This window comes from Pituophis catenifer, unplaced genomic scaffold, assembly GCF_029215685.1.
Source record: "Pituophis catenifer annectens isolate HBS135680 unplaced genomic scaffold, rPitCat1.0.hap2 SCAF_1, whole genome shotgun sequence".
In the NCBI taxonomy this organism is placed as follows: Eukaryota; Metazoa; Chordata; class Lepidosauria; order Squamata; family Colubridae; genus Pituophis; species Pituophis catenifer.
Window position 1 is genome coordinate 64,634,846 of NW_027256881.1, and position 117,954 is coordinate 64,752,799.

At 36.5% G+C, this 117,954-nt stretch overlaps 4 protein-coding genes across 4 annotated transcripts; 2 read left to right on the plus strand and 2 right to left on the minus strand.

Annotated features, from left to right (window-relative positions):
- Nucleotides 1-1,010: 1,010 nt before the first annotated feature.
- QPCT (glutaminyl-peptide cyclotransferase) lies at nucleotides 1,011-19,127 on the plus strand. Its single transcript, XM_070932524.1, has 7 exons — nucleotides 1,011-1,346; nucleotides 10,739-10,885; nucleotides 13,625-13,906; nucleotides 13,998-14,177; nucleotides 16,135-16,234; nucleotides 16,701-16,817; nucleotides 18,312-19,127. The coding sequence occupies exons 1-7, from the start codon at nucleotides 1,215-1,217 to the stop codon at nucleotides 18,458-18,460; spliced, it is 1,107 nt and encodes a 368-aa protein (XP_070788625.1). The 5' UTR covers nucleotides 1,011-1,214; the 3' UTR covers nucleotides 18,461-19,127.
- A 3,263-nt stretch (nucleotides 19,128-22,390) lies between these two features.
- On the minus strand, nucleotides 22,391-43,679 carry SLC30A6 (solute carrier family 30 member 6). The gene is made up of 14 exons (XM_070950377.1): nucleotides 43,634-43,679; nucleotides 39,110-39,196; nucleotides 37,872-37,956; nucleotides 35,625-35,667; nucleotides 34,261-34,326; nucleotides 32,877-32,957; nucleotides 32,638-32,673; nucleotides 30,924-31,018; nucleotides 29,208-29,256; nucleotides 27,058-27,177; nucleotides 26,867-26,969; nucleotides 25,360-25,407; nucleotides 24,651-24,719; nucleotides 22,391-24,449 (listed from the first exon to the last, which is right to left on the minus strand). The coding sequence occupies exons 1-14, from the start codon at nucleotides 43,634-43,636 to the stop codon at nucleotides 23,958-23,960; spliced, it is 1,377 nt and encodes a 458-aa protein (XP_070806478.1). The 5' UTR covers nucleotides 43,637-43,679; the 3' UTR covers nucleotides 22,391-23,957.
- A 2,062-nt stretch (nucleotides 43,680-45,741) lies between these two features.
- SPAST (spastin) lies at nucleotides 45,742-88,574 on the minus strand. Its single transcript, XM_070932525.1, has 17 exons — nucleotides 88,175-88,574; nucleotides 80,843-80,929; nucleotides 75,384-75,467; nucleotides 69,427-69,522; nucleotides 65,587-65,765; nucleotides 62,926-63,059; nucleotides 62,522-62,615; nucleotides 60,193-60,267; nucleotides 59,374-59,445; nucleotides 58,606-58,681; nucleotides 56,011-56,102; nucleotides 54,679-54,758; nucleotides 53,326-53,368; nucleotides 52,502-52,581; nucleotides 52,027-52,097; nucleotides 50,692-50,732; nucleotides 45,742-49,528 (listed from the first exon to the last, which is right to left on the minus strand). Exons 1-17 carry the CDS (start codon nucleotides 88,560-88,562, stop codon nucleotides 49,406-49,408), a joined length of 1,815 nt encoding a protein of 604 aa, XP_070788626.1. The 5' UTR covers nucleotides 88,563-88,574; the 3' UTR covers nucleotides 45,742-49,405.
- Nucleotides 88,575-92,678: 4,104 nt separating this feature from the next.
- On the plus strand, nucleotides 92,679-95,959 carry DPY30 (dpy-30 histone methyltransferase complex regulatory subunit). Its single transcript, XM_070950390.1, has 5 exons — nucleotides 92,679-92,849; nucleotides 93,321-93,387; nucleotides 93,502-93,549; nucleotides 94,251-94,393; nucleotides 95,753-95,959. Exons 2-5 carry the CDS (start codon nucleotides 93,352-93,354, stop codon nucleotides 95,823-95,825), a joined length of 300 nt encoding a protein of 99 aa, XP_070806491.1. The 5' UTR covers nucleotides 92,679-92,849; nucleotides 93,321-93,351; the 3' UTR covers nucleotides 95,826-95,959.
- Nucleotides 95,960-117,954: the final 21,995 nt, after the last annotated feature.

A 117,954-nucleotide genomic window follows, 5' to 3' on the forward strand; every position in this document is an offset into this window, starting at 1 on the left:
TGTTTTATCATATGCCTAATGCACTATTTATGCCCATAAGCAGGAACTACCAGCTACGGGCACCAGCATTTTTTATCGCTTTAGATAGCAGCAAAGATTTACAGAAATCCTTAATGTTTTCTAGCATCTAGTAGGATTTTTGCAATCCAGATTTGATAATATACATACTGTGCTGGGGCAAAAATGAGAAAGGGACCCTTTGAATGGAAAAAAAAAGTTCCCCAAACTCAGTGTACAATCAATTGAAAGGATAATGATAGTATACTAAAAGATAAACATTCTGTAGGAACTTATACTGGAATCAAAACTTATGGAGAACTTTTCCGCAATCAGGCAACTATCCAAACGAGTTGAACTGTAATTCCCAGCATGCCGACTGGGAATTCTGGACAATTCTTGCTCTCCAACCCATCAGAAAGGCACCAGCTTCCAGTAGGAGGAATTCAATGTGTTTGCTGAGCTGCTTGTAAGAGCTTTGCTAAGTAATACCGTTATTGTCGTCTTCTTTTTTTAAGTAGTAAAAAGTCTCCCAAATTCCACATCCTTCCAATAATCTATAAATGTGTGCTGGTTTTGCAGGCTGATCAGTCTGAAATAGCAAATAACTGGAGAGAAATACAGTACACGGCGCTTTGATTCATTACTTCGTGAGAATCTTAAAAGTAAAAAAAATAAAAAAAAATAATCATAATCACGAGGCGCCTCTCGCTGCTCACTTTTATCAGTGGGGAAAAAACCTCTCCGGCGTCTATAGCATAGAAGGAGCCTCGCTCACTTTGAGAGGAAAAGACCAGGAGGAAACGGGGGAGCTGCCTTTCTGGCTGCAGCCCAAAGTGGCGGGATTAGTCATCTGTTGTCCTCCTGATGCTGCTGACGTGGTGCCAGGGACAAAAACGCCCACCCACTCCTGTGGGAAAGACGGACTGATTGGGATGGGAATTAGCATCTCTCCCGCCGCCTTATGTAGGCAAGGCAAGATAGAAACTCGCCGGACGCGAAGCCAAAAAGCGCCTCAGGAAGGCAGAAGCGAAGCGCCGCTGTCCCATCGTCCTCCCGCTCTCCAACGCTGCGCGCGTCGCTCCAGGCTCTTTGCTTGAATCTGCCTCCCTCTGAGGCTCGAGCGAGCTTCCTTCACCGGCAGGCGGGGTCGCTTTCGCCCCCTGCCCAGCCGAAAGTGGTGTGTGTGGGAGGGAGGAGGCTGCTTCTGCAACGGCATGGCCGGAGAGAGACGAGATAGCAAGGCGGCGGCATTCTTCTGCCTGGCCTGGGCACTCTGCTTGGCTCTCCCGGGCTTCCCGCAGCATGTAGGTGGCCGAGAAGACAGAGCGGACTGGACTCAGGAGAAGGTGGGTGGCTGGCAGCGTCCCCCTGGGTGCAGCCGGAGGCGAAGGGAGAGGGGGGCGCAGGGTCAATACAGCCAGGAGGGGATAATGTCTGTGGGGTCGGCATTTTTGACCTTTGGGGGAATGAAAGGGAGAAAATGTATCTGATTTCTTTTTGATGACCTATATTGTCATTATTTTTACTGTGAGCACACTGGCGCACATTAAGAATGAAATTCTGTTGCCTGCTCTCAAAAGAAAGTATATATCAACCCATACATATACATAACACACACACACACACACACACACACACACACACACACACATATGCTACTGGTATATACATACATATATATACCTACACCCATACACACGTATGGACATATACATATGTATACACATATACTGTCCATTTTGAATAAAGAGTGGAAAGAGGAAACTTGAGAGTTCACAAGCTTGATAGTATATGGAACAAAACTGTGACTGGATCTAGATATTCTGCTTATTCCTTTTTCATGTATGATGCATGGGGCGTTGGGGTGGCTGGAGGGGTATAGAGACCTGAACTCTTTTGTGTTATACCCTTGTTCTATTGCTATTCTTATTTGTGGAGTGGCCAGAAGAAATCCGGTAGCACAATGTACGTCTTTTTTTTTTTTTAGGGTAATGAGGTGGCTAATTGTATCATAAAAATAAGTGATCTGGAAGGCTGATGTACAAATAAACGCCTCTTACCCAGCTGCACTATCAGCATAGCCCTCAGGCATTAGAGAGGAATATATGGTAGCACCCTCACCAACTAATGGGCAAAATCTGAAGGCACATGATACAGCAGCATTGCTGAAGACAAGAAATCTGAAGTGGGTCAGCGCCTGATGAGACAGTATCCAAACAACAGACCTACTACAATTGAGAGGTCCTCAAATTCCATCAGGGGGGAAAAAGGGCAAAATTGGAACTTTCTATTGGGCAAATATAGTACTGTGATCCTATTTTTACAGAGGAGTAGATCCCAAGCTGATCAGTTGCAGATTCCAAGTAGAGCATAAGAATTGCGCTCAATCAATTTGCCATGGAGGGAGAGATGTCTCCTGAGAAACTTGCATGGCCTTGGTCAACAAAGAATGCATTTATTCATCCTTTGTTTTGTATTTTACTCTGGCAAGCCTTTGAAGTTATTGCTAAAATTAATTAAGAGTTGAAAGTCTTATGGAAGAGAGAAGCATCTTTATAAATTACTTAAATCCTTCCAAGAAAGTAGGGAAGGTCATATCAAAGCCTGGGAGCAACAGGAGAAGGTCCCCTTCTTGCCTGAAAAAATGTGGGCTTACCTGCAAATCACAGCAGGTGCATAACAGGAAATGCAGATCTTTAAATAAAAAGCCTAAAGCCTTTTTGTACTGATGGCTTACATTGTATCAAGTACAGTAAACAACAACAAATACTGATGACCTTTCAGTACAATCATGATAAGATCCGCTCACTTTTCATACTCATTAGCAGCCTAATTCCTACATTTTGCATTAATTGCAACATCTGGATACTTCTCAAGAACAGCCCCACTTAAGGCCCCATCGTACACATCTCCTTAACTTTGTCTCAAAGTTGTCTCATTAAACATAAAGGTATGTCCACGTAGAAGTGCCCAAGAAAAGAGTCAAAATCCGTAAGATGGCAGGTATGTATTGCAATCAAGGCACAAGGCATTTTGTATGTACATCAGTGTCCAATACACATGCAGAAATGATATAATTTCTATTGCAATATCTCATTGTCACCTGCCAAGCCTTAGCTGCAGCCAAGGGAAACAATTGGTTCATATTTTTCTTGCCAGAAGAAACATCCATCAATCAATGTACTTTAATTTACCCCGTAGTAAACTGTTAAGACAGCAACCACCTATCAACCTCATTAGAGAAGCAGAGTCAAGACTGACTATGTAGATGCAGGCAAATTATGCTGGCATAACTTTGATCTGCTTTACAGACTGGGAAAAAGTACATTAAACCAGGTCTTCACATGCACCATTAGCAAATTGAAATATAACTAAGATAATTTCCCCCAAATTTGACTGGCTCCAAAAGAATGGCAGTAATTGTAGTTATGTCACCCATAGGAAGCACCCACACACCTATAATAATATCAAATAATGTTGGGAAATCTGATACATGAAGACCACAAAGAGAAAAAAAGACAAATGGCCTCCATGGCTGGATTCTGGGTCTTCCCCCCAAAATAATCAGTCTTTTGTTTGGAATAGTGCCTTCTCAGGAGCATAGCATTTGTTTTTCTTTCATTCAGATTAGAATAGTCATGAACTGATTTTTCTATTCAGTAGCTATGTGATAAAATATTTGTGTATAAAACATGTCAAAATTGTACTTTATAATGAGGATAGTTCTGAATGTTGATTGGATTTATTCTGCATTTATTTTAATTTACATTAAAAACAATTACCTTAAACTGGATCTATTTTAGTAAATATATATTATTGTGGTTTACATATATTCAATTTACCATAATAGAAAGGTTCATGATCAGGCCGCCTGTAGTGCATACCACAATTTCAACATCCCTCTTTTTTTACATGGAAATAGAAGTGATCTTCTTTGAACTGGAGGATTGCTCTACTTACCTGAAAGACTAGCGGTTTTTTAAAAAAAATATTTGGCACACATAAGTAAATAGTTTATTATAGTCTTAGACAAGAGTCATACACATAAGAGCATCTATGAAATATAAGATCTAATGGCTATAACTTCAACATATAATGAACTTTATTAACATCAACTCACTCCCTTAGAGGATAGCACATTGCTGCAAACCGTTGTTACTTAACAGTTTTGCAGCTGTATATGTCAGCTTCGTATTTTTATCAGACAATAGATAAAGAATATAAAATTTGTCTGGGTGTCTGGCGTTTTGCTAAGTAGGAGTTCAAATGGCTGAGTTTCAATATAAAATGTATAACATTTTCAATCAAGTCTAGCTCTCCTAGGTCCAATGACTGGTGTTTACTTATATCTACCACCTAATATAGTCAAAAGGATGGCATCAAAGCATAAAAAAAGTCCAGCAAACTTTGTAATTTGGATTGACATGAATTTAGGTAGCTGACTGGAAAGCGACTAGATTGATTCTTGTGGAACTGTACAGTCTTGTAATTTGGCCTAATTTTGTATTGAGGCTCTGTGCAGGTAGTCCTCAATGTACAACTTGTCATGTGAAGTTACAACAGCACTGAAAAAAATAACTTACAACCGGTCCTTATGCTTACAACTGGTCCTCATACTTACAACCATAACTGCATCCCCACAGTCACATGAATAGTCATAATCAAATGTGGTTGTGGTTTTAAGTCAAGGGCTACCTCTCTCTCTTTCTCTCATCTCTTTATCTATCTAGCAAAGGAGTTGTTCCTTTAGCAGCAGCATGATTATAAAGCAATATCTTGTTTTGTCTTTCAGTGGATACAAACTGGCATTGGTAAATGCTTGTACTACTTTATCAAAATCATTTTTTTATTGATTTCTATGCAACATTTTCTTGGCAGGTAAAATGGAGTAGCATTTCAATTATTTTTATTTTTTCCATTATTGTTTTTAACTACAAGCAATCTAATCTTCATTACTCTTACAAACTCTGTTGCCCAATATGCATTTTTTATAAGGCTGCCCTTAAGAAAAATCTCTTAGTATATTTTCCAATATTTATGGGAAATCTATAATTTTAGCAGAATGCTAAATTTGCGATTGGAAAGATTTAAGAAAACACTCATATGTGGAAAAGGATGTGGGTCAAACTGCATCTTACATTCTTCGAGTGCTCATGTGTGGCCACAAAGGGAGATGGGCTGACCCCCCCTCCCCCTCAGGGATGGTTAAGGGAAGAAACAGTGGATAAGTTGTGGGGAGTGATTGTAGTGAATCAGGATAAATATCCTGATCAATTTCAATATATTGATCAATGGGTGAGACCCCTGTTGAAAAAGCTGAGGATTTATTGCAATGTAGGGCTGAAACAGTCGGGTTATGTGTATCTGAGCAGGCAGGAAAAGTAAGGGGGCTGCTGGTGGGAGCGGAGGAGGAAATCAGAGGCGTATGAGTGATCCTGGCGTGAAGTCAAGGGGAGTCATCCGCCTAGAGGTAGCAGTCAGAGTGAGGGAGAGGGGGATGATGATGATGATGATGATGATTTGGAGGCTGTGGGGGCTGTAGGTGGAGAAGAAAGAGCAGGAGGCACGGATGAATAAAAAGGCTGCTTTGTTGGCAGGAGCACTGCGAAGTGGGATGCAAGGGGGTTTTTCTCCCCCCCTTCCTTTGGAGGGGAGAAGGGGAAAAGAGATGCTTTTAAAACTTTTTTTCTCCTTTCTGGTGTTTGTCTGGTTTTTTTTTAACAAAATAGGCTGTACACCACCCTGAGTCCTTCGGGAGAAGGGTGGTATAGAAATAAAATTATTTGGGAAAAGGAATTACTTGGGAAAAGGAATGCCCAAGACAGATGGTGAGAAGTAGAGGGATGAGAAGAGCGGATTTTGGGTCAGGGATGCATGGGCAGCTCTCTGGGAGAAGGGGAGAGCGAGGACAGAGGAGAGGTTTGAGCAGAAAGTATTGGATTGGCAGACATGACTTGGTCAGATTGAGGGGGACCAGGCTTGGAAGAACCCCCGCCTGAGCCATTAGTTACAATGAAAATAGGGGGTCAGTACAGAACGTTTCTGGTAAATATGGGAGCAGGAAGATCAGTTGTAAATAAGCAGATTGCAGCCCCCCGGATCCCATAAAATTCAGGTCCAGGGGGTATCAGGGCAAGCCATGGGGCGGCAGGTCTTGAAATCAGAGATGTGTGATTTTAAAGAAGCTGAAATCCAGCATGAATTTTTGTACATTCCTGAGTGCCCTATTCCATTGTTAGGCAGGGATATGCTGAGCAAATTAGGGGCAACAATTTCTTTTGATGAAGATAGTTAGAGAATGACCATAAGGCATTCTCCGGAGGAGATTTGGAGGTTGTTTGATGTGCGCTGAGGATAACCTGCCGGGTTTTGCAGCTCGCCACCCTCCAGTGGGGGTGGAACTAAAACCTGGAGTGGAGTCTGTGAGTATAAGGCAGCGTCCCGTTTCTTGGGAAGCTATTTGTGCTATTTATGAAAGCATTCAGAGATTTGGAAGCGGGGTTTTTGGTGCCTATTTAGTCCTCCTGGAATACTCCAATTATCCCAATTAAACAGTTAGATGGGTCTTACAGCCCGGGGCACAGTAACTTTACACCCGGCCGTGTTGAATCCATATTCCCTGTTAAGTTTAATTCCACCCCGGGCTGAGTGGTTTTCTGTTATTGATTTAAGGGATGCATTCTTTACAATTCCCATTCACCCCGTAAGCCAGCCACTGTTTGCATTTTGAGTGGGAGAATCCTTACACAGGAATGAAAATGCAATATACTGGGACTCGGCTGTCTCGGGGATTTAAGACCTCCCCCGCATTGTTTGGAATAGCGGTAGCTAGAGACTTACAGTATTATGTGCCTCAACAACCAGGAGACACAATACTGTAATATGTTGATGATGTTTGGATCAACAGGACTGACAGAGGATTTATGATGGGAGAATACTAAGATAAATGCACGAGGATGTTAGATTTGTTACTAGAGTGTGGTTATTGGGTAGCAAGAAAGAAAGCTCAATTGGTGAAAAGGAAAGTTAGATATTTGGGATACAATATAAGGGTCATCGAGCTTTAGGACCAGAGTGGAAAAGGGCGGTCCTAATGCTGGTAGAACCCCGGACAAAAAGACAACTGAGAAGCTTTTTTTAGGACTAGCTAGCTTTTGCTGTAATTGGAGGGGGGGCCCAAAAAGCTGGCCCCACTGTTTGAAGGTGCTGGCTGCAAGTGCAGAATTGATTCAGAATTGTAATAAATTTACTTTTTCTTGTCCTATACTCATGCACTCCCCTCATGAGGAGCAGTCTGTGTTGGATACTAAGGGACATTTGTGGATTAGTGGGCAAAGGTTGACAAAATATCAGGTAATTAGGAGTGAGAATCCACAGGTGTGTCTGGTGGTGTCTAACCGATTAAATCCAGCAACTTTGTTGCCTACGGAGTCTGTTTCTGAGCATGATTGTTTACAGGTATTGGAGGTTTATTCCACCTGACCATGTAAAAAAAAAAAAAAAAAAAAAAAAAAAAAAGGTAAAATAAGGTAAATATGTGTGTTAGGTGGCCTGATTTAGGTCGTAAAGGGGGGGGGGTTGGAATATGGAGATGGTACAAGAACTTAATAAGCAAATTGAGAGATTCCAACAATATGTGATGGAATAAGTACCCCCTAGATTAGTAACTTAATGTCACTCATTTGAACCTGGGGACCAAGTGGAAGATGGAAGGGATCTTTTATTGGTATTATGACTTCTCCACTTGCTATTAAGATTGCAGAATCAAAATCATGGATCTATCGGACATGAGTCAAGGCAGCAGCTGACACTGGCTGGAAAGTGTCCGTGGTCAAACAACATCCAACAAAACTGACATTTGAATGTGCTTAAAGAAAGCTTTTGTATTCTATATATAGGTTACCTTGATGTATATCTGCTGATGTAACCCGCTGTAAGCTAAAAAGAGGATGGAGCACCTGCTCTCTTGAATTGGTCCGGAACTTGGATCCTGACAAGAGATTGAAGATCATTGCGGATCCATGTGGGAGGAAAATTGGGTGTGGGCACTTTGAGTAATTGGGGTAGTAGCTTTATTGATTATTGTGTTTTACAGATATAAGCAATGGTTTTGTGGACAACCAGGGCCCATTTGATTTCTCAGTCGTTCCGATTCCTAATATTTCCCCAACCGGCTGTGGAGTGTGAACCTCTTACAGATGAAAGAAGTCCCTGCTTAGGACACCCTGGAAGCTGCCTTTTGATGCAAAGGAACAGAAAAAAAGTTTTTTTTAATTGTATTGGTTTTGTAATTGTGGGTGTGAGTGTTGTTGTTGCACTCACTGTATTGATTGTGTTTTATGTATAAGCTGTAAGGTAGAGTGGGACGTGAAAATTATAGAGGAGGTGCTAGTACATTATTTGGTAATAAATCCTGAAGAAGTTCCCTTGTAATATTATCTGAAAAGGGGAAAGCTGACTATACCCGAAATCCCTAGCTATGTAACAAATACCTTTGTCAAATTGGCAGGAGACATAGCCCACACTCTGAATGTATCGGATTGTTTTGTATGTGGAGGAACTAACATGGGAGAAAAATGGCCATGGGAAGCCCAGGAATTAAATTGTTCCAAAGTTTTAGAAATGGATTATAAGGGTAATCTGTCATATAATAAGGGTAAGGATGGAGACTGGACTTTGACTGCTAGTTTGGTAGGGAATGTTTGTTTCCAGAGAAAAATTGTGGCAGGCTGTCGTCAGGTAGGAAACCTTATATGTACAGGAAAATGGGAAAGTAAGGTATGGTGGTCAGGAGGTACTGCCACAGAGGGTACTGATAAAAGGGCCCTGTTTAAGGTAAACGGGTTCTCTTTTTTTAAAAGATCCAGATAATCAGACCCTTGAATGGCTGGCTCCTGATGGGCTATACTGGATATGTGGTAAGATGGCATATGGGGTTCTACCTAAATCCTGGTGTGGAGCTTGTGTCCTGGGAATAATTGGACCAGGATTCTTTTTGCTTCCCCTTAAAACTCGACAGGTTTTAGGTGTCCCGGTATATGATGAGGTGGGAAACTTCAGACAAAGAAGACATGTAGACACATCTGCAATAGGGAAAGTTAGGGTCGGAGGTAACCAACGTAGTTGGGGAAGTGTAGAATGGCCTGCAGAGCGAATTATTGAGGTTTATGGACCGGCTACATGGGCGGAGGACGGCATGTATGGCTATCGGACCCGTTTCTGAACCGTTTAATTCGTCTGCAAGCTGTGGTTGAAATCATCACCAACGAAACTGTAAAAGGTCTTACTCAATTAGCTAGGGAAAGTGTCAAATCAAGGACATATATTATGCAGAATAGGTTAGCTTTAGATTATTTGTTAGCCAAGGAAGGAGGGGTATGTGGAAAGTTTAATTTGACTAACTGCTGTGTAGAAGTTGATGAAAGCGGAAAGGTTATTAAGGAAATAACAGACAAAATGGTTAAAATAGCTCATGTGCCAATCCAGACTTGGAAAGGTCTTAATTTATAGGATATGTTTTCAGGATGGTGGTCAAGGTTACCTGGCCTGCAGGCCATCTTTGGCCTGGTAGGATTAATAGCTGCGGGGTGTATTTTTCTCCCATGTATTTTACCTCTGTTTGTTAAAACTATCTCTAAAAGTCTATCCTTGCTGGTGGAACGTAAGACAACTGCTCAGGTGATGGCTATGTGGGATTACAAACGGCTCCAGCAGGAAGAGGACCTATGGTGTGACTCGTCTGGATAAACAGATGAGTCACAAAGGGGGGTATGAGCCAGGCTAAGATTCGATATTGGGATAAAACTCAAATATTAGAAATCCAAATCTTTGGTTAAGACAGAAGTGCCTCTTCCGTGCCAAGGTGCTGAATTGACAAACGGTATTTGACGTAGGTACAGAATTGTAAAAGGGCAAACTGACCCTAAACAGATACATCTGGTGTTTAATGTTTATTGCACCCCAAATGTCATGTAGATTTCAGAGAGAAAATACTGTTTCCCTTACTGTCCTCTTTACTGCTTGTGAGGCGTCTTCTAGCCTCTTATCTCCTTTTGTTATGTCTTGAGCTCCGGAGCTGAAAGCCTGAGCCTGTGGGAACAGGGCTGTTATGTCTTTCCTAGAGATAGATTAAAGGGTAGCTTCTACGTGTGAAATGCATCACTCTCTGTAATACTTTTGTCTTTAAACTGTATAAATACATGGCCAGAAGAAGCCATCGGCGTTCAGACTTTTTCGTGGTCTTCGGACTGTTTGAACCTTGCGCAAATAAAAACTCTTTCCTGCACTGAAGAGCTTGTCCTAGTCCGTCATTTTTCCTGCAACAAAAGGAAGGAGATTAATGAAATCTCTCCATATACCATAAAATTAGCATATGCTCGAACTGAGTCTTAGGAAGAGATACAAAATAATCTTTGCTTTTTGGAAGAAATTAAGTGGCACCATGGCTTCCCTAAAGATTTAATAGAAACAGGAATCATTGTACTAATGTCTTCAGTCGTTATCTTATGCACAGCATGTGTATATGTAAAAATACCTTACAGAAATGCCATACATTTCCATGCACAGTATGTCAATAGATTAAAGTGTGTCTGGATAACAGCTCCTTATTGCTAGTTTTCATTTTAACCATAAAAATGGATAATAGCTATTTTATCTGAATATTTCCATCACAGATACAAAACAACATAAGCAATATTACATCTTCTCATTCTGATTTTTCCTTTAATTCTTTCCGCAGTATTCCCATCGCCCAACCATTTTAAATGCAACTAGCATCCTACAGGTTACCTCACAGACAAATGTTAATCGCATGTGGCAAAATGACCTTCATCCAATCCTGATTGAGAGATATCCAGGATCACCTGGGAGTTATGCTGTGCGGCAGGTAAGACAGAACAAGTTGTAACTACCAAAAGAGGCAAAATAATTGAGCAGGCATGGAGAAGATAGATAAGTACACTGCAATATACATGTCACAGAGGTAATATCATTGCAAGAAAATTTTAAAAGCCTTGTTAAATCAAACCAAAGGCCATCTAATCCACCTTTCTGTGTCATAATATGACAAACTAATGATTCTAAACAGGAGGTTTAGAGACAGGATGCACAGGCAATAACTCTTCAGTTGCTTCCTCTTCCTCCACATTTTTAAGGTATGTTGCTTATTATTCAGGAGGTGGTATACAGGTGTATAATTAGTAACCATTAAATGAAACACAGTTAATGCTCCTGGAATGGAGAAAGTAATTATGTTGTCAGCACTGATGATAGCACAGGAAATAGCCACTAGCAACTAATATATTACAACTTGGAGAAGAACTGTATTTTCCAATCATAAAATACAGTCACAAGTATGCAGGACCTTTATTATGCTAAATTCTGATCAATTGGAGGTGTTGTCCAAAAATGATGGTGATTTTTCTTAGTACAATTAGAATGTGATGATATGTAAGCTTGATGATCTGCAATTTATGAAGCAAAAAAGGCAGATTAAACGCTTTCAAAGAATATCTACTAAATGCTTGTTTCCTAGGAGACTGCTCTCAAATAGCTTAAACAAAAATAGTATCTCCAGTGCTGCAGTAATTACACATATCCAAGAAAGAGTATGTACTGTATGTACTACTGTTCCTGGAGAAGATCAATACAGTATTTGAAAAAAAAGTTTATAGTAAGACAAATTTCTTTGATGTTCATACCACTGAAAATGACAAATCTAATTAAAATGTCCCCTACATATTAGGATTTCCAATCCTAAATTTATTTGCTGCCCATCTCATAACAAAACAGTTAGATAATTAGCATTTACAGACTACCACCGATATCACTGATAATCAACACCTATGATTATGTATTTCTGGAATTAATCCATATCCTAACATACATCTTCATTCTCACAGGTAATATTTTTTTCCCTTTTCTATCATCTATCAGCCAAACAATGTAGGCTGGTGACCCCCAGGGGGAGAGCCTTCTCAGTGGGGGCTCCCACCCTCTGGAATCAGTTGCCCCCGGAGATAAGGAGAATCCATGACCTCAATGCCTTCCGTCGTTCCCTTAAAACCCATCTTTTCCAGCAAGCCGGGTTGGCTTAAGAAGAAATTTTTAAATTCTTTTAATCAGTCTGTGATTTCTTAATTTTCAGGCCAAAATTTATATATATTTTTAAATGTTTTTTAATATTTGTATTCTATGTTTTTTTTATCTTGGCTGTACACCGCCCTGAGTCCTCAGGGAGAAGGGCGGTATATAAATTGGAAATTAAATTAAATTAAATTAAATCTCAAAATCTCTGAAATGTAAAGGTAATAAAACGCTGCAAAATGTTTAGTTTGTGATGGGATATATTGGGAACCTTGTACTTAGAGCTTAATATGATGATACTTAGATTGTTGCTCTAACAAATTCACAAAAGGAAAGATGGCTAAAGTAAAATTCTTTTCATTGCCAGTGTCTTTATACATACACATATACATAATTATGTCTTTTGTAGCTTCATTCTGATTAGCAATAAATCCTGTTTTTCAGTGCATAGGTTTGATTTTATAGAAGACACATTTTTCTAACTATCCTTCAGCAATTGTAACCCTGTTACTTACAGACAAGTATCAACATGTTCTGTAAGATAATGAAGGCTCTCTTAGGCCTTGATTGCAGCAACTCTCGAGCTGCTATAGAACTGAGCAGCTGAGAAAACATATTACTAAGGAAACATCCAAAGATATATACTCAGATGGGGGAGCAGCAATTATATATCATTAAGTGATAGCAGCTGGGATTGAGAACCTCTTACTTTCATAAGTCTTTCTTGCATTTCAATCTGGAATTGCTGACTGAAATCCATTTTTCTCATATTTTGAACAATTTCTATGCCTTTCATATTTTAAAAAGTTTCAATGCCTTCTGCAATTATGACCACAAAGAAAATGTAATGAATATAGCATCTTCTCATCCTGATTTTCTTTTAGTTCTTTCTGTAATATTCACTGCAGAAGCACTCTTATTCTAAGCTCATAATGTCCAAAACCTTTAGATTTGTCCATATATACAATTGCCTCTCTGATCCATTCCTTTACAACATGAGGTAATAGAGGAAAAAAGAGATCCCAAGATGGGGGTGTATGTGAACGTACCAGCATTCTGAAAGAATCATTTTCATATTAAAAAGCTTAAAATGAAAAAGGCGTAAATGCTGTATATTATCACATTTTCTTTGCCTGATGCCCTTTAGATGTATTTGATAGTTGTTCCTAGATGCTGCAAATAACAGGTGAGCTGGCGGAAAGTTATGAGAATTGACTGCATCTGAATCCACCATGTTGAAAAAGGTTGATAGAGCTTGCTCAGTCCAAAATTTTGGTTTGCAGTATGCAAACAGAATTCCAGCCTGAAACAGAAGATTTGTTCTGCTTCGTTATCAATACGCCTTGTGAATGCTTGAAAAGGTCTCCTGAAGAGAAATGTATTCAAAGCTGTGAATGAACATTTTTCGAACAGTAGGTTTCAGGGAAAAACATTCATCTTCTTCAGGAAATTTGTTGGCACCTGCAGGATTGATTTGTATGGACTTACTTAAAACTTAACATTATTGATCACTCTTGATTTTTGGTTCTATATCTTTTAGCATATCAAGCATCGCCTACAAGGACTGCAGGCTGGCTGGCTTGTTGAAGAAGACACGTTTCAGAGTCATACTCCTTATGGATACCGCACTTTTTCAAATATAATCAGTACTCTCAATCCCCTTGCCAAGCGCCATTTGGTGGTTGCTTGCCATTATGACTCAAAATATTTTCTGCCACAACTGGATGGTAAAGTGTTTGTTGGAGCCACCGACTCAGCTGTGCCTTGTGCAATGATGCTAGAATTAGCAAGGTCCTTGGATAGACAGCTTTCTTTTCTGAAGGTATTTGCTTTTTCTTCAAGTTGCTCCTGCATTTACTGTGATTCTAAGTAAGGTGACACACTTTCCATTCTGTTTCCCACTCATTCCATAGCAAAGCAGCTTGCCACCCAAGGCAGATCTTTCTCTGAAGCTTATTTTCTTTGATGGTGAAGAAGCTTTTGTGCGATGGTCCCCATCAGATTCCCTGTATGGCTCTAGATCTTTGGCCCAGAAAATGGCATCTACTCCTCATCCACCAGGTGTCAGGAACACAAATCAAATTCAAGGCATTGTAAGTGAAAACTTAACAAATAATGGATGCAGAACTATACAAAGTTTTTGGTGTAACATTAATTTCCTATTTTATATATCATGTTTCCCCGAAAATAAGACGCTGTCTTATTTTTTTTGAACCCTGAAATAAACGCTTGGTCTTATTGCCGCACAATCAAAAGCCCGATTGGGCTTATTATCAGGGGATGTCTTATTTGGGGGGAAACAGGGTAACATTAATATCCTATTAGTCCAATTTTTAAAATGTTATGATTGGGAAGAAAGTTATACAAAAGGAAAAATTAGTACTTTAAATGGGGTCTTGAGAAGGGAAGTTGCAGAGTGCAGTATTATTGGGGGCTGTGTTGTGAATGGGAGAGAAGAAGTCGCCCCCAAGTGTATCTGTTAAGCATGAAGAGAGGAAGATATTCTTTGGGGGACAGGAGACCCTTACAAGGGACCTGCTTGTTTCAGGATGAACATACACACAAAATTGAGTTGCAATCTATTTACTTTTAAGTTTTTAAGAATTACTGGCTTTGGCAGGCAGAACTCTGATGTGTGCAAGCACACCAGAACACTAACAAGAAAGTGAAATTTTGCCTGTGAGTCCAAAGCCAAATCAGATCACGGGCATATTTGCACCAGGGAGAGTCCAATGGTCCAAGTGCCATGGAAAATAGTTAGACAGGTTTCAGATAACACATAGGACTGAGTGACATAAAAATGCCAATCCATGTTAGAGTAGATGTTCCCAACTGAAAAACCAACTTCTGGAAGTTGCATTATTTAATCAAGACAATTGCCATTTTTGTTTCTTGATGTTCCTCTACTACACTCTCGAGAGTTCACAGCATGTTTTTAGGTTGGGTGGCTGCTTGGGATCAGGATCTTTGTGTTTTATGTTGTTCTGCATCTGTTCTGGATTATTGCTAGCACAGTCAGCCTTTGGTGCTTGATTGCTCCTGATTCCTGAGTCTGATATTCTTCTTGAGCAGGATCCCCCATGTCTGAGTCCTTGGATTTAGAAGAGACCATGTAGGCCTGAGAGATCTATCTTTAGAAACAGAGTTCTAAAGTTAATTACATAGCACATTCAAAATTTAGTAGAAATTTTTTTAATGAAATTAACAAAATAGATTCTGCTCTTATTTTTGTACTGATAGGCAATGATTGTTCCTATAGGAGCAACCTTTGTAGTAAAAGAATCACTACACCTAGCGCAAAACCAAGTTCCTCCTATAAAATCCCAAACTTTTCAGTTCTTTTGTAGTGATACTCCTAGAGCTCAAGGATATAAATAAAGAGCCATAGAATCTATGTTCTTCACCTTAAATATGTTTAGGGTTATGAAAAGAATTGCAAGCATGACTTTCTAAACTATCATTTAGAATAACCTTAGCACTTAGACATATACCATTTCATAGTGCTTTACAGCCATCTCGAAGCTGTTTACAATGTCACCGTATTTCCCCCAACAGTCTGAGTCCTCATTTTACTGACCTCGGAAGGATGGAAGTCAACCTTGAGCCGGTCAAAATCAAACTCCTGGCAGGGTGCAGAGTTAGCCTGCAATACTGCATTCTAACCATGGTGCCACCAACAGAATAAAATAATACAATCTGCAATGAAATAAAAACTAATCAGATAAAACAGACAAATAAAGGTAAAGTTAATTGATAAAACAAATACAGAGGTATGCCACTTAAAAGCAGTTGTCATCTGAAGTCTTTGTAAACTTATTAGTCAGAATCAAGTCCTTACTAATTACAGAAAGTCACACTAAGTTTGTGAGCAGATTTCAATCTCAGTGAGATATTTATATTCAACAGCATAAGTACAGAAATATAAGTATTTTGAAATACTTATATGGAATTGTCAACATTCACTGATTTTTAGACAGTCATTAATATTATCTTATGGGTAAAGCTCTGAGAATGGCATTTAAAGGACTAACTTTGACCGATTTCCCATAGGATCTTTTCGTGTTGCTGGATTTAATTGGTGCACGAAACCCTGTTTTTCCTGTTTACTTTTTGAACACAGCTCGATGGTTTGGGAGACTTGAAGCCATTGGTAAGAACATTTTACAGAATATACCAGTTCCACTAGTAAAGGGATATTTGCATCTTCTAGTTTTATACGGTAGAGTATTTCTAGCAATATCATTCTATCACAAGTGCTGCTATGAACATCTTTTCCCTTTGAAGGAGATGTTTAAACAAAAACTTGTGCATTACAGAAGTATCAAGAAATTAACTAGTCACATATACATATTTTTAAAAATCATTGTGGACTCTGTTGATTAAGATAAAAACAATACAAATGCTACCAAAACAGTACAATATAGATTAAGCAAAAAATCTGTTCTAAGGCCATTTTCTGGGATATAGTAGCAATCATAACTATGAGTGTGCATTCATAAAGCATTGAGGGTGCATAGAATTATAAGGAAAACTCATTTTTGCTTCAAAATGTTTTAAACAGATTGAGAGCTTTTTTTAAAAAAAGAAACCAATTATTTGCTATTCACAACTTGCAGAACGAAGCCTTCATGATTTGGGTTTGCTAAATAATTATTCTTCTGAGAGACAGTACTTCCGGAGTAATTTACGTCGATATCCAGTTGAGGATGACCATATTCCATTTTTGAGAAGAGGTATGGATTTTTAAAATGTATTTTAATTGACATACTTTCAGCAATATATGTAGAAGTGTCATTTATCTATGCAAATCTTTCTCCAAACTTAAGGAATTGTATGAACATTCATTCTTATAGAGTCAGGTCTGGTCACAAACCCATTTTTCAGAATATGGCTTATTTTATTTTTGACAAATCATAATATTAATACAAGGAAGTCAGTGACTATAATTATGGTAACAGATATTGCACACTTGTTTCCTCATCCCATCTCAGATTGTAAATGAGAGAGAGAGAGAGAGAGAGAGAGAGAGAGAGAGAGAGAGAGAGAGAGAGAGAGAGAATGATAGGCTGAGGGATCTTGGATCTTTTTTTTCAGCATGGCAATGCAAATTAAGGAAAATACATTGGCAGGAGTCCATCAACCAAGTATTATATAAACATAGAAAGAAATGTAAATGAAACATTTAGACCAAATGTCTATTCAATTCACATATACAAAGTAATTTTGTCAAAGGGTATTGTGCCATACTTTTAAGTCTATTGCTCCAAATATTCTTCTCTAGAGTAGGGGTGCTCATAAATCTTGCCCTTTAGGATATTCAGGGGTCCACCCAGGGCACATATAAAAAGAAAAGTTTATGTCAGATCATTTGCCTCTGCCTGTAGACATTCCTGTTCTAGAGGTAAAAAGTGGATTTGCTATTTATACGCAGGACTTAGAATAGAATACAATTTTTTTTATTGGCCAAGTAATTGGCCTTGTGTGGCCAATTTGATTGGACACACAAGGAATTTGTCTTGGTGCATATGCTCTCAGTGTACATAAAAGAAAAGTTACATTCATCAAGAATCATAAGGTACAACACTTAATGATAGTCATAGGGTACAAATAAGTAATCAGGATACAATAGCAATATAAATCGTAAGGATACAAGCAATAAAATTACAGTCATAGAGTCATAAGTGGAAGGAGATGGGTGATGGGAACGATGAGAAGATTAATTGTAGTGCAGACTTAGTAAATAATTTGACAGTGTTGAGGGAATTCTTTGTTTAGCAGGGTGATGGCGTTTGGGAAAAAACTGTTCTTGTGTCTAGTAGTTCTGGTGTGCAGTGCTCTATAGCGTCATTTTGAGGGTAGGAGTTGAAACGGTTTATGTCCAGGATGTGAGGGGTCTGTAAATATTTTCACAGCCCTCTTAAAAAATCTTTAAAAATGTTTATGATTAAAGATACATCCCACTTCAAAATACTCTGTTATCCCTGATAGGCAAAATCTATTGTTTAAAATACTTTTTGCCAAAAATGATATTAATCTTTAAATGTTCTTACAATTTTAGCAGCAGTGGAGATTTAATAATGTTCTGATATTCAGTAGACTAAACAATGAGATTACGACATTAACACCATCACACTTTCAGTTTATGTATTGTACAACATTGTTGAGAAATAACAGTTGTCTCAAAAGTTGGACCAACTCTTCATCTTATTGTTCTCTTATCCCAACAGGTGTTCCAATTTTACACTTGATACCTTCACCTTTCCCTAGAGTATGGCACACTATGGAGGACAATGAAGAGAATCTTGACAAGCCAACTATTGACAACCTCAGCAAAATTCTGCAAGTTTTTGTGCTGGAATATCTCAACTTGGGATAACTGTTACCCTTAAATTAATATTTTGTTCTAAACACTTAGCTCTGTTTAGGATTCTTCCAAGAATAGGCCTTTACTGTAGATATAGCAATCAGATCTCCTACTTTACACCTTGTCCATGACAAAAACTGGAAGATTGTCCATCTAGATTTTATAATGTTAGTAATATTTTAAAATTTATTCCTAAGCAACGAATACCTGGCAGTGTAAAAGTTAATGATGTTATTATGAGAAGCTAGATGTTTAAAAAAAAAATCAAAATACCATTTTTAATTTAATTGACTTTTTCATTTAAAAATGAATGGGAAGTGTTTATATATCTTTGATGTTAACTTCTTTCTATTAATCTTTAATATACATGTTTCAAAACTTGACTAACATGATGTTAAAAAGAACAATTAAGCATCTCAGGGTGAGAATCTGAACACCTTTGACCTGCCAATTCACACAGGTGGAGAAGTCAAGGGCTGCAAAACAAACAACAACAACAACAACAAAAAACTGTATGTGGCTTGTTTATTGCACTGCTATTTGAATGATTCCCAAATATGATTTAAGGTGCCAATGTTGTAGTCTTCTATAGCTGTGAGTGCCAATAAAAAACAGGGAGTGACTGCCTGGACTACAATTCTGAACCAGGTATGCAAATCATCAATCTACATCTTATTAAATTATGCTGTAAAATATATATTGACTGATTACAGTTTATTTAATGATTAGCTGAATACCTGTGCTCTGCTATGAAACTATGTGATCGGGCTTGATAAATCGACAGTTAGAGTTTGACAATTAATGAGTAGTTACAATTGGCCTCTACTCTCCCCTTCTCTCCCTCAGGCTGGCACCATAGATCCTCTCCTCTCCACTCCCTCAGGCTGGGTTCACAGAAGCCTCTCTTATCCGACTCCCTTTTCTCCCTCAGGCTGGCCCCATAGACCCTCTCCTCTCCCCTCCTCTCCCTCAGGCTGGCCCAACAAAAGCGTCTCCTCTCCCCTTCTCTCCGTCAGCTTTGCCCCATAGAAGTCTCTCTCCTCTCTCTCAGACTGGTCCCATAGATCCTCTCCTCTCCCTCAGCCTTGCCCCACAGAAATGTCTCCTATCCTAACCCCTTCTCTCCCTCAGGCTTTCTAGCCCCTTCTCTCCATGAGGCTTGCCCCACAGAAGCCTGTCCTATCCTATCCTACTCTCTCCAGTTATTTTCAAGTTGGGAGGGGGAGTAGAATGTCTAACTAATTAGCATCAGAGCATGTTATAATATAGGAAATACTAATGCTCTGATGGTCATTTCGAAAAATCCTTTCTTAGTGAGCACCTAGAAGCCAAGAGGAACATACCTGGCAAATGACACGTAGGCTTTATGGTTTTGGAGATTTTGTGATTAATGTGTAATGGTTTTCGCTTTTATATATATAGATGAATGATCTCAACATACAATTAGCCCTTTATTGACATTAATGATATTCAAATGTGCAAGTGAATAATATATGGGTAGTAAAATCCACTGATATTATGAACTGATATTATATTTTCAGGCTACATTTAAGCATTCCTGTAACCTTCCTCCAGTGCCGAGGTGAGCAAACATTCATTCCTCTATTTATTTCATTCCCTGAAGACCCTCAGAAAACAATGCCCAAAGTGGCAGCATGATTCAACAGTTAATATTTTAAATATACTGTATACTCCATGTTAGTCTTGGCAACTACCTAGACAAGCTCTGCATTTTTCTGGGTAAGGTTTTTCAGAAGTGGTTGCCATTACCTCCTTGACTGATCCAAGGCCACCCAACTTGTTTTGTGACTATGGTAGGACTAGAACTCAATCCCCAGGTTTTCTAGCCTGTGCCTTAACCACTACACCAAACTGACTTTCCTAATTATATAAAAATTGATCTTAATACACTAATCAACATTACAAAATAACTTCGCCTTGGGCAGGGAGAAATACTTTTCATTGATTACATCATATTGGCTCCATGCACTAGCATTAATTTGACAACATAATAGCCAATTTTATATATGTTTGAATTCCAAAACTGTAATTTTACAAGCATTGTTCATCTAAACACATTTTTCTATAATGATAGGCAATATGTGATTCTGTCAGCAGCTTAACATTTCTGACATACTAGGAATTCAGTTATATAAGATAGTATAAACACACTATAATTAATGGGGTAGATTCTGCACATATATGGTTGAACAAAAAGCAACTATCCCTAAAACCATGCCTTTACAATCATATTCCATTCTTTCAGTTCCTATAGTAGTGGCTAAGGGTGGAGGGGGTTAATTGAAACTAGGCATGGAAAGATTTCCTTACCTAAACAGAGAAACAGAATAGGAGGGGGAAGCAGTGGGAATGGGAGTAACTTCCTGTCAGCTTCTCCATGGAGTTCCCTTGTGGAAAGCTGACAGGGAACATCAGAAATCAAACATACAAAATGAGGCCAATGCATAGAAAAGAAGAAATTCCATAAATTTTATAAGCTGTATAACAATTATATATTAAGGAAGGAGAAATTATTCATATAGGAGCAATATTTAAATATAACTTTGGACAGAAGCATCGTAGGTAGATTTAAATGAGCTAGATCCATGATGGTGAACCTATGGCACGCATGCCAGAGGTGGCACGCAGAACCCTCTATGGGCACGTGCACCATCGCCACCTGCTCTTCTGGTTTCTGGAGCCAGCCAGCTGGTCTTTGCAGGTGCAAGAGTGCCAGAAAATGGCCTGAAAAACGGCCAAAAAACAGGCCATTTTCTGGGCCTTTTTCAGGCCGTTTTTGGTGCACTGGCCAGCTGTTCTTTGGGTTTCCGGCGCTCTGGCAGGCACGCATGCATGCACATGCACACGTGTTCTGGTTTGGGCACTCGGTGCCAAAAAGATTCACCATCACTGAGCTAGACTATACAGCACAATGTGAGAATGGTTGAACTGTTATAAACTAGATAAAAAACACATAGGTTTTTAAAATCTGATTTAATTAGTTGCTCCAAAAGAAAATACCCTTATAAATAGGTATGTAACATTGTTCCATAAAATACAACTTTGTAATTGGTAATAATTTTCCTTTTTTAAAAAAGATAAGTACCTTTCTCCTTGCAATCCTGCCATGCTTATTTTTTCAGAGTTGACCTGATACTGGTCTTGTGAAAATTTATATTCACCAACGAAAGAGAGATTAGCTCTTTAAATGTTATTCTAAGCATCAACATCTTTTTTGGAGGTTGTCAACACTCTTCGTTTGAGCTGACAGAATTCCACATATTGGTATTGTAAAGATCATTTTGATATGAATATCCAGAATTCTGTTCTTTAAATAAGGCAGGACCTCCTACACTACACCCTGATTTCAACTAATTGAAACGAGATTCTAATTTCTCCTTCAAATGAATTGATAAATCTAGAGATTTACATGCTCTTGCCACACACAAATCCGTAGCTTTACATTGTTTTCATAAATGAACAAGTACGCTATTTTGACTTTTTTTACTTAACTGGTTCTTTATCCAGTTTTAGGATTTATGTGGAGGACAGATTGTGTTTTACGTTATATTTATGCAGCAGTGTTAATGATTCAGAAGGATACAGAAACTTTTAAGCACCACTGTATGTTTATTCATACCTTTATATTTGCTACAGGTAAATTGCCTATAATCTCGTCATTTCATGGAAATGACGTCATTTCTATGGAAATAGATCAAAGAGGTTTTTCTGTTCATAAAGGAATAGCAGACTTATCCAGGGAAGGTAATCATGCTTACACTGAATATCTCAGGATAAACGGATACATTCTTTATTGGGGAAAAAGAAGAGATGAAGGGCAGCAATTCCACGTTGCTGTTGCAGAAATGGGGTTCCCCAAAACTGTTTAAAAAGTTAATCACTTCTGATTTCCCACAGTGGAAACCTTTGCTAACCCCAAACTGTCCATTAGTATCCATTTATTTAAATGTAAGATGTCACTGAGGGAAAACCAATTACGACACACAATGCAAGTAGTAAGTATACAACTCCATCACTCACAAATACTTATTAGCAGAACAAAACATATTCAACCTGGCACTCTTGGTGGAAAGCAGATGGGCTCCAGTTAAATATGAGCTAAGTCCCCTGTGTGAAACCTTTTGCTGCCCTTCACCCAGGAATGTTAACAAGGTGGGGAAAACTTGCTGAGCATGGATTTTGGATTTTTTTTTCAACTCCTTCCCTAGCAGTAGGGATGGAAATCCTCTGTATTATATTTTGTGTAACCAGATGAAGTTTTTTTGTTCTAAGTCATTCTTCATCTATACACATTTGTGCATATGTATACTCCAGGAAGGACAGCACAGGCTACAGAAACTCTGGGCCACAAAATCAAGGGGACGGAGGGAAGAGGGCTTAAAATGAAGCAATCTTTCAATCAGGCTGAAAAGAATAAATGCTGAATGTTGAATGCTGAAATTACCACAACAGTCTGCTAGATCAACAAACCCATCCTATTGTAGATTCTTTCAGGATAGTAGCAAAATCAGGCCGCTTTTATTGCTCAGCAGCTCTGGGCTGTATTTTTCAGCTTTTCCTTCCCTGTCAATCAAATCAATCAAAATTCAAATGCTGTTTTCCTTTAGTCCATCTGCAGCAGTTCTCCTCAGCCTGAAATTTATGTTGGTGATGGGAGATAAAGACAGAGCCTTCCTTGCTTCGCCGTTTCTGAAGCTCCATCTCTGTTCTTAATTCCATTTCCCTCCTCTGTAGTTAGGCATCACCATAGGAATCCCTCTCTTTGGGTCTCTACCACAGCTATAGGCCTTCCTCTGGAATTTTCAGCTCTTTAGGTACCCAGGACCACTTCAGCTCTTCCCCTCAGGCCTATGCTCTTAGAGGAGGGGAGAAACCTGTCCCTAAAGTTTAACTATCCACATGTTCCTGTTTAAAATCTCTGATGTCATCTTTCTTCCAGAAAAGTAACTCTGCATGTGAGAAATGTATTCGACACAATATTAATAATCAATTACAGATGACCTTCGTTGTCTTCCCACACTGTCATATTTCATGAGTTCTCCTCTGCACGCCACAGGCAAGATTACCCATAAGCATTTTAATATCAACCTGAATTTCAGGAGCACTTGCTGGACTTACCAAATAATAATTTTCCATTTTTCAGAAAACCTTTAAAAATGATTCTATGATTACATCAAAGAAACTTTAAAAAAAATAATTTTGTTAATAGACACTTTGCAAAACTGTTATTTTCTGGAGTTCCTTTCACGTACTATGTTGAAATTATTTACAAGACCAGCAATATATGCAATTGCAATAACTTTTTATAAAGCTATGGCTTTACAGTCAGAAATGGAGAACTGCATCAAAAAAAGTCAATCCATAAATGCACGTTTTCATGATTTTGAAAACTTCTGATACTAGTCACCAGGAAATCAAACAGTCTTGTAGAAAAATGAGCAATAAAATAATTGAAGTAATTTTAAACAATAAATATAGAAACAGTTTATTAGGGTCTTAATTGACCTCGAGTGCCAGTTCCATATCTCTGAGGAACATTAATGAAGCCAGTCCTGAATCCCTGGGTTACTCCCGTTCCTGGCAATCCAAAGCCTTGAGTGAAGACACTGCTGTAAGGTACACTTCCATGGTTGAAATTCAATCCATAGGGCCTTGTCTGAGTGTTCATGAGAATGATAGGGTTCATATTTTTACCTGGTGTGTTAAAAGCAAATTCTGGAGGTGGACTGCTTGGTTTGGTTGGAGTGGATGTAACATGATCAGAATTTTCTGCTGCTTTTAAAGATGGCATTGGAATAATGTAATGATCTGAAAGCATATTGTTCCCGATAGGTCCAGTGGCCAAAGTAGGCCTAATCCAGTCATCTTTGAAAATCTGAACAGTCAAAATAGATACTAATGCATTTAACCGATTTGTCACATGTGCAAGTACCATCTGTTCATTGGCATCTCTTCGAATTCTCACATGAACTGATCCAGCCTAGAAAACAAATTAAGAAAAGTTCATCAGTCTGTGACATATAAAACTGATAGACTGGGACAAATGCACAATAACAAACATACTTCTGAAATAATTTAGTATATCCTGCAATTACTAGATGAGAAACTATTAGAATGTATTTCTTCATTCTTCATACTTGCTTTTTATAGAAAAAAGTCATTAAACTGGATAAATACATACCAGTGAACCAAACCCCAATGTCCAGAAGTGTTCATTTCGAACTTCTAGAACTCCATCCAAAGTAGAAACCTGGTTCAAGACATAGAAAGTTATTGTAAATAATAATAATAATAATAATAATAATAATAATAATAATAATAATACAATATGACAGTTTGTAATAAGGGGTCCTTGGTGCTATCTGAGCTTGTTTTCCAGCGGACGTTTCATTATCATTTATCACTGTTTGTAATAGTTTAATAAAACTGATTTAGCATATTTTATAAATAAGAAGGCACATTTGGGTTGTCATTAGAGGTGTTCCCACAATTTATTTGATTTCTATAGTTATCCATCTCAGCAGGTGACTCTTGGAAATAAAACATTGCATTGTTTTATAAAATATAAAAACAATTAAAACCATTTAAACAGTACAAATAAATATATATGGCACCGAGTAAAAATGTTGCTGTGGATGTTAATATAGCTAGCAACTGGGCTCTTAACATATTCATACAACCAAGTCTTCATGGCCTTGCAAAAGGCCAACAGGGTCATGGTTGTCCTCAACTCTGAAGGAAGAGTATTCCAGAGGGCATGTCTCCTGGTTCCCACTCCTTGGCTGATAGGACCTGAAGCATGTCCAACTGCCTGACCAGAAACAGTTGGACATGCTTCAACTGGGAGAAGATGGCCCCAAATGATGAAGGGCTTTTTTATATTAACTTACCTCTCGTATAAGTTTATCTAGCTGTCCAATCACATGAGGCGGTGTCGTCTAAAAAAAGGTTTACAATTTCATAATGTAATTTATTCAGCCACAACACTAATGATTAGTAATTAGGATGCTGATAAAGTATGAGCAATCAGTATCAAGGAATACATCTGACTACATTATGTGAATGTTTCTGAAAAGAAAGACACATTCAAATATGATTTTTAAAAAAGTTTTGCTGAATGGGTGAGTTGACATAAACAGCATCCTTTCTGCATTTGAACACAATGTTAATCCTTCACAATTTGTTCTTTTAAAGCAAAGTTCTGGTATTATCTTTTTGTAAAAAAATCTACGTAACAACATTATGAGCCATCTACCTATTTAATTTGTCTAGAGATTTAGCCATTTTTGTTATTGGCATCTCTAGTGGAGTAAACCCTATCCATTCTATCTCATAGTTCACCTTTTAGCTTCCTGACAACTCTAGGCCCTTTCTGATGCCAGCTGCCATCCAACATCACTAAAGAGTACCCAGTTTCCTGCTCTGGGATGAGTTGCCATCATTTGTTATAGTTGGAAATTAGCCTTCCCCCAATCTTTGAGTCTGGACAATCCTTTTCTAATGTTCAAGAATGTCATTACTGCAGGACAATCAGATAACACGACAAAGGAGGTGATGTAATTAAAGGGTCAGCCCTCAAGAAGCAGATTAGTCTGGGCACAGACCTATCATTCTAATTACATATAAGAAGTTGATATTAATCTAAGCTATCTATTGAGAATAACTGAGAGAACAAACAATTTAAGTAATCAGAGAGTCCATTCTAAAATAACTAACCTTACTGTCTCTTCCCTGAGAAGGCAGATAAATCAACCTCTCCTCTGAAGAGAACCATCCCTGTCTGCTATTTTTCATTTTCTCCTATCAACTTCTAACCCCAGCTCCTTACTAGGAAAATCTACCATTCGCTTCTTGCAAAGGATATACAAATTAGCTTTCCAGTTAATTTAATTAACCAATTCTATACTGATAGCTACTGAAAGCCACAAAATTTTATCCATATTACTATGATCTACCAAGCCCTGAAGATATGATAATAAATTGATAAATAGTAAAGGTAGAGGTAAAGGTTCCCCTTGCACATATGTGCTAGTCATTCCCAACTCTAGGAGGCGGAGCAAGTGCTGTCCGAAGATGTCCCCGTGGTCATGTGGCCAGCATGACTAAACGCTAAAAGCGCAGGAACACTGTTACCTTCCCACCAAAGGTGGTCCCTATTTTTCTACTTGCATTTTTTACATGCTTTCGAACTGCTAGGTTGCTAGAAGCTGGGACAAGTAATGGGAGCCCACCCCATTAAGCAGCACTAGGGATTCGAAACGCTGAATTGCCAACCTTTCACTCAACAAACTCAGTGTCTTAGACACTGAGCCACTGCATCAGTAAGCAAAGCTGGTTTTTTGGCTACTCTCTAACTATCAGGAACTGCTAGTACAAAGGCCTTAATTCCTTGCTCACCTGAAGCAATACCTTTCCACTGTAGACACTCATGGGATACATAGTACCAAATGTCATCAAAGCAATAGCTACTGCAGAAGCTGTATCAACTGCAAAATAATTACTGAAAGAAAAAAATATAACATTATAGACATTCCTGTTTTCTGTATCAAATGCTATTAAATATTATCATTCCATCCAACAGTACTTACTTAATTTCAATTAACATGTATGTAATACAAAGAGCTAAAGCCCCAGCAAGATCAATTAAGATGAATGGATTCATACGTGGGAGAAAGATGCTACTCAGTCCAGGAATGATACCGCACAAGCTAAAAGTAATAATAAATAATATCAATTAGTGAAGAAAGCTGAGAGGCAGCAGCCTCTTATTATCTATATGGCTGTAGCTCTTACAGTTGCTCTCTGAAATATACCAATGGGATAACTATGATACCAAAACCAAAACAAATAATAGAAATCTTCATCTGAAATTTTAGAATGCTATTACATGAAAAGACAATCTAGAGCTAAGTTTTTTTTAAAAAAAGTTTGAATCCATATAATCAAATTCAATTCCTCATCACTACAGGTGTATGTCAGTGCATTTTTCCTGGCCACTAAGTGTTTTTTTCCATTGTCTAATTCCAGGATTTTCTTTTAGTACTCTGTATATAGTATTCAAATATTAAACAGTCTGATCTATTGGTCTATTGTTATTAATGTCTTACCAACTGCAATTAAGATTTGTATTAATCATTAAATCTGTGCCCAATTTATGTCAGGTTATCTAAAAGACAAACTTCATCTATATAATCTTATCTGAACATTAAAAATGTTTTAGGTTAGGTATACATTTTAGGTACTTTACATGTCTTTTCTGCATACTTTAACAATTTTTATGAGTATATTGGATTGTAAGGAGTATGTTGTGTTGTCTTTTTCAAGAAACATTTATTAAGGCAGTTTGTGTACCCAATGTTAGATTATTAGATACCAGGAACATGACTATAAGGAAATTTGATACTATTTTATTGTTACCATTTAAGACTTTCATATTAACTCATAAATGGGTGGAAAGAAACATGCCATCTTCCAACAAAAGAACAAAATTTAATCTAATATTCTTTTAGCAAACTCAATTATTTTCATATTCTTGCGTTGTGACTTTGATTAATAACAATTTGTCAACCTTCTTTATATTCAACACAAATTATCTGCTCATTTCCCCCAAAGGAAAAATAATCATAGTTTTAAAATAGAAACCAACACCCTTCTGTGAGAAAGTGATTATGAACAAAAAAGACAGGAAGATGCCATTTCAATAGATCAAATTTCCACAGTATAACTCCCAAACAATATATATTTGGCGATGGCAACAAATCAAAAGAATTGCACAGTGGCCCACACTCAAAAACTTGGGCTGCTTATTTCATTGTCTATGTCTATGTCTATGTCACAGTACAAAGTTGCTAAGGAACAGAAATTTCCAGCTATTTTCAGGGAACTATAGGAATTTAGCATAAGAAAGAACTATTTTTTAAAAAATGTGTTTGCTTTTTTCTGAGTGTTTTAAATTTATTATTGCTTAAAAACCATACTAGGAACTCTCTCTTTCAAAGACCAAGCTAATACATAGAATAATTGGCTATGCAAGCACATTAGGTTTCTAAACAAATATTAAGTGCAAATGCAGATAGAGATGCTTTACCTTCTAAATACCATCTCTACTTAGGAATTTATTTTTACAAAAATGGTGTTTTTTGGGGGGGACCAGCTGACATGCTTCAAAGTAAGTACCACCCTCTAGCACCATATTCGAATCACAATGACTTGAGAGCACGTATACGCATTCTTAGAATATATAAACAGTGAGTAACTTCAATCCAGATTTTCTTTAAAACCAAGAAAGACTATGGTAAGGTAAGCTGGTATACATGGACTGAATCAGAATTTTGATTTTTTTTTCTTGGCCTGTGGAAAAGCAGTTGTTATTTTACCTGTGCTTTACACTGTAAGAGGCAGAAAAAAGAAGTTTGAAGCTACATAAAGTCCTACAGCAATGTTATTCAAACTTGACAAGATGCTCAGTGAGGAATTCTGGGAGTTGATGTCCACACATCTTAAAGTTGCCAAGTGTCCTAAAGTTTCAAGATTATCATTTTTGAAATATGACAAGGAACTACCTCATCATTCATCTACCCAATGGGTGCTTTAACAATGGAACCATTTTGTTAATAAAAAAGTCTGTCCTGCCTACGGAGAGCAACCCCACTACAATCTCAAAATTCAAAATACACGCATCAGAACAAAGAAGATAGCACACTCTGCTTTAGAATGTCTTTCTTTCTTTCTAACTTACCTCCTAGTGAGATCTGCAACATGTTCCTGAAGCCAACTTGTACTTGCAGCTGCAGAGAGAAGTGCAATTGTTCATTAAGAGAAAATATCATAAGTCTAATATAATTCTTCTCAAATCTGTTTAAAGTTCAACTGTAGGGCAAAAGTTTATCTATCTGAAAATTTTACTTCACTAATACATTATCTCCTCACCATACCAAAAAAAAAAAGAAAAAAAAAGCCAACATCCCTCTAAGTATTGACTTTTTTAAAAAAATGTATTCCTGGAATGCTGGGTAAATGGAATTCCTTTTCTGATTATTGTTTTACTACAGTGTATATTTAAAGGAAGTTTTACCTTTAAAATCAGCCTAAAGGTAAATTTAAATTAAAATAAACAATATATTATTCTACTAATTAAAAGCACAATTTTATAATTATGGTCATGCTAAGCTATATTAAAAACAAAGACATAAATGACTATATTATAATGGCATCATGGTTATTATGTTTTCAAAATACTATTATCCAGAATCACAAGAACAATCAAATAAGATTATTAGAACTTGAAGTTAAGATTATTTGCAGATATTATTGCAAGACTAAGCTGCCACCCAAATCACACATTAGTTACATTACAACTAAATACAAGACCTGAAGAATTTTCATAGTGCACCCTTAGGTCAGAAAGAATTTGGGATGGGACATGAAAAGGCCCATGAGGCTCCCTAAGAGTTCTACATAATTTTTTTTCTTGTAAAGAATTTGCATAAATTGCACTAAGGACTGAAAGAAGATTAAACTGATTTGGACAAACAAGCCAAAATTAGAGGTAGTCCTCAACCTAAAACCATTCATTTAGCAACTGTTTAACGTTACAACAGCACTGAAAAGTGACTTATAATCAATCCTTGCACTTAGGACCGTTGCAGCATCCCCAATGGTCACATGATCAAAATTCAGGCACTTGGCAACTAGCATATATTTACAATGGTTGCAGCATCCCAGTGTCATGTGATCGCTACATGCCACTTTCCCAGCTGGCTTCTGAGAAGCAAATCCATGGGGGAAGCTGGGTTCACTTAACAACTACAGTGATTCGCATAACAACCCTGGCAGAAAGGGTGATAAAGTTGGCTGTGACTCACTTAGCAACTTCGATGCTTAACAACTGAAATTGTGGTCATAAGTCAAGGAGTACTTTTACTTCCTCTTGTTGCATTTTCTCTCTCTTAGAATCAGCAGGCATTTGGGTACAGGGCTTGCAGGCCTGTCCATATCTTGCAACTCTCTAACATTTCAAATATGCAGATGTAGAAATCCAAAGTCATTAGCGTAGTTCAGCATAAAAAACTATGTTTTTTACATGAATCTAGATAATCTAGATAAGACAATTTCCAAAATTAAGATCATCAAAAGGGAAAACCCAGCAGTGCAGAGATCCCCAACCAGGGAATTAGCACCTGCAATGCGGTTTGGGAATGTAAAAGCAGAAATTGTTCCAAATAGGAAATACTGTTACCCTTTTTCGCATTTTCAAAGGTATTGAAAATGAGGACGCCTTGGCTATACATCTACTTTCTTCTTAGTCCTTCTGAGTATTATCAAAGATTTAAGGGATGGAAGTTGTGGGTTTGGTGACAACAACAAATAACATTTGGCTACTAATTAATATATCATTTTTTAGCTTTTATTAAATTAAAATATATATTTTCTTTTCAAAAATTTTATTATGTACCTTCAGACACGTAAGCAAATGGTTTGTTCTTAACTGAAAGCATTGTAAACAAGTTGAAAGTGAGTGCCACAAAGGTACCAACCAGCAATCGACCCCTAAAAATAAAAATCTTTATCAATATAGCATATCGTCAGGTACAAAGAACAGGTATGTTATTTATTCTTCATTACCATTAGGCTCCATTTAACTGCAGTGGGCTCTTTTTTTAAGTTTACCTGATTCCATTTAATTATTTACAACTCTTATGTAAATAACTTATTAGCTGAGAGATTTATTACATTTCTGTGCTGCTGTACAAGACTTTTAGAGGTTTTATAGCAATGCATGAGCCTTTAATAGAGAGTGGCCCAACCCCATGTCACCTGTTCTGTTGGTTTTTTAGTCTTTAATTTATCTTAATTTTTAATTATTTTTGTTTTCTTTTTATAATGCTGTAAGCCACTAGAGTTGTTGAATGAAATGGGTGGCATATACATTAAATAAATAAACAAATACATAAATAAACAATAAAGGACATCTATGAGCCCGGTTACAATCATAAAAACCCTGAAACTTACAAAAACTATAGAACCCAAAAACTAGACCTCAAGTTTCAATATCCCTTCAGAAGAGATCGTTTTTCAAGTGCTTCTGGATGGCAGCCAAAGTTGGAGTCAGCCTACATTACCGTGGGAGACCATTCTAGAGTGGGTGACACTTTCCTGGAAAAGCAGCATCTTAGCCTTCTGCCCCAGCACAAAATGGGGAAGCACTTACTGGTGGAATTCTTAAAATTAAACAAGCAAACCCGATTCTAGTGGGTGAATAAGAATGTAACTTAGTGCCAAGTCACAGAGGCCTTTCTATGTTAACATCAATACTTTAAATTGCAACAACAACCTGTTAGGAAGGCAATGCAAGGTCTGTAGCACAGATGTAATATAGTCCCATTGGCAAATATAAAATAGTACACAGGCCACTGCAATTTTGGCCAGCTGGAGCTTCCAAATTGTCTTTAAAGGCAACCCCACATCGAGTGTGTTACAGTAGTATAAATAAATGGGAACAAGGGCATGAATCACTGTAGCAAGATTTTCTTGCCCCAAGTAGAGCCCCAAATGGCATGCTAGCCGAAGCTGGCCAAAGGTTCAATCATCTGTGATTTCTACTTGCTTGCTTAAGTAAGAGCTCAATTTGTGAGCCAGCCCTTCAAGGGACATAATTCCTCATCAAGAAATATACTGAAGCTTCCAGAGCACTTCGATGGACAAACAGTAACCCTGTCTTGCTAGGATTCAAATTTAGCAAGTTGTCTCCCATCCGAACCCTCACAACTTTCAGACAAATCTAAAATCTAAAACAAAAATTTTACACAAAAAATAATAGCCATGGAACCCAAAACTATGATGAAATTACAGATAACAAGGGCTACATGTGCATTAAATTTAAACTTCTACTATTTAATATATATCAGACAAAAGCCTTTTAAAAAGACTTCTGCCCAATTCATTTCATGTATGATTTAAAGTTATCTCTATATAAAATCCATTTGTATTAAACAAAGTATCCCAGATCAACAAATTCAAGTGGATTTTTGCCACTGACCTAAAAGTCATGACAGCATTTCATTTTCAGTTTTCTGCTTTAAAGATAAAGTAATGTACTAATGGCCCTATTAATTATGCCAACTTTATATACCTGTAATATTTATTATTATTTAATTTAAAATGCTTACGTATGAATCTCTGGTTGTTCAACAAATCGTTCAGCACTGAAAAGACACAATAAATCTGTTAGTCGCATATATAGTCCTTTAATGCACCAGCAAGTCTATGAGGTTTACTGTGGATAAAACATCATGCTATCCTTTGTAGCTGCTATTTTTTTTTAAAAAAAAAAAACTGTTCTAACACTGGAAATACTATTATTTTTGACAATGATTAAGTAATAATCACAAGGAGGGGACATTCCTACCTTTCTTTAAGTATAAAAAGTGCTCCAAGTTGTGCAAGAACCGTAGAAGCAAATACTGCTAGGACTTCAAATCTCTCAAATCTGCAGTTTGGGAAATTAAGCATTTAAAAACCAGTGCAAATAATAAGACTATTACTCAGAAAGTATAATGCATTAATTGAGATGGGTACAAGAAGGTATGCTAGAAAATTAACACGTGCTATTTACTTTTGCTATTATTTTCTTTTTATTAAAACATTTTAAATGTTAGTGGCATGTTAAGGGAAGGCCAGATAAATTGGGCAGCTGAATAATATCCATGTATTTTGGAATTATTCTGTTCTATTAAGTTCTATGTTTTAATTCATGCTAACTAGCAATAAGGGTGTCATTGTTGGGGAGCACCACTCATGAACAGTTTTGATTTTACATGCAATTAAAAAAAAACAACAAATAGGTTGTGCGCCCTAAAGTTTGGATAACTTACTTTTAGCTTTGTGGCAGATGGGATTATTTTATGTTACTGAGATTGATGAAAAGCTATGTATTCTCTGCTATCTGTTCATAATGAATTTCCAAAGGCTGAATAAAGGACAAAATGTTAACTTAGGTTTAGCTCCTCTCTTGGGGACTTCACACAAAGATGTCCTATAGTTCTCAGCAACAGTATGGACATACTTTTGTTTTGTTGCAATTTGGTATTTATATTGTTGTTTTTATCCTTGCTATATTTTATAATGTAAATTTAATTCATATAAATAGCTTGGATAATACATTTGTATGACAAGAGCAAGTTATAAAATCTTATATGACTGATAAAAGAAAAGGGCTCTAAAAGGAGGAGATGGCCTATAGATACCAGTTTTACTATTCCTAATTGAAACAAAACCATGCATATTACAGCTTCATTTAGAGTTATACAGAGTTTGAACTCCAAGGCATCAGAGATTTCAAAAATACAGATTACATTAAACAGATCTAGTGAGAGATGTAAAATGAAATTTCCATTCTTGCAAATTTAAAAATGCACTTTTCCTTTTATGTGACAAGAAAGATTTACTTCCATAAAGAGAGTAATACTATATAAGGGCCCCAGAGTCTACATAAAATTGCATAGAGCCTGATCTGTTCTATCAACCACAGACTGGTGATTTCTGGGCTGGTAACATCATATTTGATCAAATGAATATATGCATATTTCAAATTAGCACCCTATAATTTCTTGAGCACAAATCAGTACAGTATTAAACATTAGATATAATGCTCTTTTAATGTGTGCATTACAATTTTCTTGAATTTATAAAATCTCTTTATAAACAAAATCGATCTAATAAATTAATAACATGTTTATTTCATAGTAAAATAATATTTTCAAAAGACACAAAATATTAATTATCCAACTTACCCAAATGAATATGAGGAACTGGGCTTCTTCATCATCACCCAATAACTTATTAAGCATGTTATTAAGCTAAATAAAAAAGGAAACAAAAATTAAAATAAGAGAAATGTAGCTATTAAAAATTATATAAAATAAATCCAGCATTTCAAAATTCAATTGTCATTTAACATATTGATGAATTGCCAATAATAAAATAAATCCTTAGTTTAACAGCCTGCTGAAGGAGAGGTCAGTATATGAAATATGAATCTTTATTTAATGCAAGTTTATGTAATTTTTATTAAAATATATAATTATGCAAATGAAGTGGATTGATATAAATAATGCAAATGAAAACTGTCTAGACTATTTCAGAAACAATGGACATGATATATTAAGTTCAAATGATGCCCTGACAAAAAATTGTCTCTTGTATCTAAACTCCACAAATTGGTGCTTTCTTTCAGGTTGTGGTAGATTTTCTGTTCAACTGTCTCCTTAAATCAATTAATGCAGTGGTAATACCCTATATATGTTTAGTCAGAATTAAATTCCATTGTTGACAGACTTACTTTTTTATAAGAGTACTGCAATCTCAGTTAATGTAGGGGAGTATGAAGTTAATCTTGAAAAAGCAGGAGTGGTTATGTAAACATCAACTCAGTCCTGAGAAAGAGGAGGGGGTGAAAATGAAATTCAAGATCACCCCACTTTGATTCTCTTTGGTATATGACAGACCAAAGAGAAACCTATTAGGCATACAAGATTCTGTTATTATACTTTACAGTAATATAGTAGAGTTCTAGTGGTTTCTAGAACCAGTATATATCCAGTTGTTTCCTGACTTGGCCTATGTTAAGGGGTTGACAGGGATATTTAAAGGCTTGTCATTTATTTAAAAAGCAAATAGAAAATATTTTTTTAAATATATGTAAATATTTATTTAAATATATTTATTTAATAGCAAATACCATCAACTTGCATAGAAAACAAAAGTAGGGATTAAAGACAAAATGTACTGCTGTCATAATGGGACTTAAGCATGCTTAAATCTCCTTTGATTGCAGACCTTTGAAAAATGTCTATTTCTGTGCTGTATGTGACAACAGAAAACAATGGGATCTGTTTTTATAAACTTATCTCCTATGCAATGAAAAATCACTTATGCTGCAATCCTATCTCACATATCTGGCAATCCAATCCACTTAATTTCATTGGCTTTAATCTTAAATAGATTAAAATGGGACTGCATCTTACCTAACTAAGAGAAACAGGATTTATTAGGGAATATTAAAAAATTTTTACCATAACCCATGGATTTGGATAAAAGGACAATTTTTTTTACAAGTGTTACAAAATTAACTGAGGAATTTAAAAAGGAAACATACCTGAAAAGATCAAAGATTGTTAGATAGGTATATGCAGTTAAAGCTGTGGAAAGAAGATGGCCATTTTACTGTCACATAAACAAATGATGAAAATAATTTAGTTAACTTGCCTGTAAGTAAATAAATGTTGATTTTAATAAACAATTGTTGGGCTTTATGCAATTTTTTATGTAATAAATATGCATCTACCAAATAAATCACAAAGCTTGTCAAGGAAGTTGTTTAGGCCTCTGGGACTTTCTTTTTTATGGTGGCATCTGTCAAGGTTTGGAGGTTTTTTGTGAATTTTGTGTGGGAGTTTGCAAGTGCGAATTACTGCGAATGGAATAATAGTGGATATTCAACACTATATTGGTGGATTTACTGCTAGGATTTCAGAAGTTTTGTATGTGCCGTGAGATGGAGAAGTGCAGAGTGAAGACTGAAGGAGTTAAGTAAAAGAAATAAAATATATGAGTAGCAGATCGTTGCCCTTTGGAGATTCATTGGTTCTTGGTGAAGGGTAAATTGTTCCTTGCATAAGAGGAAGGTGTCAAAGGGGTTATGCAAGTTACATTGTTTGGCAGAGTCATAACTGTAAGGAAGTTCTTAAGACAATCCAAGGTCACTGTTGTGGGAAACATTAGTAACACAGAGCAGGCAACAAGACAATTAACGGAGAAAGCAGACTGTTACAAAATAGATTCTTGAAAGCGTATCTCTTAAATTTCCACCCTTTAGATTGATGCCTAGAGCAGGAGTGGGAAAATATTTGTCTACCAACTGTCATATTTCCTTAGAGTAATATTCAATATTTTCCGTAGGTTTTTAACTATTTTAAGTTTTTATATTCAGTTTTTGGGTTTTTAACATTCTATGTTTTTAATATTTTATTTGTATACTGCCCGGTGTCCCTCTATGAGGGAGATGAACAGTTTCTAAATATGATAAATAAAGATCACATAACAGTGACAGGAAGAGTCAGTATTAGTGCCTCCAGACACACTCAGGATCATTAGTATATAACTTCTCCCTCTGAAGATATAAAACTGCGGTCTCGAGAAAATTGGGTATGACCATTCAAAAATTATCCTTGTACTATGCAAATAAAAATGTAGTTCATCTTCAGTCACGAACATATACAGCATTAATCAAAGACGTTACACACTGCTATTCCTATCCGTAGCCTCCTTTAATGTTTTATCCCCATCCCCACCAAAACAAACAAGACATTGAGTTGGTTGGGTATACCTCGGTATTTAATGGGAGTTAATTATGTGGATTTTTTCATATAGAAAGTGAAAATATAAGTTTTAAACTGCAAATCAGTCTATATCGCCTGAGTCTCCAGACAAAAAGCAATCACAAGGAGCACTAAAGATCATCTATGCTGCATAACCTAAGAACAACATAGGCAGTTTAATATATAGGTAGCCCTTGGTTAATGATCCCTCATTCAGTGACTGTTCAAAGTTATGACTGTGCTGAACAAGTGGTATTTATGTCTGGTCCTCAAAGTTCCAACCATTCCAGTACCCCCATTGTTACGTTATCATAATATGGATGTTTGGCAACCAGTGATGGTTGCAGCTTTTCACAATTATGAGAACACAATTTGCAGGCCCTCCTGCACCCTCCAAGCCTCACTGCATTGCGCCTTGCTTCTTTGGCCATTCATGCATCTTTCCCCACCCATCAGCAGCCACTTCCTGCTTGCCAGCCTGTTTGCAAGCCATCTGGGAATTGCAATTTCCTGCCAACTTTTACACTGACTGGTTGTTAGAAGCCAGCAGGATTTTGTGACAAGGTGCTCATTTAACGATCCATGATCCTGACTTAACAATAGCAACGGAGACTGCAGGGGTTGCCGTTACTAAGCAATGCAGGCATAAATCACATTGTGTTTTACAAACATGTCATTTAGAGATGGCATAATGCAAAGACTATCTGTACTTGCAAGTTTTTTCAATTCTTAGACATTTTAGCACAATGTCATCATAAAGCATGTGCATCCAACTAATAGAATTGTGGGCATCAATAAATGTAAGCAAAGTTTTACATTTAGTAGAATTTAGTAGATTCATCTTAATATACTTTCACAGTTTGAATAAGGAAATCATCAAGGGAGAAATAACAAGAATGACTTTAGGAACAGAAAAAAGTTTTAAAAATGCTAGCAATCAATGATGCTCACAAATACAATTTTGTGTCAATATTAAAACACTTTTGTATATCTACAATCATCTCATTAAAAGAAGGATAACATACCTATGCTGTTTGTAGAACTACACCACATAAGCAGGAATGCAGTACATAATATATTTATTGCACCGAACAACAAGATCTTCCATGACTGTAAATAAACAACAGTTGAAACAAGTTTAATAAAGTGGGTTTTACTGGAGGAAAAACCCTATAATCTACAGATAAAATATTGAACATTCAGCTCAGGTTTCCCATGGCTTTGATCTCTTTGCTGAAGAAAGAATGCCAGAGCATAGTCTAGGATCAATGTATTCATAATTTTTCAAATAGTGATTTATTGACCAATGGACCATTTATTGTCCTTGGTTTCTGACTACTGGAACAAGAATTTTTCTTGCTAAGCAAGGTGACTGTTAAGTGAGTTGTGCCTGATTTACAACCTTTTTTGCCACAGTTAACTGAATTACTACAGTTTAGTGAATCCAGCTTTCCTCATTGACATGGATTGTTGGAAGTCTGCTAGGAAGGTCATAGTTGGAAATCACGTGACCTTAGGACACTGCAACTATGGTAAATACATGCCAGTTGCCAAGCACCCAAATTTTGATCTTGTGACCGTGTGGATGCTAAGATGGTTGTAAGTGCGAGGACTGGTCGTAAATCATTTTTCTTACTGCTGTTACAGCTTCAAACATTCATTAAATGAATGTGTCAAGGACTACCTGTACAACTAAGTTCAACAGCTATCTCAGATATTCACAACTAATAAAGAAAATACTGACTGGAACATTTTCCCCATTTGTTTATTTGTCAGGCTGACATTCTACTTCTCATCAGCATATGACATTCAACAGGGCTAAAAGAAATAACTATAAAATATTATGTAACACAATGAAAACTCAATTAAATCCTATTAGAAAATTCCAGAAAATAATAAGAATAAATTCTCAATATGCTTCCATCAGCCAAAAACCACTTCCACGTCAAAGGCTTATTTATAAATATTAAGCATATTTCAATCTTTCTATCCTACAATATTGCTCAATAATAACAGTATGTTAGATGCATCTCGTAACATAGAAGTTATATTTATTATGCAATTTACAAAAATAAAAAAAGTTTAACAGGAACAAAGAAACAAATATAAGGAAAGTATAGAAGAGCAACTGGAACATGAAATAGGTTAAAAGTGATTGAGGAACAAATCAGAGTCACTGATTCTGTATACATGTTTAAAACTCTTTAAAAAATAAACATCTATGTATTAAATTATTTTCCTGCCAGTAAATGAAAACACTTACCCTTCGATCAGCAGCTACAGTTCTAAATTCCTGTGTTAACTTGCCCAGAAGAGACCGCTGTGATTTGCGAAACAAATATATTGTTCCCTACAAACAAGATAGCAATAATTATTTACTAAATTTTCTACTTTTTTCTAACATTCCAAATCATGAACTTGATTTCTACATGCAATCTATCACAATAAACATTATCTCTATGCTAGCTAACATTTAAAAAGTAACAAAACACTCACTGAAGGTAAAACCGCTAATATATATACAGTCTATACCTGTTAAAATGCCAAGGTTTTGAGATGTAAAAAAAAAAGGCCAAGATAAATCACTTCAGAATGTTTCACCTTTAATGTAACATATATGCTCTACAATTCAATTGAAAAACAAACTGAAATCTTTTACTGGGAAAATAATAATAAATATTAGAATAATGTGGCTGCATAACTCTGCATACCTTCTTATAAGTAGGGATATGGTTGTGTTCAGAATTAACCAATCACATTCAAACTGATGGTAAATAGTAGTCAGTACATGCCTGCCATCAATTAAAGTGACTTTGATCAAGCCCATATATAATTCAGCACTGCTAGAGGGATTTTTCTGCTATTTACTCAGTTGCCTCTTACAGCAAAAGCCTTGGTTTGTAAAGAGCTTACAAAGTATAAAGGGATCTCATTTCAGAAGAAGGGTATAATTTTTCCCCCAAAGCATTGGATATACCAACAAACACAATGAAGACAGCAGTGGTGGGTTTCAAATTTTTTTTCTGCCGGTTCTGTGGGTGTGGCTTGGTGGGCGTGGCATAGCTTGGTGGGTGTGGCTTGGTGGGCATGGCAGAGGAAAGATACTGTAAAATCTCCATTCCCACCCCACTCCAGGGGAAGGTTACTGCAAAATCCCCATTTTCTCCCGATCAGCTGGGACTCGGGAGGCAGAAAATAGATGGGGGTAGGGCCAGTCAGAGGTGGTATTTACCGGTTCTCCGAACTACTCAAAATTTCTGCTACTGGTTCTCCAGAACTGGTCAGAACCTGCTGAAACCCTTCTCTGGAAGACAGTCATTAACAAGTGGAAAAAATATGGCACAACAGTGACATTACCAAGAACTGGACATACCTCCAAAATTGATGAAAAAAACAAGAAAACTGGTCTGAGAGACTGCCAAGAGGCCTTTAGCAACATTAAAAGAGTTGCAGGAATTTCTGACAAGTACTGGTTCTATACAACCTCCTGTGTTTTTCCTATGCCTGAGATGTGGGATAGGATGGCAAGGTGGAAGCCGTTTCTTACAAAGAAAAACATCCAAGCCCGGCTACATTTTCCAAAAACCTACATCAAGTCTAACAAAAACATGAAGAAAAATATTTTATAGTCTGATGATGACAAGATCAGTGTTGAACTTTTTGGCCATAATTCCAAAAAGTTCTGTTTGGCGGAAAAACAACACTACATATCACCAAAAGTATACCATACCTACATTGAAGCATGATGATGGCAGCTTTATAATTTAGGGTTGCTTTTCTTCAACTGGAACAGGGCCTTTAATCAAAATTATGAACAGTTCCAAATATCAGTGTTGGCACAAAACTTTCATGCCTCTGCTAAATTGCTGGAGATGAAGAGGCATTTCAACTTTCAACATAGCAACCAAAAGCATACCTCCAAAAGAAAGGCTTCACCGAAAGAAGATCAAAGTTTTGAAATGGCCCAGCCAGAGCCCAGATCTACAGGTGAAACTCGAAAAATTAGAATATCGTGCAAAAGTTAATTTATTTCAGTAATGCAACTGAAAAGGTGAAACTAATATATGAGATAGACTCATTACATGCAAAGCGAGATAGGTCAAGCCTTGATTTGTCATAATTTTGATGATTATGGCTTACAGCTCATGAAAACCCCAAATTCACAATCTCAGAAAATTAGAATATTACATGAAATCAATAAAACAAGGATTGTACATAGAACAATATCGGACATCTGAAAAGTATAAGCATGCATATGTACTCAGTACTTGGTTTGGACTCCTTTTGCATCAATTACTGCCTCAATGCGGCGTGGCATGGATACTATCAGCCTGTGGCACTGCTGAGGTGTTATGGAAGGCCAGGATGCTTCAATAGCGACCTCCAGCTCTTCTGCATTGTTCAGTCTCATGTCTCTCATCTTTCTCTTGGCCATGCCCCATAGATTCTCTATGGGGTTCAGGTCAGGCGAGTTTGCTGGCCAATCAAGCACAGTAATCCCATGGTCATTGAACCAGGTTTTGGTACTTTTGGCAGTGTGGGCAGGTGCCAAGTCCTGCTGGAAAATGAAGTCAGCATCCCCATAAAGCTTGTCTGCGGAAGGAAGCATGAAGTGCTCCAAAATCTCCTGGTAGACGGCTGCGTTGACCCTGGACTTAATGAAACACAGTGGACCAACACCAGCAGATGACATGGCTCCCCAAATCAACACAGACTGTAGAAACTTCACACTGGACTTCAAGCATCTTGCAGTGTGTGCCTCTCCATTCTTCCTCCAGACTCTGGGTCCTTGTTTTCCAAATGAGATGCAAAAGTTGCTCTCATCAGAAAAGAGGACTTTGGACCACTGAGCAACAGACCAGTTCTTTTTATCTTTAGCCCAGGTAAGACGCTTCTGACGTTGTTTGTTGTTCAGGAGCGGCTTGACAAGAGGAATACGACATTTGGAGCCCATGTCCAGGATCCGTCTGTGTGTGGTGGCTCTTGATGCACTGACTCCAGCCTCAGTCCACTCCTTGTGAAAGTCCCCAACACTTTTGAATGGCCTTTTCCTGACAATCCTCTCCAGGCTGCGGTCATCCCTGCTGCTTGTGTACCTTCTTCTTCCACACTTTTCCCTTCCACATAACTTTCTATTAATGTGCTTTGATACAGCACTTTGGCAACATCCAACTTCTTTTGTAATTACCTTTTGAGGCTTTCCCTCCTTATGGAGGGTATCAATGATGGTTTTCTGCACAACTGTCAGGTCAGCAGACTTTCCTATGATTGTGATTCCTACTGAACCAGACTGAGAGACCATTTAAAGGCTCAGGAACCCTTTGCAGCTGTTATGGCTTAATTAGCTGATTAGAGTGGGACACTTTGAGCCTAGAATATTGAACCTTTTCACAATATTCTAATTTTCTGAGATTGTGAATTTGGGGTTTTCATGAGCTGTAAGCCATAATCATCCAAAGTATGACAAATCAAGGCTTGACCTATCTCGCTTTGCATGTAATGAGTCTATCTCATATATTGTTTCACTTTTTAAGTTGCATTACTGAAATAAATGAACTTTTGCACGATATTCTAATTTTTCGAGTTTCACCTGTAAATCCAATTTAGAATCTGTGGGATGACCTGAAAAGGGCTGTGCACAGGAGATGACCTTGCAATCTGACAGATTTGGAGTGCTTTTGCAAGGAAGAGTGGGCAAAGTTTCCCAAGGACAGATGTGCCATGCTGATAGGCCCCTACCCCAAAAGACTGAATGCTGTCATAAAATCAAAAGAAGCTTCAACGAAGTATTAGTTTAAGGTTGTGCATCTTTATGTAACTACATTATTATAATTTTTTTATTTCCCCCCAAAAAAGATTTCATTTTGTTTTTCAATTGAATTGGACACTTACATGTTACACTGAAGATGGAAAAAAAATCTGAAGTGATGTATATTGGTCTAATTTTATACCTCAAAAACCTGGCATTTTAACAGAGCTGTATAGACTTTCCATATCCACTGTATTGCCAGCTAGTTTTAAAATATTCACTCATTGCATTTTTACCCTATTGATTAAGAACCTCAAGAGTCTTAGGCGGCTTTATGATCACCATAGCATTTCTTAGGTTGAGAGCAGACACCTATGGGTACTTTTAGGATTTTTATGGCTTTAAAATGATCTGAACCCAGACCACACAGCAAACCAATTGTTTGCTCCAATCTCTTGAACAGGTGGCCATTTATTCACTAGTAAATTATACTTTTGCTGTTCCATAGAAGGATATATTACAGTGTAAGAGACTAAAGGAAGCAAGTAAACCTTTTTCTTGACATGTGACTAAAAACAACTATTTATAACTACTTATTGATTAAATTCCTAATTAAAAACACTTCCAGGCTATCTAGTTCGATGAACCAAGCCATCCTTCCAGCCACTGCACCACACCTCCTCTCAGGGGAAACCCCACACATCGGGTATAGTGGGCTGCAATCCCAGCTACATTTCCCCCTTTAACATGAGACGGGACTCCCAGTACAGCAGAGATTAAACAAACTGCCTTCTACACACACTTGGAGCTTTCTGCGCAGAAAGGCTTGGAATCTTCCCTTTGGAAAGCTATTCTCCAGCCTTGACAGCCACCTTTCCCTGCTGCAGGGAAGTCGCCTCCTTCAGAACTGGGAAGCCGGTCAACGTCCCACTCCTAACATCCTCTCACGGTTGCACCACGTTTAACACCGACTCGCCACGCAGCCTTCGAGGCCCACAACCGCCCCCCCCCCTCCGCCCTCCCAAGATGGGAACTCACCATATTGCGGAACGAGCGGCTCCCAACGGGACCGGAAAAGGCGGGCGCCTCCTGTCACCAAAGAAAGGAGTAGGAGTTGAATTAGCTGACGTGTAATTGGCCGACCCCGGAACTAAACAGGAAGTGACGTCATTTCGTCCCGCCCCTCGGCTCCCCGCTCGGACCCAATCGAGGCAGAGAACGAGGTTCGCCTGTGCCGGTGTTCCGTTGCCTTGGAAAGGCGCACGCGATAACCGCGGTAGCGACCGATAAAAGTTTACATGGGTTTATTTCTCGATGGGGGCGAAGACCGTTATTTCGGGATACGGTCCGATAACAAGTGTTAGGAATGCCTTGTAGCAACGGTGGAACTGCAATTAGAAATATTAGAGCGGTGGGCACAATTGGCATCTTAAGTCAGAGGTGGGGAACTGTGCCCCTTTTATGGCTGGCTCAGGAATTCTGGGAGTTGAAGTCCACAAGTCATAAAAAGGGCTATAGTTCCCCACCTCCTGATCCAGTGTTTCTCAACCTTGGTAGCTTGAAGAGGGGTGGACTTCAACTCCCAGAATCCCCCAGCCAGCAGCGCTGGCTGGGGGATTCTGGGAGTTGAAGTCCACCCCTCTTCAAGCTACCAAGGTTGAGAAACACTGCCCTGATCGAAGTACTCTTTCAGAATTCCTCACGCAACCCAGCGCGCTCCATAAGCGTTGGACTTCCAAGTCCTATAATTTCCAGCTTAGTAGTTCCCTGGGAATTCTAAGGAACTGTAGTTCAGAATTGGAGGACACCAACGGAGGAGGAATCAACTTTTCTTCCCGTTCAATGCAGGGTGCAGTCTGTCACAGATCTAGCTCGCAGCTTTTAAGAAGCTGCAGTTAAGCTAGTCATAAAACGCAAGGTGAAAATGACTTGTTTTGTGTCCCAAGTCAGAAACCAGTTGACCGTATCTTAACCTAGCATGCTGGAATAACATCAAGCGTGCAACCTGGAAGTAAGGAATTTCCCGATTGATCAATGGAACAGCAATGCCTCCCGGAGTTTTTCCAAGAAAACACCAGACCACCATTTGTCCGGTTATGGTATAAAGACTTCTGCTTTGAGTAAGAGGTTGGACTAGATTTCCAGGGTCCCTTCCAGTCCTATAGTTCAGTATCAGGTGAGATTGTGCATCACATTAACAAAATGTAGACTTGAATGACTTCTGATTAATAGTTCTAAGAACCCTTGAATGAAAACACCTCTATTTTGCAAGCCTTTGAAAAGTATTCAAGACACGTTTTAAAGCAGTGGTCCCCAACCTTTTTATCGCCGCGGCCCGCTGAGCGCGCGCAGGGGTGGGGCCGCGGCCCGCTGAGCGCGCGCAGGGGTGGGGCCGCGGCCCGCTGAGCGCGCGCAGGGGTGGGGCCACGGCCCAGGAGCCTTTGCGCAGGCCCATTGTGCACGGCCCAGGAGCCTGAGCCTTTGCGCAGGCCCATTGCGCACGGCCCAGGAGCCTTTGTGCTGAAGCGTTCCTGTCCCCCGGCCGCTGCGCGGCCCGGTGCCAGGTACTTCACGGCCCGGCACCGGTCCACGGACCGGGGGTTGGGGACCACTGTTTTAAAGCATATTGTTTCAGCTTTGTTTTGTATAAGCGGACTGAAAATACTGTTTGTGTACAACAGTACACAAATACATTCATGGTGTTAATGTAATCTGTCCTTCAATAGGACTTACTTTCTAACAGCTGGTTTTCCTAGTTCTTAAAAGCAGGAAAGTTTACTTTTCTTTTTATATAATGTAGTATTCTCAGTCTGATCCAAATAAGAGTGCCCAACCAGTACCAGAAAGCAATTGAAAACAACTTTTTCCAAAAGCTTTTTATTCACATTTTAACTCTATAATATAAATGTCTTAATTTTTTTTACTTTAGTTACAGAACTAGTGACTAATATTCTGATGCCCCAAGTAACAGTCATGCAAAATTGTATTATTGTGAAAGTTGTCTTGTGGCATAGTTTATAGGATAATTAAGATATCAAGGTAGAGGTATGTTATATTTCATATATTTTGAGTGTAATTAAAAAAAAGAATGAAACCAACATCTCACAATCCATTTTAACATACTTCAAAAATATTGAATAGTCAAATTACTGTTTCCACATTTTTATTTAGAAAATAACAGCAGAGGAAATTGTCTGTTTCAACACAGTAAATTAGAATTTAAATAGTTAGATTTCTAGTCTTATTTCAGAGATAGCAAATGGAAATATCCCACAACAGTCATTATCTTATGATATGAGAAATATTAACAGCAAAAAGTAATACTGTAGGCAAGAGATTTGCAGGAACTCAACATAGAATAAAACTGAGTATTAAGACAAACTGCAACAAATAAGTTTGTCAATCTAATTTTACATGAACATTTTTCATATTTATACACATTTTCCTAATAATATTTCATATTGTGATACCTAATTTCAATAGCTAGAATATGAGAACTTTCTCAAAATGAGTTCAAAGTTGTCTCTTCATATCTGAAAATCTGTTCAATAAAAAAATCCTAATTTTAGTAGCACCTTTGATTTAAAATAACTTATTTACATGTCAAGTTTTTATTAAATGAGATAACTAATTGAGAAGAACATTCTTTACAGAAAGGTAACAGATGCCTGTTAGGACTTTCAGGAACTTGTATGTATGGATAGAAGTGCTTTCCTCTGTTTTTCCCCATGTAAATAGCATAAAGCCTTTTTTAGAAGAATTTTGAAAACAAAATTTTAAATTGTCTAGGATGTCTGTTCACTGGACATCCAAGATGTGTTACAGAAGAGCCCGGATGATACAGTAAACGAACATCAGTTAAAAATCCAACTGCTATGGGGTAGATTATGGTGGTTGCTTGATAACTGAAAACAGACATGGTAACAGTTTATGCTACTCATTGAACAAATAAATCCTACATCCATCTTGGAATGAATTTGGAGCCTTCATCAGGTTCTCATTAATGCTAGCACATTAAAAAAACCTGGAGAAGCCTAGTACACTATTTTCTAGAAAATACAGAAGTATTATTAAAATGGTATGAGGCAAATAACTATGTTTCTCACACATATTTCTATTAAAGAGAATTGAAATAAGGCATGATTACAATCATTGCTCGATTATGGCTTGAATGAAAATGTATTAAGTGTTATCTTTATTTCAAAGCAACATTTATTGCATAAAAGCAAACAGTCTGTAGCGTCCCACCATATTTCAAAATTTGCTAAATACTTATACATAACTGAGATTTCAGATGTTCCCCCTCCCAAAAATGCTTAATAAGAAAGGTAGCACTGCCTTTACCAAATATAATATATATGAAGCTAAAAATTCAACCATTTGAATTCAAAATTCAACCATTTGAATTCTTATGAAGTAAGCTATAATACAGAGAATACACTAGGATCTCTAGAATCTGTTTAAGCAAGCATCTGAAATACTAACACTTGCTTAAAAAGGAATTAAGCCAATTGATTTGGCAGTTTTAATTCTGTTTTTATATATCTAAATCACCTAGAATACTGATTCAAATAGCATAAAATATTACTTGCCTGAGTAAATTTTTGCTTTAATCAATCAGACTCTGATTGCAAGCATAATTCAGAAATTAAATTAAATTAAAAGTAAATTAAAATAAGGCAGATTATTGCAGCCTTTACTTAAAGCCTTGGATGAGAAGTTAAACATTTTCAAAGAAAAAAAAAAGTTCAATTGCCTTTTCAAAAAAGCACCTTTGGGACAACCATGACCTGGATGATTGAGAATCTCTATAGACAGTAATTTTGATTATTAGGTTTTTGAAGTCTGATGTATTTGTAGATTTAAAATGACAATTATGACCATTCTAATTGAGACTTCAGGCAACCATTTAGTACATCAAGGAAAAAATAAAAATGTTCAATGTCCTTGGATTAGATTATCCAATTTTAGAATAAAGGGTCACATGATCAGGAAGCTTTAGACAAGTATACCGTAAGTTGTTCAAGGATTAAAATTAATACAACTTTAAATAAGACTGTATAATCACTTTATTGTATACTGTACCAGTATGAAGAGCTGAAATAGCAGAGTAGCTAGTGTCATCAGTTTTTTGGAAATGTCCTTTTACTGTGTAACAAACATCTTTATCATTTACCTTTAGCAAGAGTGTTAATACTATGCAGTATTTCTGTATTCAGATGCATCAATATGGTCTTGAAATTATTTCAAAAATAAAACAGGAAAAGAGGCTTTAAATTTATTCCATAATAGATACATCTTACAAATATTTGTTGAAGTTGGAGACATGCATCTGTACATACCCACAAACACACTTTACGTGTAAGCAAATAAAATCGGAGGAGAAGAATATTAAAGGGTATCCACAATAGTATGAAATCTAACCTTTCCAAATTCTCAAAGATAAATCACAATTAATCAGTTTCAGATAGTAAAATACTTGCCCTATTCAATCAAACTGTAAGAGCCAAGTAACATAGTTTTATTGTATTTTAAGTAAAGCTGTGATAGTTTAATAACTCATACAAAGATTTAGTAACAGCTGTTAATAGAACAATGTATTATTTTTTAGATTTGCCTTTGCACATAAGGCATAATTTATTCTATAAGATAGCATCTGAAGAAATCTCTAGAAGTGTGAAAACCTTATCTTAAGATTAGTATTGTTGATTTGCAAATAGTATGTATTGTCAAATAAAATTTAAATAAAGTTCATGAAATCCTGCTTCAAGTTCAAAAGTAGCTTTCAAAAGTAGCTTTCAGAAACCAATAACATTTTAATAGAAATGTTACTCTTCTGTCCCTGTTTTTCTATCCTTTTGCACAACTACTAAATTTTAAAAAATGAATTAGTCTTTATTCATTTATCTACTTCATACCCTTTCTATTATAGCAAACATACAATTGAATAAATTATTCATTTTGTAAACACCAATCATATTAGACAGAGAAGTAAATCCATCTGTTCCTTTAATATTAAAAGGCCATTATATTACAAGTAATTTAATAAAAATTTTAAAAAATGGTTGTGTAACTATAAACTGAAACATATGGTAGATATAAAAGACCAATTTAACAATTACAGCTATGATCACTTGCATATCTTAGAAAATCACCAGAATGGAACATTCTGGCTTTTGGTCATTGTGGTCACAAAAACTAGCACTGAAGAGAAATTCTGTTGATTTAAATTAATACTATTTCATACTTTGACTGATACAAAAACAAGATCCTACTATGGATATTTATAAATGCACTGGAAAACTCCTGCAGGGGAAAAAAAACTTTAAGCCATTTGGTTTACCAATTGGTTGTACTAATATATTGACTGTGGGACTTCACAAAGAGAAAGAACAGACTATGTAAATGCTTTGTATTGTGGACTTTTCAAAATGATATTCTTATGCATATGGGTTTATTTTTAATTTGGCACATTATCAATACACAAGAAACTGAAAGCAAGGCTTAGTGATTAAGAAAAACACAATAAAAGTAAATATCATGAGCAACGTTTAGAAAATACAAAAAAAGTACACAAAGTATATTTTTCCTATCATTCATTGGTAGAATGCTCTTCCCCATTTTACTGTGCTCTCATGGTTTGTTGGGTATAAATCCTGGTATTAAAGTTTAGGGAGCTCATCAACAACTATACAAATCAGTCTTGCCTTTAAGTGCAGATACTACTGATGTCTTGTAAACATTCAGCATTAGTTTGAATCAGCTGTCCCTTGCTGACAACAATCTCCCCTTCTTTGATAAAGTTGTTGATCAAACTGTAGTGTCTCCAAAGGCTTTGTTCCAGCGAATGTAAGCTTCTAAGGTTTGAGGGCTAAGACTGCATTTTATTTTCTTCAAAGACTCATTGAAATCTGACAGCCGAATATTCCTCATCTAAAAGGAAAGAAAAAACATACTTGAGTATCACATATTATTCAGAGATCTTTCCCCATGCATGCATTCAGTTAGCCATGTTCCCAGGAAGTTTTGTTGATTAGAAAGATTTGGTGTTATAGAAATGGCTAGTTATATATTAATGTGTAAAAGCAAAAAGTTGAGGTTGGAGTGTGTTTATCTTGTACTGTGCTAGGAAGAGTTGGAAGTCAATGCTCCCTTTTCTTTCTTTTTGTCTTCTCCCTTGTATTTCACACCCCCTTTTTCCCGTTCCCTTTCTCTCCCTTAATTTTCTATTTTCTTTTCTTTTTGTATTTTGTATAATAAAAATAAAATTGATAAAACAGTATCACATATTATTGGGTTTAAAACTTGTTTTCTAAAACAAGTTTTCTTTATTAACATGAGACTATCAGCATTGAGAAGCAGACCAAAAATAATTCAACTTGGATAAGTATTACTATGTTGATTCCACTAGATGGCACTAAAGTATGTGAATCAATTTCAGCAAATCATTTCAGATCATTCCCCCCCCCCCATTTCTAGCCTGCTAAAATGACTTAAAATACAAAGTGCTTAAGGCAACAACATACTCTGATCTCTCTGCTCCCTATTTCACTCTTAGTCTGTGCATTTGTCATGTCTCTGGAAATTTAGAGGACAAAGAATCTACTAACATGGTGCCATAATAGGAAAGGGAGAAGTTTCAACATTGAGCTGGGGAAACAGAACTTTCCAGAGCATACTAAAGGTTGCAGGATGGAATAGAAAAATCTATGTTGTACTCATTGAATAGTATTTTTTACACTACAGTGCTGTATAAGTGTCTATACATCTAGCCTTTTTTCTGAAGTGTTGCCTATTTTTTAGTTGCATTTGTGTTCTCAAATATAAAATTATGGTTAGTAATTATCTACTTAGAGGAATTATTTCTATGACATATTTAGGGGTATTTAGTTGCTTTTTAGTAGTATTGGGTTTTTTTTATATTATACAGACCAACTTGACAACTTAGTACTCTTGTAAATTAAATGCAGGTGTTCTACTCTCAAAAGAGTATCCAAATAATTCATTTCATTTTGAATTTTCAGTTGTGCTCTGAAAACAATAAAAATACAAAATAGTAAAAATGATTGAATTGTTGAAGTTAGCAAAGCACATACCTCACTAGCAGACATGTTCTTCACCTGCTCAGGTTTTAATTCTGTAAATTAAAAGAAACATAATTAATTTTCAAATCAATATATCCTATCAGAAAGCTTAAATATCTGAAGCATGACAACTCTGAATTCTGGCAGTAAAGCTGATTTAAACCAGATGTTTAAGTTCATGTTTCTTCATCTTGTAGATAAGGCTCTAAGCAGATCATGGTCATATGACCATGGGAATGCTGCAACAGTTGTGAGAATTGGTCACAAGTCACTTTTTTCAGTGCCATTGTAACTTCAAATGGTCACTAAACAAATGGTTGTAAATTGAGGACTATCTGTATTAGGCTTTCAAAGATTTGGGGAGCTTTTACAAGTTGAAGAAGGAACTTACTTCCCAAAACTTTCCATTCTCGCTACCATTTTAAAAGAACCCATAAAAAGAAAAAAAGTTAAATCTTTATTTTCAAATTCTGCTATAGACTCCAAAGAGGATTGTTGTTAATAGATAATTAATAGATAATTATCTATTATGTCTATTATCTGTTGATAATAGATATTTGCTAATATTATCTATTATAAAACAAAAAGAAAATATTTCAACTATTTTAGATTTAACAATCTGATACACTAAATTTGTTTAAGCTTATACCTTGTCTTTTTATACTCAATCTTTTTATCATTTAGTTACTGTAGCTTTTTAGACTTCACTTTATTATTTCTTTTACCTTACTGTCACATTAATTGCCCCAGCTCCTACCCAACTAGAAATTCGAAAAGATGGAAATATGAATAGATAAATAGGTACCACTTCTCACCACTATGGTGGGAAGGTAACAGTCTTCTGTGTGTCTTGGTGTATAGACAGGCTAGCCATATGACCATGGAAAATGTCTTCGCACAATGCTGGTTCCCTTGACTAAGAAACAGAGATAAGCATCATCCCTAGAGTTGAACATGACTGGAAAGGGGAAACCTTTACTCTTTTTTTCATTAGGTTTCAATGTTTAGTTTGATTATGTTTTACTGTTATCTTGTCCTTATTGGATTAGTGGCAAATTCTGTTATATACTGTCTCGGTGCTAAACTACATTCCTAATGAACACTGTGTGTGTGTGTACACCTATGTATATATGTATACATGTATCTAATTTACAAAGTACCAGTACAACCAATGTTAGCTAGTTAATTCTAATTATTGAAATTATTTTAAAATGCTACCAGCTATAGCAAGGACTTGAGCAAATTAAACTATTTCTTTGGATCTTAGCTTAACCAAAGACGCATATCTGAGCACTTTTTAGAGGCACCTTACAGATGCATTTAATTCAAAGTTAAAATCGTGCTTACCTCGTATAGGGCCCAACGCTGCATCTTTTGCCAATGCTGTTAAGTCGCTACCTGAATATCCATCCGTCATTCTTTAGAAGAGAACACAATTTCAAAAATTTATATTCTCTACAGAAAACTAACAAAGTTACATTCTTTATTATAAAGCAGTACAATACAAATGAGTAAACTAGAATTCGTAAATTTTGGATAAAATAATTAGGTCCATAGTTCAGAAAGACTTTTCAATATTTAATGTTCTAATATTAATGATATTAAATTGTAGTCTTATCATTTAAGATGTCAGCATACTATATTTGATGAGAGATGAAGTGCTGATATCTTTTCTTTATAAACAGTGAGGAAGAGAAACGTGACTATGCCATTACTCAGAGCCATTATATTTAGCATTTCTTCTTATGAGCAACAGCTGCAAATATCACTAGGCACTAGGCACAATCCACCTAGGTTTAATAGTAGGTTAGAATTTACTCACCTAGCTAACTGTGCCAATTCCTTTTGGGTTAATGGATTTCCTTGTTTGCTCAAGAGATTTTTTAGTAAAAGCAGTCGAGTCTGCAAAATATAACATTCTCTATTTGCAATCTCACCTTTGTTTAAATAATCAAGCAAAGGCACTATACATCTGAAAATTGCGCAGAATGATTTTCACTTTGCAAAGGCAACACAGAGGATTAAGTTTGAAATCATATGGGGTAGAAGTGAAGCTATATTTTAAAAATATCTTTATGCTTCTATGTCTTGCTATTATACAAATATTAGCAAAATGCTAATGGCTTAACAGAAACACAGCAAACTGCAAGAGTTCAGCATTCTTCTATTCAATCTATAATACCAGTTTTCTTTCACATAAAAGTGAAAGCTTAGATTTCCAGATAAATGAAAAATAAGTAAACTTGAAGCAGAAAGATGAATTCTCTTCATGTAATCCTTTTACAAATAAGGCATACTCATAACTGATATAGTGACAATTAAACTTCCATCCACATTTAGGTTAATTCTGATGTTAATGGTAATTATAATCTAGGTTCAAATTGTCACTACTTCATAGGAAAATAATCAAAAAGTTAAAGAAAATTTAGAGTATGGAAATGAGCAAAGGGGATAATTGACAAAGGAAATAATTAAAAAGAAGGAAAAGAAAAGGAAAAGAATATCACTACAGAAATCCTAGACCTTGTGGTAGAAGAATCCATCTTATAATTAAACATGAACAAACCAATTTTTGTATTATTAATTTGCATCCAAGAATTGAATAGGAGACATTCTTTCTTTAAAATATCGCCATAATCTACATACCTCTTCATTGGGCAATGATACATATACTCTTTTGGTGAATCGTCTGAAAAAGAAATAGAAAGTATAGAAGAAAGTATAAAAAGAGCTACTTAAGATTCCAGATATAATAAAAAATATTGAAAATATAATAAAGTTTTCAAACCAGGATTGTAGTTAGCAAAAATGATTTTTTTAACTCTAAAATTTAAAATTGGCCCTATGTTTATTGCTAGCAGTTAATATTAGAATTTCAAGATCACACTTTCTAATCAGCCCAGCTGGCTTTGAGAAGTGGGAATTGTAGAAGAGATTATGAGGAAGAAAGATACACTGGGCTTGAGAAAATACAGGCAAAGAAAGAAAAGGGAAATAAAAAAAACAGGAAACAAATAGAAATTGAAAAATCTCAATTCAACATCAAAGCAGCTGCACTTTTCACTTAATTTTACTTATTTTGTAGGCATTTATTTTGTAGGTCTAAGTTCCAATTCTGTATGAATGTGCCAATTTAATTTGCTAACTTAATTATTTTTATTATTTATTTTTAAATAAATTAATAATTGTATAAAAATGACATCTTACTAAACTATTTAAAATATATACCTCAGTGACTTTATTGATTAGAATTTAACAGTGAAAGAAGAGGTGACATGAACAATGGAAGGAAGAAGGAATCACAAGTGTCATTAATAAAATTTAAATTCAGGCCCAATGCATTTTAGAAAATGTGTTGCTTTTTCAAGTGTGCCATAAAAACAGAAACAATGCAAAAATAGATACCAGAATAACTTTCAATACATACAGGTAGTATGACCAGTTGCTTAGCAACCATCCAAAGTTACAACAGACTCTCCCAAAAATCTTACTTCTGACCTGGATTTGAAGTTCCAACAGCTGGTGCCCCCCCCGCTCCCCCCATATCACATGATTGCATTTGGCACTTGGCAACCAGTACGTTTCTACAGTATCCTTGAAAAAGCAATAAATATTCCAAAATATATAGGAAAACTAAATTTTCCTGAACTGAGAGATGTTTTGAAACACAATGGCATTTGACCAGAAAGATCTCTCCATTTTCAGTGAATAGAAATTTATATTTCATTTTTAATGTATTCAACCTGTCTTCAGTAACAAAATGAAGATAAATTGTTGATTTGTATCAAAAATATAGTTACAAAATATTTCCAACAATTCATTCCAATAATATTTCCAGTAAATATATCATCGAGGAAAATACTTATTGTCCATTTTTTTTATTTTTTACCAAAATAAATATACTCTTTCCTCATGGCGTATCAAATTAGTGTTCAAGAATAGCATAAAAGCTAAATTTATATTATATATTCCTAATTAATTATGCATGAGTTAAAATACCTGAGTACAGCATCATCAAGCTCCTGTGGCCTGTTAGTTGCTCCCATTACTAAAATGCGATCTTCTCCTGAAGACTGTACCTTTTTTCCCCAGAAAGCAAATTCAGATACAATCAGAAAAGAAAACATCACACTATAATAAAATATATATTCTTGTAACTGGGAACAAACTGTTTGCACAATACCATATTAGTGGCAATGCAGAAACCATTATTATTTTGAGGAGTTTAATGACATATAATTATATCCTTATTATTAGGAAAAGTCTAGAAGTTTTTATTTCTTGTTTACTGAAGAAAGGAGAAAGGGCGACGGGAATCTTCAGGTAGCCTCAAAGCTTTTCATACACTGAGAGTCATAAACCACCAAGTCAAGGGGAGGTCTTGCAGTCTCCTGACAAATAACAGTCATGATGCTAGGTCTTGATAAAAACCTGGGGTTTGTCATGGTTGACTCGCTAAGCAACCCTGCTCGCAACTAGATAACAGTAACGGGAAGTGGGAGGGAATGTAAGTGTGCTGTCTGGAAGCATGAGACAGACTCAAACCCCAACTGGGATTGCAAGTGCAACTTCTTGGTGGACAATGGGAGGTCCAGGGAGGGAAAAGAAAAGTTTTCCTATAATATTTGCGCGTGAAAACATGAGAACTGGCTTTTCTACTTCTGTTCCTATATGGCTTTTCGGTAAAGTTATACCCTTGGAGAAAAAATGTCCCAGGAGATTCCTTTGCTGTTTAATGCAGTCGGACTGTTGACAGGAATGTTATTTGTTGTGAGCCTCTGCATTGAACCTAGCATTGGGTACTGAGGAAACTGGCCACCCTTGTGGTATTTTTGCTGTTGTTATTAAGGAGCTCCTGGCAACTTGTAAAAGATTGGGGTATTATTATGCTTGTTATTGTATGCTTTTGACTTGAGGTAACAATAAAGCTTAAAGTCATTTTATTCACTGGTGTATATATTGTTTCTAGATCCAAAAGAACCAATTTCCTGGGCGCCTGATCACTGCCCTGACACTTGGCAAAACACATCACTTTGCTCTCATGTATAATACTGTATTTCACTGTATAGTACATTATAAACACGTAAATAATTTCATTGGGTTTGGTGGTCTTGAACCTAGCAGCAAGCACACTGAAAAATATTTGAAGCTTAGTAAAAGGGGGGTGGGGTGGCAAAGAACAGTAACAGTTCATCTTTTACTAGAAAAATCTCTACTGTTTTGTTTTTTAAAAAAATCAATAATAGAAAGTTTAATCTTTAGAGTTAAAAAATGCTATATAACTGCCACTAACACCCAGCACTGTAATACTGTTCAATGCTTAATACTTACGCCATCAAACTCTATTAAGAATTCTGTTTTTAAACGTCGGCTAGCATCATGTTCACCTTCTCTTCTTTCACATAATAAACTATCCACTTCATCTGAAACGTAAAGATAAAATAATCTTTATTGTCATTTTTTACTGTGAGCACACTGTCATACATTAAAAATGAAATTCTGTTGCCTGCTCAAAAAAAGGAAATATCTACCCTTACCCATACATTACACACATATGTATACATGCTATATACAGGTGAAACTCGAAAAATTAGAATATTGTGCAAAAGTTCATTTATTTCAGTAATGCAACTTAAAAGGTGAAACTAATATATGAGATAGACTCATTACATGCAAAGCGAGATAGTTCAAGCCTTGATTTGTCATAATTTGGATGATTATGGCTTACAGCTCATGAAACCCCCAAATTCACAATCTCAGAAAATTGGAATATTGTGAAAAGGTTCAATATTCTAGGCTCAAAGTGTCCCACTCTAATCAGCTAATTAAGCCATAACAGCTGCAAAGGGTTCCTGAGCCTTTAAATGGTCTCTCAGTCTGGTTCAGTAGGAATCACAATCATAGGAAAGTCTGCTGACCTGACAGTTGTGCAGAAAACCATCACTGACACCCTCCATAAGGAGGGAAAGCCTCAAAAGGTAATTGCAAAAGAAGTTGGATGTTGCCAAAGTGCTGTATCAAAGCACATTAATAGAAAGTTATGTGGAAGGGAAAAGTGTGGAAGAAAAAGGTCCACAAGCAGCAGGGATGACGCAGCCTGGAGAGGATTGTCAGGAAAAGGCCATTCAAAAGTGTTGGGGACTTTCACAAGGAGTGGACTGAGGCTGGAGTCAGTGCATCAAGAGCCACCACACACAGACGGATCCTGGACATCGGCTCCAAATGTCATATTCCTCTTGTCAAGCCGCTCCTGAACAACAAACAACGTCAGAAGCGTCTTACCTGGGCTAAAGATAAAAAGAACTGGTCTGTTGCTCAGTGGTCCAAAGTCCTCTTTTCTGATGAGAGCAACTTTTGCATCTCATTTGGAAAACAAGGACCCAGAGTCTGGAGGAAGAATGGAGAGGCACACACTGCAAGATGCTTGAAGTCCAGTGTGAAGTTTCCACAGTCTGTGTTGATTTGGGGAGCCATGTCATCTGCTGGTGTTGGTCCACTGTGTTTCATTAAGTCCAGGGTCAATGCAGCCGTCTACCAGGAGATTTTGGAGCACTTCATGCTTTCTTCCGCAGACAAGCTTTATGGGGATGCTGACTTCATTTTCCAGCAGGACTTGGCACCTGCCCACACTGCCAAAAGTACCAAAACCTGGTTCAATGACCATGGGATTACTGTGCTTGATTGGCCAGCAAACTCGCCTGACCTGAACCCCATAGAGAATCTATGAGGCATTGCCAAGAGAAAGATGAGAGACATGAGACCGAACAATGCAGAAGAGCTGAAGGCCGCTATTGAAGCATCCTGGCCTTCCATAACACCTCAGCAGTGCCACAGGCTGATAGCATCCATGCCATGCCGCATTGAGGCAGTAATTGATGCAAAAGGGGCCCAAACCAAGTACTAAGTACATATGCATGCTTATACTTTTCAGAGGTCCGATATTGTTCTATATACAATCCTTGTTTTATTGATTTCATGTAATATTCTAATTTTCTGAGATTGTGAATTTGGGGTTTTCATGAGCTGTAAGCCATAATCATCAAAATTATGACAAATCAAGGCTTGAACTATCTCGCTTTGCATGTAATGAGTCTATCTCATATATTAGTTTCACCTTTTCAGTTGCATTACTGAAATAAAGTAATGAGACTTCGTCGAAATGTCGCCAAGACACTTCCAATTTTACACAGGAGAAAACCCGAATAACCAAAGACCTATATATACCGACACCCATGCATATATAGTAATTAATATATATGTATATATGCATATATATTAATTACTGTCCATTTTGAATACATAGCAGAAATTATACAATCAATATTAAATATATACTTTAATACAGTGTAAAATTGTTTATATAATGCAACACTCTATATTCTAAATAGCATATATTTCTTAAGAGCTCTTAAGTAAGTTGTCAACATTTTTAGGAATGACAATTAAAATTTCTGGTCCAGGTTATTAATATACTATCTGCAAAGCACTTAGCCAAATATGGCTATCTTAAAAATCTAAGCAATCAGATCTAGTTAGTACCTGACTAGGAGACCCAACAGGAAATCTTAGGATAGGAGGCTAGACCAAGAAGTTTAGAAAAAAAGAGAAGGTAATGGGAATCTATTTCCATACATTGGTTAAGAAAGTTAACAAGTACCTGTCAAGGTCATTGATTGGGAAAAATTTTGCTTTTTTTAAAAAAAGAAAAAATTCCTGTTCTCTAGTAGGGATTATCAGTACTTGTTATAACTGGTATAAAATAAATTTAAAACTGTGGTTTAAGAACATATTATTTCGGCAATACAACTCAATCTAATAAAATGGATAATGAATAATATGTTATTCTCAATTAAAAGACTATTTTTAGAAGGTTTATGCTTTAAATTTAAATCAAAATTTTAACTAGTCAGATACATGAAATTTTACCAATAAAAATGATAGAAGGCTGAAGTTCTCTAGCTACTGCAAAAAGTGCACGGACTAGTTTCTCTCCTTCACCAACCTAAGGGAAAAAAACAAAGAAGGTACCTACTTCAAATTGATTGAATCGTATGCTTCACAACTGGCATATTATCAGTGGATACTAAAACACGACTAACTTGATCTATTCTATGACTGTGTGACATTAAATCTGTGTTACAATATTTACTATACTATAATTAAATTAATTTTTAAAAGTTCATCAAAGTTTTCATCTCTACCTCCCTCTACAAGCCAGGCACACATAAAAAGCTTCCCCCCCCCAAGCAGGCTATCCCAAAGAATGTGGAATGGAAAAGGGTTTAAAAGGAAATGGGTTTTTACAAAATTAATATATACTTATTACTCCAAGCTAATAACAAAGGAAAATATAGAATCATACAATCATAATGTATTGGAGGAGCTTTTTTGCTTCTGTCTTGAAAGAAACACTAAACTGAAATGTTAACATAACACATATAAAAATCTGTTGCTGCCAATTAATGCAGATATGTCTTTCTAAGATCTTTTATATTACAGCTTTGAAGTTTTATGTATTCCAGTGGAATAAAATTAGATACGGATGTAGATGCAAAATTAGAATAGTTTAGAAACAGATAAATATTATTTCCAATGTACTGGAATCTGGTGAAAATACGGCTCCATTTATTATTTTTTTGAAAACTTCTTAAGATTATTTGTTAACCACAGCCAGAATATAATATTACTACTCACATATTTTGATGTCAGACTTGCAGCACTTATGTTAAAGAAGGTTGAATTTGATTCTGCAGCCACTGCTTTGGCCTATATTTAAAAAAAATATTGGTTTAAAGCTGCAACATAATACCAAGCATGTAACATCTTTCAGCAATGTAATTATCCTTATTATTAAGAGTTCTGCTGAATTGGACACATATGTGCCCAGTAAATAACTATATATGTTAAAGGAAATTTCAATCTATCAGCACTTTAGCAACATATGTTATACTTTAAAATGTTTGCTTATATATTTCAGATTTTACTTTTCCTTGTAAGATACTGTGAAATTCTGACCATTCTTCTAAATGGAGTACCCAAGACCCAGCATGAAACTACTCTGTTATCTCAAAATGATAGGAAAGAATATTTCTTGGGTACACATATAAAAAGCCGCCTTGAGTCTTCAGAGAGGGGCAGCATATAAATTGAATTAATTAAATATAAATTGAATTAATTAAAATATAATGTTCAAACTCTGTTCCATAAGTAATATGCCAAAGCACAAATAGACAGTATTTTCTGGCTAAAGGGAAGGGCAGAACAACTGAAATGAATGAGCTGGGAGTACAAATGGCATTTATTTTTCTGGATTAAGGGACGAAATTTTGTGGATTTTGAAAGAAAGAAATTATCTTAAGCCTCTTTTAAATCTCACATGTTTGTCTCCTGTCTTAAAATGACAGAAAAACACACTGCCAATTTTTAGCAAATATAATCAGATTTAGAAGAGGTCCTGGGGGAACAAAAGAGGAGATTGCCTGCCCATGTGATAGAAGAAAGCAGCTCTCTTACCAGCATCGTCTTCCCATTTCCTGGTGGGCCAAACAACAACAATCCTCGTGCAGGAGCCCTAAGTCCTGTAAACAACTACAAGATTGACTGAATTACATTTTGGTTCATGGTATAATCAGAACTCTTCAGCCTATAAACTAGTAATTTTATACCTGACAGAAAACATTGTTAATGTGTTTTGCAGTAGATATGAAAAACACTGATCATCCTGATCACTGAATATTTTGTCATCGAACTCTATTTTTTTGTACTTGATACTAGGTCAGGATAAGAGTCTAGGAAAAATAGGTCAAAAAAGACCACTAAAAAAATCAAATAATACAAAATAAAATTGTGAAACTAATGCTTAAATTACTAAATTTAAGATATATTATTTGGAATTTACCAAGCTATAAGTGCTATAGAAACAATACATTTTCTAGAATGGAATTAATTTATTTTTTATTATTATAAATTGATATTCATTTTTCAATCAACTAATGCTATTATAGCCTATTATCCAGGATTGCAGTTCTATGTTTTCTTCACAAAGTGTACTTTAATAGCCAGGTGTGATCCATCTGACAGAAGAAAGAAGAGACAGCAAAACTGCCTCCAGTTGTCTGTTCTGGCTAATACATATACTGTGGATTTATTTTGCTAATTGCCTTTAGTGTTTATCTTAAGAAAATGAACATGTAACATAGAGAGTATATTAGTTGGAATGATTATATAAAGATATGTCTTTTATTATAGCATTAACAATAAGTTTGTTTTTCTTTCTTGCAACATCTTTAAACATAGCCTGAAGAGAAAATTAGCTACAATAGACATAAAAATGTGATATACAATAGTATATAAATGAAACACAATGGGGGCCTTTAGACCTTTGTTGTGATACTTTTCACAACAGACCAAACATTAATAAGAGCAGTAGCCACCCATCAGCAAAATTCACAACATCTCAAAAATTCACACCAAATGGATACAAGCAGTTTTTTTTAACAAACAATGAAACACAAGAATTGTGCCTCATAGGTAAATATTAAATATATGAATTTCAGAACACAATAAAGATTAAATTACCAATTCATTTTTAAATATTCAAGAATATGTTTTCTGATAATTTAAGTTCAATTTTCCTACCTTCTATTTATTAGAAATGGATTGTGATGGCAAGCATTTGTTCATTCAATTGCCAGAGAATTGAACCTGGACTGATTGCACTTAACTACCTGTAGTTATCAATAGTAATATTATTTCAATTGTCAATTGATGCTACAAATGCAAAATCTGAACTCTGGTGCCAAAGTCTACTGAAAGATTGGAAACCCAGGTGACTTGATCAAATATTTATATGTAGGGACTCTAAATCAAATATTTACCTGCAAAATTTTAAGAGCCAAATCAAAACTATTTCCTGAAAGTTGTGTTCAAAAATGTGCCCATTGTTTCCTCAAACTGCAGCAGAGATAGGAGGACTAGGGGTCATTAAGTGTGGCCATCTTACTTAATGACCATCACTGCTTGCAACAATAATGGGCAGGCTCCATTACAGTCATAGGTCAAAGAGCATCTGTAGACCTATTTTATCTTTAATACTGGTTTGCAGATACACTTTGCCTGCCAGCATACTAAACAGAAGGGCAATTTTCACTTTCATTAGGTTTCTGATCCAGCTCAGCATGTTCGCTGGCAGAATGGAAGAGCAAATTTGACAGTACTTCCACTCTACTGTAGATTCCTAGAACACAAAAATCTGGTTCTAAAAATAGAGAGACCATCTGGAGAACATGGAAGAGTGAGTGGTAGGTGCTGCATATGAAGAGATGGTTAAAATTGTTTCTCCCTCCGTTCCTGGGCAAGGAGGATTCTCAGCAGAATTTCATTTAGAAATGGATGATATTCATAGGAAGGCATACCTAATATTAACTTTCAATTGAAAATATAATTATGCTTTGTTTAAACTTTACCATTGAAGATCTAGCAGCATGAATGTATAGTGGAAGAGTAGATAATATTCATTTTAGCTCATTATTGGACATGTGATTAATTTCTACTTATTAATCTATGCAATACAATCAATGTATTGGACCAATAAAAGCTAAATATTTTAAATAACTAGAAGAGTGCCAGTTTTACTCCAGCATCTAATGCAATACGCCAATTGAACTTCGATACAGAAAAACTGTGAGTAATAATTACAAGTTATAATAGATGCAAATATAAGAAATATACATGTTACTTGAATACATCCAAAATGCTAATTTTTTAAAAATCAAAGTAAAATCTACCAGATAATGAAAACATAGAAGATGCAATAAAACAAGCCAGGAAACAGATTGCTTACTTCGGGTCTAAGTGAGGGAAGGATAACAATTTCTTGCAGTGCCTGTTTAGCCAACTCCTGCCCAGCAATATCATCAAAATTGACAGATGGCCCACTAACAAATACAGAATAGTAATTAGTGCAACAATAGGCATCTCATTCTTCCAGAGTGCAGCTGAGTATTTCACACTCTTTGTCTCAACTGATTTTCTTTAAAAAAAAAAACACACCCAAAACCTTAGTCAAGAAATTCTCATGTATATTACATTTTATATTTTTAAAAATATTTTCATTTCTTCCTATCAAAATCTTAAACAGCTAGAGAAAAAATAATATAAACATTACTTGCCCTGAAAATAATTACACTTGATATTTACTAAAAAGCATTCCCATCCCACCACCCACAAAATACTACTGGCACTTACCTGTCTACAATTTCATTGAGAATAAGATTAGCAAGGTTACTATCCACATTTTTGAAAATCTTTGTGTCTTTCTTTTTTCGTACAGCAGTTGAAGGAGTAGAAGGCTTGGTAGTTCTATTATTTTTTGGAGTAGCCTAAGAAAGCAATTATTTCAAATATATTTCAATATTATTACAAAAAAGAATTAGATATCAGCTTCAGTAATCTAGGAAGGAAATTTCCATTCAGCATCTAACTAAATCGGTTAAACAAATCTTTGACAAGGCACAAGTTAACTTTATTTTTAAAAATAAAAAAAAAAACAGTTAATTAAATATTGCAAAAAATAACATTGACATCAAGGTATTGTCAATTCTTAGCAACCATATATATTTTCTCCATAACATACTTTTATAAATTTAGTGAAGGAAAGGAAAAACAGAGCACAAATATATAATACCATGTGGAAAGAAAAGGAACTGTTGTGCTAAAATACATAATTATTCTCTAGATAAGCAGAATTCTGTACCTCTAAACAAAAATAACTTACCATATTTTTCGGATTATAAGACACACTCCCCTCCCCCCCAAAAAAGTGGGTGGAGATGTCTGTGTGTCTTACAGAGCGAATGTTGCCAAAGCCTCACCCACCCTCCGGCCCCCATCCTCTGGCCTCTACCTCCCAGCAATTTGCCTCCTTGCAGCAAAGAGCAAACAGCCTGGTCATCTTCAGCACAGCCTGATTTAGCATGAGCAGCTGATTGGCGGTTGGATCGGCCACCTGGAATACTGACAATCAGCTGTTCCAGGCTGTGGGGATTGGCGCCGCCCATCACCGCCTCTGTGCACCCCTTTTATGGCCTCCACGCATCCTGTTTTCTGATCCCCACCACCTGGAATGGGCCAAAAATGGGACGCACAGAGGCGGCGATAGGCGGTGATCCCAGCAGCCTGGAACAGCTGATCGTTGGTATTCTGGGAGGCTGGTCTAACCGCCAATCAGCTGCTTGTGCTGAATCAGGCTGTGCTGAAGCTGACCAGGCTGTTTGCTCTTTGCTGCAAGGAGGCAAATTGCTGGGAGGCAGAGGTCATTTTTTTTCTTGTTTTCCTCCCCAAAAGCTAGGTGTGTCTTATAGTCCAGAACGACTTATAGTCCCAAAAATATGGTACTGTATATCCCATATTATTTATCAAAGTTTTAATTGCTTTTAAACAACTATTTTTTTAATAAATAAGAGACAATGTAATAATCCTTCCAATGCCTAACAATTCATGCTGATAAAAAGCAAAGGTAAAATCTGTACAAGAACTCTGTATTATCACTTTGAGTTGAGGGCAGTGATATTCTAAACTATGTTTTTTCTACTCTGAAAATAATAAACCCAGAAGAAAATAAGCTCAATATCACCATATCTGCTTTCTAAATCTATGGTTTAAAAATTACCAGTAAACTAAATTGGAATACTTGAATTCTTAGCCATCCTTAATAGTTCTACTATACTGAGAATAAAAATCTCTGTGTGTATGCAAACAATACAGACTTTTTGTTAATTTTAAAAATGACAACAGAAAAAAGTGTTCTAACTTTTTGATCATTTTGTTTCCTCTTTTTCATAAAGTTTTTCATGCCAATATTTTCCAGGCATCCAAGTACCCATATGATATGTGAAATCATTTCTCAACCTTATAATTAGAGCAGTTTTGCAACCCAGTTACCAACTTGTAAAATATGGGCAGAATCCAGATATTTCCAATGATAGAAGCCTCCCACCAACAAAATGGGAAAGAATGCTATACAGGTAGTTCTCGACTTACAACAGTTCATTTAGTGATGGTTCAAAGTTACAATAGCTCTGAAAAAAGTGATTTATGAGCATTTGTCACACTTATGACCGTAACAGCATCCCCATGGCTATGTGGTCAAAATTCAGATGCTTGGCAACTGGCTCATATTTATGATGGCTGCAGTGTCCCGGGATCAGGTGATCCCCTTTTGCAACTTTCCAACAAGCAAAGTCAATGGGGAAACCAGATTCACTTAACAACCTGGTTACTAACTTATCAACTGCAGTGATTCACTTAAAAACTGTGGCAAGAAAGATACTAAAATGAAGCAAAACTCACTTAACAAATGTCTCACTTAACAGAAATGTTGGGCTCAATTGTGGTCGTACATTGAGGACTACTTGAATACTGAATTCACTATTCCCTTCGTTATTTTCTGTCAAATCATTGAAAAGCATTTTTCCACTTTGTATCAGATACCTTCTACAGATAACAAGAATGACACTAGATACAATCACAACCTCTGGGAGTAGGACGGTATAGAAATTTGATAAATAAATAAATAAAATAAAAACCTTAATCAAAATTAACAGTAAAATAACATTAAGTAGTTTTTCCCCCTCTAAAATGAGTTTGGGATTACAAATTTATACAATTCCCTTATAGTAAATCACATTTTTGCTCCATTAGTTTCTATGGTCTATTCTAGTCTCTACCAGCCTTTCTTAGTAATATAAATAACTTAGATTTTGTTGCATGCAAAACATGCTATTTATGAAATACAATTCCTTTATTTTGAATTGCAACTTTTCTATTTCCTTTTCTATTTCAATTGCAACTTTTCTACTTGCAATTGACAAATATGCAATATACCGTGCATAGAAGCTAGTGCCCTACCTTCTGAGTTGCAGCTGAAGGAACTCTAGGTGCAGAAACATTAGAAACTCCAGTATAACTAGGTGTTCTTTGGTGCCCAGAAAATCCTCCAGATCCAGTCTTTGCCATAGATTTTGAACGAGGAAGTGAATTACTACTGTGAGACAGTGGATCCTTCTTTTTTGGAACAGTTCCATTTTCTACAAAGAAAAAGAACAAATTTGTTACTACAAAAACATTCAAATCAACTAATTGCACATGTACTTACTTTTTAAATTGTTACTATCTATTAATTTAGTTGATTTATAAGGCTGATTTCACAAAATAACTCTGAGCAATAACATAGGGTTAAATCTCACAATACATAATGAATAATATAAAAACACATAATTTAATGTACTTATTTATAGCCATTACCCATAAGTGGGTAAACACATCATCATTGTGGACAGACCACCTCATGATTTATTGTAATAATGTTGCTTTCTGTTTGCACTGGTATTTTGTAAACTTTATTGAGTAGGTTGCTTTGTTGGAGAATTTTAGAACTAAAGCTATTATCATTTCCTGCAAGCACAGCCAACATATCTAAACACTGGGCTACACTATGTATACTAAAAATGTCCAAAACTTAACAATTCTTATTGCTTTTTTTTAAACTTCTTAGACTATTTATAGAAGCAGTTTATACCAGGTAGGATACAACTATTTTTGTAGTATTCAAGCAATATAAATTTAGAATGAAACACAGTACAGGTTGTCTTCGCTTAACAATAACAATTGGGACCACCAACTCCATTACTAAGCAAGACATCACATAGCTTTGACTTGCGATTTCTCCATTGACTGCTTGTCAGAAGCCAGTGTAGAGCATGCAAATAGTGATCACGTGATGTGATATGCTGCAACAGTCATAAACAACCACCAGCTGTGGAGCACCAAATCTCAATCATGGGATGTTGCAAGTTCAAGGACCAGTCATAAAGTTATTTTTTTCTGGTCGCTAAACAGAGCAATAATAAAATGAGGACTACCTATAATCAAACATTCAATGGAAGAAGGTAATATACATATGATGGACTTTTCTTTACCTAATGACATTAATGTCACTAATCTAGATTACTTTATAATGTCACTAATCTAGATTACTTTATAAAGGTTATCAACAACAAAGCAAGCAATTAAAATATTTCTGAATATATCTTAGAAAGTTAGAGTCACTCTTCACTTAACATTACGCATTTATTTATCAAATTTATATGGTCACCCAACTCAGAGTTGTACACTCTAGATGGTGCACAACTGTCAATAAAATATATACTTAAAATAAATATTTAAAAACAGAAAAATCAGCTTTAAAATGAGATAATTAAAACTAAAAATACATGCAAAATATGTAGCACCTCTCAAATAATTTCAGAATGATTCATAAATGATTAAAACGTATCAAACAAATCAAGCAACAATAAAGTTGTCAACATTATTTGCTTTGATATCTAAAAGACAGCAGCAAAGACACGTAAAATGCTTAGGAATAAGACTCTATTGGGTAGATGCGAGAGCCACAAGAGCATCAAAGAAGTTTATATTAATGTCTTTAGAAATTATAGAAAAACTAGGACTCAGGATAGCTGGTTCTAAACAAGAGTTTAAATTCTGTTTGAAAACAGTGAAAAGACAAAGTACTACAGTAACTAGATTTCCAGACAAGCTTCAACGGACAGTGCCGGAGTGAATAAATAAAACTTGTTGTAAGTTGCTCACTTGTTGTAAACCACTTAGTTGCCTTGAATCGCAATATATGCAACAAATAAATTTAATAAATAAATAAAACCACGCAATAATCTATTTTAAGATTACACAGAAACTAGCCCATCTGTCTCAACCAGTGGAAATATTACACACACTATGAACAACAGAATTTAGGTTGGGGAGGGGGAATGATCTTGCATTGAACTTAGATACAAATGTATGTTAAATAAAAATATTACAGTAATATTAACTGGACTAATGTACCATCAACTGGCATTCTAGCAAGAATGAACAGTTTGATTTCTGCTTCACAAGGCAACCGTTTCCTATTTGTGCTCCTGATAAGATCTTCAGTCTCCTGGTCTTTGTAGAAGTCCAATGTTGATTCTAAATAATATTTTAGTATTTACAGTGCCTCACCTGATCCAAGTGTAAAAATGAGATAGAATGTTTGCCTGTTTCTTGTGTATATATCTCTTCAGTACTATCTATATGGTCATAATATTCAACTCCCAATTTCGGAATGAAATTGAAATGTTGATTTCAAATAAATTTGAAATTTGATTTCAAATAAATTTGCAATTCGAGATGTGATAAACATACTATGTTTTTCAAAGTGGATAGAAAATAATGATTAGCTGATCAGAATTGCAAACTGATTTTGTTTTAGGGAGGTGGGTCAAATATTTTACTTTGATACAGTAAATCCACAAAAACATTTAACTATTGGATAGTTGATTATCTGAAGGAAAATTAAAAGGAAGAACAGAATAGGAAAAGACACAAAACTTACTATTTTTGGATATGAAATTTATTAGAACAGAAATTGCTTTCCATGCAACCTAGTCTATATGATTATTTGCTTTAAAAAGTATCAATAAAAGTAGTTGCAATTGCAAGCAGTAATCAGTTTTTTCTTCTACAATATAGTGATATGCTGATTCCCATTATGCTGTTTCATATATAGGATTAGTATCAGTACATCCCAATGAATGAAGTCACACTGTTGCCCTACAAATATAACTATCAAAATATAACTATCTTGCACAAAGCCATGTATGGATATTTGACAATTCTAGTTACCGAATGAAGAAAAATACCAACTGTGTAAGGTAGTCCTCAACTTATGACCATAATTGAGCTTCAAATTTCTGTTGCTGAGCAAGACAGTTGTTGAGTGAGTTTTACCCCAGTTTATGAGTTTTTTCTTGCCCCAACTGTTAAGTGAATCATTACGGTTATTAAGTTAATAATAAGGCTGTTAAGTGAATCTGGCTTCCCCATTGACTTTGCTTGTCAGAAGGTTGCAAAAGGGGATCACGTGACTCCAGGACCCTGCAACAGTCATAAATATGAACCAGTTGCCAAGCATCTGAATTTTGATCATGTAACCATGTGGATGTTGCAATAGTTGGAAGTGTGAAAAAAGTCACATTTTTCACTGCCATTGTAACTTCAAACAGTTATTAAATGAAGGTACAAGCTACAAACCTCATAAAAAAAACATAACTAAGAAATTTCCAAAGCAGCTTAACCAGAAAAACACACTACCTAAAATTTTTCTCTTAATTTAATTCATTCTTATTTCTTAAACATGAGGAACGCTGAACACCAATAATTTTCTCATAAACTTCAAGCTGATTTTCTCATTATTATATCTCATGTACATACACTGACAAAAAAAGCCAGGAAAAAATATCCTTCAATAGGAGATATACGCAAAAACGTATTCTCTGCTTTTACTTTTATAAAAAATAGTAATCAACATAATAGAGAGGTGAATTTTTAAAAAATGAAATCTTTTTTTTTCCTAGCACTGCATTTTATAAGGGTCCTAAATAGACTTTTTCCAAAATTCCAAACTTTATGTCAAAATACTAAACTTTAAAACTAATGCCTTTTCAAGACATAAGAAATGTTAAAAAATAAGGAAAGCAGTTTGGTGAAAACAACATTAATTCAGCATAGATTAATAAGAAACTTTAAAAGAGAAAACATTTTAAAAATATATTAGGAGCAGGGTATTTATTGCTGCATATTTTGTTTTGATAAGGTAGATACTGAGAGACATCCCCCTAATTAATTAGGTGCTGGGAAAACCAAACCCACCTGACTGGAGATGTCCATTGCGGCATACCAGGTTAGTATTGTCACTACGGACTTCCATTTGCAGCTTGGGAATTTGCTTAACTGCCTGCATCTTCTCTATGCAACAGAACAGAGGAGGGAAAAGGACAAATAAAAGACAAAAAATGAACCAATGAAAGTTACGTATACTGGTAATACCAAAATGATTTTGCCTTTAGTTGGCTTGATAAGGATTAAAGTTAAAAAGCTTATATCTAATGTTTACAATGTTATGAAGTCACATCTGATTAATAAAATACAACTTATGTAAAACTGTGAACTGCAGTCAATAACTGCATTATTCAGAAATAGCAAATAGTGGGATACTTTAAAATGAATGTGCAAATAATTATGATGATTTCTTCTACCTATAATCTAAGAAAGTCTACAATTTGTTGGTTCAATTTGCAATCATATTTCATACTATTTTTTTAACAAGTATTTATTTATGATAAGCATTGCATTTTAAGCAGCTAAATATATTTGTTATCTACAGGTTATTTCAAGTTGCTATATAATTCTATAAATTATAGAAGTGCCCACAAGAGCCCTCCTTTCTGATCAAGTGAACTTTCCTAATTATTAAGTAATTGTTACATAATTAAAATAAAATTGCTACTTTTCTAGCAATAAGATTTAGCATTGCATTATAATTATCAGAAATAAATTAGACAGATACAGCTCATAGGTGAACATTAAAAAATTCTAAAACTTCCACGTCTAGTTTTAGAATCAGTTATCACCCTTTGAAATGAACAGCTTAGTAGATATCATCCTGAATTTGACTGTCAGCAGTTTATAACAACATTTAGATTCACAAATAATCTATTTGTAAAATCATGGTCCTTTTCATTTTTTTAGAAAGCAGATCAATACTCATCTCTTTTTTGTACTTCAAAAATAAAAACCAGCCATTAAAAAAAAAAACAATAGCTTTTTAATACACATTAAGCTAAAAAAATGGTATTCCGTAATTACTACTTTGTTACTATCGCAGAACAATCTAGATTCCTTTTTGATACTATCATGTATTTTCATGTAAAAAAGTACTGCAATATAGCTTTAACTAAAAGAGGCATCACAGAAAATACAAATTCAATTAATACATGCATTTTTTTGAAAAAAGATTCTTACTCAGTCCTTCCTAAAATCTTAAATAAGATGGCCAAAGTTTTAAAAAACTAAACATTATGCTACTTATCTCATATTTCTTTTCTATGTTTCTTTCTTGTATACTGTTACCCAACAGACCTTAGTCAAAAAGATGACCCTCAGCTGGTCATATCAACACATTGTAAAGACATATATATACAGAATATTTATTCCATATCATCTACACCAGTGGTTCTCAACCTTCCTAATGCCGCGACCCTTTAATACAGTTCCTCATGTTGTAGTGACCCCCAACCATAACATTATTCCTAAAACCATTGAAAATACGTGTTTTCCGATGGTCTTAGGCGACCCCTGTGAAAGGGTCGTTCGACCCCCAAAGGGGTTGCGACCCACAGGTTGAGAACCACTGATCTACACCAACCTTTCTCAACTCGGAATCAGCAAGAGGTCTCTAAGGTTCTATAAGACATTATGATTGGGGGGAAAAACTTTTTTTAAACGAATGCAATGCTAGCACTCATAATGATGGGGATTTTTACACATCACAACTCAGCTCCTGGCCAACACTTTGCTGTTGTTGTAAATGTTGACAAGTGTGGGTTGCGTAGGTTACAAATGAATTGTATTGGGAAGTTTTCATATTTTTTTGTGAAAAATAATTATTTAATTTTATGCAGGGATTCACTAAGATCTGAAAATTATTTCAAAGGTTTCTCCAGAGTAAAAAGTTTGAGAAAGGCTGATCTAGGACATAATTCCTTAAGCCTGCTTAACCATTTCTAAAGACTGTATGAAAATTAATCTTTATACTTCCTTTATTTCATCTTGAGGGTAAACACTATATATATATATATATATATCAGTATATGTAATATATGTAATATATGTATATATTCATCAGTAATGAAAAAGTTTCACTGCCTTCATGTTCATTTCCAAACATAAGTCACAGCACTGATGTTTGCTTGCACATAGAATCTTGACCTCCCACAAGAATTACTGATAACACAGCTGAATGGATATGGTGACTGGGCATACTGCCAATTATATACTATGGTTAAGAATATCAATGGCAAAATCATACATAGATTTTCAAGCTACTTTCATTTCTAAGTGCTTTCTTCCCTTTACAAATCCAAATTGTTTATTAAAGAACTGGGAGATCAACGACAAAGACAGGATAACAGCTGAAAATAAATGAAGGAATTAAGGCCACAGATCAGTCCTTTCTGAAGTTTGGTTTGCAGTTTATCATCATGGTAGAAAAATATTTATTCCTCTACCCGATTATATTTACACAGAGCAGAAAAGCATTGCATTTCTCAGTGTGTGGCATCTCCTGTGAAGGGAGCCAGAACATATTACTCTCTGTAGTTAAAACTGAGAAGACCCACTTGAACTGAACATCAATGCTGAAGCAGGTCTTAGAGATATAATCCCCACAATTGCTTGTATTGCTTCGGCTTGCACATCACAAGGATGCAAATGATGTATGGCAATATAAAAACTAGGAACTATCTACTCAACTGGCCTCAGGTTAAGAACAATTATCAGTCCCTCTTTGTAAGTGATAGAGCTTAAGTCTCCCAGCTTAAAGGAATTAATAAAACCACTATTGAAAACACTCTTTTAACCTGGAGAGATCTGTGCAAATATTGAATAATCTGAAATATTCAGTTTTTAGAAAAATGATTGATCAGCTTGTAATTTCCTCATTCAGATATATCTGAATGATTCTAATTATTTGGATCCATGTCAATTGGCTTTAAATGAGAATATAACATGAAACTACTTTGATGATGACCTTGTCTACAAACTGAATGATGCAGCCATCCCTCAATGGCTTTCAGACTATTTAACATAGTGTTCTTCTACATTAGGGCTGTCAAACTCACGGCCTGTGGACCAGATGTGTCACATGCTAGGCCCACCCTCGGCCAGTTTCGCAAAGGGGAAAAAAGTCAGTGATGCCACCGTGACAACGTGAGTTTGACACCCATTCTACATCATCTGACTGATATGGGCCTTGCAATACTGTTTTGCAGGTTCCAGTCCTTCCTTACCGGCCTAGTTCAAAAGGTGGTGTTGGATCACTATCTTCAACATCTATATCATTAATACTAGAGCCCTACATGGTTGTATCCTGTCCCCTAACCTGTTCAGTATCATCCTGGAGAGCTTCAGAGTAAGATATCATAAATATTACTTGGCGCTCCCTATCATCCAACTCCAAGAAAGCAATTGAATTTTGGAAAATTACTTGAATTTGATAACGGGTTGAATAGCTAAAATTAAATCTAATAAGAAAGGGTTTCAATTGTAAACAGAAGTGAACTGTGGGATTAATGGTCAATCTTGCTAGAAGGCATTAACTGTCTTAAAGCAGACCAATAGTTTGGAAGTACTATTTTATCTTCACATTCATATGTAGAGGGGGCATGCATAAGTGAAATGGCGTGCCTATTGTCCCTGTCATTGTATTTTTATTCTTGTATTCTTGTTCTCATTTGCCAAATTCCAATAAATAAATAAATAAATACATACATACATACATATATACCTAAATAAGTGACAAGGATACTTGAAGGGCACCCAGAAGCTTCAGCTGGTACAGAATGCGACTGCGTCTGCAACCTTGGATTCCCCAAGGATGGTGCATATAATACCTCTGCTGTGTGAGCTGCACTGAGTACCAATTTGCTTCTGGATCCAATTCAAGATGTTGGTTATGACCTTTAAAACCCTACATAGCATTGGTCCAGATTACTGCAGAACCATTTTCATCCCATTACATTGGCTTGTCCCACTTGGTCAGGCAGGGAAAATATGCTGTGGATCCATCAGTTAAAGAATGTTGACTGGCAGGGTCCAGGAAGAGATCCTTCTCTGCCTTTGGCCCATCCTTTGGAACATCCTCCCATCAGAGGAAAGGCAGACCACCACTTCCTTTTTTTAAAATGTTTAAAGACCTGGCTCTGTCAACTCAAAAATGATGGGGTACATTTTTGCCTCTTTATCTTATTAGAAACATGTTATATGAGATAGTCTTTTTATAGCTGTAACAGCGAAATCAAATAAAACAGTGTCCTATAGCATCTTTAAAATGTAGCTAAATTTCTATCCTTTGCCATGGCCTGCACTTTAGATTGCTCCAGGCCTCCTGAAAAGAGAAACAGCAATTGGAAGCCTTTCAGGAAAACACTAACATTATACCAGTATTTTATAAGCCCTGTGGGAGAAAAAACTACTATTATCAAAGCTGCAGGTACAGGAAAGGGTAAGGAATCAACAAAGGTACAATTCCACATCATAGGATTGTAGTTTACATTTGACACCTCATATTTAGCAAGTTATTTTAATGCAATATATGTTGCAGCTGCATAATGTTATACTTGTTAAAAGTTTCTGTTTGTCATTGGCTATGAAATATGTATTTTTATAAATTCCAATCTCATAATTTTTCTGGTCACAGTCAATGATATTGAGAGATGCAGTCTTAAGCAAACCACAGACGCAGAAACATACAAAATCTTCTTGGTACCATTCCTCCAAACTTAAAATGTTCTGCTCCTGATTTTGTTTACTGTACTCTAAGGATTCCCAATCTTTTTAGCCTCTGAAGTACATTTGAAATTTGAGACACTGCTGAGTCTCACAACAAAATGGTGGCTATGGAAGCCTCCTAATACAAAATGGCAACTAGATCTACCAGACTAATTACAAAAGAAATGTTCAAAAAAATAATTGAATAATCATGAGAAACACATGGAGAATGTACTACAACTGTTTAGAAGAACAACAAACTGGGAAACCTAAGGACTGTGGTTTTTTTAATCTATATTTCTTAGTTAATACTGGCTTCCTAAAACAATCAACATAACTAAAGAGATAGTAAATGAGATTTACAAAATCATAAACCATCTGATTTAGGAGCTTCATCTTTTCTAGGTAGAAATTCTATGTCCTTGTTTCTCCTAATAAATAAGTAAAGCCATACATGCTATCCCAGCTTCAGCCCTATGAGACGTAAACAGCATTTTCAAGAAAGCCAGCAGTGGAATAAATTAATTGAAATACTGCTATCCCTAGAAGTCCAAAGATAATTGTGATGACTGAAAACAACATGTATGATGTGATGATACAAATCCTACCCTTATTTGCATCCTAACTTTTGATCTAAGTAGGTAATTTGCAGAGCATGTCTCATGAGATCACATTACATGTTTCATTCCTGGCCCCTCCAGACATTTTTGCTGCTATCTAGTTTTATTTTGCTTCAATCTATAAATGCTTTGATTTAAAAGATTTCAATTTATGATAATCTGTCACTGAATTCATTAGGTATTTTGTCAAGAGTCTGTACTCTTGAACTGACTTCAAGATTATTTTGTTCAACAATTTACCACTTTTCTTCAAAGTAATCTGCAGTTAAAACCTATTTAACTTAAATTTTAGCAACATGAATTTTCTATGAATTTTCTTTCTAACATGCACTTTATATTATCTTCCATCAATGCTGATTCTGCACCAATTGCTTTGCCATTTCAAAGAGCAACTTATGTTCATGCTGCATTTCACAAAGTTTTCGCAAAAAAACACCACTCACTAGTTCTTCAGCTTCCCCTTTAAAATATCAGGAAACCAAACTATGACAATATACTTGCATCTCTAAACAAGTACATTGATGCAAAATGAAGTCTAATTGTGAAACACGTTTCAAACTTTTAAAAAAAATTAGTTTTAAATCATTTTTCTCTCAATACATCTTAAACATATACACTACCAGTTCTACAATTTTCTAAAGTAACAACATTAAGTAGTACCTAACAGCTGCAAACGGTCCTTGGCCATTGCCAAATTTGTCATCATTTTAGACTGGAGGCGACGAGCTCGATCATAATGGTCTCCTTAAAGAGAAAGTTAAACATTCAGCAGAGGTATAATAGCAATATCTATCTTATACTCCATCAAAAGTGAGTAATTAATACAAATGGTAACTAATAAAATAATATAACACTATATCATTGGAACAATGAAACTAGAAGTAACAGGTTTGGCAAGAAACCTCTAGGATGCTACTACAATTATACAGGGTTACAAACTACAGACTCCTAAGAATAGCTGCAGATATGAGAAATAAATATATATAAAATATATATTTTCAGTTCCAAAATACTCATATGGAAATATTATGAGTTTGAGAATTCCTTTTGAAAAGTGATGCATTAGTACAGATTTCTAAATCTATGCCAATATTCTGACGGAGAAAAGTACTATTGTCCTAATAAAGACTATTACTTTCAGAGAGTAAATGATTATTTTTAAGCATCTTTAATAAAAATTAAAAGTACTTCAAGGTGTTTATTTGACTGGATCTTAGCCTTGAGTCTTAAATTATCAAAGTTAATTATAATATGTTAACCCACATTATAATTTTTATGCAATACATTAACTGTTAAATTAAGTATACATTTGTTGCTACCTTAATACAACAAACTTGATACATAATTCTTTTATGTTACCCCATTTTCTCAGCTAAAACTATCATCAGAAAAACTCACTAAAGCTATAATAACTAAGCCAAAAAATACAAATATAGACTATATGTTCAAAATGTTGATTCAGCTGAACAAGTAGCTGCTACATACTAAACTTACTGTTACAAATTTGGCATGAGCTATAACTTTAGAGCAGGGGTGTCAAACTTGATTTCATTGAGGGCCGCATCAGGGTTGTGTTTGATCTCAGGGGGGTGGGGTGGGGGTGGTCAGGGTGAATGTGGCCAGCTTGACATCACTCATGTTGGGGGCGCCTATGGTAACCTAAGTGGTCTGCCAGCGAAAATGGGCTGCCGAGCTCCGTTTCCGGCTGCGACAGCCTCCTGCAACCCTGTCAGCGAAAACAGAGCCCAGAAGGACCGCATGCGACTCTCCCAAGCTCTGTTTTCCCTGGCAGAGGCACTGCAGGCTGGTCCTTCGCTGTTTCCAGGGCGGCCCCGTGGGCCAGATCTAAGCATCCTGCGGGCTGGATCCAGCCCCCGGGCCTTGAGTTTCACACCCCTGCTTTAGAGGATTCCTATTATTCTTGTTTCTATGACTTCTCCATACAATCCCTTTCAAAAAGATAAAAGACAAAAGACATGATATGAACAGTGGTAAAGGACTCAGGACTTCAATAATTATTATATAATTATATCCAATGATCAATATCCAATTATCAATTTCAATATATCTAACAGCCAATCTAATGTATCTAAACAGATTACATAATAACAGGCTGAAATCATTAAAAAAAAATTTAAACACTAAAAAGCAAGACAAAAACAATAGTAGAATGCAGTGCAATCAATTAGTTATGCAGAATAACTATAAAATGTATCATACACTATTGCAGGATAATACAAATAATAAAAAATAAAACTGAATACAAACTGTAGAAATTCTGGTATTAAAAAAAGGAAGGTTTTGCTAGTCAGCAAAGTAGAGGAACCAGACATAACTCCTTGGGAAGTGCTTCTACAACTCTACAAGAGAAGTCTCTGCCTTATTTCATCTATGAGAGTAACACAGAAAAACGATCAATCAGTCTGAAAGCAATATGAGTGAGAAAGTTATTTTCCCAAATTTTTCAGAGTTTAAGGATCAAGCCTCAAAAATTTGAATTGGATCTAGAAACAATACGACAGGCAGCAGAGTGGATGAAGGCATGAAGTGCTGATATTTATGTATTTACTTATAGAACCACATACAGTTAACTATATCATATACTGCAATGATTCTAGGTGACTCCCAACAATCCCCAAAAAGCCAAAAACAAAAGTACCAGATTAAACAGCCTCCTAGCTCAACCCTAATCCTAGTTCAAAGCTTGGGAGAAGAGCCAAATCTTCACAGCTCTCCAAATGGCTAAAAGGATAGGCATCCCTTGGATCTCAAGAGAGAGGCCGGGCTGGGGCAGCCACCAAGAAGGCATACCACCTCCAAGGTCCCATCATGTGGCAACTTTTAAGAGAGTGGACCTGGAGTGCTGCTATCCTGTCTTAGTAGAACAAGGAGATATCTCTGGGAGAGGTGGTCCTATAAGGAGCCTGGCTTTCTGCCAGCACTTTGAATTGCAACCAAAAAGCAAATAGGACGCAGTGCAGCTCATGCAGCAGGGGTGTTAATCAGAAAAACTGGAGGGCAGACCAAACTGCAGTGCCATTGCATTTTGAAACAGTTGCAGCTTCCAGATGGTCTTCAAAGACACCCTCATTCAGATTGCATTGAAGAAATCCAAATGGGAGATAACTAGGGCAGAAGTGACTGTGAGCAAGGCCTCCGGGTCCAGACATTTTTTTACTTTTATTTATCAAATTTTAAAACCACCCATCTCCCTCCCAGAGGGACTCTGAAATGAATATTTGGTGCACAAGATGAATTTGTGCAAGGATCGCACTGGCCACATTTGCTATCTGTTCTTTTTTTCTGTCATGTTTTATTTGTTTTATTTATAATACTTTTCATCTCCATTGAACAGTGCGTGAACTGGGTACAATTCTTTAAAAATGCATAGTTCGCATATTTGTTGTTGTATTTGCTACAATGACATTAATAATATAACTATTTATCAATATAATTTACAATAGTACTTCATCATAAACTTCTCTCCATAGTAACATTTTCTTTTCTTATATCTTCTCCTTCCTAACTTCTGTTTCTATTCTCTAGCCATTGATAAAATACCTCCCACGTCAGAAAATATTCAGTATCTTCTCTGTTCTTAATGATAAGCGTTAATCTGTCCATTCCTGATATTCCATTATTTTCTGAATTACCCTCTCATCTGACGGGATCTCCTCACTCTTCTATTGTTGCGCAAATACAATCCTAGCTGCAGTCAGTACATGTAAAATCAAATATGTAGTCTTTTTGTCATATTTTTCCGGTAGGATGCCCAACAAAAATGTCTCTGGTCTCAGTTCAATATGCTTCTTTGTCATTTTTTCCAACCAAGTATGTATTTTCGACCAGTATGTTTTAGTTTTGGGACACGTCCACCACATGTGGTAGTATGAGCCCGGTGTTTGGTTACATTTCCAACATTTTGCTGATCTGTCTTTATACATTTTAGCCAACCTTGCCGGTGCAAAGTGCCATCTGTAACACAGATTTTCGTTCCTTTCTGTCTTTTAGCAGGAGCCAAGAGTTGAAGATGATCTTCAAATTGTGCACCAAATTTGTCTGGGGGAGTGTTACCCATTCCAGAATCTCAGATGTCAACTCTCCTGATTCTAAGGGGTTAAAAATTCACAAGCACTCCATTTTGCTAGGATTGAGTCACAGCTGGTTTGTCCACATCCAGGCCCTCAGAGCCTCCAGGCATTGAGCCAGCATCCAAAGGGCATAACTTGTCCAGCATTGGCTAATGGAGGTGGCTAAAGAAGTAGATAACACCCCATCTCCTTCCTGTATGCACTTTGTTCCCTGCCTCTTCAGCCTGGTTAGTTTTATTTTAATTGGATTTTAAATTTATTATCCTTATTGTTTTAATGATTTACAGTGCATTTTAATTAAACATCTGTAAGCCCTCTTGTATGGGTGATATATAAGTTTAATAAATACATTGGGAAAAGATATGCAATTGGGTAACATCAGCATGCTGATAATACCAAAGCTCCTGCTGGCAGATTACCTCTTGCAGTGGCTTTATAGAGGGATTAAATAGGAGAGAGAACCAAGTCCTCATATAAGATAGGACTATAGCTGGACCTCTTCACCCTGCAAACACTGCCTGGTACTTGTCATGGTAAAAGGAGACCCACTACAAAACAAGTCATCCACTAGTGTCACCAATGCTGCCTCAGTACTATAGATCAGCCTGAATCCTGACTGAAAAGCTATGATATGAGATGAGATGATATGAGATGATATGAGATGATATTAACCAATTCCAGTTATCAACTCTTCAATTTTAGTTTGGAACGAGTTTCTTGTTTTTAAAATTATAAGCATCATAGGAATCCAGTTTGCCAAATATATTTGAATTTTTATGATTATACACATTATGGCAATAACCAGGAAGTCTTCTAATGGTAGTTGGCTCTGCCAAACCTTACAGTAGTCCTCAATTAATGACCGCTCATTCAGCAACCATTTGAATTAGAACAGTGCTAAACAAGTGGTACTTACATCCGATCCTTGAAATTCCATCTGTCCCTGGACATCCATGGACACGATTCAGGAGCTTGGCAACCGGATGTTACTTAAAACAGTTGCAATGTCTGGCAGTCACTTGGTCATTATTTGCAACCTTCCTTGCTGGCTTCTCACAAGCAAAGTCAATGGAGAAGCAGGCAGGGAAGGTTGCATGTGCTCATGTTCTCTTTTCTCCTGAGGAGCTTGGCTAGGAAACTCATACTGCATAGCATGGAACACCCCCCTATTCACACTCTGTAGTGTGCACCTGCCAGCCCAGTTACACTTGTACCAGGCTACATCATTGTATTCACACCACAACAGCTACCTGCACATTCTCTTATACTCTAGAGCACCCACCTACCGAGCTGTACTTGTAAAACAGCAGCTACCCACCCACCCCCACCTGGTTATATCCCTCATCCAACCACAAGCAGTATGGGATGTAAGACTTCCTGCCATCTTCCTCACTGACTTTGCTTATTGGAAGCTGGCAGGAAGTGACAAGCTGTGGTCACATGCGGTCCTTAACAATCTGTGATCCTTGCTTAATGATAAGCAACCAAGATTGCTGGAATTGCCAAAGCTAAATGATGCAGTCATGAGGCACTGTGCTTTACAACCGTTACTGCTTAGCAATGGAAATTCTGATTCCAATTGCCATGGTTAAGTGAGGACAAGTTATATATAGTACCAAATACAACTTAATGGAATTCCTAAAGACTAAGGCTACCTGATAATTAAATCAGTGATGGGAAAGTCATGTTTCTTCAAATGATGCTGGATTACAAGTGTAATCATTTCTAAGCATTGGTTATTATAGTTAGTATTAAAGGGAGTTATAGTCCAACATATTGGTGGTCAAAAGTTTCATATATATATATATATATATGTATACATATATTTATATATATATAAATATATATATAATATATACATATATATACATATTTATACATACATATATATGTATAAAATTAAATAGTACATCATTTTTGAAAAAAAATAAATCCTATGGATTTTACAAATTTCACAAATTTTTTCTTCCAGTCTATTCAGAATTTCCAAACCATCTTCTTCTTCATATAACACTAAAATGAACTTACCTTGACCAATAACTAATATAGCTATTCCTTTCTCGAGTTCTTCGATTCCCTTTCTATACCATTCAACAGCTTGTTCCTTTTGTCCTGCTGAAAAAAGTGAGTTCTATTATTTTATTGTGAAAGAACATTAGACACTACATAAAGCATAAGTATCTGTACAATAGCCAAAATTTGAAAGAAAATATAAACACTATTCCAAGTAGTCTTAGACAAAGACTGAGAAATTTAAGTAACTTTCTCTTATTAAAACAAAGATATGGATAAAAAACAATAATACTTTAAGAGTAAATTTGATCTTCCTGTAGTTTGCCAATAAAAGGTAAATGCTAATTTTACAAACAAGATCTGTTCAATTCACAGCATTTTAGTAGACAATTACATCTAGGGTAATTTTCTGACCCCACTATAGGCATGGGTCTGAAGTCCATCTATACACTCCAGAAAGCTTGGATAATGGTGAATTGAGATTTGACAAAACCATGAGAAATCCAGAAAGCAACAAGACAAGAATGTCCTTTATCACTTTTATTATTAATTCTAGTGTTGGAACTGTTAAGTAGAGATATTAAACAAGATAACAGAGCAAAAGGACTACAAATTAAAGTGCATAATTACAAACTATGTGGATTTGCTGATGATTTGGTATTAATTCTGCAAGACCCGCTAGAGAACATTGAATATGTTATGAGGAAGATCAAAATGTTTGGAGAAATGACAGGTTTAAACATTCACAACATTTTAGTACACAATTACGTCTAGGGTAAATTGTTCTGTACCAAACCTTACTATAGGCATGAAATTTAACTGAAACACATTAAACTTGTTATTTTTTAAAACAAGTAAATAATGGTAGCATAAGACTAGATTTACATCAGAATCAGTGAAAGGCAATGTAATCTAAATACAACACTAGCTAAAAAGTATACAGCTGACAAAGTCAGCACTACATCACTGCCATCATGGAAGTCTACTCAGTTGGACTTTTGTTCTATTCAATTTTCTACCAACTCTCTTTTAGGAAGAATCTCTCAAGAGACAGGAAGAAACAGATAATGATGGCATCTACCACAGAAATATCTTGAATTGGATTCCCTTCTTTATTCTCATTACCATCAGCTGACCTTTAGAAGTGATTTTATGCTTGCTTTTTTAAAAAGAGAAATACTTTATCATTATAAATTGCTTATAAATTGTAAATCGCTTAGGAAGATTACCCTGTGACAGTATATAAGTAACTGAAATAAATTATTACATATTTTATGCAATAGGTTTTTTAATTGTTACTTATTTTAATTCATGGTACCATAACATAAAATACATGTGAATAATAAACCATGAATGGTTAAATCAAGCACAAGTAAGAAGGTATAAAAATTAAAGTGAAAAGCTATTGATCCTTATCCTAAGTAGTTTTAATATTTCAGGACTTACCGTATTTTTCGAACTATAAGATGCACCTTAGTTTTGGGGGCGGAAAATAAGAAAAAAGCTGATTGGCGGGTGGCCTCCCAGAATACCCCCAATCAGCTGTTCTCAGAGGTGAACTTTAGTAATAGGTTCATTGGTTGTGAGCTCTGCGCCTTGCTTTTTTTTCAGCCTCTGAAACCTCCGTTTCAGAGGCTGGGCGGGGCTATATTCAGTGTATAAGACACACCCAAATTTTCACCCTCTTTTAGGGGGGGGAAAGTGTGCCTTATACTCCAAAAAATATTGTTCATGGCTAAATTTATATAAGTCAGCCTGAGTTAATTCAGTCACAAATCTAGGCCTAGGTACTAGATGCAAAATTAATTTATGTATCTCTTTAAAGCATTTAAATGGCTAAATTTGGTCCTAAGCTAGTTCTAAGCTTAAGCAGTATCTCATATTCTAACTTAAGAAATAAGTAGTGCCTGACTTCTAAAAATATTTCAAGACTCAGAGAATGTTAAAAATATTCTAACAAATAAAGTGCAAACTTAAAAATAAAAAGTCATTTGAGTCCAGCAAAGAAGAAAGGTTGAAGACAAAACATCTAGGGCAAAACATTCATTGATGCACAGATTTGGTTCCAATTATACCTGGTGCCTACAGTGTTAGTGATACTATCTGTCATTTATTCAAACTATTAATCCCATGAAATCACTAAGATATTAACAGAGTTGGAAGGGACCTTATAGATCATCTAGTCCAACCTCCCACTCAAGCAGGAGACCCTACACCATTTCTGACAAATGGTAGTCCAATCTTTTCTTGAAAGTCTCAAGTAATGAAGCTCCCACAGCTTCCGAAGGCAAGCTGTTCCATTGGTTGATTGTTCTCACTGTCAGAAAGTTCCTCCTCATTTCTAGGTTGAATCTCTCCTTGGTCAGTTTCCATCCATTATTCCTTTTCTGGCCCTCAGGTGCTTTGGAAAACAGCTTGACCCCCTCCTCCCTATGGCAGCCCAAGTATTAGAAGACAGCTATCATGTCTCCCCTGGTCCTTCTCTTCACTAGACTAGCCATCCCAGTTCCTGCAACCATTCTTCGTGTTTTAGCCCCCAGTCCCCTAATCATCCTGGTTGCTCTCCTCTGCACTTTTTCTAGAATCTCAACATCTTTTTTATAGTGTAGTGACCAAACTGGATGCAGTACTCCAGGTGTGGTCTTACTAGGGCTTTATAGAATGGTATTAGTACCTCACTTGATCTTGATTGAATCCCTCTATTAATGCAATTTAGGATTGCATTGGCTTTTTTAGCTGCCGCTGCACACTTCTGGCTCATATTTAGCTGGTTGTCCACTAAGACTCCAAGAGCCCTCTCACAGCCACTGCTATTATGCCTGGTTTCCCCCAGTTTATGTGTGTACTTTTGGTTTTTCTTACCTATGTGTAGGACTTTACTTTTCTGTACATTGAATTTCATTTTGTTAGACAGGGTCCAGTGTTCAAGTCTGTCAAGATCCATCTGGATCTTGAGCCTATCTTCTAGGGTGTTAGCTATTCCTGCCAGCTTAATATCATCTGCAAATTTGGTGAGTTCCCCTTCTATTCCCTCATCTAAGTCATTTATGAAGATATTGAAGAGTACTGGGCCTAAGATGGAACCATGTGGCATCCCACTGCTTACTTCTCTCCATGTAGAAGTAGATTAGACCCATTAAGGACTACTCGTTGAGTACAATTTGTCAGTCAGTTGCGAATCCATCTAGTGGTGAAGCTATTTATCCCACTTTTTTCTAGTTTACGAAGAAGTAGGTTGTGGTCTACTTTGTCAAATGCCTTGCTGAAGTCTAAGTATATTATATCCACAGTATTTCGCTGGTCTACTAATTAGGCACTATGTTGAAGAATGAAATAAGATTGGCATGATCTGTTTTTAACAAACTGATGCTGACTGCTAGTTATTATTTATGTGAGAAAGTATTATGCCATTAGATAGTATTTTAAACTTTTGAGGACATAGGTGAATATTAATCTAATAAATAAACAAACTGCTCCTATTTTTTTTATGAAGGGAGAGCTTTTTTAATATTTCTCCTTCTCACAAATTAAGCCGACACCACTTTTACATTAATTCAAAATACTCTCACCTGTTATGTAAGACATGGTAGGCTATAATAGCAATTCAGAGTACTGTACTCTAATAATCTTCCAGAAAAACAAGGTGTAGGTGGAATTGAATCTGTAAAGTAAATACTTCCTGAATCTTTTTTCCTATTTGCCATGTTGGTTAATGGGGGGGGGGGGGGGGCTGGGGCTGGGGGAGGAGGAAACATCTCAACTTGACCCCAATACATCATAATAAATGTATTGCAGCTCTGGGTGGTATACAACATATGAAAAATACAATTAATACTGTTAAAAATGTAACAGCCCAATTGTAACAGATCAATTGTAACAAAAACACATCAGTGCCTTTACAAGCACTCTAGAACCAGCTCTGAGAATAGAGGTAGATCTTAATGGTCATCAAGAGCATGGGTCACCAACCTTTCGGACCTCAGGGACCACTAATTTTAAATCCTGCAGACCACTAATATGAATTTTTTAAAAAGATAAATAGTATTTAGTGCAATATAAAAAATGTAAATAATGTTTCTGTGAACCACCAAAATTTTCTCACGGACGGACCACCGGTTGGTGACATCTGATTAAGAGAGTTGACACTATACAGTATACCTTTCTACTTGGATCCTATTCCAGAGAACATGGCTTGTGACACAAAAGGCATGCTTCCTCAAGATGACATGTAATTGAGGGAACTAGACTGTGTACCCTGTCTGCCTGAATATACCAGGTAGACATAAAATATTGGAGACGGGCAGTACCATATAATTTATGTATGTTATGAAAGCTCTTAATATGTTAATGAAATCAACAATCCATAACTTTTTCCACACGACTGCAATAAAAGTATGAAGATATTTCATACAACTTTTCAAAATATTCAATTTGATTTGGGAATCAGATGACAGATTGTTCTCATTAGATTTTGTCACTGAATATAGGTGAATATGGACGAACAGCCATTTCAATAGTGGGGTGTATATGCATTAGGCAGTATTTATAATCTTAATTTATATATTACTTTTTGCTGTCCTTAAATTTACATGTTTTTCTTACTTCTGTTAGCTTGTATATTACAAAAAATATTAATTAAATAAAACTTGAGTGATTTTTTCATTGCTAGCATTCAGAAACCACTCTATAGCACCTTGTCCTAAAACATATGTGGAATATGTCTAGAGCTCTCAGAAGTATTTTCTTTTTCTTGACTTTAGTTCAAGAATTAAAGGGTAACTTCAGAGCTACTAGAATAAGAGAAACCAAATCTTCTGATGGGTTAGGTGTATCCTAACACCAAATTTACACTTATGTCTGTAATTGCTTTTAATCTCTTTATAACTAGCATTTATGAGGGAGACATATGCTTAGTAAAAAATCAAGCAACATTGCAAGAGTGGATCACAATTTCCCCATATACAAATAGAGATCCAAGAATGCTTGTGATTACATCCCACTAATCCCACTAAGAGCCTAATGGCGCAGCAGACTAATAGCCTGTTATTATCATTCAACTGCCTGCAATTACTGCTAGTTTGAATCTCCCCAGGCTCAAGGTTGACTCAGCCTTCCATCCTTTCTAAGGTAGGTAAATTGAGGACCCAGTTTGTGGGGGCAATAAGCTGACTTTGTATAAATATACAAAAGTATGAAGGCTATTGCTTAACGCATTGTAAGCCGCCCTGAGTCTCCGGAGAAGGGCGGCATATAAATCATTTTTTTAAAAAAACCTAATCCATAGTTAATCATGGTTTTCTCAATTTACCATACAATAACCACCGTGGTTAAATATGAACAAGGTTAAAATATGTATTGTAGGCCTGTATGTAGTGCAACCATAGCCAAGGAGACAGTGGGAAATCATCACTGCTGTTAACATTTAATCAAAATATTTCACCCTATGGTACTGTGTAGAATTAACTGAAGCAAATCTTCTGCTGCATACATACTATTGTTGCAGAATAGAAACAGAACAGAGCAGAAATTTTCGTCAACTTCTAAAAGCACGTTTTAATTTTTTAAACAGATATAAAACTCAAAAATTAAGTAAAACTGAATTACTGCCATTAATAGAGCATTTCTACATTTATTAGCATGTGTATGTATGCAGGTTAAATATCTGGCATTTACAGTTTTGAAAATTTTAGGTAACAATGATGTGGCAGATTTTTGTTTGAAGAATTCTTGGCTTTCAAATATATTATATTGCACAATAATTAACTAATGGTCTGATTCAGTGTAAGGTAGCTGTATATATTTTCCAACAAATATCACTTGGAAAGTCTCACTTTCCAAGAAGTAGGCACAACAATACAATGCTACAAGTGTTATTTAATCATTATTCCTTCCATTTTGTGTGTTATGAACTACCTTGAATATATTTTACAGAAGGCAAAAATGAATAGATCTAATCAAGATAGTGATGCTGATCAAAATTAACACATCAAAGCAGTTTCATCTATTTCAATAGGAAAGATTTCTAGCAACATATCTTGCAAAATCTACACATCTGCAAAGTATAAATATTTAAGCACTTCTATCAATGGGTTTTAGCTCGGCCTCAAAACTTTCCTGTCAGCAAACTGCTATTGACAGTTTGCAACTGACAAGACACAACTTGTACCATCCACACTCCTCCTAATATTAACATACTCCTGCTTAAGTTACTGCTGTACAGTAACCCAGCCGTATAAGGAAAATGCCATTTTGGATCATTTGTCTCCAGAACTCATCATTCTACAAGAATTATTTTTCTCTTCCATAATGATAGCCACAGAGCCAGTTTGGTGTAGCGATTAAGGCAGCATCAGGCTATAACTAGGGAGTTGTAGTCCCACTTTAGGTATGAAACTAGCTGGGTGATCTTGGGCCAGCCTCTCTGCCAGCGCTAGGTAAGGAGGAAAACGGCAAATCACTTCCAAAACTGTTTGCCAAGAAAACTACAGAGATTTATCCAGGCAGTGCCAGGAGTTCAAAATCAACTGAAAGGCAGCCCTAAAAAAAAAAAAAAAAAAAAAAACCAACCAAAACCCCTGCTAAGCCAGAAAAATAATATATCACCGTAAACATGTATAGAGTCACTACAGAAGAGACTGGGAGGAATGCATGAATAAGACGCAACCTGAACCTAGAGAACAAAGAGACTTAACCCAATACTGTAGCACAAAGTCTCTTTCAGACTCACAACAAAGCCTCCCCTCACATGGGCTCCACCCACAAGCCCTTCCTATCAACATCTTTCATGCAGAGGAACCCTTTTACTGCTGCTGTGGTTGTAACGTGGGTCTTCTCGGCCTGGGCAATTCAACCCTCGCAAATCCCGTTATACACCTGTATATAAGAGCATCTCTACTCCCCCCACCCCCGCCGTTAAGACTGTTAACGACGTTAAAGCAACGTTCATCGCTGCTGGCCCTCAAAATCCCGACGCGAGCTCCATCCACGCCGAGCTCGAGGTCATCCTTCTTCAGCCCCTTCAGCTCAGCCCCCTTTCTCGCCTCGCTTTCTTAAGGCGCGAGTCGCTCACACAAGCGAAGCAGCTCTTGAGGCACAGCCATGTTAGGCGACAAGCAGGTGTTCGGCCCCTAATATAGCAGCCATGCCGGCTGTTGCTTCGCCACGAGCCTGAGGGGAAAACGGAGGCTGTGACGAAGCAGAAAACCGAGACGAAAGGAAACCGAAAAAGGAAGGCTTCCCCGAACAGCCGGCGAACCTCGCAGCCTTTCCTGAGGTCTCCCCCCTCGGCCAAGCCAGCTCGTCCGCCGGCCCTGCCCGCTTCCTCCCCCACCCCCATACTTAGCTTACCCGCTTCGTCTTCGTCGATGCGCAGAGCCGTGGAGATGCACTCGAAGGCGCGCTTGTGACAGGTTCGTACCGACTCGGGCGCATCGCCTGCCCGGCTGGTGCCCTTGGCGGCGGCCATCAACGCCCCGCCGCGAGAGAGGCGCTCGCACAGCCAGGCGAAGAGCAGCCCGAGCTGGAAGGCGAGGAAACGAAGCAGCGCGAAGACGGCGAAAAGCGGATACGAGAAATAGTAGAGATTCCGCTTGTGAGGAGAAGCCACCGCCGCCTGTGGGCGGTGTGGGGCGGGAGCCTGACCGGCCGCGGATGTAGGGGAGGCTCCGGCGGTCCGAGTCGGGGAGCTGGAGGCGCTTGAGCCCTTTTTCTTCCCTCTCCCTCCCGGAGAATTCATTCATCACCACCGTAGCCATAACCCGCTGCCAGGGACTGACAACAACCACCTGCGAGGGCCTGCCATAGCGGAGGCTACGCCCCTTTTTTGCTCAACCCCGCTATCTCTCACACGCGCGGACGAGAAAGTCTACGTAGCGAGCCTTTCTGAATAAGAAACTCCGTAAGCTCTTTTCGGAGGTCTATTGTTAGTTATAGGGCGATCGACGCCGGAGCGCAAGGCTTCTTTTCACAGGAATATCGGAAGTTTGGGTTCCGTTCCACGTTAGGAAGTTCGCCCTTTGTGTGAGAGCGATGCAGTCTGGGTAACGTCGTTAAAGAACGTTTGCCTAATGGGAGTCAGAATGTTTTTCCTCGTGGTGTCTTGTCAGATGATCCTAGAAACGGGGTTGCTTTATAAACCCCTTTTATGTTTTCAAAATCAGCAAGAGCTGCCTGCCTCCCGCTCGCCGTAAACTAAGGCGTATAATATGCGTTGCACCGAACTCCATGGCCTGATTGGCATACCCCAATAAATAGTAATGCGGTTGCTTTGGGCTTTTTTTTTTTTAATTTGATTTATATGCCGCCCTTCTCCGGAGACTCAGGGTGGCTTACAATGCGTTAAGCAATAGCCTTCATTCTTTTGTATATTTATACAAAGTCAGCTTATTGCCCCCACAAACTGGGTCCTCATTTTACCTACCTTAGAAAGGATGGAAGGCTGAGTCAACCTTGAGCCTTGGCGAGATTCGAACCTGCAGTAATTGCAGGCAGCTGGTCTTAATAACCAGTTTAATAACAGGGTGCCTTAGACCACTGTACTACCAAGGGCTTAATATTGAAAGATGAAGGATTGGAGTTTTAGTGTTATTGTGTGAGCTATGCCATTATGGTTCGGTCAATGTATCCTTGTTTTTAAAAAGGGAGTTTGTAAATGAAAGTATAACTCCTATTTAGCCTTATCCTTAATTTTAGGCTACTTTGCCTTTTCTTTCACTTTTATGTTAACACATAGTATTCCAGATGTGGCCTAGAAAGTCCGGCCCTGAGTTTGCTTGGACTTTGCTTACTAACTTTGCAAAATGGCTTTTGAAAGCAAAAAGTGTTTAAAGAATTTTTATATAAGGTACAGAAACCAATCATACATTAAGTATATGCAATGCATATGAAACCAAGCGATCAAACAATAAAAGTACATTGATTACATGTGAGAATAGAACAATAAAAAACATTCTCGATAACATTCCACAAATGGCAAATTTATAGGTTGCATTATTTCCTTTCCCAGCTAGGTTTATATTTTCCTTAAAACTTGTAGGTGTGTTAAAGGAATAAGCTCTCTCATTTAGTTTATGAATAAGCTAGTTTATAGGCTATTTTTGCAGATTAAAAAAAATTAAATGGATTTAGCTAAAAATTTTGATTTCAAAAAGAGGCTTGGATGCCATATTAAAATGCTAATATCTCTCCCATTAAAAGGTTAATAATGAAGCCTAAAATTCTAGGTAAGGCGGAGATAAAAATAAGTATTCAGTCTGTTTAGAACAGATAATTCAAATCTCCAATTTTGTATAGTTATCAGTTACTGCTATGCTACTTCCAAGTACTATAGAAACAGCTACTGTATAGCAGTTGGCATTGCTACATTTTTCACCACCACTTCTGGTTCTTGTCTATTACTACAATATTTGGTAGATTGGCCAGTATCTGCCTGTCCATCTGGATCTGGAAGTCCCACAGGATTTTAGTCCTGTTATTCTCCATGACCTTCTGTGTAAACTCCCATCTGGACTTGGGAGGGTCTAGTCCATACATTGTGCAGATGTTCCACAATACAGCACCAACTAGTTTATGCTGTTCAGTGTATGCTGTTCCTGCCTGCATTTTACACTCTGCCGCTATGTATTTGAACTGTCTCTGAAGCTACTCTATACATTCTGCAGTGGTGATTGATGTAGCTGCGCCAAATAACAGCAATATCAGGAATAAGGTGAATGAGAAATTGGAGAAGTACCAAGACCCAAAGGATGTGGAAAGTAAAGGCCAAAATGGTCCTAGTGATGGTAGGAGCACTCAGGCTGTAATTCCTGGGTGGGACACTACCTCCAACAGATCTCCCACGTACAACAGCAGAGTTCTCTGTCCAGAAAGAGTGCAGTGCTAGGAGCACACATCACTCATAGCAGTAAAAAGGCAAATATATATCATGTATCACAAGTGTGACTGTAAAGATCACCTGTTGTTTCTTACTGTAAAACCACACTACCACAAGATGCAGTCAGATTCAACATCTTGTAGGCCATGTTTCTCGTAAATCTATCATCAAATCTTAAACACCTATAGTGATAGAAACACCTTCAAGATAGGGCAATTTTTCTCAAACTGCTTTTAAATATGGCATATTTTACTTTTGACTGAACAACTTCATTCTGATGCACAAAATTATATTTTTATCACCTCCGTCTTGTTAAAACTTGTTGCAAATCCAATTTTCTGTAAACACCATTGAACTTAATAAAACTTTTAAATACACATGGCTAGAATGAGAAAGAGAAAAAGATGGTAATCGGTCACCCTGACCCCTTGAGCTTTCTACACTATAGGATTAATATTGTCACTATTGCATCCCAGTATTTTCTTCTCCCTCCCTTGGTTATTAGTCAGTACTACTAATGAACAATGCCTGGTGCCAATGCCAAGATGAGTATGTAAATAAACTTGAAGAAATGCAAGAACATTAAACAATTGACAATTCAGAAGGGGTGAGAAATAAACTCAAGATAATCCTGTCTTCATTCTGTTTGGTATAAAAGAAGGCAGAGAGATACTCTGGCATGATTTCAAGACTGTTATTATGTCTAATAAAAATAAAATAGTTCTTGTGTTATGTATTCCTGGACCTGGCCTATTTTGAAAGGCTGACAAAGAATAAGCTTGCTACATTTGGCCAAGTCTACCCAATGCATTAAACTAAAATCAAGTAAAATAGATTCTAACTTAGTGTATTGTGTTTTACCAAGCATATGCTTTACAGGCACAGGCTTCTTAGGATTTCCTGCAATTCATAGGAGGCTGCATCAAAAAACTACAATAAATCCTCATTCCTTCCAACTTTTGAGATGTCCCTGAACATATGTTATAATTAATCTCATTTGAAGAAGCATAAAGCGATACGGTCTTGGTGGCTTAATTGTAAAAAGTGTTTATCAATTCTTGCGACACATTAGTGCACTCTGATATATTTTGAATTGTGCAATAAATCAGGGAGAGCAGAAAACTCTATCCTTTCCTTCCAAGGGATTTCCTACAATGATCAATCCTGCTCCACCCACCCAAAGAAGCCGGAAACTTGCTTTCTGCTCTCCTTACCAGAAATACTCTTCTCCAACTATGAGTTATCTTTTGAAGGAAAAAAGCAGCAACCTTGCCCTGCGGCCAGAGGAAAAAAGCTGATGAGTTAAAATATGTTTGATAATGTGTCCTCCTGGTTGGCACCTCATTGAACAGTGCAGTGTGCTAAATAATTTTATGAAGATAGTAGGAGGTAAGGTGTTACTTTACAGTAATTTTGCATTTTAGAATTCATTTAGGATCAAGCGGTTTATAACACACAAATTGCCTCTATAAACATCAGAATCTACATAAGGAGTCTTCATACTCTCAATCTGTAGAGCTGGTATGCAACTATCCAGAATATCATTCCTTAGAAGACAGCAAATCTACAGGAAACATCAAACCGACTGGACTTCAGCAACCCGGTTCCGATAGCCCCACCTTTTCCCATCTGAGTTTTTCTAACATTGAATGCTTGCAAATTAAAGAAGCCTATTGCAAAAAAACCGAATCCGTACTTAATCCAAAACAAAATTCTGCTTCGTGGTGAGGTCTTTAGGTGATAGCTTCTTTTCTGTAAATTGTCAAATTTATAGCAAACGTCTTGACCATAAGGATTCTTTAACCCTGATCGATTCTGTGACTAAGCACCATTTTAATTTCGAGATGCAAAGCCCGAATTTTACACGGCTCAAACCAACCGGAGAGGTGTTTTTATCCAACAGTCTCCACCCTCTCGACGCAGCGCTCTGGGGAGGAGACATTTCATTATTACGCAGGCGCACAAATAAGCAAAAAAAAAAAAAAAATCTCGGTGGCCCTTGAAGTGCGACATTCCTCCTAGTCCATGGCACAACGTTGTACGACAACCAATATCTTTTTACGACTTGTAACGACGGTTGTTTTCCTTGTTGCTCCGCGACGGGCCGTTTCTTGCCGGTTGTATCTTCGAACCGAGTTTAGTTGACGAAGGGTAAGTACCGTAAAAGGCATACAGGCACTTTGGAGCCTCAGGGCAGAGTATATGCCGGAACCACTTAATTCCTCCATGCTTGATTTTTAGCTGCAAAAAAAAAAAAAAGGGGGGGGGGAGGCTTTTTTGTTAGGACGCCGAGTAAAAGCTGCCATCCAATCACCGCTTACTTGAAATAAATCGGGCTTCTTTTTGAATTAATAAATATATATCTCATCCGTGGGCTTCCTCCTCAGTCTATGGCCCCCAGGTAATTTTGATAACCCTATCGAAGCCGTGAAATCACTTTAAATATCGCATGCTTAAGGAGTTTTGTTTTCCCGGCTTAATATAAAAAGTACTTGGAATCTGGGAGAGTAGCAAAATATCTTTGAGGCCCCGGTCTCAAAATATCTTTTGAGGTTCAGGATGTTAGCCTTGTATGCCTCAATGTATTAACTTGTATACTCAATTCTCTCTTTTTTTTTTAAGTTCTCTCAGACTATTTTAACTTTTGTACATCATGGATACTGAACAGATTATCGAGGGACAGCCACAGGTAAGGCTTAAACCAGCAATCGTAATAAAAATTCTTTAACTTCTTGTTTTTTTGTTTTTTTTAAAAGGCAAATATTCCTTTCTTGTTATTTTATGGTTGTGTATTGCTTTACAGGTTCCAGAAAATCCACATGCAGAATATGGCCTTACGGAAAATGTAGAGGTAATTGAGATTTGATTTCTAAATGAAGTTAATACATTGTTCTGGGTGTATAATTTCAGATAAGATACTGATGGATTGCTGAATGGAACCTCATGTATGTTATGTATTAGAACATCTGATTGAATATTGGTTCTGAGATGATGATACTGTACTGAAAATTGCAGTAGTAAGTTTCAGATGTTACAGTTCAAGGGGTTCTAAAGATTCATACAGCCATGGGATTATGGATTGGCCATCCAAGTCTCTGGAATACATTTGCATATTCATATGTATACTTTGGTACAAGTCTTCAATCAGCCCTATAAATCTATTGAATAAAAGCATGAGTATTTTCAGCTTTGTTGGGTGAAGTTCTGTTCCATTCAGAAGAAAGTTATTTTGCTTGTGTAGACTACAATAAAATGCATAGATCTTTGGAAATATTCTAGACGGGGGCATGCAACTTGCAGGGCATATGAGTGCGGCTTCAGAAGTTTTAATTGGATGATCAGGGGAGATATATGTACCTCCAAATTTTAGGGCACTAAATTTGTTCCTTAAAACCTCAGAAATGCTAGAGAGTAATCTTACACATTTTTGGTCCTACTCATTCTAAGTACCACAAAAGGAATGCCTGGAAACTCTTGTAATTTAATTAAGAAATTTGAATTTCAATTAGAGATGGGATAGAAACCTTCACAAACCATATTTATAATTTTAAGCGGATAGTGGAAAATGAGAAAACAAGTGCAGAAAAAACATCGAAGCAGAAAGTGGACCTTCAGTCATTACCTACACGTGCATATCTGGATCAGACAGTTGTCCCTATCTTATTACAAGGCCTTGCAGTCCTTGCAAAGGAGAGGTAAGTTATATATAAAATTATCCAAATCACTCTCTTGATTTCTTGTTCGTATATATCTTTTAATTATTAAGGCCTCAGCTGTTTCCTTTGTATGTCCAGTGTAGCATCTTTTATCATATTCTTGCAGCCTGTCATTTTTAAATCTGCTTTCATATCAGTCTCAATCTTGTTAGGTAATACTTGTTCCTCTTCCATAATGTCTTTTAAACAAGATCCATTTATAGAGGCAGACACTCTTAAAATTAATTTCTGGATCTTTTACTAAGTGTTGAACAAAATTCACCCAGTACTATAAAACCTGTCAATTCAAAGATTCCTAATAACTGAAAAGCAGTTAACAAGCTATTTCCAAAGTGATTTTAAAAGGAAGTAAAGGCATCAATTATGGTTTGAACAAGATGGTTAATCCCTCCTTTCCCAGACCTTGAAATATACTAGAGAACACTATTTTGAAGTCTTCTCATGAAGAGTAAGTGTCTTGTGCACTTGTGGGTAATCTCAATCCTCTCCTTGTCCAGAGAAGAATTTCAAAGAGCTACTTGACTCACCAGCTCTTCCTTCCATCTCAATTGTCTGTTGACTTTTCTTTTCTGGAAGTCCTTCCATCTAGTTCTCATTTCAAGATGGCCAATGACCTGCTAAAATATCACCTGCGATATCAGATATGTGGAAAAAGCATTGAATTGAAGAGTAGAAAGAATGGGGGTTGGAACTAAAGAGATTAGTATATACAGAGAAAGTCCTGAGGGGGACCATATCAGAAAGTAATATATTTCAGAAACAGAATGATTGCATCTCCTGCTAGCACACAGTCCTCAGCTGAAAAAGATCTCTCTTGTTGACTTTAGTCATAATAAAATATTAATATTTAATAAAATATTTAAATATTAAATACAAATCAAAGACATCAACAATATTCTTGATAAAACAGTTGAGAAAACTGATATTAAAACTATGTAGCCATCTGCTAGGCCTGGGAATCTCAAGGAATTTGTGATTTGATAAGATGGCTGCATTGACATGTCTTGACTCATGATCAAATGAGAACACAACCACAAATTATACATGAAATTGAAGTTCTGACTTAAATTAATAAATCAGCAAGGTCTGTAACTGAGTCATTAATTATTCCATATACTTTAGTGGCTGGTTGTATAATAAAATGCTTGGCAATCTGGAACGACATTCAAAGTATTTTCTTCTTTTTAAGTAAACAACATGTTCTATAGATTTAATATTCAGTATTTATAATTTACAATGATGGATTTGAATTATACTTTAATTTTCATATTAACTTCATAAGTTAATTGAAGTCAAAAGAACTTTATTTTTTAGCTATTTATCTTTTTTTTTTTTCAGGCCTATAAACCCTATTGAATTTTTAGCGGCGTATTTGTTAAAAAATAAAGCACAGTTTGAAGACAGGAATTAAATTTATCTGAAGAGTGACAATTGATTGCTATGTTCTGTACTAAAAACATGAATCATTGTCTGATACATAAATCCTGCAAAACCAAAAATTCTCATGTACAGACCATTAATTGAATTATTTAATAAAATACCTTATATAAATTATGAAATGTGTATTAAAGTGTCATGATTCTCCACCAGGATATGAATACAAAAAGGCCAGAGTTTACATCACAACACATTTTGTTATTTGACCTCATCTAGTTCAGATACCCTGGGAAAATTCACAGCTGAGAATAAGTTAATTCCGAAAGTATAGTCCTGCCTATAGTTTATTGAGCATAAATGCAATGGAACTTGGAGGGTAATTCTAATGAAACATGCAAGGAAAACTCATATTACTTTTCTACTGAAAAAGTAAAAGTATGATTGCTCTGGTATAGTATTTGGCATGTTTTGCAGAAATAGGGAAGGATACATGTATATTCATATTCAACTACTGTTTATATGCACTGTTGGAAAATTATCACAACAACAATAAATCTTATTTCTATGAATATATATTGGTAATCGATTCATCGGTCTTGTAGAAACTTTATGGGACACTTCAATCATAAGTTGTTTTCAAAATATGAATAATGAAGGCTAAAAAAAGTCATGAGAATAAGATGACTAATGTTGAAGGAAACAGCACAACTAATGACAAATCATACAAATGTTGCTCTTTGTGTCCCCATTAAAAAAGGCACACACCCTCTTGTTCTTTTAGTGATTTAACCATGTTAAAATCATTGGAATTAAATACATTTTAAATATAAAATTATAGCTAATGGGTAGGTAAAATATTTCGTTATAATGGAGCTTCACAGTGTCCCCCCTTTTCAATTTTTGATGATTTGGGAGAATGGAGGACATTGTTCTGTAATAACAGTGATCAAATATTTTGCATGTAAATATATCTTTGTTGTGTCTCTCCAATCTCTGCTTCCCTTTTTATAAAGCTCTGGATAGCTACTGTACTAATAAACAAAAAAGATAACATCCCCTCTTCGCGTAAATGCATTGGATGGGCTAAAGTGTTAAGTATGTACACTGCCAAGTTAATCAAAAAACAACAGGATAAAAATCAAATCTGGACAAAAGATGGTCTTTGAGATACATAGGAGCCACATTAGCCAAGCCCAAGACCAGGAGTTTGACTCCAATCTGGAGGTTTATTGGTAACCAATGCAGCAACCAAAGCTCTAGAATTACACTGTTAAGGCCATTAGCAGTCAGTCCATTTTATTCGGGATTGACTAGTTTTCAGTTTCTTCAAAAGCAATCCCATGTCAAATACATGGCAATCTAAATGCTGGGTAAGAAGGGTGAATCGTTATTAACACAACAATATGGGGCGCAATGGTTCAGTTGCTAAAGATATTTTTCAGCTGGAAAGTTTGACAGCCCGGGTTTGAGATCTGAGCGCTGTGTGAAGGGGTGATCTGTTCCCCCAGGTCCTATCCACCTAGCAATCTGAAAGCATGCAAATGTGAGTAGATAAATAGGTACTACTTTGATGTGAAGGCAACAGCGTTCCATGCACCTTGGAATATAGTTATGCTTGTCATCATGACCACGGAAATGTCTTTGGACAACACTGGCTCCCTTGGCTAAGAAACGGAGATGAGCATCACTGCTATAATCAGACATGACTGGTTAGAGGAAACCTTTATGCTTACCTTAGCACAATATTGATAGTTCACCCCAAACCAATGGATTACTGTATCTCCTCTGGTTTCATATAGGTATTAAATAACATGGTGGGATTCGTATTTCCAAACACCCTAATCTACCTTCTCAGACTCCTGATGCTTAAAATAATTGCATATAAACTCAGAAGACATTATCTCAATCGTCTTCTCAAGGACTATCTAATTCATACCAAATAGGAGCAAGAAAAGAAGATTCTGCAAACAGCCTTAAAAGCTTGCAAGATATCTGCTTCTCCTTCCCTCTGAAAGGTATAGGTAATTGTGAACAAGTATATACAAGAATCTGCAGATGCAGAAATCATGCAATCATATGTATGCTTAATACTTTCATTACCACAATTACCTTATCAAATCTCAAATTTGCATATCTAGCCAAGGTTAGTCACGTGGTAGAATTTTCTACCACAGTCGCGGAAAGTGGCTGGCACAAACCAGTGGTGGAATTCAAATAATTTAACAACCAGTTCTCTGCCCTAATGATTTCTTCCAACAACCAATTCACCAAACTGCTCAGAAAGTTAACAACTGGTTCTCCCGAAGTGGTGCAAACTGGCTGAATCCCACCACTGGCACAAACCATTCAAACCAGTCTCCACCTCATCCCACGCCACAGAATTAAGCTTGACTTGGGTTAAAAAAATGTCTGACTAAGACAAAGGCCTGATGTTAATGTCCTTTTTCAGATACATTTTTACTCCTGCAAGATAAACTACCAGTTCTAGTCTATGATTGTTTACATACATCATTCCTTAGGTTCCCTGACATGAACTCATGAAATCCCAAATCCATCCAGATTGTATCCCCAGGGCATGGAGTCTCAGCACTGAAAGCAACCATCAATCCAGTTATGAAAGCTAAGGGCCTGAAAAGCTAAGGCAATAACATGGACAGTACACCAACAGCAGCCCCAATTTTTCACTCAAGTCATCTGCAAGGTGATTGTCTCTATTACAGACACTCATGCAAAATCACCACCATACCCTCTTTGCAGCATACAATCCATAGCTGCATCTGGATAGGAGTATAGGAAATAAAATATGAAAAAGGTCCTGTCCTTGTTAAACCATGATGCAGTCCAAATTCACTTGCTTTTTCACACCAAATTGAGCAGGGATTCACCCTTATTCCTCAAAAAACTGGCAATAACAATAGCACTTAGACTTATATACCGCTTCGTAGTGCTTTTGCAGCCCTCTCTAAGTGGTTTACAGAGTCAGCATATTGCCCCCAACAATCTGGGTCCTCATTTTATCCACCTCAGAAGGATGGAAGACTGAGACAACCTTGAGTCTGGTGAGATTCGATCTGCACAATTGCAGGCAGCCGGCTGTCAGCGAAAGTATCCTGCAGTACTGCATTCTAACCACTGCACCACCGTGGCTCTTAATCATCAACAACTGGTGGCCAACATTCCCTAGATCCAGTGAGAAGGTAGATAGGCATGAATGTGGATCAGTACAACTTCATGATCTCATAACAGCCACCCAGTGTCTCCCCTTATACAACTCATTGGCTATAGCTGTGCATGCATGTTTTCCCATATTCCCATATTAACTTTTTATATATAGTTATAGGTAGTCCTCAATTTATGACCTCAATTGAACCCAACATTTCTGTTGCTAAGTAAGATATTTGTTAAGTGAGTTTTGCCCCATTTTACTATCATCCTTGATGCATTTGTTACATGAATCACTGCAGTTGTTAAGTTAGTAACATGATTGTTAAGTGAATCTGGCTTCCCCATTGACTTTGCTTGTCAGAAGGTCACAAAAGGTGATCACATGATCCCGGGACACTACAATGGTCATAAATGTGAGTCAGTTCCCAAGGGTCTTAATTTTGATCATGTGACCATGAGGATGCTGCAATGGTCATAGTGTGAAAAATGGCCACAAGTCACTTTTTTCAGTGCCGCAACTTTGAATGATCACTAAATGAACTATCATGGACTACCTGGGTTGCATCCATTAGTTGGAAACCCTAAATCAAATACAATACAGGTCTCTCAACCTACTTCATGAGGTTGTTACCGTGGAAAAAACTGGAGGCGGAAGAGTTATGTGCATTGCCTTGGGCACATCTCTTAGAGGAAAGGCAGGATGAAAAACTAACAAATAAATAAGAAAAGTTGCCCTGGATTAATTAAACTACTGTTACTGTTGACCCATACAAAGCCAGGAGAGGGAACCCTTGAGAAAAACATCTGTTTTGTTTAGAATAGTGCTTAAAAAGGGGTTCCTGTAAATTTCTCCCATCTCCAAAGTGCATATTGAAACCACAGTGTTTATAATTAGCTACTATTTTTTTAAAAAAAATCTATTTAGGTTTGTTATTATAACAGTATAGTTTTTTTTGTTCTTCTGCCTTCACTTATTTGTAGACTATTGAATTGATGTATTGTAGTTATAAATATTTTTATTATTGTGTTTCATGATTTTTGCTGTCCCGAAGTATGTATTTGTGAAATTTTATCATCTAAAGTCATGTAATTATAAAGAAAACCAGATGGGAAAAATCAAAATAGGATGGGACAAAAACTAGACAATTATAAAAAAACAAACTGAAACAGATATGTTTTTACTTGCCTACTAAGGGCTTAAAAAGTGAAGCTGAATTAATTGCATAGAAAGCGAGTTCTCCGTCATTAGCAGATGACTTCTGGGCCAATCTTATTTTCCCATATGAAAAAATTTAGAGCAGGGCAATAGATATCTCTGGGTCCTATGAGTCATTGGGGAGGGTGAAATATAAGACAAAATATTTAATCCAAACTTAAATCACAGAGTTTTAAATATAAGGATAGAAAACTAGTTTGGGTGTATCAAAGAGTAAAGTACATATATAAAAAAGCCCGTTAAGTAGTAAATCTGCTAAATTCTGCATTACAATAGCTGAAATTGCTATACCATAGTAATCTTCAGAAACAGATAGCATAGATTGCATTGCAATAGTTCTGATTAGGTCCAAGGATGCTGAACAGGCTTAGCCAAAAAAGGTAAAAATTTTAAAATGTAGGTTGGACTGGACAATCATACTAAATGAAGGCACAGCTAAGACCCCACAACAATTGCACCATGGATAATTCTATATAAAGAAAAACTGAGCAGAGTATTAATGACGGGGTCATATGCATGATTTAAGCTTATGATATCGATTCTTTGACATAGCATTGCACATGAGCCAGCCAGTATAGCTTATAATACCTGTTTTGCGCTCAACATTTTGTATAAATATATATACAGAGTATGGAAGATGACCTTGAAAAGATCGGTTATGAAAAGAAAAAACATAGTTTAAGTCAAAACAAGGAGTCTATGGAGATTCTCGGTCACCCAGATCATGGTTGTCCCAAAAGTGCTTTTTTCAAGAGGCAACTGGACTTTCTGGTTTTTTTCTTGAAGACGTTTTGCTTCTCATCTTCTTCTTCTTGCTTCTTGGATAAGAAGCTTCTTGGATGAGAAACGTCTTCAAAGAAAAACAAGAAATTCCAGTCGCTTCTTGAAAAAAGCACCTTTGGGTCAAAACAAGGAGATATGCACAAGCGACTCAGGCGAACACTTCCCTAATTCATGGGGGAGGGAGGGAGGGAGTAAAGCATTATCAGACTTGCAAGATTCTGTTGTTGTAGCCAATAATAATAAAAGTAGCTTGAGCCTTCTTGTACAGCTGATTTCTTGATTTGGTCTGCATGGTGGGGCTGACATCTAGCCAATTGGGGTTTATTCCAGGGGTGAAATGCTCCCGGTTCAGACCGGATCGCCCAATCTGGTTCAGAGAACCGGTAGCAAAAATCCCTGCGCGCCCCTCCCCCATGCCCAGCTGAGCCGCACAATCATCAGAGGCTTTTTTTTTTTTTACTTTTAAAAGCAATTTTTCTACAACTTCTTCAGTCGAAAAAATACTTTTAAAATTAAAAAGAAAAAAAAAGCCTCTGATGATTGCACGGGGATTGTCAACTGGGATCTTCAAAGGCTTTTAATAGAAAAAAAGCCTCTGCTGATCAGGCAACTCAGCTTGGATCGCCAGAGGCATTTAAAAGAAAAAAAGCCTCTGCCGATCAAGCAACTCAGCTGGGATCGTCAGAGCCTTTTGAAAGCATTTTTTTACAACCTCTTCGCCGAAGAGGTTGTAGAAAAAATGGTTTTAAAAATAATTTTTTAAAAAATTGGCCACGCCCACCCAGTCACATTACCCCACCACCACCAAGCCACACCCACAGAACCGGTAGTAACAAATTTTAAATTTCACCACTGGTTTATTCAGTAAAGTATATTATATAAGGAAAGATTAATGACCATAATTAAACTTTCAAAGAAAAACATTACTGGAGTGAAGAAAAGAGACTGACTGCTATACAGTGAGTGAATTCTACCATTCTATAAAATTCATGATGTTCAGTTAAGAGCCTTTTTCAATAATGTTTGAAGGTAATACTTGGTTTTGAACCAATTTCCTCTGGCTTTTTCTACCTTAAAGTATTTCTTCTAAGATCTACAATCAGACCAGTTTCCAGTGGTAAAATAATAAAAACAGATGAATTTTATTACACCGGATCAATGAATGGTTGCTTGAGAAAGCAGATAACTTTTCTTTCTACGGTACACCACTGCATAACATGTTCTTCCATTATTGTTCTGTCAACAAATTCACTTTGTATGCATCTATAGTATAAGTAGATTCTCTTTCAAATCTAAGAGTCCTCCTATGTATTTCAAACATAAAGTAAGTCTTCTACTGTAGGGCTTATGACTGTATATTTAATATCATTTTTTTAAAAAGTGATTTAACAAAACTCTACCCTGTATGAATCTAAGAATAGACCCAAAGCAAATAACAATGAAGTGAAGGCAATGGCTGCAGAATTAAGCAATAAAACAATATTCTTTTAGATTCAAAGGAGAAAACTTTTAAAACAAAAGTATAAGTAAATATTATATTCAGGTTCAGGTTTTTCTTTTTTCTTTTTTTTTCTCTTCCACCATAAGTAAAGGTCCCTATCCAAAGGACACCATAAGTAAAACTCCATATCCCAAGGACTGAACAGAAAGCTGTCAGGTGATTATTCTTTTTGAGACAGCTTGAGTCATTTGTCTCTGAAGCAGCGAGACAGTGAAATTATGGTTCCCATTAATTGTTTAGTCCACAGATTTCCCATTCTTCTAATGAAACATTGTGTTTCAACGGTGATACATCTATGTGAGGAGTGGGAAGGCAGATACAACTTCTTGGTGTTCCCCATCCCTCTTGACAACATGTCTTCTTAACACTTAGGATTCAAATTGTGTGAAAGACTGAATGAAAAATATATTTTATGTCTAATTGCTTTATTTGGTGGGGAGAGAGAGGGAATGAAATGAAAAAGATTTATTGGTGAATAAAAATCGTATTGACCTGAGCTTGAAAAGCATTTTGCAGCAGAAATTTCAAGTAATGTTAGGAGCTAACTCTTTGGAAGAACTACCTTATATTTCAGACAGCAAACTTCTTAACATACTTGCTAGCGCAGCTGCCGTATACAGTCACAATTGCTATCATCCAGCTGTCTCTCATGTCAACGTTGCTCAAAATATAATGGTCACCCGTCATCTGGGGTAAACTAGGCAGAAAGAAAAATAATAAATCAGAGGTAATAAATTGCAAAGGGCTTCTTAGGTTGTAGGCACTTTGAAGCAAGAATGGATCAATCTAGAATCTGATCTAAGGAAAATAACAAAATTAAATCATGAAGGACCAAAATGTAGTTGTATTTCTTTTGTTTAGTGGGATTACTGTTGGTGCTAGGATATATAAGAAATTCTCTAAACAATTAATAGAACAACAGCAGTTTGAGATGACACTATTGAAAAGAAAGTGAGGGGTGATATTGGATATCATATTTAAAATGCAGCATTCCAATACTTGGAATTCCCAGTCTTTAAATATATTACAATAATACATTTTATATATTGCATGTGTAATAATTTTGGAACATCCTGTCACCAAAAGTGTTCAGAAAGCATCTTTAGTCTTATATTTCTCAAAGTATCTTAACAATCTTACCTAAATGTTTTACCTTGCAGTAAAAGCTATAACTTCATTTGAAAAAATGTGCTTTTGTTGTTTCTTATTTATAATTATAAATTTCTTATTAAATAATTATAAATTTATAATTATCCTCCTGTTTTCAGACCCAGTGGAACATTTTAAATTTTCTTTTGTGACAGATGGAAAAGTAATGTATATCGGGTTTATAATACTTTTATGTAAAATGAAACAAACGAAATGTTAAAAAGTTATATTTATGTAGTTACTTACCAAGCACACCTAAATTATATTAAAGTAACCAAAATATCTTTACAATCCCCAAGGCATGTCAGAACTTTTGTTTGGTTGTACACCCCTAATGTTTGGAAATTAAAAGCTTAAAAATTTGGCACGCCCTACGATATACTGTATATATATTTTCCATTCCACGATCATATATTTGCATGGTAAATAATTATTTGGAAAATGTGTATAGGAAAAATAAGCCACAATAATAGCAACATGTTTAAACAGAAGCATAGAGCAAATCAAAAGGATCCACAAGTCAGAGCAAGCCATTATTATAGGTAATTCAGAATGCAGAACAAAGCATTAAAACATCAGTTCTTCTTTCATTTTATTAAATAGCCAAAGGCGACATACGTTTCAATTTCAAAAATTTAATATTGATTTACCCTTTTTGATTATCCTTATGAAAGTTTGAGGGTGAAATATATCAAACTTAACTATAATTTAAATACAATGATTTATTTCTCCATAGTAGGGAAGTTTGTAGAGAGATAATTTAGGTGCCTGTTGTCTACTGTCCAAGTACCAGCTTTTGCTGAGCAAATTCAAGGCACCTGGAAAATAATTAACATTTATTTTTGTATATTTACAAAAATAATATGGAATTGATATGTTAGAGCTTAATTTCAACTAATGTATCAACTTGAGAGAATATTTGATATATATCTATATATCTATATCTATCTATCTTGAAATAAATGCACACACATTACTGATTATTGATCATAAATATTTTGTCTCATTAATTAGCACTAAATATAGACTTGGTTACCACATATACTTTACATGCAGAAAATTCTTATGTAAACCATTGCAAACGAAATGGATATCAGTGTAAAGCAGCCAGATATTCTTTCTGTAAAATTGCCATGAACTCATCTTGCAATTAACCCATTGAGTTAAAATTCAGATCAGTTCAGCAGGATAATAAGGCAAACAACTGTGATTTAATTGTCTGACTTAGAAGAATATATAACATATAATAATAATATAAAATATAATATAGCACTTAATTGCTTTTAAATTTGTTTGATTTTCATAAATCTATCACCAAAGAATTACATTTCACCCTAAGATCTCCACTAGATCCTGACATCTGTTGCTACTCTCCATCTGATGGAAAATAAGGATAGGCCTTGGAATACAATCTCTGGCTATTTCTGATCTATCTTATTCTACCTTTCTTATTTTCAAACAATTCATAATTCAAAAAACTACTTTATATTTTTGTGCCTCTCTCTTTCTCTGCACGTATTTTTTCTCTATATAATTATGTAATACATTGCTCTCATCCTCATTTATTATAGCACTGTCTTGTATGTATATTTTCTTTTTATCTATAGCTTCATCACATCATCATACCATACTTGCCACTAGTAGAATTCTACAGAACTTCTGCACTCTGGAACATACTGTAATTCTTATTCTATATAGAATATATATAAAATAATTATAGATATAGAGAGATTGTACCATGCAACAAGGGGAATAGATCTAAAAATTAAATGTAACAAAGAAAGTAACTTATGTTGGCCAGGAAAAATGGAGCAAATAATTGTAAATTATAAATAAATGACAACAACAACAAAAAAAAGATCCCAACTCACCATGACAGTGCGTAAGAGTCTGCTTCTATCCATTTCATTACAAATAGAGATGTAAAGAGTTAACATCCATAGGAATAAAGATGCTTTGGTCACTGCAAGAGCATCCTTGCTACAGTTGTGGTATCTCCTTAAGGAATTATATTTTTCTTGCATTTGTATAATAGTTGCATAGGGTCAAGAAATGCCTATTTCAGGAGCTCTACAGAGTTCCTGTATCCATATGGCTACCAAGTAAGCCCAGAAAAATAGCTGTCAATAGGCACACCAAGGATGTCTATTGTGCACATATGCTGCTTTTAGATCTGAAATCTATGCACTTCTACTTCTGCAGTTGTGAGAATTTGCTCTTCCAGATTAACATAAATGTACAGTAGGTTGAATATGGTAGGACGAGTTACTTAAGAAATATGTATGGTAAAACCTGAAGAGGTAGCATCAAGAATGAATGGGTATTGAATGAATGTGAATTGAATACAAATAAGTGATCAGGACAAAATAAGCAGGTATGTCAATGTAATTTGGTTTTTAAAGAAAATGAATGAAAATTAAATCATGAAACAAGCACATAGAGGAAGAGTGAATAGATTGAGAGGAAGGAGAAGATTGTGAGATTAAACATACAGCATTTCATAGTGATTGCATGAACTGGGGTAAAGAAAACATTGAAATCTCTTAACTAGTCAAATCTTCTGTTTCTTATGAATATCCAGCATATCATTTTAATACTAGTATCAGGTATTCTAAAGCATCTAAAACATCATCGTTGTTGTTGTTGTTGTAGAACTTTAATGAACATTTGGGGGTTCCGATCGTAAGGTACTAATTCCATTCCAGACTCCTTTGCTTTTGTTGTTCTGTTCTTCCTCTTTGCTGACTTCAATGGCTCTGCGTTTCTTCACTCCCTCTCTCCAGTCCAATGATAATTGTAATTCTTTCCTCCCATCCCCCACTTTCCAGTTCAACCTTATTAGCTATTTTGGAAGAAGAGGCCTATGAGGACTGTTGGTGTCTCCATGGCAGCAGGCCAATAATATACCAGATGACAAATTAGGTGGGTGAACAGTTGAAGTGGATTAAGTGCCTGCCTTTGTATAAACCACCATGATCCTGTTTCATCCCATCAAAGTGAAACCAAGCATGCAGCAGCAAAACACATATATATTTTAGTCCTCCTGTTACTAAATTATTGAGTTATTTAAACTAAACAAACATGTCCATGCTTGTAGGACCTTACACTGGGGACCCACTAGCTTTCTGTCACACAGAAATTCCTGAGCATACTGTTCAAATGTTTTTCAGAAGTTATTTGGCTACAAGTCTCAGCTGCTATTGTTTGGCTTGTATTCCACTCTACCTTTCCTTTTATAAATCTCTGCCTATGACCAACTTATTTGGGGACCGGCCCACTACATTTTTCTAAACAAAGCAGCTACAAAAACATAATGTTGTTTCTAATGCAAAATATACAGGTAATCTTTGACTTATGACCACAATTGAGCCCAACATTTCTGTTGTTAAGTGAAACATTTGTTAAGTGAATTTTGACCATTTTACGACCTTTCTTGCCACAGTTGTCAAGTGAATCACTGCAGTTGTTAAATTAGTAACATGGTTGTTAAGTGAATCTGGCTTCCCAGGTGCCTTTGCTTGTCAGAAGGTTGCAGGAGGGGATCACATGACCCCAGGACACTGTAATGGTCATAAATACGAATCAGTTGCCAAGTATCTAAATTTTGATCACATGACCATGAGGACACTGCAATGGTTGTAAGTGTGAAAAATGGTCATAAGTCACTTTTTTCAGTGCCATTGTAACTTCGAGCGCTCACTAAATGAATTGTTGTAAGTCAAGGATTTTCTGTACTAGGTTGCAGTTTTTGAGTCCCACCTAGCTACTTCACTGGCATCTCTTAAATCTTGGGCTTGTTGGGTGAATCAAAATTGGAATATCTGCTTGGTGATCTCCATTGTGGGATCTGCTATATTCACATCCTAAAATCAAGGTAATGAGTTTGCATTTGTTCCATAAGAAAATGGTGGCTCACTGTAAATTTTGAAGGAAGTGGACATTTCTGAGATTATACAGCTGCATCAGTCTTGGACAAGGCCCATAGTTCAGTCCAGAACATCTGGTTTGTATGCAAAAAAAGTCTCAGTTTCAATCCCTGGCACCTCCAACAAAGATTAGGAAATAGTATTGTTTGAAAACCTGGAGTGAAGAAATACCAAATTTACTTTTGATCTAAAGAAAACTATCAGCTCACTAAACTTGGAAAGGAGAGCTATTGAAGAAGAAATGGTTGAAAGAGATTTTAAGTTTTGCAATGTTTGCAGTGTTCTTGGAGAAGAACATTTTAGGATAAAGACAAAAAAAACTTCTTGTCATCTGATTGTTTAGTTTTAGTTAATATAAAACACTTACAAGCTTTAGTTGACAATAAATGCAAAATATATTTGGCATTTATATATTGTTCCTTGTTATATATTTTTCTTTTTTCCCCTTTACTTTGATCTATTGTGCTTATCTTGTACACAGATTTCATTAAATACTGTAAATAAATACTGTAAATATAAAACCTATAATTCTAAGTATGATCACCCTAGCCTGCTCTTATCTAGAAGGTGATATTCTATCAAGATATTCTCCCAGAAATTTCTGTTCCAATTCTAGATCTTTAATTTGTTCCATGTCTCCTTACTTGCATTAAATCAGTGGTCTCCAACCTGTCAGGCTGTGTGGACTGGCGGCGGAGGGGGAGGAAATGATTCACACAAATAGAGCTTAAAATGTAGGCAAGAGTGCCTGCTGCTCACATAAATAGAGCTGTGTGCTTTCGCATCCCAGTTCCAAATGGCCCATGGCCCAGTACTGGGCCATGGCCCAGGGGTTGGGGACCCCCGCCTTAGATGGATCTTTATAAGAGCTTAAACCACTTGGGTTGCTTTCTTATGGCTAAAAATATAATCTGAACCAGGAGTAACTTCATTTTCAATTAGCATCCAAGAAACCTTAGCGTTGAACAATTAATGTGGTTTCATATTCTGGTGCTAATAAAAATGGTATTCCTGTGCTAGGCTTACTTCTACAAACATCACTGAGCCTTATTAAGAAATCATATGGAGATAGATTAATGATATGCAGATTGCCATTTAATCAGTCTGACTGGCTTATTTATTTTAACAATTGACAGCCCAACCACTATTCAGAAGATCTTGCAGTGTTTCCATTTTTGAGGACAGTTTAGCTGATATGTTTACTGTCAATTTCGCCAATTCTCTATATTCTTGTGTTTTTTTTCCTTTATTATAGCATTCTTCTTTTTAATTATTCTATACAGCATTTGTGCCATCTGTTAAATTACAGTTGTTAAAAGCGACCAGGTTTTTCCCCATTTAAACATATGATTGAGAAACTAAACACAGAAACAGAATGCACAGCTCCAGAAAGGAAGCTTAAAATGAAAGCCAATTTATAAATAATTCTCTATTTTAGGGTGATGCTGGCTGATTGCTTTTACTTAGTGTTATCTTTTTTGGATCTTATGAATGAAAAAGAGACATATTTTCTCTTTCAGGCTAACAATGAGGCTAACTCTTTCAGGCTAACAATAACAACCCTGCTAAAATGTAATCTCTCTCAGCTAAGAACGATACAGGGCTGTGCCTGTAGCTGCCATAGGGAACAAAGAGAAATCACAATAAACAATGAGGCAAATTTGATCTGACAAATCTAGGCTGTGAAAAGTTTTCTATATCTCTTTTCTGTCATTCAATGGATCTAACAGCTCCACCTCTGGGAGATTATCTCTCTGGGGATTTGATGCAGGTAATAGAATTTATGTTAAAATGCCTAACAATTTCAACTCAACATCTAACAACTGGAAGGCTCACCACACACACAGAGAAGAGTATGTACACCATGCAAACAAATGTTTTGAGGATATTCAATTTATTAAAGTTGCTTGGAACAATTCTATCTGGCAAGGTAGAAAGGCAAGAATTAGGCTGAAATTATTACAAGACTCTACCAATAGAGGAGGTTTTGGGTTGCCAAAGTGGGAATTATACTATCAAGCAGCTGCCCTTACTTGGCTAAAAGAGGTGTAAATAAAGAGGTGTAATGTAGATAATAGAAACATATTTACATAATATAACATACCAAGTCTGGCATTTTCCAAAAGTAAGCTACTGATTCAGCAAAAAGTAACATGGCAAATCACAGCCAATGATAGCTTCTTGGATACCTATCATTATTTTAGCCATATACCAGTAGTTACATATTGGTTATTTCACATTTTTATTAAAAACAAAATAGAAATAAATGGAATTGGTCGCACTGCAAATAGGATGAAAAAAAATCCAAACTTTTTTTTAATACCTTTTGTGTGTATCCCTGAGAACAAAATGGAGCACAAATCGCCCTGTTTTGTAACTGCACCTTGGAAATCAGAAGGAGGGATTATTTCATCAGTCCAGATTACATAACATGTAAGACTGTGTTAGGTAAGTAAACTGATGAAAAGCCAGGAATAGAAGTTGTGGCTAAGATGATCCTCCATGCTCTGGAGGTCACACTTGACTTAGCCACATGCTGGGTTAGGCTACTAAGTGAACAGCCTATAGATCTTAGAGTTATCCATTGGCAGATTGGTAATAGATTGAATAGACACACAAAATCACGTAGACTATTTTCCATGTGTGATTGCATTAGTTTCCCAAAATGCAATTACTATTCAGGAGCTTCATGACACACACACACACACACACCACATTATCCACACTTCTGTCCCGCTGCAGCTACGGACTCCAAAGAACGCAGCACACACAAAGTCTGTACAAACCTTAGTTTACTAAATTAAATCAGTCTTTTTCAAACAAAGGCTGTTAATTAATTTTCTTAATAGCCTACAAGAATCCAAAGAATAAATAATCGTAATCTTACTATGGTTGTCAGAAAGCCCAGAAGCAATTTGCAGGAAACTGATAAGAGAACTAAGATCAGGAGAGTGTCGTCCTTCCTTAAATAGGCTAAGGCAGTGGCCAATTAGCCCCAAGTCTTACTCTCGAGGAGACCTCCTCCTGAGGAGCCACTCCTGCATTTGGCAGCTCTGCGCGCCCGTGCATTGAGAAGAGGCTCCTCCTCTTCGTCCTCTTCACTTATTAGAGCTTCTGGAGGTTCTGAAGGTCCTGGCTGAATCCCCGCCTCTGGCAACACATCTTCTCCAGCAGGGGTGAAATCTAAAATTTTTTGCTACCAGTTCTGTGGACGTGGCTTAATTAGTGGGCATAGCTTGGTGGTGAGGTGACTGGGAGGGCGTGGCTTGTTGGTCAGGGTGGGCGTGGCCAAGTCAATGTCACTTCTTTGCCCTTTTTTAACCTACACAACATAACACAACACAACTGGCTCACCCACAATGTAAAAGCAGCTGTGCTAGACCCAAAATGGCCCCTGCAACAAGCAGGAACCACTTTACACACAAAATTCCACATACAGCTTTGTGAGACTTTGTGTGTTTGTGTAGTTAAAAGTGAAACACTACAGAAACACACTAAATCTCAGAAAGCTGCACAAATATTATTTTATTTTAATTTATTTTTATTTTTATATAAAAGCAGCTAAATTTAAAACTTCCTAAACTTTAAATGGCTAGGTCTAAAAAAAGAACAACTAAAAAAAAACCCCAATTAACTTTTTTTTTTTAAAGCTCCCAAAGGGGAAAAAAACTTACCCAATAGAACAGGGGTCTCCAACCTTGGCAACTTTAAGACTTGTGGACTTCAATTCCCAGAAGCTTTGCTGGCTGAGGAATTCTGGGAGTTGAAGTCCACAAGTCTTAAAGTTGCCAAGGTTGGAGACCCCTGAAATAGAAGGTACAAGGCAGGCAGGAAGACAGGCAGGCAGATAGAGCTGCTCACCGATGAGCTTGATTGCAGGCAGGGAGATTCAGTTGCTTGCTGATGCAATGGATTGCAGGGATTACAGCAAGGCGTTGCGACCAGCAGCTAAGGTAAGCAAGCTGGGGGGGAGGGGGAAGGGATTTTTGCTACCGGTTAGCAGGCAACTCAGCTGGGATCGTCACAGCTTGGATCGTCAGAGCCATTTAAAAGAAAAAACTTTTTTTCTTTTAAATGGCTGACGATCCAAGTTGAGTTGCCTGATTAGCAGGCAACTCAGCTGGGATCGTCAGATCTTGGCTCGTCAGACCTATTTAAAAGAAAAAAAAGGCTCTGATGTTTGCACAGCTCAGCTGGGCATGGGGGGCGGGGGCAGGGACTTTTGCTACCGGTTCTCCGAATTGCCCGCCACCATCGCTACCTACTCGCCCGAGCCAGTCCGAACTGGGAGCATTTCACTCCCGTTCTCCAGCCTCCTCATTGTCTAACTCGAGTGCCAGCTGCACAGGCTGCTGATGCAGCACCACACCAGCCTCCTCGCTGTCAGAATCAGCTACTAGCTGCACAGGCTGCTGACGGGCCACAACAACTTCTTAGAAAATGAGCATAAACTACATCTTTCATAATTTTGAGAAAAGTAGGAGATATGATAAAGGCCTTGTCACTAAACTGAGCATCCAAACACAGAGTGATGGAGACATGACATGTGACACATGATAATCTAGTTGGGAGGTGGTTGTTGCTCCCAAGCAGAGAAACAAATTTAATCTAACAGCCCATCTGTGCTTCAGTGGAAATCAGGAGTACCTAAGATAAAAAACATTGCCTGAGCTCATACTCTTCAATGGCATGTATGATTGTTCAGCTGTAGTTATTCTGCCTTTAATCTGGACCTTGCTCTAACAATGTGTATATTTTGGGCTCTACCAGATTCATGCCAATACCTTGCAATTCTGGAACATTTTGCCTCAATTCTGAGTGGACCTTGGCCTTTACTGTATAAGTCTCCTGTGCTAATTTCTAAACTTTAGACTTGGCTTCAGATTTTACTTTGCCAAGTAAATCTGTACAGGACACCCATGGTGGCTAGAGTTGACAGTTTGATGGGATATAATATCTGTGTAGAGTAGAATAAGATAAAATGTTTCCCAATATGGATAGCTACAATGTATTTCAATTTAAATTGCAGTAATTAGTTCTATATTTATATACAGTGCAGATATAAATGACCCAGCTTGGTGTAGTGGTTAAGGCATCAGGGTGGAAACCAGACGATTGGGAGCTCTAGTCTTGCCTCTGGCATGAAAACAAATGGGCCGATCACTCCTTCTCAACTCTAGGAAGCAGGCAATGGCAAACTGAAAATCTTGCAAGGATAGTCCAGGCAGTTGCCAGGAATCAACACTGACTCAAAGGCATTAAAAATACCCCATATATATATGCATAATTCTATGTATACTACCAAAATGTGCTTATATCCTTTTTCATAGAAAGCAAGACATCACCTTTGTTTGAAAAATCCAGGGGAAAAAAAACATTTAATGGACTTATTGTCCTTTCCTTGAATTCAGTTCTGGGTGGTTCGTCTGTGCATCATTATCAATCTAAAGTTGTATTTCCTTTTAGCTTGGTCAATACACAAACCAACAGTAGTAACATGGTTGTTAACTCCAGGCAACACACTATGTATCTAACAGTCATGATGTCTGCCTTCGGCTGTCAGTGAAATATCTTTTCCTCTTGTAATGGATAATATGAAACAATAATCCTCATAGCACTTGTGCCCAGATCTTCTTGCTTGCTCTAAACTACTTAATAAAAAGCAATGGAGAGGAAAAGAGAGGCCCAGACCTTAAAAAATACATGAGTAGGGTTTTTAAAAGAATACCTTTTAAAAATACAGGGTGCTATTAAACTGATGATTATAAAAATAATCTTATACATATTTCATTTACATGTGCCATTAAAGTTTAGATTTATATCAAATATAGCCATAGGCATAATACATATAAATATTTTAAGTATAATGTATAAGTAGTATAGTAGTTGTTACTAAAGTATTATCTTTCTAGAGGAGTTCAAGACAGAATACATGGGAGTATATTTTTTTTATCCCCAAACAATCCTTTGAGGTTGATTGAACTGAGAGAGTACTCAGTCTTCCAATGAGTTTCCATGGCTCAGTGAAGAGCTGAACCTGGATCCCTTAGTCTTAGTCCAACAATCACACCACATGCAAACAAACAGTACCTACAACATGTAAAGTCATGTACGTGAGATGGGGAGCTAGGTAGATGTTAAATACATGTTAAAATGTTTTTTTTTTAAAAAAATAGCAACTAGAGAAAGCTAGACAACAAGTTTAATAGCACTGAAATGGCTCAGTCAATAAAAAATCTATGCAGTGCCATTTTATACATGAATTGTTACTCTGTCTAAAAGAATGTAATTACAATTCCTAATCAAATGAAATATCCAAAATAATTGTCAATGAATTGATACATTAGATCCATAACTTCATAGATTCTATGTGGCATGCTTCCCATTAGAGAGTTGCAAAATATAGGTCCATTTTAGGTAGGTGATGAGACAGATCTCTGCCCAAGATCCTAGACAGCAGATACCAGGCAGAGCTATCAATGCTAATTTAATTAGATATGCACTCTAAATTAGCATAAAACATTTTCATTGTTCAGATATTTGCCTTGTTAATAATTTTTTCTGCCAATTCTGATTGGAAGATTCTCAAAATAAAGGAAGGATGTAGAACTAGAAACTCAAATGGCATATCCAAAAAAGATTTGCAGCAAAGCAACTCTGAGTTCTTCCAATCTCTTCTTAAACACGAGACTCAGAGACTAGGGCGACTCAGAATCTGTGCCAGGGCTCTTATTTTGAAATGGTTTAAGCTATTTTGTATATTTGAGGGGGAACCTGTTTAAGTAACATAGTTTATCAAAGAACAGATCAAAATCTTTTACCTCAAGAACTTGTTATTTTTGATTTGACCATTTCTAATATCTTTTTAAGTGCTACATAAATGTTGATTTATTTTATAATAAAATTAGATGCTTTACAGCAGAAAAGCAGCATAAAGTCATTAAATTTAATAAGCCTAATTAGTAATTTAGTTAATAAGGCTGAACTGGATTTTTCAGTCTGTATTTATTATGACATTTGTGTGCCTAGTAGCTACATAGTGGAGGAGTAACCCTTCTATCAAAGCAATACAAAACTAACTGGACAATTAACTTAGCAAAATAGAGGAAGTTTTCTATAAACACACATGTATAAACAAACACACTGAATACTTTATTTGGCCAAGTGTCATTTGTGACAAAAGGAATTTGTCTTCAGTACAGAAGCACAAGTACTTGTGAATTAAGTTTTTAGCTAATACAATAAACAGTATCTGATATATATTTCAGTACTGTAAATGCTTACATCCTAAAACTTTAGATCATTTTAATGCTGGCTAAGGAATTCTGGGAGTTGAATTCTATATATCTGAAAGCTGCTAAGGTTGAGAAACACTACACTACAAAACGATCTGTTGTATGACATGCCTATTCAAGAAAAAAAATGGTACAGAAATCAATGGGGCTTAGTATTAAATATAAGGATGCATGATAGCATCCAAAGTTATAAAAATGCCCAAGAATTTATATATTCTGTTACACCAGGCGTCTCCAATCTTGGCACCTTTAAGACTTGTGGACTTCAATTCCCCAAATTCTTCAGCCAGACATGCTGTCTGGGGAATTCTGGAAGTTGAATTCCACAAGTCTTAAAGTTGTTAAATTTGGAGACCCCTGTATTACACCATCATAGGTCTGATTCACAGGACACAGGGCGATTTTTGGTTTAAGATTAAAGCAAGGAGAATGGACGAAATTCAGCACAGCATTTAATACATATTCAGCCTAAACCAATGTAATAACAAAGAAGCTGTATCTGTTAGCCTACGCAAAACCTTTGAAATAGGTATTTCACATAGACCTTGAGTATAAACTAAGAATATTTCTTTTTGAAATATTGAAGCAGGTGGTCCTTTGTAAAGCTAACAGGGCTCTCCATGAGCTATCCGACTTCACATACTGTCTCAGCAGTAAATCCTACCCCTCCAGACACACAATTTATTATTCAGCACTTGGCTTGACTCGGTAGAAGTTTCTATGACACAACTGGGGTAGATCAAAATCTCTATCCAATCAGGTTCAATCCTTTATTTGCTTACCCCTAATGGACAGAAGTCCCTTTTGCTCCTCCAGGTGCAAATTCCATCACAGAATAGCATGGGATAGAAACATTCAGATAATTTCTTGGTCAGAAGTTTGGCAGTCAATGTGCCATGAAGTAATATAGGTCCTAGCTTTTTTTCTAACATTAGACCACTAAAGTGATGGACCATTTTAGATACTCCAAGTATCTATCTGGCTGGCTATTGTGACAAAGCTGCAAAAGCTCCTTCTTCAAGGAAGGAGAGAGAGATATTTTGTTATAGTGATGCAGTTCTTCCCATACTAGGAAAATGATGAGGGAGAAGACAAATCCCCCATCCTGAGGTCCATGCAAGACTGCATATATAGGCTATGTATTTACCAAGTATGGATTTGATCAATTATAAAGGCATTTCATTCCAGCCTCATGAAGCTCAAACCAATCATTTGGGGGAGGATTTTTCGAAGTGCAGAATGGAATTTGGAGGACAGTCAAAGAGTGAGAAATATTTGGGTTTATGTGGTGAAATATTGGCCTGCTTGTTTTGCAAGTCATAAATGTAAGAACTACAAATGTATAATGAGAAAAAAATGCCAACCTAACCTATAACAGCATAGACTTGCAAAAATTTATAAGGTTTTAATCTTCATCTGGTCACTCTGGACCTCTATAGGCATTTGACAAAGTAGATCATAACCTACTTCTTAGTAAGTTAAAAATCTGGGATAGACAGCATCACAGAAGATGGATTTGTAACTGGCTAACAAAACACACTCAATGTGTAGTTCTCAATGGAACTACATCTACATGAAAGCAGTGGGTCACCCCAAGATTCTTTGTTAGGCCCAGTACTCCTCAACATCTTCATAAACAATTAAGATGAGGGAATACAAGGGGAACTCATTAAATTTGCAGATGACACTAAACTGGCAGGAATAGCCAACACTCCAGAAGATAGACTCAAGATCCAGATGGAGCTCAACAGACGTGAACAGTAGGCCCCATCTAACAAAATGAAATTCAATATAGAGAAAAATAAGGTTTTACACTTAGGCAAGAAAAATCAAATGTGCAGATTAGATGAAACCTAGTTCAATAGCAGTAACTGTGAGAGGAATCTTGGTGTTCTAGTGGACAATCACTTAAATATGAGCCAGCAGGTCAATGCAATCCTAAATTGCATTAAGATCAAGACCATGTGAAATATTAGTGCCACTTTATAAAGCTGTAGTAAGACCATACTTAGAATGCTGCATCCAGTTTTGGTCACCATATTATTTAAAAAAAATAGACACTGTGGAAAGAGTGCAGAAAAGAGCAGCAAAGATGATTAGGGAGCTGGAGGCTAAAACATATGAAGAACAGTTGCAGGAATTGGGTTTGTTTGGTCTAGTGAAAAGGAGGACTAAGGTTGACATGATTGCTCCAATATTTGAGGGGCTGCCACAAAGAGGGTGGTCAACCTATTTTCCAAAGCACCAGAAGACAACACAAAAAACAATGGATGGAAACTAATCAAGGAGAGAAGCAACCTAGAACTAAGGAGAAATTTCCTGACTGTGAAAATCATTAACCAGTGGAACGGCTTGTCTTCAGAAATTGTGGGTGCTCCATCACTGAAGGCTTTTAAGAAGAGAGTGAACAACTACTTGTCAGAAATGGAGGTCCAGATATGGTTTCCTGCTTGATTTATTTATTTATTTAATTATTCAATTAATTAATTTATATACCGCCCTTCTCCCAGAAGGACTAAGGGCTGTGTACAGCCAGAATAAAACACACAGATATAAAATTTTAAAAACAATTTAAGAAATATTAAATAATCTGCCCATATCTAATTAAAATAAAACTACCCGTTTTGGACATTTAAAAATTAAGAGTTAACAACTAAAAAATTAGGCCAGCCCGGCTTGTTGGAATAAAAGCGACTTACGCGGAAGGTGCGTAAGTCGGGAATCCTCCACATCTCGGGGGGCAATTTGTTCCAGAGGGCAGGAGCCCCCACAGAGAAGGCTCTCCCCCTGGGGGCCGCCAGCCGACATTACTTGGCCGACGGCACCCAATTCGTTCTCTGTGGGAACGAATTGGCCGGTGGGAGGCTATTGGTAGCAGAAGGCGGTCTTGTAAATACCCAGGTCCTAAGCCATGGAGTGCTCTGAAGGTGGTAACCAATACCTTGAATCGCACCCGGAGGACCACCGGAAGCCAGTGCAGCTCGCGCAGGAGAGAGCGCTATGACGCTCCCATAATCACCTGCGCGGCCGCATTCTGGACCAGTTGGAGCCTCCGGGTGCTCTTCAAGGGGAGCCCCATGTAGAGAGCATTACAGTAGTCCAGGCAGGAAGTGACAAGGGCATGAGTG

Excerpts from the sequence above, each read along its gene's own strand:
- SPAST (XM_070932525.1), bottom strand. The coding sequence starts at position 88,562 with ATGAATTCTCCGGGAGGGAGAGGGAAGAAAAAGGGCTCAAGCGCCTCC. Across the intron at positions 59,446-60,192 it reads GAAATGGGAAGACGATGCTG|GCCAAAGCAGTGGCTGCAGA; the intron begins GTAAGAGAGCTG and ends TTTTAAATATAG. Across the intron at positions 53,369-54,678 it reads CTTGATGATGCTGTACTCAG|ACGATTCACCAAAAGAGTAT; the intron begins GTATTTTAACTC and ends TTTCTTTTTCAG.
- DPY30 (XM_070950390.1), top strand. The coding sequence starts at position 93,352 with ATGGATACTGAACAGATTATCGAGGGACAGCCACAG. Across the intron at positions 93,388-93,501 it reads TTATCGAGGGACAGCCACAG|GTTCCAGAAAATCCACATGC; the intron begins GTAAGGCTTAAA and ends ATTGCTTTACAG. Across the intron at positions 93,550-94,250 it reads GCCTTACGGAAAATGTAGAG|CGGATAGTGGAAAATGAGAA; the intron begins GTAATTGAGATT and ends TATAATTTTAAG.
- SLC30A6 (XM_070950377.1), bottom strand. Across the intron at positions 27,178-29,207 it reads GTTGCAGATCTCACTAGGAG|CTTGTGCGGTATCATTCCTG; the intron begins GTAAGTTAGAAA and ends TATTACTTTTAG. Across the intron at positions 24,450-24,650 it reads CATTGGGGTTTGGTTCACTG|GCTGGATCAGTTCATGTGAG; the intron begins GTATGTATTTAT and ends TTTGTTTTCTAG.
- QPCT (XM_070932524.1), top strand. The coding sequence starts at position 1,215 with ATGGCCGGAGAGAGACGAGATAGCAAGGCGGCGGCATTCTTCTGCCTG. Across the intron at positions 1,347-10,738 it reads CGGACTGGACTCAGGAGAAG|TATTCCCATCGCCCAACCAT; the intron begins GTGGGTGGCTGG and ends TTCTTTCCGCAG. Across the intron at positions 16,818-18,311 it reads TATTCCATTTTTGAGAAGAG|GTGTTCCAATTTTACACTTG; the intron begins GTATGGATTTTT and ends TTATCCCAACAG.